Source organism: Phyllobates terribilis, unplaced genomic scaffold, assembly GCF_046119375.1.
Source record: "Phyllobates terribilis strain yellow unplaced genomic scaffold, ASM4611937v1 Scaffold_2__4_contigs__length_985480577, whole genome shotgun sequence".
In the NCBI taxonomy this organism is placed as follows: domain Eukaryota; kingdom Metazoa; phylum Chordata; class Amphibia; order Anura; family Dendrobatidae; genus Phyllobates; species Phyllobates terribilis.
In genome coordinates, this window is record NW_027362762.1 from 777,323,154 (window position 1) to 777,467,332 (window position 144,179).

Here is a 144,179-nt window from a genome sequence, read left to right on the forward strand (position 1 = left end):
AATCTCAGATCTGATTTGACCTAAAAGCCCCATTCTTCCTTTGCAATGTGACCTCACCATACATGATGATATTTAATAAACTAGGATGTTCCACTTAGTACTCATGTGCTTTTTAGCCCATCCACTTTATAAACAGGAAAGACAACGCATGCCTGTGCATTGTGTAATAATGTAGCAAATCACCTACAAATTTTCCAACTTCAACTGGAAAATTGATTTCAATAACTCAGTTTATCTAGGTAACAGAATTCTGATTCATCTTGGTTAACAAAACTGAAACAGTGCTAATACGGTAAAATTCTACATGAGAATTACCTTTGAAATGTGCTGACCGCCCAGCCTAAAAGAGAGTACGGCCAACCATGAGAATTACAGAAGGTCAGCTCCTACACATATTAGATTGGTATATGCACAAAAAGAAGCTTTAAGGGATATTCTCATGTTACTACATTAGTATAGCTAATTAGACAGCAAAAGCAAGTTTGCAATTCACTTGTTTTTTTCTATTTGCAGTTGTTCTCCTGTTATGAGAGTTTTTGTTTTACATTGTTTATAGCTCGTTACCAAGGTGACCGATTGCCATAGGATGGCTGAACCTCTTCAGTAGCTAAATTCAAAGTTGGGATCTGATATTTCACCCCTGAGATCCCAGTTAATTCTCTCTAGGCCACTTTTTTCTACAGGGCAGTTCGACAGCTGCTTACCTCCCCCTCGCTGTCAGCTACTAACCCAAAGCTGCTGTGAGTCATTAAAAATCACAAGCCTGCGGCTGCACCATTGGCTTCTTGTGCAGTTAATCACTGCTGATTTGTGTGTTTCTTCTAAATCATTGTTATTTCATTATGTAAATGTACAGATAACAGTGTAAACTTTAGAACAGGGATCCAAAGGGTAACATTTCTCCTTGCGGAGAGTGACATGTCAAGCCTGACATGCCAAGGTGAGGAGACTTTTAAGACACAATGCTCCTTTGAAAATTGTCTCTTCAGAGAGGAAGATGACTAGAACAGCAGCAGGATGTTGTCGCGTAATCAGAAAGGTTACTAAAGTGCCTGAGCCCCAGTAACAAGGAAGTCATGTTGCTTGAAAACAGTGCGCTCCTGAAGACACACAATATGTTGAGACTAATTCTTTAACTTGTGGGAGATGAGGGCAGCAAGACAATGCTTTTATTATGACCTAGGTGAATTAACAAGTATACTTTACTGCATTACCAACACCAATAATTATTACTCAGTATGTACAGTACAAGGTCTACATCTCAATTATTTACATACATTACTCTTATTATTATACTACATACTATACACAAATGTAAAGAAATATCCCTTTTAAACAGTAATATACACATCACACTGGCCCTACTCCTAAGATTATGGTGCATAATGTACATTAGATGAACCCCTATAGTCTTTATTTTAGTTACAATTATTATTATTATTCATTATTATAATGCCATTTATTCCATGGCGCTTTACATGTGGAAAGGGGTATACATAATAAAAACAAGTACAATAATCTTAGACAATAGAAGTCACTGACTGGTACAGGAGAAGAGAGGACTCTGCCCGTGAGGGCTCACAATCTAAAATACAACTTGATGTTTGGAGGTAGAACCGGTGGTACAGCTATTTTTCCAAATGGTCTTAGGAGTCGTTTTTTCAACATGATGCCAGGCGGCATCTTATTTGTGCTACTGTGAGCAGACTGTATGACCTAAATGTGCTATCATGGCCTGCAGCATCTTCAGATTTGTCTCCCATTGAGCACATCTGGGATGTCATAGGTTGGCAATTGCAAAGGGAACTGCCAGCAGCGCATAATGATCGTTGCATACCCAAGTACAATCAGTGTGGCAGAACATTCCTCAGAAAATCGTGGAGATTAGACTCAATACTGACTAGATCAAGAGTTTCCATTTTTACATCATTTACATATCTTTAACATGTCTATCAGTCCTGTGATTTCCATAATTCCACGTTTTTCCATCTTCATGTTACAATTTCTATGCACTTCATTATTTTTTGGATGCGTTAATAAACTTTCAATTTTTTATATATTTTTTTGTGAATAAAGATTCTACCTTTTTAGCAGAAAAAAAAGTGTTGCTTCATTTTTCATTATTATATTTTGTTAGGACACAAAGCCAGTAGCCCTTGGAGGGCTTGTACTTATTTCTGCCATATACTGTATGTACATACATACACAGTACATATAGTATAAACATTTTTAGAATGCAGCTAATGGATTCAAAAACAGAAATATATATTTTTTCATGTTTGTACATTTGTTAGTAAATTAAGATACATATCACTGCATACTCTGGGTCAGTTATTTTATAGTTTCCGTGTTCTATTAAACTAGATAAAAATAATAAATGCAAGAGACTGTTGATGTACTTCTTTTTAAGCATCTGACAGTAATTTGTAGAAGTTTGCCAAATTTAACAGCAAGCGGATACTTACCTGGCCTAGCATACAAGCAAGACAGATAATAATAACCAAGTTAAAAAAGAAAAGTCGCTAAGATAGATCTGGGTGAATTGTGGCTCTTGGGCCACATGCAGCCCTGTAGCTGTCCCTGTGTATTCAGCCTGCACCACGATGCCACATCTTCCACCCAGTAACTCAGTTTCAATGGTATTTGCACTCTCAGGATGCAGATACTTGTGAATACAATGATGAAACAGAAAACCATACCGTACATCTGAGAACGCTGCATACATGATGTAGTGACTGCTGTGCAGAGCCACAGTACACAGTGCAGACCAGAGCAGCGAAGTCATGGGGATAGGTGACTAATTTTATTTTTTTAAATGGTCAGTACTTTTGGGAAACTATGGTGACATCATACTATATGGTATACATAATACTGTTTAAGAAACTGAGTGAAAGCATCATACTGTGTGGGAGACATCATTTTTGGGGTAGAAGGAAATCATAATATGTGGGGAGCTAGGTGGGACATCATATTAAATAAAAATTAACAAAAAAATAAGTTTAGCCCTTCACTACAGTCATGATCTCTCATGTGGCCCCTTGGGAAAATTAATTGCCTGCCCCTGAGCTTATGTTTTTTCACATTGCGTTTTGCCTCGCATGAGTGGCTCCACTGGGACTTCCATCTGAAGGCCTGAAAAGGGATTCGGGCAGAGTCCTCAACAAAGCCAATAACTTTAATGAGGCTGACAAAGTTACTTTGCACTTTGGTCTCTAGTTTATTTATTTATTTATTTTACTCAATTATATAGCGCCATTAATTCCACAGCACTTCACAGACAATATTGGCACTGTCCCCATCGGGGCTCACAATGTAAATTCCCTATCAGTATGTCTTTGGAGTGTGGGAAGAAACCGGAGGACCGGGAGGAAACCCACGCAAACACGGGAAAAACATACTATTTGACAATGTTTTTCTTCCTGAAGCAGGCACAGAAACGTAGTCAACTGTGCTTTACTACCCGTCTTAAGGAAGGCAGACACTGCTGAAATGGAGGCCATAAAAAAGTGAATTCATCTGCTCATTAAAATCAATGGCTCCATCTCTGATTCCACCTGAATCCTGTTTTTCAGTGCTTCAGTTGGAAGCCCCGATGTAGCCACTGATGTGTAAAGAAAATGTGATATGAACCTAGCCAAAGATGTTATTTTCCTTTATTATAGATAATTCAGTGTAAACCTCAGTTAAGCTGCTTTGTCTCTTAGCACAACTAAGGAGGTGAGAATAGTGTTACTTACACTTGTTTAGCATTAAAGGGACCAGGTACATCAACGTGCCCGAGAAACAGCATGGGGAACACCCCTGGAAGCATCTCTGACTCCCAGGTCACTGCTGGAAACAATATTGTCAGAGTATTAAGCCACTTTTACGGACTCACAATAAAACATACAAAAACGAAGCCAAAATGGATTTTCCTGGAAAAAACGTTAAGGGACATTCTTAACACACACAATAAAAATACTCCTCCACACCTTGGGCTATGTTCACACGTAGCGTTTTTGCACTTTTGCATTGCTTTCAACAGTGAAAAATACATTCACCGGTAAATGTCATTTTAACATTTTACTACCATGTCTGCCCATGTGGTGTGTGAGACATGATCAGACACATCCTGTTTCATTTATGAAGGAGAGACTTTGAAAGTCATAAAGCCTATTTTAACAGGGCCATCAGGCGGCCCTTACTATTGTTAAAGGGCAAGCAGTTGGCCCTCACTATTGTTAGAGGACCATCAGCCGGCTATGCTTTGTTGTTCCCATTATTAAGGAGTGGATCTCCTATACTGTTATTGCGTATGCAGTGACTGCAAAGGCTTCCAAAAATTTGGACGCACCCCAATACCCCTTTCAAAAGATATAGAGGAGGACCTCACAAAAAAAGTGGGTCTCCTATACTGGTAATGCCCATGCACTAAGTGCATGGGCTGAAAAACATTTTTTCCTGGGGGATATACATGAACATACTGTATAACTTACGGAATGTTAGAGGTAGACCTCTAAAAAAAATTCCTATGGGCATCATAAACACTTTTAAAGAATATTATGTGGGTGTTGCACCACGGTCACCCTGGTGATATGGTGGTGGAGGATGAGGAGAAGGAGGAGGACAACAGAAAATAGACAAAATCAAGAAGTGTATACCCATGTCTGGGTGTGAAGAGGTTCATGGGAATAGACCCCCCCAAAAAAACCACTGGATTTGACTTTATGTTCCGCTGCTATCATCCGGTGGTGTTGAGAAGTCTGGCCCAATCCAGTCCTTGTTCATTTTGATGAGTCACCCTGGCAGCATTTTCAGTTGACAGGCGGATGCGCCTATCAATTATAATGCCCCCAGTGGCACCAAAAACCTGCTCTGACAAAACACTAGCTGCAGGGCAGGCCAGGACCTCTAAGGCGTAGAAAGCCAGTTCATGCCATGTGTCCAGCTTGGATACCCAATAGTTATAAGGCACAGAGGAATCATGGAGAATGTTGATACGGTTGGCAAAATACTTCTTCAGCATCTTCCAAAACTTTTCCCTCCTTGTCAGAGTACACCGCACATCAGGGCCTAGGCGCTGGGAGGGTCTGAGGAAACTGTCCTACACCTTTAACAGTGTTCCCCTGCCTCTGCTGCATTGTATTTGTGTCTCCCTCACCTGTACGCCTTGTTTGTCTAAGGAACTGTGACATCTGCAACCAGCATTTTCAGATGGAAATTTTCTTAACAATTCCTCAACAAGTGCCTTCTGGTACTGAAACATTTTACTAGACATCTCCACCACCGAAGGAGAGATAGAAAGTTCTCCCTGTAACCTTGGTCTAGAGGTGTGGCAAACCAGTAATTACTGTCGACCAAAATGTGTACATTGCGAGGGTCACGGGAAAGGCAAAGGAACATAAAGTCAGCCATGTGTGCCAGACTGCCAACAGCCAAGTCTTCCCTAGAGGATGACTGTCCATGCTCTCCACCTCATCCTCTTCATTCTCCTTCTCCTCAGGCCATCCACGCTGAACAGACGGTATGACAGTTGTGTGGGTAATAACATCTGTAGCGCAGGAAGCCAGTTCCTGTTTGTCCTCCTCCTCTTCTTCCTGTTCCTCATTATCACCCAATCCGTGTTGGGATGAGATGAGGCAGGGCAGTGTGGCATCTCCCTGTATGATTCCTTGCTCCATCTCATCGTGATCCACCAGCAATGCCTCCTCTTTAATTGTGAGCAGCGAGCATTTCAGTAAAAAGAGAAGTGGAATGGTGATGCTAATTATGGCGTCATCGCCGCTCACCATCTTGGTGGAGACCTCAAAGTTTTGGAGGACGGCACAGATGTCTAACATCCATGCCCACTCATGAGCTCATATGTGCGGAGGCTGACCTGAATAACAACGGGTGTGTTGAAGCTAGTACTGAACAACTGCCCCCTGCTGCTCACAAATCCTTCACAACATCTGCAAGGTTGAGTTCCAACGCGTGGTGACATCGCACACCAGTCGGTGAGTTGGAAGCTGCAAACACTGCTGAAGCACGGCGAGGGCGGCAGAAGCTGTAGGTGACTTCCGAAAATATGCACATACGCGTTGTACATTGACAAGCAGCTCTGGCAGATCCGAGTAAGTTTTGAGAAACAGCTGAGGACCAAGTACCAAGGAACGGCCACCGGCATCAGGTTGCAGAAAGCTTCTGTCTCCACGAGCCTAAAAAGCAACATTTCAAGTGTAAGCATTTGAGAAATATGTGAGTTTAATATTGTGGCCTGTGGGGCGTTAGCTGCGTATTTGCACTTGCGTTCATAGGACAGGGGTAGGGACAACTGAACGCTGTGCTGGGACAAGAACGTGGATGGTGACAGTGATGGTTGCAAGTGTGCAATGATAGGTGAAGGGCGGGAGGCATCTTCGCCTGTGCCATGGACAGAGGATTGGCGTGCACGCACAACAGCGGCACAGGCTGTGATGTCACCCGTAGGCACTGTTTCTGGACCCTGGCATTTGGCCCAACTAGTCTGGTGCTTTGCTGTCATGTGCCTGAGCATGCTGGTAGTGGTAAGGCTGGTAGTTTTGGTGCCTCTGCTGATGCTGGCCTTGCAGAGGTTGCAAATGGCCTTTTTAGAATTACCTAGAAAGTCTTTAACCCCTTAACAACATCTGACGTACTAATACGCGTCTGTGCCCTGGGACTTAAGAGCCAGACCCGTATTAGTACGTCATGGCGATCGCGCGCGCACACAGGCTGTGAGGGCGCGATCGCCGCCGGGTGTCAGCTGATTGTCACAGCTGACACCCGATACTATGTGCAGGGAGCGGTCCTGCACCGCTCCCAGCACATTAACCCCCACGATGCTGCAATCGAAGTCGATCGAAGTCGATCGCAGCATTGCGGGGGCAAGGGGAGGTGATCGCAGATACTCACCTCCTCTTCCGGCTTCCAGCGCTGTCTGCAAAGGCTTCCCGGGTGTTGCAATGACGACCCGATGTCGTCATGACTACATCCGGGTCACCAGACAGCAGGAAGATTGTTTGGACATGCGCAGTGCATCTCCAAACAATCTTATCCCTTTCCAGCGCTGACAGCCTGCATAGCACAGGGATGGTGCTGCATTCCTGTGCCATGCAGGCGATCAGAATAAAAAATGCGAAAGTCCCACAGCGGGACAAAGTAAAAAAGTATATAAACTTTCAGAAAGTGGAAAAAAAAATAAAAAAAAATTGCAAAAATATTTAAAAAAAAATAAAAAAAATAATCCACCAAAAATAAAAATATAATGTACCCATCAATGAATATTCTTATAAAAAAAAAAACAATAAAAGTACACATATTTGGTATCGCCGCGTCCGGAACAACCTGACCTATAAAACTGTCGCACTAGTTAACCCCTTCAGTGAACACGGTAAAAAAAAAAAAAAAAAAACGAAGCAAAAAACAATGCTTTATCACCATACCGCTAAACAAAAAATGGAATAACACGCGATTAAAAAGACAAATATAAATAAAATGGTACCGCTGAAAACGTCATCTCGTCCCACCAAAAACAAGCCAACATACAGCTCCATCAGCGAAAAATAAAAAAGTAATAGCTCTCAGAATAAATCTATGCTAAAAAATAATTTTTTCTATAAAATTGCTTTTATTATGTAAAAGTGCAAAACATAGAAAAACGATATAAATGTGGTACCGCTGTAAACGTACTGACCCGAAGAATAAAGCTGTCTTATCAAATTTACCACACGCGGAACAGAATAAAAAAAAAAAAAAAAAACAATTCCTGAATTGTTGGTTTTTGTTTATTCTGCCTCCCAAAAATCGGAATAGAAAGCGATCAAAGAATGTCACGTGCCTGAAAATGGCAACAATAACAACGTCAACTCATCCCGCAAAAAACGAGCCATCACATGACTGTCTGCCAAAATCTGGAAAAAATATAGCTCTCAAAATATGGCGATGCAAAAACTAGATTTACAAAAAATGTGTCTCTTAGTGTGTGACAGCTGTCAGTCATAAAAACCCCATATGATTCTGGTATTGCTGTAATCACACCGACCCGAAGAATAAAGTCGTCTAATCACTTATACCGCACGAGGAACGGCATCAAAAATAAACTCTTGGTTTAGGATTGGGCTAGGCTTAGGGCTGGGTTTGGGGTTGGGGTTGTGTTAGGGTTAGGGTTGTGCTAGGGCTAGGGTTGTGCTAGGGTTAGGGTTGTGCTACGGTTAGGGTTGTGCTAGGGTTAGGGTTGTGCTACGGTTAGGGTTGTGCTACGATTAGGGCTTGGGTTGGGGTTAGGGTTGGGGTTAGGGTTGTGATGGGTAGTGTTGAGCCACCCCCGTAGTGTTCGAGTTCGGTTCGGTTCGTCGAACACCCGTGTGTTCGCCGAACTGTTCGTCGAACTGTTCGTCGAACACCTTAGAACACCGTTAAAACCAATGGTAGGCAAACAAAAACACATAGAAACACATAGAAAACACCTTCAAAGGTGTCCAAAAGCTGACAAACTGCTCAGAAGACACAACTAACACATGGAAAAGTGACAAGTACATATATTCATCCGAAAAGAAAAGAGGTGGAGGAGTAAAAGGAGGGGGAGACACAGATATAGGCATGTCATGCCCTTCTAAAATCCAAAAAGTGAGAAGCGGACACGGCCAATCCGCTCCTGCCCGTGCCACCTCCGTGTCGCCGTGTTTGTGCCAGAGCCGCGGTGAACCCTGACGGCCAGCCCCCCTCTCCCAATACTGGTGCCTGTCCGCTGGTGGGTCGAGCGAGCCCCCCTGTGGTGGAAGCAGCTCTAAGCTTTTTAATTTAAATTGTCTCTCTAATTTGAATGAATACACTTTAAATCCATTTACAAGGATCTATTGGAGGGCAAGTCTCATACCAGCAGCCGCGTAATTCCAGCTCCAGTAGCGTCCACTAAAGCTGCTGCAGTTAAAAAGCTTTTATAAGGATCGAGCTCGGCTGTCCACCGCAAGGCATCCTACTGCCAGTCCCAGCCCCTATGCCTTGGGGTGCCTCCTGATGCTCTTCACTGAGTATCCCGTGGTCCCAAAGCATTTCCTTTGAAAAAAATTAAGAGTCCAAACTACTGGTGGTGTAGGTTGCTTAACAGCCGGGATAATCCGCTGACTAGCAGACACTGCTACTAGGCACAAAGTATTTCCTGGGCTAGATGCAGTTAAAAATTTGTAATTAGATACTCTCGTTGGATGCTGAGAAAGCATTCCATAGAGTCTCCTGGCACGCCATATATGATTCTCTTAAAAAGCTTGGGGTAGGGGTCTAGGGGACCCTTTTATAGCCAAAATCACGGCCCTGTATCGCAATACGTCAACTAGGCTGAAGGTAAATGGAACTGTAGCACCCTGAGGGCTCGGTTGCTACAGAGGTATTGCACCTCACCCAGAGGTGTGATATCTCACTCTCAGGTAAGGATGGAGTGTGGATCAGGACCCGACACCTGCATGCATTACACCACATTACCGTGGGGCAGGGCGACCAATATGCCCCTGAGATGGGCACGACAGTCCCTGTCCCTGGCTGGAGTGGGGGGAGGGAACACTGAGGAAGGGGAACCCTGTAGTGCAGGAGCAGGGAGGAAGCAGTTCCTGGGTGCATTGAGAAGGGAGTATAAAAGGTGGGCACCATCTTAGTTCAGTGCAGAGAAGTCTGAGCAGAAGTGACAGGGAGCAGGGGCTCTGCATGAGCTCTGCTCCGGAGGCGGGCCTAGTAACAGAGGCCCAGGCCTGGAAGAGGGAGAAGGAAGGAAGAGGAGTGGAGAAGGCTCCAGGAACGAGGAACGAAGGGATCCCAGGGGTTCGGACGGGCGAGTCGCCACCGCACGCCCGAATCCACCTGCGTGGAGGGGTCAGGCCAAAGGGGGAGACCGATCCCCGAAACTAGTGGAGGCAGGAAATGACCCTCAGATAGAACCGGAGGCTGTGACATTTTATGTGGCACAGCCCCTCGCTACACCCGCTAGGAAGGCACCACATAGGGTCAGGGAATCTGGCGCCAAGTTTACCAAGAGGAGGCCCGAGGCAGCCGGACAGAAGGGTTGGTATGAAAGGCCAGACAAAGGACACACAAAGGGGGTCCTGTGAAGCGCTCCAAAGTTATCTGGGAGTTGTCTGAGCCCCTCACCTGGTGAGCACAGTACGACGTGAGCAGCCGTTACCTGCAGACGTGGTCTGGATAATAAGAACTGTGAGTAAAGGCCCTGGACTGCATCACTGACTCCGTGTCGTTACTGCTGCTGCCCTGCACCATCACCCCCATCCTCCACATACACTGACCTGAGGCTAAACTCCTCCCGTGGGGAGTTATGCTACGCTCTGCTGCACCCACAACACCAGCCTCAGCGGTCTGCCCTGCAGCGGCGGTTCACTCTGACCGCAATCCACGGGTGGCGTAGTCGGACATTTAAACATCAAAACCACATAAATAGTTCCGCCACTGGTTTGACCGCCCTGAGCCACGGAACCGGGTCTCCGTCACGTAGACTACAACCACCAGCATCCACCAAAAAGGGTCCGGCTCCGGGTGTCCCAAGGCCCAGGGGGTGCATCAGAACATTTTCATCACCTTTCACAATCACCAATGGGACAAGGCAGGGATGTCCTCTGTCCCCTCTCTTATACATCCTAGTGACGGAGCACCTGCTCTCATCAATTCGCCATAACCCCAATATTAGGTGGATTGAGGTGGGAGGCACCGAGTACAAGTGCTCTCTATTTGCTGATGATGTCCTAGTATATATCACTCAATCACATATACCCATCCATGCTGTTATGGCTTAAATAGATCACTTTGTTACATGGTCAAATTTTAAAATCAATGCAGCGAAGTCTGAGGCCCTCGATGTCTCCCTCCCCAATCCATATAGGATTCCATCCAGTCCAACTTTCCCTTTGCCTGGCCCTCACAGGGTATCAAATAGTTAGAAATTCCTATTCATAGAGACCTCTCCCGTCTATGTTATCTTAATTTTGGGCCCTTTGTTGAACAACTCCATACAGACCACGGTTGGCAAGTTAGAACTGTAAGATTCACTACGTGAACCACTGGTGTTTTGTGGAAAAGCACATGTACACTGTGTTCCAAATTATTATGCAAAAGTGTTTAGGAGTGATAAGGGAAGAATTTGTTTGTTTGTCAGTTAAACTCATTGATGGTGATGTGTGTCAGGGCTCTTTATATCACTGTAAGCAATTGCAGACACCTGTGCTAATTAGTTTGACAGGTGTGTCCAATGAAAGGCAAGACTACTTAAGAAGGCTGTCCCACATTATTAAGCAGCCTACATTTTCTGCCAAAATGGGAAAGAAAAAGGATGTGTCGGCTGCTGAGAAGCAACAAATTGTGGAGTGTTTAGGTCAAGGCATGACTACAATCAACATTGTGCGATGATCAGGATGAAGTGTCTTGGCAATCAAGAAGTATGTAGCTGATTCACAGCACAGACGTGTGCGTGCTGATAAGGGCAAATTGAGGACTCTTTCCTACAGGCAATTACGTCAGGTTAAAAGAGCAGCGGCAAAAAAGCCTTGTCATAGCAGCAGACAAGTTTTTGAAGCTGCTGGTGCCTCCAACGTCCCCCGAACAACAGGATGCAGGGTCCTTCAGAGGTTTGCAGCTGTGCATACGCCATCCTGTCGACCTCCTCTATCCACTTCACACAAGCAGAAACGGCTCCAGTGGGCCAAACATTACATGAAGACTGATTTCAAAACTGTTTTGTTCACGGATGAGTGCCGTGCAACGCTCGATGGTCCAGATGGATGGAGTGGAGGATGGCTGGTTGATGGACACCCCACGCAAACATGGCTACCGCGCCAACAAGGAGGAGGTGGAGTAATGTTTTGGGCTGGAATCATGGGGAGAGAGATTGTCAGCCCCTTTAGGATCCCTGAAGGGGTAAAGACGAACTCCATAATGTATGTGGAGTTTCTCAAAAAGCACTTCCTGCCATGGTTCAAGAAGAAGAACCATGTATTCCACAGCAAGATCATTTTTATGCATGATAATGCACCATCTCATGCTGCACATAAAACATCTGCATCTCTGGCTGATATGGGCATAAAAGGGGACTAACTTACGGTGTGACGCCCATGCTCCCCTGACCTCTACCCCATTCAGAACCTCTGAAGCATCATCAAAAGGAGTGTCTATGATGGCGGGAGGCAGTTCACATCTAAGCAACAGCTCTGGGAGGGTATTCTGTCCTCATGCAAAACAATTGAAGCAGAAACCATCCAAAACCTGACAAATTCAATGGACGAGAGAGTTCAGAAGCTCCTTTCGAACAACGGGTCCTATGTGAAAATGTAACATCACCTAGAATAAAGTTTTGAGTTGAAAACTGTTTGATTTCAGTTTCTAATAACCTGCTAATGCTTATAATTTCAAAAATGACCATTTTTTTGGTCTTTATTAAAATGAAAAGGTTGATCAAAAAGTTTGGGGGATCTAAGAGTGTGGCAACCCAGTAGTCAGGATTACTTCGAATTCTGACAATATGAGGGTCATGTTGCAGGTAGTGCAGGAAGAAGGCACTTATGTGTCTTGCGCATCTCGGAGCCCCAAAATTATTTTCCGGGCTAGATGCAGCTAAAAATTATTATTAATTTTAAATCTGGTGGAGCTTAGTATAGATGGCCTAATAGAATCAGTGCTGCACACTGCTACAAAGCCCAAATTATTTTCCAGCCAAGGTACAGTTAAACATGATTAGTAATTTTAAATCTGGTGGAGCTTAGTATAGATGGCCTAATAGAATCAGTACTGCACACTGCTACAAAGCCCAAATTATTTTCCAGCCAAGATACAGATAAACATGATTAGTAATTTTAAATCTGGTGGAGCTTATTATAGATGGCCTAATAGAATCAGTGCTGCACACTGCTACAAAGCCCAAATTATTTTCCAGCCAAGATACAGATAAACATGATTAGTAATTTGAAAGCTTAAAACGGTTGGTGAGGTGATTTTAACCAATAATCAAGCTTTTACTCTCCCCAGGATGACACAGGGGTAGAAAAGTCATTTCGGATCCATGATTTGTTCATCTTTATGAACGTGAGTCTGTCTACATTATCAGTGGAGAGCCGCGTGCGCTTATCTGTCAGCACACCACCAGCAGCGCTGAACACATGTTCAGACAGAACGCTGGCTGCGGGGCATGACAAGATCTCCAAGGCATAAGTGGCTAGCTCCGGCCATTTATCCAGATTGGAAGCCCAAAAAGAGCAAGGGTCCAGTGACACAGTCATGGCTTCAATGTTTACTTGGAGATACTCCTGTACCATCGTCTCTAGGCGTTGACTATGTGTCAGACTTCTTGTCTCCTGTGGCCTTGCAAAGGATGGGCTAAAAAAGTGGTGAAATGATTCCGCAAAATTGATGTTACCAGCAGATACTGTGGTTCTGTTACTGTTTGAGTGCTGAACACTCGACGGTCCCACGGTTGGCAAGTTGGAACTGTGAGATTCACTACGTGCACCACTGGTGTTTTGTGGAAAAGCACATGTAAGATTCTGCAACAGTCTCTGCTGATACTCCTACATGCGTGCATCCCTTTCTATGGCAGGAATAATTCCTGCAAATTTACTTTTGTACCGGGGAACTAACAGTGTGGCAACCCAGTAGTCAGGATTATTTCTAATTCTCACAATTCGAGGGTCATGTTGCAGGTAGTGCAGCAAGAAGGCACTCATGTGTGTTGCGCATCCAGGAGCACCAAGTCCCTGTTGTGTTGGTGGCGAGGTAACAATCATGCTTCCTTCCTCTGTCCTCTCCCCCCAACCTAGCACAACAGAAATGTGATCAAGGTCTCCCTCATCTGATGAGTCTTCCATCAGTACGTCCTCCACTTCTTCCTGGGCTCCTGCACCTTCCTCACTAGTTTGGCTGCTACCATGCGCCCTGGTAAAACCATCTCCCCCACCCTCACATGCCTGCCGCCTTTGTGCTGCCGACCGTCTGGACCATGCAGATGTTAGCCCTTCCGCATACAACTCCTCCTCCTCTACTTCCTCCACCTCCTCTTGTGCCACCACCTGACTCCGAATTCTGTTTAACATGTGCTCCAGCATGTAAATCACCGGAATAGTCATGCTGATAATGGCATCGTCAGCACTAAACATCTTCGTCACCATTTCAAAACTGTGCAGAAGGCTGCATAGGTCCCTGATCTGAGACCACTCCTCCAGCGTGATTTGCCCCATCTCTGGAACTCGTTGGCCCAGGCTATACGTCAGAACATATTGCACCAGGGCTTGTCGGTGCTGCCACAGTCGCTGCAACATGTACAAAGTTGAATTCCACCGGGTAGGCACATCGCATTTTAGCCGGTGAAGTGGCAGGCCCAATGACTTCTGTAGAGATGTAAGTCACTGAGCTGCGGGATGCGAACGGCGGAAGTGAGCACACAGCGACCGTGCCCTCTGCAGAAGGCCATCTAGTCCGGGATAGTGGGCTAAAAATTGCTGGACAACCAGGTTCAACACGTGAGCCATACAAGGCACGTGTGTGACATTGCCCCGGCGAAGGGCCGCACCCAGGTTTGCAGCATTGTCGCACACGGCCTTCCCTGCTTTCAGGTCCAGTGGAGACAACCATTCATGAAATTGGTTCTCCAGAGCTGACCACAACTCCTCAGCTGTGTGACTCACATTTCCCAGACATTTCAAAGTAAAAACCGCCTGATGACGTTGTGCCCTACTGCCAGCATAGTAAGGAGGTGTGCAGGATCCCTTCTGCGCAGTTAGAAAGCTTGTGGCATGACCAGACAGGCTTTGGGTGCAGGTGGAGGACCGAGAGGAGGTTGAGGAGGCAGAAGCAGTGGAGGAACTTTGAGATAAAGAGGATTGACGCACAACTTGTGGGGACGGCAAGACTTGGACAGCAGCCCCTTGTCCTGCTGTCACCATAGTTACCCAGTGTCCAGTCAGCGACATGTAACGCCCCTGTCCATGCCTACTCGTCCAAGTGTCTGTGGTGAAATGCACCCTGTCACACACAGAGTTTCTCAAAGAAGCGGTGATGTTGTGTGCGACATGTTGGTGGAGCGCAGGCACACCTTTCTTTGAGAAGTATTGCCAACTGGGCATCTGGTACTGGGGCACTGCGACGGACATAAGGTCTCGAAAATCATCTGTGTCCACCAGGCGGAAAGGCAGCATTTCTGTAGCCAAGAGCTTGCAGATGGTGAAATTCAACCTCTTAGCTTTCTCATGGCTAGGAGGAAATGGTCTTTTACTTGTCCACATCTGAGGGACCGAGGGCTGGCTATTGTGCTTAGACGGGGTTGATAAGGGTGTCCCCGGCAAACTGCCGGTCTGTGAGGAAGATGCAGGCGGACATGTTAGGTTGCCTTGATCCAAGGTGGTGCTATCGATGTCGGACAGCGCTCAACACCAGCTGGTGTTACCACCTCCAATGAAAATGATGACCTGCCAATCACGCTGGCTGTTGCGGGTAAAGAGGTGGCAGGTCTGCGCCCCAAAACAGGTGTGACTGCTGTCACCCCAGTCACAGAAGATGAAGAGGCCCGCGGATGCACAAGATATGGCAGACGGTGGTTGGCCCGGCCGGCTAGGCCACATTGTAGCACAGTGAGCTTCCCACTGCAACTTATGCTTCATGTCCATGTGCCGGTTCATGAATGAAGTACTCAAACTATGTATTTTTTGGCCTCTACTTAGCTTTTGCTGACAAATGTTACAGATAACACGAGTTGGGTCATCTTTATCGATCTGAAAAAATGCTCAGGCTATGCAAGGCTTAGCACCCATGCGACCTGAAGAGCCACCACGACTTTTTTGTGAGAGGCCGAGTTGTGTTTGAGGATGCAGTTGTTGACGTGCTTCCAGTACTACGTCTCTGTCCTGGAAGGCGCAACCTGACCTCGTCGTCACTAGCATCCTCCTCCACCTCCTCTGCTGACCTCATCTCTTGGATGACTGTGGGTTGACAGTAAGTGGGATCTCCAACCTCATCATCATCACCCTGTGCGTTATCACACCCGTCGTCCTCAGAGCCAACCTGTTCCTGCCCTGACAAAAAACTAAAGTTGTCGCTCCAATCAGGTATTTGAGTCTCATCATCATCTTCCTCATTGTCTCCACCAACAGGAGTTACAGTTTGGGAATGAGGGTCTACATTATGGTCAGAACCTTCTGCGTCTGGTCCTGGATCCGACTCATAAAGATTCTGGGCATCAGTGCAGATCATTTCCTCGTCTGGATTCACAGAAGCGCTGGAGTCGACCTCTGATTCCCAGACTATAGTATGAGTAAACAGCTCTGCAGACTCAACCATCTGTTCTACCTCATACTCAGACGGGCAGCTGGAGATTTGGGAGCTGTGAGGAAGCAAGTGCGATTGGGGTGACACCTTTGAGGACTGGAGTATTTGTGATGTTGAAGTTGATGTGGAGGAGAGCCCACTTAAAGGAACACTTGATATCCGTTGAAGCACCTGCTGTTTTTGTGCCTCATCTGGAATTTGTAGCGATTGGCGTGGCCGTATGAAAGGGATCTTATCACATTGTCCGCTAAAAGAAGTAGACATTTTAGTTTGGCTGGAAGATGGTCTTTCTTCTGCAGATGTTACTGTTGCTTTAACACCTACCCCACGGACACAACCTTTTTTCCCCTTCCCAACACGCCTATTCCCCTTTCCACCAGCAGCAGACCTTTTTCCACTCATTTTGGTGGTTAACTAATTCACAACTCTAAAGTTGTTTGCACAAAAAAACAATGGATGGGAACTGAGCAGAGCTGAGTGGCCAAACTGTGGTATTAGGCCAAAACTATTGGCTGGGATAGATGCAGAAAAAAATTATATTCAATTTGCAACCTGATGAAGGTCAGTATAGATGGACTAATAGAACAAGTCCCACACACTGCTAGAAGGCCAAATATTTTTTCAGAGCTAGATGCAGAAAAAAAATATATTCAGTTTGCAACCTGATGGAGGTCAGTATAGATGGACTAATAGAACAAGTCCCACACACTGCTAGAAGGCCAAATATTTTTTCAGAGCTAGATGCAGAAAAAAATTATATTCAGTTTGCAACCTGATGGAGGTCAGTATAGATAGACTAATAGAACAAGTCCCACACACATTTAGAAGCCCAAATATTTTTTCAGAGGTAGATGCAGAAAAAAAATATATTCAGTTTGCAACCTGATGGAGGTCAGTATAGATGGACTAATAGAGAAAGTCCCACACACTGCTAGAAGGCCAAATATTTTTTCAGGGCTAGATGCAGACAAAAAAATATTTTTAATTTGCAACCTGATGGAGGTCAGTATAGATGGACTAATAGAGAAAGTCCAACACACTGCTAGAAGGCCAAATATTTTTTCAGAGGTAGATGCAGAAAAAAATTGTATTCAGTTTGCAACCTGATGGAGGTCAGTATAGATGGACTAATAGAACAAGTCCCACACACAGCTAGAAGCCCAAATATTTTTTCAGAGGTAGATGCAGAAAAAAATTATATTCAGTTTGCAACCTGATGGAGGTCAGTATAGATGTACTAGTAGAACAAGTCCCACACACAGCTAGAAGCCCAAATATTTTTTCAGAGGTAGATGCAGAAAAAAAATATATTCAGTTTGCAACCTGATGGAGGTCAGTATAGATGGACTAATAGAGAAAGTCCCACACACTGCTAGAAGGCCAAATATTTTTTCAGAGCTAGATGCAGACAAAAAATTATTTTTAATTTGCAACCTGATGGAGGTCAGTATAGATGGACTAAAAGAAAAAGTGCAAACTCAAGTAGCGAGCACTTGCGCTCAAGACTAATGACAGCTTATTCAATATGATGACCTAATGTAAACAAATTCTGTGTCGTACCTCTGGGTTCAAAATGTTCACTATACACCTTAATAAAATCCTTGAGGGGTATAGTTTCCAAAATGGGGTCAGTTGTGGAGGAGCTCCACTGTTTAGGCACATCACGGGCTCTCCAAACGCGACATGGTGTCCGCTAACAAATTGAATGGAAAATCGGCTCAAATTGTTAGCGGACGCCATGTTGCGTTTGGAGAGCCCCTGCGTGCCCAAACATTGGAGCTCCCCCACAAGTGACCCCATTTTGGAAACTAGACCCCCCAAGGCATCTATCTAGATGCATAGTGAGCACTTGGAACCCCCAGGTGCTTCACAAATTGATTCATAAAAATGAAAAAGTGTTTTTTTTTTCACTTCTTCATTTTTATGAATCAATTTGTGAAGCACCTGGGGGTTCCAAGTGCTCACTATGCATCTAGATAGGTGCCTTGGGGGGTCTAGTTTCCAAAATGTGGTCAATTGTGGGGGAGCTCTACTGTTTAGGCACATCAGGGGCTCTCCAAACGCAACATGGTGTCCGCTAACAATTTGAGCCGACAATTTATTAGCGGATACCATGTTGCATTTGGAGAGTCCCTGTGTGCCCAAACATTGGAGCTCCCCCACAAGTGACCCCATTTTGGAAACTAGACCCCCCAAGGCACCTATCTAGATGCATAGTGAGCACTTGGAACCCCCAGGTGCTTCACAAATTGATTCATAAAAATAAAAAAGTAGTTTTTTCTTCACTTTTTCATTTTTATGAATCAATTTGTGAAGCACCTGGGGATTCCAAGTGCTCACTATGCATCTAGATAGGTGCCTTGGGGGGTCTAGTTTCCAAAATGAGGTCACTTGTGGGGGAGCTCCAATGTTTGGGCACACAGGGGCTCTCCAAACACAACATGGAGTCCGCTAATTATTCAAGCTAATTTTACAATCAAAAAGTCAAATGGCGCTCCTTCCCTTCCGAGCCCTGCCGTGCACCCAAACAGTGTTTTTTCCCCACATATTGGGTATCTTCGTGCCCAGGGGAAATTGCACAACAAATTTTGGGGTCCATTTTTTCTTGTTACCCCTGTGAAAATAAAAAAATTTGGGTCTAAAGTAACATTTTTGTGAAAAAAGTTAAATGTTAATTTTTTTCTTCCACATTAAAAAAATTCCTGTGAAGCACCTGAAGGGTTAATAAAGTTCTTGAATGTGGTTTTGAGCACCTTGAGGGGTGCAGTTTTTAGAATGGTGTCACTTTTGGGTATTTTCTGTCATAAAGACCTCAAAAAGTGACTTCAAATATGATGTGGTCCCTTAAAAAATGGTTTTGTAAATTTTGTTGGAAAAATGAGAAATCGCTGGTCAACTTTTAACCCTTATAGCTCCCTAACAAAAAAAAATTTTGGTTCCAAAATTGTGCTGATGTAAAGTAGACATGTGGGAAATGTTATTTATTAACTCTTTTGTGTGACATATCTCTCTGATTTAAGGACATAAAAATTCAAATTTTGAAAATTGCAAAATTTTCTAAATTTTTGCTAAATTTCCGTTTTTTTCACAAATAAACGCAAGTGATATCGAAGAAATTTTACCACAGTCATGAAGTACAGTATGTCATGAAAAAACAATCTCAGAATCAGGGGGGTCCGTTGAAGCGTTCCAGAGTAATTACCTCATAAAGTGACAGTGGTCAGAATTGTAAAAATTGGCCTGGTCATTAACGTGCAAACCACCCTCGGGGCTTAAGGGGTTAAAAAAGAGATAAACTCTGGAATACCTAACAATTAGACTGGCAACTTCCCTTGTGTTTGTGTTCCAGGGAACAGTTGCCCTCCTTGTGTCTGTGGCCAAGCCATTTTTTCTTCCTGCCTGTTATGGAGCTATACCTCCCTCCCCCTCTGTGCTGCTGTCCTCACTATGCATGTCACCTTGCCAAGGTCAGTGACTTCATCGTCCACAACCTTGTCTTCCATTTATGCACCCTTGAGAAAGCTTAGAGTGTCCGAAACGCGCATTGGGGCGTTACTTGTGGTGCTGGACCAGGCACAAGTACCTTCCTCATGGGTAAGTCTGATAGCTCAAGCCGGTGTTCTTACTGGATAGGGCATTAGCTCATAACTGTTCTGTATACAGTATACTCATCATTATAGAAGTTACATTGGTTTGTCCAAACATTAAATTTACATTGAGCTGAGTCCCATCAAGGACCTTTCCTGTTTGCTTACATCCTTAGTTCTTTATTGGGTGAAGAGGTGGGGCTCATTTTACCCCCCCTTTTTGGTCATTAACCTATATGCATGAGCTTTTAGCATCGGGGGTGTATCCTGGTCCATGTGTGCCAACATTTTCTTGATTCATCTTTTCCTCTTGGATTGTTATTCATTTGTGGTTTTGTAAAATTAATTTTTAAATATTTTTCAATAAAGAATGATGTTATATACATTTGCAAGTGGTATTTGGATTTATTCCAAGTTTAGGTTGTATAACATTCAAATATGGAGCTGTAAAATTGATTACTTTATTGTTTTTTAAGCAAATAATCAGGATTAAGAACAAAAAAAAAATTAGCCCTGATATCTAGGTCTATCTGATATCTGGACCCTATTCTGCTGTATACAGTGTAATATATGCAGCTGGATTAGTCCTTAGAAGGACTGCTAGTTGAGATGGATATATATTGCTGTGGAATACCTATACCTAGCTTATAAACTGCCAATTCTGTCCCTCACTCAGCAGCACCTCTCCCTACTCTGTCTGTCTGAAGGGTAGACTGGGATGAACATAGATTCTCCAGATCTTATATAGACCCAATGAAGCTATGCGGCCAGCCAATCACTGTAATGCCACAACTAACATGGCTACGGCATTACAGTGAGTGGCAGGCAATCTCTGCATGTTAATTGGCTGTCTAAAGAGCGCCCAACATGCGGGGCAGGACCCGAGCCCCCCCCCCCCTAGCATCCCAGAAGTACTCGCCGAGCATCTCGAGCAGTGAGATGCTCAGACGAGTACCGAGCAGTGGCGAGCAAGTTCGCTCATCACTAGACAAGTCAAGATTTAAAATCTCATTGTCTTTTTAGTCATACACTTCTAGAAGGGAAAAAAAGAGAAATCACACAAAGCAATGTTTTAAAGGGAAACTTTCATGTAAAAAACACTATTAACCTGCAGATATGGGGGTGATCTGCAGGTTAACAGCATTCTGAAGTTGCCCGGTGCCTGCACTGAAAGTCCCACTGCCATGAGAAAATTAACTTTATTCTTCCTGCAGGCTCAAGCTTTCAGTCCTAGGGGTTGGCCAGTGCAGATTCAGTCACCACTCAGTAAATAGTGCGCAGCGACAGTAACCTTGTCAAAAAACTGACTGACAACCTGCACTATTGCCTGTCAGTGCTGAGGTATGATTTCAGCCAGCACTCACTATGCACTGAGCAGTGACTGAGGACACGCCGCCCCACCCCTATGACTGAAAGCCCAAGGCTGCCAAGAGGAATTAAGTTAATTTCCTCCCAGCAGTGGGTCTTTCAGTGCAGGCAACTTCAGAAGGCTATTAGCCAGCAGATTATTGCCATGTTTGCAGGTTAGTAGCATTTTTTTACATGACAGTATGTATCATACTGAGGGACTGTATGAGCATCATACTGAGGGGTCATCATACTGTGTGGGGGACTGTGGGGGCAATTATATTGTGTAGGGGTATTACACTGAATGATGGCTGTGGGGTCATCATACTGAATAGGGGCTATCATAATGACAGATGACGGTATATTATACTCTATGGGGCCGATTCATCAAAGCTTTTATACAAGAAAAGTGCAACAAAAAAAAGTTGCAATTTTTTTTGCCCAATTTAGAGTTGAGCAAAATTTTTGTGACTTTTGGTGTTTTCACTCCACTCTGGTTCAGCTCTGCCGAAATGAATGGATCTGGGAAGTAGTCAAGGTATGGCTACGCCCCTTGTTGAATACTTCAAATCTGCAGGCATTTTCTACACTAGAAATCTACTCCAGTCCATTGCTGGGGAAGTGCACAGAGACACAGGCTACTTACTAGAAGTGCAAAATTCATTAAGTGGTGTGCATCTCTTAATAAATTTGGCGCCATGTAGTTAGTCAAGACCGGCAAAGCACAAGCCACCATACCCCCCAACACATGTGTGGGTGGAGGCATTTTTGAGAGCATCAAGCTCTATGATGGCCTCAAAAGGGATTTTGTGGGTGAGAACACTAAGGGGCTTTATAACAGAAGCATACAGTCTAGATCACGTGAAGTCATTATCGGTCTTTACTCCTCTTTGGTCAGACCTCATCTGGAATACTGTGTACAGTTTTGGGCACCACATTTTAAAAAAGACATAGACAAACTGGAGCAAGTTCAGAGAAGAGCGACCAGAATGGTGACTGGTCTGCAAACCATGTCCTATGAGGAACGGTTGCAGGATTTGGGAATGTTTAGCTTGCAAAAAAGAAGACTGAGAGGAGACTTAATAGCTGTCTACAAATATGTCAAGGGCTGTCACATTGTAGAAGGATCATCTTTATTCCCATTTGCACAAGGAAAGACTAGAAGCAATGGGATGAAACTAAATGGGAGGAGACACAGATTAGATATTAGAAAAAACTTTTTGACAGTTAGGGTGATTAATGAGTGGAACAGGCTGCCACGAGAGGTAGTGAGTTCCCCTTCAATGGACGTCTTCAAACAGAGGCTGGACAGACATCTGTCTGAGATGATCTAGTGAATCCTGCTTTGAGCAGGGGGTTGGACCAGATGACCCAGGAGGTCCCTTCCAACTCTACCATTCTATGATTCTATGATTCTATGATTATAATTTCTGTGTACATATTGCAATACATTTCACTCTCCCTGTTTATAAAAGTTGAGGGCTATGATTCCACCAAAGATATTTTTTTAGGGTTTGGGCTGGCAAACAAAAACATTTGCTATTGCGCTCCATGAATTTTAGGTACGCCCCTAAGAGGACAATGTCCTCAAAAAGACAGAAAGCAAAGAGACACTTACATTGGAATCCTGAATATGTCATGCATCCAATAAACACCCTATGTTAATAAAAACATTAGAAATTGTAAAAAAGCTAAAAAAAAACTGTAAGGGACATCAAAAATGACCAAAAAAAGCATTTAAAGTACTAAAGCAAGAAAATATTGACAAGGTATTTAAAAATTGAGGGAAAAATAAACTGTGGAAAAAAACAGAGAAAGACTGAAGAGACAGGAAGACTCATTGTGAAAGAAAGTAAACCCCTTCACGTGACATTAACCCCTTCACTCCCAAGCCTGTTTTCACCTTCCTGAGGTAATAACTCTGGAACGCTTCAACATATCCCCGTGAATCTAAAACTGTTTTGTCATGATAAGTTGTACTTCATGTAAGTGGTCAATTTTGTCGATATCATTTGCATTTATTTATGAAAATGTTGAAACTTTGCCGAAAAAAAATCGAAAATTTTGTAATTTTCAAACTTTGAAAGACCATTATTTCTCATATTTCTCATATTCAAGGATTCCATAACAACAGGGTCTATACCACAGGACTGGTGCATCGCAAATGTGGTGTCCCAGTGCCTGGGAACTGTAGGTCTGTAAGTTTAACCTCTATTGTTGGCAAAATCTTTGAATAATTTCTAACAAATACTTTCCAGGAGCATCAATGAAAATAACCTCCTAACCTAGCATCAACATGAATTTATGAGGGGTCTGATAAGCTTCTATAAGGCAGCAAATTCCAGAGTAGACTAGAATTAAACCATGGATTTTGTCTATCTGAACTTTTTAAAGCAATTTGTTACATTAAAGGTTGGTAAAGAAATGAGAACAATGGCACTGTGAAGGATTTTCTAGAATAATCACATGTTCCCTGGTTGTCAGGTCTTCAAACACACAGTGTAACCCGACTTCCAGCTGTAAGGGAGAAGGGAGGGGGGCTTCAGTGTGAGAGTCCCTCTGCAGCATGAGCTGAGCTGACATGCAAGCCCCCTGCTGAGATCCTCTCTTTGTTCTCAACATGTGCAATGTTGTGTAAGGTACTATACCTATACAGAGCTGTGGAAGAACTATATGTCCCAGCTCTTCAAAAAATGGATTTTCTAGCTTAGGGAAAGATAGTGAATGGTAGACTGCATCCTAGCCCACGCTAGCGTGTAGGGACGAGGAGATACATGTCCCAGCCTTTTGGAACCTCCTACAACTGCTGTGTTTGGTACCCACATGTAGCAGGGGCCCGGCTGGGTCCGTTAACACCAGAACTGGTTCCCTGGGACCATCCAGAAAGGAGATATGGGCCACGTTAGTTCTGAGAGTCTCTTAGCCAGGAAGGAACAGGGGGTGGAGACTTGGACTGAACAGGGGGCAGGTAGTGGAAGTTCCCAGAGGGTTGGAAGGTATGTGTAGCAAAAATCTATTGTCTTTACCCTGGTGAAGCTCGTGACATGCAGATGTGAGGGACAAGTCCAGCAACCAAGCAGGGCACACATTCTTCCTCATGTGATCTCCCAACCCCATAGCCATGCTTTCCATCTACCGGTAATTGACTTTAAGATCTGTTATGCTTGATGTACCATGCTTTTGTATTTGGAACCCTGACCACTGTATATGTAATCCTGATATATATAGTAGATTGTTTAGTGAGCCCTTATGGCAATTAAATATATAATTTAATCTTGGGCTGGTCTTTTATCTCGAACCACGAACCTCACATCTGTTGCTCGGTCCAACGATGCGCTACCGGGCTGGTTTCTAGCCTGATATAAGTTTGTATATCAAATAGAAACTGGTGGCAGCTCTATCCAAGTCGACCAGGCTCTGTTTCACTGGAGTAGTGATAGAGCCTCTCAGCCTGTCAGGAGTGTGGGAAAGATAGGGGCCACGTCAGAGTCTTCGTAGACCACCTTGTCCCACTCCCTGGTGCCTCTCTGTACCCACGTGGACAGGAAGTGACGGTGTAGAACTGTGCCAATCTGACCTTACGCGTCCTTGAGGGGGGGTGCGGAACGTCACATTGGTGCAAGGGGTAGATCCATATCACATGCTCCGTCTGGCGTAGTGTGACATCCGGCACGTGGCGGGATGTGGATCCACCGGAAAAAGCAGCGACAGCGGGATTCTGCGGGATCCCTCTGGTGCCGTTTCTTCACATTCGTGGCAGCAGTAGGATTCTGTGGGGTCTCTCTTCTGCCATTCCTTCACAGGCACCAAGGGAAAATATATGTAATTTGGTGAACAACAGGCTCAGTGTTAGGAAAAATCAAGTGGTAATTAAAGAATCACACTCTGATTGGATCACAATTAATAGTTGCTTATAGTGATGAGCGAGTATGTTCAGTTAACGCTTTCAGCGAGTATAGTCGGGAGAGTACCGAGTATCTTCAGCGTACTCGGTGATATGTTTGAATCACTTCCGTGTGTATGATTTGCGACTTTTTGACAGCTTTAATACATGTGATTAATGCGAAAGAAACAAGCATTCCTCACATGTATTAAAGCTGTCAGTCGCACATGGGAGTGATTCAAACATATCACCCAGTACACTGAAGATACTCGGTAAAAGGGTTAACCGAACATACTCGCTCATCACTAGTTGCTTACCACCAGGGTGAGAATTGTTGATCTTTTCTGTGTCAGCGATGTCACTGCTGTTCCCGTCTTTGTTTACAGGCTACAGTGATGACATCACAACTATGGTGCAACAGTGAGCTCAGTAATTGGTTGCCACAGTGATGTGCGCTGTAGTCATGATGTTATTGACCTGTTAAGACCTGAGCAGTGGCAGATGGGTATCGCTGGAACAGCAGTCTTAATATATACTTACCTTGTAATGCCTTCACATCCAGTTCCGCCCAGATGTGTCCGGATCCCAGAATTCCAAGCTTCAGAAGTTCATCGACCACCATATTGGGACACCCAAGTGATGGGTGTTTTAATATGGAAACCACTGGTGGTACCAGCGGAACACCGTTGCAAACATGCCGTACACGCCGCACACACCGCTGCCGGGATCAGCCTAATGATTCAATCACCGCCGTATCTAATGTCAGGGATTCCTCAGGCAGAATTGCAGCTGACAACAAGTGCAGCGTGAGCAGGCAGAGCTCGGCAGTGCGGCGTGAGCAGGCAGAGAGCGGCAGCGCGGCGTGAGCAGGCAGAGTGCAGCAGCGCGGCATGAGCAGGCAGAGCACAGCAGCACAGCATGACACAGCATGACATTACATACCCCCCTGATGCGATAGTATCGGGCCTCCATCTAGTGAGTTAATAAGACCTCTTTTTATTATTCCAACCTATTGCAGACAGATAGACTGAAGAAACTTGTTCCCTTTAATGACCTTGCAAATGTCTTATAGAGAAAAATTTCAATATTTGCAGTAAACTCTAAGCTCTGTAATGTAATCAACACAGAGGAAATAAATGTATTATTGCAAAGGGATTTAGTGAAGCTGGAGGCATGGACTGAGAAGTGGTAATTGAACTTTAAAACATAAATGTAAAGTCATGCACTTGGGTAAAGCATATAAATGTACAATTATGTAATAAATGGTAAAACAATGGATAAAACTATCATTGATAAAAATTGGGTGTATTGGTGGACAGTTAAATCAACTTTAGTGACCAGTGCCAGGCAGCTGCTGTCAAGGCAAATAAAATTATGAGATCACGTCTCGAACATGCAGTAGTTTTGCCTCCATACAAGTCACTAGTGCGGCCACACTTAGAATACTGTGTACAATATGAGGCTCCAGTGTAATAAATAGTATGGGACAATTTGCATCTGCATAATGTGATTTTTACTTTCTTTTGGAAAAATTTTAGATTATAAGATGAACTTGATGATCCTGTGTCTTTTTTCAACCTTAACAACTATGGAACTATGGAAATGCATGAAAGATCAAATGACACAAGAATGAGTAATGAATTTCAGAATGATATATCACTCGAATACTGGAACTATACTATGTTTAATCTGGCTCAATCTTGTGATGAAAGGTATTTTAATAAAGTAAGCTATTAAGAAAGTATAATTAAGCCTTTAAGCAAAAAGGAAAAAACTTTTTGTAAATTCCAGGTGTTGCAATCTTATCCTTGTGTGGTTCACAAGTGCCAAATATCTACAAGCCAACTTAATAATCATTTATTAAACTCATCTATGTAGAAAGTTATGAGTTAGAAACAAATAATTACTAGTGTTGAGCGAGCATGCTTGACATTGCTCGGTACTCGCCCGAGCATCACGCTACTCGGGATGTTCGGCGAGCACTGAGCATTTCCAGGTTACTAGGGCGGGAGCTCGGGTCTCCGCCCTGCATGTTTGGCGCTCTTTACAGAGCCAATGAACATGCAGGGATTGCTAGCCAGTCACTGTAATGCCGCAGCCATGTTGTTTGTGGGCATTACAGTGATTGGCTGGCCGCACAGCGTCACCATCTTGGACACAGTCGCTCCGGATCAGACAGTGTAGGGACAGTGCTGCAGATTTAGGGAGAGATATATCTTGCGAAATAGTTAGTGTAGGGTCTGTAAAGGCTGCCAGATCAAACAAATAGTCCTTCTCAGGACTAATATCCATCCCAGATATCAGGCAGGCAGGCAGGCTGTATAGGAGACGCAGTGGTTATACCAGCAAACGCAGCATTACAGTCCTGTGTGCTCCTGTTGCTGAAATTGCTGGACTTAGCTCCAGGTCTCGGGGGCCAGGAAAAGTCCTTTTTTTTCATCTAAATCCTCTTTTTTTCCCCTCCTTCACACTGTACAAATACCCGTCTTATTAAACTTTTGGTGTCCCCCCCCCCCCAAAAAAAAAAAGTGTGTCTCTGATTTTTCAGACACAAATATATCTGTTGAAAATAGTCTCGTGTAGGCAAGAGAAATAGAAGTGTGGTTTTGCAGTTCCATGGGCCATTTGTATCTAAAAAAAACAGTTTGAGTGTGTCGCTCACTGTCCAGCCGCAAATATATATATTTAAAAAAGTCTGGTATACACAAGTAAATTATAACTGTGGTTTTGCTGTTCCACGGTAAAAATTCTCTATTATCCTGTTTTTGGCATTTTTTGCTGTGAAAAAAAAAATAATAGTGTCTCCCTGATTTTTCAGACACAAATATATCTGTTGAAAATAGTCTGGTGTAGGCCAGAGAGACAGAAGTGTGCTTTTGCTGTTCCACGGTAAAAAATCTCTATTATCCTGGTCTTGGAATTTTTTGCCGTAAAAAAAAAAATAATAGTGTCTCCCTGATTTTTCAGACACAAATATATCTGTTGAAAATAGTCTGGTGTAGGCCCGAGAAAAACAAGTGTGGTTTTGCAGTTCCACGGTTCAAACCTCTGTATTATCCACTTTTGGGCCATTTGCATTCCAAGAAAACAAAGCAGATGCTACCTTGTATCATCATCATCATGATCCTCACTTTGGCACTCTCAACTCCCCTGATGGAGAAGCCAGGGCCCACCGGAGGAGTCTGGTTCTCTGGTGGGCTCGTCCAATGCTGCCCTAAAGCAGGCCGGGCTAAGAAAAGTGTGTGGGGGGGATATTCCAAGGAGAAATAGGGGCGGCTGGGGACCGTATATGGACACCTAGCCGCCCCCTGGCAGCTGGGGACCGAGTGTGGACACCCGGCCGCCGGGCGGCTGGGGACTGAGTATGGATACCAGGCCGCCAACGCAGCCATGACATTCTGCCTCCACATGCCTAAAAGGCCCAATTTCAAGTGCAAGCAAGCAGAACGGTATTGCAGCCTCGGGGTGGGTGGGTGGTTGGCTGCATATTTGCGCTTGCATTGCAAGGAATGGGAGAGGTACAATTGAACACTGCCCTGGGACAAGGACTTGAACGGGGATAGTTGCAAGTCTGCAATGACAGGTGCAGGGTGGGAGGCATCTTCGCATGTACCATGAACAGGGGTTTGGCATGCACACACTACAGCGGAATAGGCTGTCCTTCCCACTAAATGCACTGGGGAGTGCACAGGTAATGTTTTTGTATGCGCCCTTAATCTTATGTATAAAGCACACCGGGACAAATAGGGGCGGCTGGGGACTGAGTATGGATACCTTGCTGCCGAAGCAGCCATGAGGTAGTGGCCAGCTTTGGCCTCCTCCAAACTAAAAGGCCCCATTTCAAGTGCAAGCTAGCAGTATGGCATTGCAGCCTGGGGGTGGGTGGGTGGCAGGCTGCACACTTACGCTTGCATTCCAAGAAAACAAAGCAGATGCTAACTTCTATCATCATCATCATGCTCCTCACCTTGGCACTCTCAGCTCCTCTGATGGAGAAGCCAGGGCCCACCGGAGGAGTCTGGTTCTCTGGTGGGCTCGTCCAATGCTGCCCTAAAGGAGGCCGTTCTAAGAAAAGTGTGTGGGGGGATGTTCCAAGGAGAAATAGGGGTGGCTGGGGACCATTTAGGAACACCCGGAGGCCCCCAGGCGGCTGGGGACCGTGTGTGGACACCCGGCCTCGGGGCGGCTGGGGACCAAGTGTGGACACCCGGACGCCGGGCGGCTGGGGAATGAGTATGGATTCCAGGCCGCCAACGCAGCCATGATGTGGTGGCCAGATTCCGCCTCCACATGCCTAAAAGGCCCAATTTCAAGTGCAAGCAATCAAGCAGTATGGTATTGCAGACTGGGGTGGGTGGGTGGCAGGCTGCACACTTACGCTTGCATTCCAAGAAAACAAAGCAGATGCTAACTTGTATCATCAACATCATGGTCCTCACCTTGGCACTCTCAACTCCCCTGATGGAAAAGCCAGGGCCCACCGGAGGAGTCTGGTTCTCTGGTGGGCTCGTCCAATGCTGCTCTAAAGCAGGTCAGGCTAAGAAAAGTGTGTGGGTGGATGTTCCAAGGAGAAATAGGGGTGGCTGGGGACCGTTTATGGACACCTGGAGTGTGGATTCCAGGCCGCCAACGCAGCCATGACGTGGTGGCCAGATTCCGCCTCCACATGCCTAAAAGGCCCAATTTATAGTGCAAGCAAGCAGTATGGTATTGCAGCCTGCGGGTGGGCGGGTGGCAGGCTGCATATTTGCACTTGCATTGCAAGGAATGGGGGAGGTACAATTGAACAGTGCCCTGGGACAAGAACTTGCACGGGGATAGTTGCAAGTCTGCATCTTCTGATGCGGCAAGGATGACTTCTGATGGGTACACTTTTAGGCAGTGACCTGGGTGTCAGAGATGCTTCCACGGGTCTTCCCCATGCTGTTCCCATGTCTTTTCAGCACAGTATGCATGTGTCACACAGCACATGGCCAGATAAGGTTGTAAAATGTTAAAATGACATTTCCCGGTGAATGCATTTGTCACGGTTGAAAACAATACAAAAGTTCAAAAACGCATAAAAAATGCTACTTGTGAACATAGCCCAAGGTGTGGAGGAGTATTTTTTGGGGGGGTTATTTATTTTACCTTATACACAAGTCTTTACCCTGGAAAGGAACTTCCTTAACATATTTCACAGGAAAGCAGTTTCAGTTTTGTTTTTGAACGTTTATTGTGAGCCCTTAAAAGTGGCTTAATACCTCTGACCACGTTGTGGACAGCAGTGACCTGGGGGTCAGAAATGCTTCCTGGGGCGATCTCCATGCTGTCCCCATGTCATTTGAGCACTGTCACTATCGTTTTGGGCACTTGTTAGGCTTTTAAAAGACTGCCGGGGGTGCCGCCGCAAAAATGCTCGGGTCTCCCATAGACTAACATTGGGCTCGTTGCTCGGGTCGAGCACCAGAGTATCACGGCGAGCTTAGCCCGAGCTTCGAGCACCCGAGCATTTTAGTGCTCGCTCAACACTAATAATTACAGGTTGACTGAGGAAATATAAAGAAACATTAAAAAGTCAAATATAGTTGCAAATTGTATGGGAGCATCCTGACTTGTACTGTATATGCTGCTAATACAATTATTAGGGAGAACAGAGGAAGTGATTTTTGTGGAGAGAAGAGAAGATTTCTCGTTCTGTTATATGGAAAGGATGCAAGTTGGAATAGGAATAGATTTTGGATATTAATTTGTGGACTTTTTATCTCTTGGCATGTGTTAACAATCTTGTCCTTAAAGTAGGTGAAAAGGTTGTAGGCACTGAGATTGATGGCAGCTGCTTGGACTATGTGATCAAGAAAAGAGTTAAATAAAAAGTGCTACTGACTAATTGAAATATAAACAATTGTATCTGTCTAGCATGGATGTGGAAATAATTATAAAACTAAAGTCAGGATTAGATCCATTGTCCAGAGTGACCATTAGAATGTATGATCAATTTTAGTCCTGAGACAGTTTACCCACCAGCGCATACTAATACTGCACCACCTTCTGGGTATCCCATGCATTGCCTTAATAATAATTTATTATTGGCGTGCAATCATAATGGTGACCATAGACATAAAGATCTCATAATGATCCTGTACATTGAGTATTTAATTTTTATTAGCAATTGGAATGCCTGTGGGAAAGTAGCATGAATGACATTATACTTTCCTATATGTATATTTTTCATGAATGATAGTAAAAAATATTAAAATTTTTTTAATAACCAAATTTTATTGTTCAGGAAAATATACTAAATGTTCATAGTCCTACAAGTTCATTCAGATCTGCTGTAAGGGCAGTATGAGCTCTCATCATGGCAAAAGGCAGGGGTTTAAAGAGAATCTGACTCCTGATAAATGCTGCCCAATCCATGAGCAACATGTGTCAGGCACTGGCTGTATGAACCCAGCCAGGTATGTTGAACTCTGAAATGCTGCAGCATTTCAGAAAAAAAGAGACAGTTTAATAGCTGCCAGAGACTTCTCTCTTCTCACTGCTCAAGGTTGACAGGTCCCTGTCTATGTGCGCGTATAGACAGAGACTTGTCAATCCAGGCCACCGAGCAGGGAAAAGCCGCCGGGGACCCCACAGTCCGACTAGTCTATAATGCAATCTCACCTCAGCTGCCATTAAAGTATGTTTTTCTCTGAAATGCCGCAGCATTTTACAGTCAAACATACTGTACCTGAGATCATGCAGCCAGTGGTTGATACATTTTTCCCGTGGATTGGGCAGCATGTATCAGGTGTTACTTTAAGATTATGATCCACACACAATTTTTGGTCTATGAAATCCACTATGACAAATGTCTACTTGTATTTATTTGGTTTTCTTCTATAATATAGATATAATGCTGAAGTAAATATTTATTCTGCACAGTATTAGGCTATATTGCTGTATTTGGTTGTCTTTCTAAATTCAGTAATTAGATTCTTACTGCTGACAACCGCATTTTTCAGAGATGTCACCTTTACAATAAGGACACATGATATTGAGATGGTCAAACCCTGTCAGGACTATAACACTAAAATGCTCTACCTGCCCTCATGCTGAAGTTTTGTAAGAATAGAAGCAAGGGAAGTAAAGTAAAGCTCCCCATGGTGCAAATTTTAGAATTGCTGGATTCCAACATTGAACAAGGGTTAAGAGAGATATTTGATGTGATTGTCTTTGTCAGTTTCACACATTGGACTTCTTGGTAAACCTAATGGCTGTATATCTAGATGAGGACACAGCTGTTCATAATACATCACCTTAGCTAGTGGATAAGTCTGAAGGAATCTGCAGGTCAGTGACTTCTTAGCCTTGGGGCAGTATTATTTACTTTTCTAGATCTTTTATTTTGTCTCACTCTCCATAGCACAGGATATCCCATTACATACATATCCCATTATTACAAAGAACTAGACAGTGAGAATGTGATGTCAAAGAAGGAGATATTGTGCAATTCACTGATAGAAATGTCACTAAATGAGGTGGTAGAATCAATTTCCCTTCATAGAGCAAATTATGGGTCCAAGTAGTACTGATCCATAATATGGCACCTATGGCATGCGATGCCTATACACATTACAATATATGGAAAAGCTGGAAAATTCTGGAAGATAAGTAGATTTGCATGACTTCCGTCCAGTGGCGATTAATGACTTGCCAATGGATCATAGTTCTGCAAATCGATTCTCCTCTCTCTAATGAAAACCATTGGTTTGGACCTGTTCATACATGCAGAGGGAGCTTCCTGCAAAAAGACATGTAAGGATCACCTGACCCGTATACACAATATAGGTATGACGGGCTTGAAATGAATGCCAGCACACAAGGCATTAGTAGTATATTTAAGATAGACATAAAAAATTAGAGAAATTGCAACTGCAAAATTATTGTTCATTAATCTAATATATAAAGCTGAATGTGTGTGTGTGTGTATGTATGTATGTGTGTATGTCCGGGATTGGCATCTGCACCGTCGCAGCTACAGCCACAAAATTTTGCACAGTCACACGTCTGGACCCCGAGAGCGTCATAAGCTATGTTGTGAGGTGAAATTTTAACCCCGCGTGTTCCAATTCACCAAACAATTTTGCCACTATCTACATAATGGGGAAAAAGTGAAAGGAAAAGTGTTGGAGGCAAATTGACAGCTGCCACATGTGAACAATGGAGAATTAAAGAATGGGAGCGATGGCGCCAAAGAGTATATACCGTACAGTTGCTAAGGTGGGGCGCCGACATGGGATACTCATACTCACCACACACGGGGATATGAACACACACACAAAATGCGCCACACACTACCACGTGCTTGAACATATATACCACCCTCAGCACACACAAAACTCATCTCACAAAGATTTATCAGGCTGCCAATAGCAACCAATCACAGCTCAGCTTCTATTTTGCTACAGTTAATTAATCTGAGCTGTGATTGGTTAATATAGGCAACAAAGGACATTCTCAGTATAACAAAGCTTGTGTAAGGTAATAAGATGTCAGTTAGGGTGTGTTGGTGGAAAGGCTGATGTCAGTCACATTACTTCTATGTGAGAGGATATAGAAACTGCCAGTTACAGACTATTTTTACCACAATAATGCCTCATAAGAAAAGGAATTTTATGGCACGAATGTCAGCTGATGCAAAAAGAAAAGCTGCATTACAGGCCAATGAAAAATGTGAAGACCAAGAAACAAGGCTGACACACATGAGAACAGCAGCTGCTTCCTCAAGAGCCAATGAACTTTCTGAGCAGAGGAAAGAGAGGCTTGCAGACAAGAGAACAAGAGCTGCTTCCTTAAGGGCCAATGAACTTTCTGAGGAGAGGGAAGCGAGGCTTGCAGAAATGAAAACAAGAGCTGCTTCCTCAAGAGCCAATGAACTTTCTGAGGAGAGGGAAGCGAGGCTTGCAGACATGAAAGCAAGAGCTGCTTTCTCAAGAGCCAATGAACTTTCTGAGGAGAGGGAAGCGAGGCTTGCAGACATGAAAACAAGAGCTGCTTCCTCAAGGGCCAATGAACTTTCTGAGGAGAGGGAAGTGAGGTTTGCAGACAAGAGTACAAGAACTGCTTTCTCAAGAGCCAATGAACTTTCTATCTATTTGTTTTGTGGTTTTTGTGTGGAGAATACATTTTTGTTAACACATTCTATTTTGCTAACAGCAGTTATTAACCCGGGCGAAGCCGGGTAGTACAGCTAGTATATATATATTCTATGTATGTTTGCATAATGGAGTCTCCAGATACTTAAGTTTACTGAAACACTTCAAATACCATGGCATGCCATTATAATGATAAAATAGTAGCCCCTTCCGACACTGAGTCAAACAGTACATTTACGGTACTAGCAAGGTGTATTTCCCTACATACAGCTGATTCACAGCTGCAAAATTTCAGCCAGGCAGATACTGCAAAGAAATTGTAGATTTACTTAGTAGCCATCCAAGCACATGGCCATCATAATGCATGGCAATCCTAGGAATAGAAGATTTAATCCACTAGAACAGAATACACTACTATGTACTGGGTCTCCATTCTGGCTGATTAAGAGAGGTCCTATGTGAGGGGTACCCCCTATGTGACATCTATATGTCCTAAAAAGACATATAAATAGGGTTGCCTTCACGAGACAGTCCCTGTAAGATTAGTACATGAATACACATATCACATGCATAACCTGTTGTATTGCTTTGGGGTGCTAGAGGCAAGAAATCTCCTGTCAGTGTTAATCTGCCCAGCACACACTTAGCACATGGAATTGGACTTCAGTGCTTCCTTTTGGAAGTTCTGTTTGTTAGGCCATTCGATGAAACTACATTGCTAGCAGTAGAACATGGGCTTATTGAAGAAAAGTTTAGGCTAAAGGCCCCCACACTTAAACTAATATCGAGAGGTTTGGACTGATGATTACATTGTTCTCCCTGAGATAAGCCGCCGGCTGACATGTCAGTCAACGGATTCTCATAGAGAACACAATAGCACTTGGCTGACTGAGTGTGTATGAGAGTGTCGGCTGAGATAGGTATCAGCCAAGCAATAGGCTGAAGCATCGTTCAACCGATAGTCATCTAATTGGTATGGCTAGCCTTAATTAGATGTTATCCCAGCTTCACTATAGATGCATTATTATCTCGCCTCAATGCAATCCTGAAGGCAGGAAGAAAGGTTGAAATAAGTGTAAGAGGAAGCGATGGAGTCTCTGAAGAGTCCCTGCACGATGTGACATTAGGGAGGAAAGACTGCCATCTGCTGGCTGGAAGAAACCAGGCGGAACCAATTTGCACTAGAAGAATTACAGGGAAAGCGAGTTCTTGTGCCAGACCTGTTCAAAGAGCGCAGAAGGTGCAGCTGTGCAGAGGAGAAGATTCTGCAGTCAGAGAGTCAGGCCACAGCAGGAAGCATGTGCCAGAAGAGTGCTTGCTGGCTACTTGCAGACAGGACCCAAATGACACCAGATAAGATTGGGAGCCCCGACTATGCCAGTCAAGACCTGAGGACCCAATCTACACAAGTCAAGACTCAGAGTCCAGCCTGTGCCGGTCAAGGTCCGAATCCCAGACCTGCGACGATCAAGATATCGAACTCTGATGACGTCAGTCAAGATCCGAAGCCCAGCCTCCTTTTGCACAGATCTGGGAGACAGCCGTCACCAGTCAAGCAACGAAGACTCCTGAGGAGACTCCCACAGGGACAGGTGTATCACCCCTGTCCTAGGAATACTAGTTTAATCTCTGAGACAATTTTATGCCATTCTAATTGTACTTTAAAGCTCATTATATGTTTTGCATTGTATAATCTACTTGTAATTACCCTGCTTATACTGTTTAACTGTTTCCTAACCACTGTAAGCTCCCACCATAGTGAGGGAATTAAATAGTTCATTAGCTGTTCCTGCCTCATGTTTATCTGCAGGTTGCATCCAGTTCCCTGCTTTACATTAGTCCTGTCTATCTGTTATGATACTGGCGTAGTACTCCTGGAAACCAGTGGCTGAAGAAGACCGAGCGGTTATAGATATTCTTGGATAAAGCAAAGGAGTTGTAGGAAAACAATCCGTAGATAAGTGAGAACAGTCTGGGTAAGACAGTCCAGGAGCTGGATAACTACCGCACTCCTGGAGTGAATTGGCGCACAAGTCAGGCCCAAAGCCAATAGTGATAATAAAACTTGGTACTCAAGTGACTCAATAAATTCTTTTGAAAATTTTAACAAAGGAAATGGAGTACAAAAAAGATGTTTCGGTCACAATAGACCTTCATCAGTGTACTAAACAAAATAACCAAAACAAAAAATGAATACATGGTGTTTACATGTTAGAGGTCATAATAAACATAGTCATGTATCTAAGTCAAATTAATATCAGCCCTAGTAGAAAATAAACAGGGAAAAACATATATATGGGTAAATAGGGATGGGAATGAGGAAAAGGCAGGACAAACAAATAGGAATAATGGAACTATCAGGAGAGCACATACTAATAAACTGTACCCAGTGAGCCTGTAAGGACAGAGGTCCAAAGAGGTGCGTTAGCTGTGGATATAAACTATGGTAAGTATATAGTGCAGTGAGAGTACCAATGCGATGGTAGAGATGAAGTAAATAAACAACATACCTCTGGTGTATATAGATAGAAGGAAGTAATGAAGTCCTGGCTGGGAAACAAGGTGTCCACCATTTGCTCCTATTGGCGCCGGGAAGAGGACGCCAGAGGGGCGTTTAAATAGGTGAGGGGGGAAACCACAGGTAATGAGGAGCATTATTATTGGTTATTCATAGCGTGCATAACTGTAGATGATGATAATAAGTTGACTAAAGGTTGTGGAGGATGATCCAAAAGGAGAAGACCCATAACGAGTTCTCTACTACCATTAATATTGCATGGGCCAGCCTGCGATTTACCATATCTCCAAACACAGACTCAATTCATTTTTTAGATACCATCGTTAGCGATCCATCCACACGTGACCTTAGACTCAAGGACCTTTTCAAGTGTGCAATGTTCTTGCCCATCCACTTCAATAGGATCACGAGGAGGAAGACGACGCCCTGGAAAACGATTTGGAACAAATGGCTTTAGTAACTAGAAATGGAAGACTGGATGTATCTTTATTGTTCTGAGAAGTTGAAGGCGAAAAGCTACTTAGCTACCCTATTTTAAAAGGACCAAAACATTTTTGACCCAGTTTTGGTGAGGGTGTATGGAGTTTCAAATTCTAAGTGGAAAGCCAAACTTCATCACCCACTTGGAAGTTTGGAGAAGCTCTGGAAGATTTATCTGCTGCTTCCTTATATTTCTCCTGGGCAATTCTTAAAGTGTATTTTAGTATTTCTAGATTCTGTTGCAGGGATTGTATTCTGTTGGTGACAACAGGGATAGGCGTTTCTCTTGGAAAATTAGGAAGGACAATTGGATGGTCATTTCTGAAATAACTCTTGATGTGGGTTCACATACGCCAGTAGTGGCCAGACTGGCACAGAATCTGAGAAATGCAAAACTGCATATCTATGCTGCCTTTTTTCACATTTATATCACAAAAAATGGCACAAAATTGTGGAAATGGCACTAGCAGAAGTTTGGAGTGGTGTACATTTCTAAGTACTGGGCTATTGTATTGGCAGTTGTAAGTGTTGCAGCTATGAATCGGTGGGTGACTTTTATGGTTATTTACACAGCTAAAAATCAATCTGGTCTTCTCCTGACACTGGAGAATGCTACAAGATACAGTGAACTTTTCATTGGGTAGACTCCCTCTGTATTCCGGTTTTACATTTATTGGGATCACTTCAAAGAATTCCACTTTTTGTAGGATGCTGTATTGAAAATCGTAGACTACTTAATTTTTCAATACAGTTAAGGGGATTATCCAGGACTATTTTTTATTTTTTTTTATGAGATTTTATTTACGGTACCCAGGATTTGCAAAGAATGGTGTTTGTTTGGTCGAAGCATTTTGAGAATTGTTGTATGAAAATTCGGCCATAGGAAGCAAATCAACCCAGTCATCCTGGAGATGACAAAATGTAGAATCTGAGATATTGCTCTAAGGTTTGGTTTGTGCGTTCAGTCTCACCATTAGATTGGAGATGAAATTCAGAAGATAAACTGACATCAATGTCCAATGCTGCACAAGAATTCTTCCAGAATCTCGATGTAAATTGTGTTCCACAATCATAGACAACATTGTCTGGAACCTCATGAAGACGAAACACATTTTGAATTATAAGATCAGCCGTCTCTTTAGCAAAAGGTAAACCAGTGCAGGGGACAAAATGTGCTGCTTTGGTGAGTCGGTCCACCACTACTAGGATTGAACTCTTTCCCTTTGAAGCTAGCAGTGTCTTTAAACAGAACAAAGAGAAAAAATTCATGGAGTACACTAGTCCAATATCAGATATAACAAACTTTATTGAAATCATTCAACATGGAATTCAAATGGATAACTATAAAAATACAGACAAGGTGACTAACAAAAATCAGTAACTGAAAAAGTCATGCTTACCCACTGAAATTTCATGGACTGGGAAGAGACCAAGCTGGCAAATAAACTGCATGTGTACAATGCCATTATCCAACTGAATAGTATACTGCACCCTCATTCCTCAACCAGCTAAGCCATGAAGACAGATAAAGTGCCAATGTGCAATAAATCAATTGTCATAGCAGCTTCCCACTGGTAAATATAGAGGGAGGATTTCCAGTTAAAATGTACAACCAAGAAGCAAACAGCATAACCTAGCAGACTGCTCTTACCCATAGTGCCCATGTGGAAAAGAATGTTGCCAGCACCTAGTTCCACAATAAAGTCCATAGCTGTAGAGCCCCAAGGAGGAAATGGAATTTTCAGAGGCTGCAATAATCCCATTGGTGATGTGCGGGATTTTATACATGGCACAGGTGCTACACGAAGATACATATTGTTTAACATCTTTTTGGCAATCTTGTGTTTTTTGAATTCCTTTGTGTCCTGCTAACTAGTGTTGAGCCACCCCCGAGTTCGGTTCGGTTCGTCGAACACCGTATGTTCGACGAACTGTTCGTCGAACTGTTCGTCGAACACCTTCGAACACAGTTAAAACCAATGGCAGGCAAACAAAAAACACATAGCAACACATAGAAAACACTTCAAAGGTGTCCAAAAGCTGACAAACTGCTCAGAAGACGCAACTAACACATGGAAAAGTGACAAGTACATATAGTAATGCGAAAAGAAAAGAGGTGGAGGAGTAAAAGGAGGGGGAGACACAGATATAGGCATGTCATGCCCTTCTAAAACCAAAAAAGTGTGAAGCCGACACGGCCAGTCCGTTCCTGCCTGTGTGACATCCGTGTCGCCTGGTTTGTGCCAGAGCTGCGGTGGAACCTGACGGCCAGCCCCCCTCTCCCAATACTGGTGCCTGTCCGCTGGTGGGTTGAGCGAGCCCCCCCTGCGGTGGAGGCAGGTCTAAGCTTTTTAATTTAAATTGTGTCTCTAATTTGAATGAATACACTTTAAATCCTTTTACAAGGATCTATTGGAGGGCAAGTCTCATGCCAGCAGCCACGTAATTCCAGCTCCAGTAGCGTCCACTAAAGCTACTGCAGTTAAAAAGCTTTTATAAGGATCGAGCTCGGCTGTCCACCGCAAGGCGTCCTACCGCCAGTCCCAGCCCCTGTGCCTTGGGGTGCCTCCCGATGCTCTTCACTGAGTATCCCGGGGGCCCGAAGCATTTCCTTTGAAAAAATTAAGTGTCCAAACTACAGGTGGTGTAGCTTGCTTAACAGCTGGGATAATCCGCCGACTAGCAGACACTGCTACTAGGCACAAAATATTTCCTGGGCTAGATGCAGTTAAAAATTTGTAATTAGATCCTCTCATTGGATGCTGAGAAAGCTTTCCATAGAGTCTACTGGCACACCATATATTATTCTCTTAAAAAGCTTGGGGTAGGGGTCTAGTGGACCCTTTTATAGCCAAAATCACGGCCCTGTATCGCAATACGTCACCTAGGCTGAAGATAAATGGAACTGTAGCACCCCGAGGGCTCGGTTGCTACTGAGGTATGGCACCTCACCCAGAGGTGTGATATCTCACTCTCAGGTAAGGATGGAATGTGGATCAGGACCCCGACACCTGCATGCATTACACCACATTGCCGTGGGGCAGGGCGACCAATATGCCCCTGAGATGGGCACGACAGTCCCTGTCCCTGGCTGGAGTGGGGGGAGGGAACACCGAGGAAGGGGAACCCTGTAGGGCAGGAGCAGGGAGGAAGCAGTTCCTGGGTGCATTGAGAAGGGAGTATAAAAGGTGGGCACAATCTTAGTTCAGTGCAGAGAAGTGTGAGCAGAAGCGACAGGGAGCAGGGGCTCTGCATGAGCTCTGCTCCGGAGGCAGGCCTAGTAACAGAGGCCCAGGCCTGGAAGAGGGAGAAGGAAGGAAGAGGACTGGAGAAGGCTCCAGGTGCAAGGAATGAAGGGATCCCAGGGGTGCGGACGGGCGAGTCGCCACCGCACGCCCTAATCCACCTGCCTGGAGGAGTCAGGCCAAAGGGGGAGACTGGTCCCCGAAGCTAGTGGAGGCGGGAAATGACCCCCAGCTAGAAACCGGAGGCTGCGACATTTTATGTGACGCAGCCCCTCGCTACACCCGCTAGGAAGGCACCACATAGGGTCAGGGAAACTGGCGCCAAGTTTACCAAGAGGAGGCCCGAGGCAGCCGGACCGAAGCTTGTTCACTGGTGGGGTAAGAAAGGCCAAGGAAAGGACACACAAAGGGGGTCCTGTGAAGCGCTCCAAAGTTATCTGGGAGTTGGCCGAGCCCCTCACCTGGTGAGCACAGTACGACGTGGGCAGCCGTTACCTGCAGAAGTGGTCTGGATAATAAGAACTGTGAGTAAAGGCCCTGGACTGCATCACTGACTCTGTGTCGTTACTGCTGCTGCCCTGCACCATCACCCCCATCCTCCGCATACACTGCCCTGAGGCTATACTCCTCCCGTGGGGAGTTATACTACACTCTGCTGCACCCACAACACCAGCCTCAGCGGTCAGCCCTGCAGCGGCGGTTCACTCTGACCGCAATCCACGGGTGGCGTAGTCGGACATTTAAACATCAAAACCACATAAATAGTTCCGCCACTGGTTTGACCGCCCTGAGCCACGGAACCGGGTCGCCGCCACGGAGACTACAACCCCAAGCATCCACCAAAAAGGGTCCGGCTCCGGGAGTCCCAAGGCCCAGGGGGCGCGTCAGAACATTTTCATCACCTTTCATAATCACCAATGGGACAAGGAAGGGATGTCCTCTGTCCCCTCTCTTATACATCCTAGTGACGGAGCACCTGCTCTCATCAATTCGCCATAACCCCAATATTAGGTGGATTGAGGTGGGAGGCACCGAGTACAAGTGCTCTGCATTTGCTGATGATGTCCTAGTATATATCACTCAATCACATATGTCCATCCCTGCTGTTATGGCTGAAATAGATCACTTTGTTACATGGTCAAATTTTAAAATCAATGCAGCGAAGTCTGAGGCCCTCGATGTTTCCCTCCCCAAATCCATACAGGATTCCATCCAGTCCAACTTTCCCTTTGCCTGGCCCTCACAGGGTATCAAATACTTAGGAATTCATATTCATAGAGACCTCTCCCATCTATGTTATCTTAATTTTGGGCCTTTTATTGAACAACTCCATGCAGACCACGGTTGGCAAGTTAGAAGTGTAAGATTCACTACGTGAACCACAGGTGTTTTGTGGAAAAGAACATGTACACTGTGTTCCTAATTATTGTGCAAAAAGTGTTTACTACTGATAAGGAAAGAATTTTTTTGTTTGTCAGTTAAACTCTTTGATGGTGATGTGTGTCAGGGCTCTTTATATCACTGTAAGCAATTGCAGACACCTGTGCTAATTAGTTTGGCAGGTGTGTCCAATGAAAGGCAAGACTACTTAAGAAGGCTGTCCCACATTATTAAGCAGCCTATATTTTCTGCCAAAATGGGAAAGAAAAAGGATGTGTCGGCTGCTGAGAAGCAACAAATTGTGGAGTGTTTAGGTCAAGGCATGACTACAATCAACAATGCCAAGACACTTCATCCTGATCATCGCACAATCAAGAAGTATGTAGCTGATTCACAGTACACACGTGTGCGTGCTGATAAGGGAAAATTGAGGACTCTTTCCTACAGGCAATTACGTCAGGTTAAAAGAGCAGCGGCAAAAAAGCCTTGTCATAGCAGCAGACAAGTTTTTGAAGCTGCTGGTTCCTCCAACGTCCCCCGAACCACAAGATGCAGGGTCCTTCAGAGGTTTGTAGCTGTGCGCAAGCCATCCTGTCGACTTCCTCTATCCACTGCACACAAGCAGAAACGGCTCCAGTGGGCCAAACAATACATGAAGACTGACTTCAAAACTGTTTGTTCACGGATGAGTGCCATGCAACGCTCGATAGCCCAGATGGATGTAGAGGAGGATGGCTGGTTGATGGACACCCCATGCAAACACGGCTATGGCGCCAACAAGGAGGAGGTGGAGTAATGTTTTGTCCTGGAATCATGGGGAGAGAGATTGTCGGCCCCTTTAGGATCCCTGAAGGGGTAAAGATGAACTCCATAATGTATGTGGAGTTTCTCAAACAGCACTTCCTGCCATGGTTCAAGAAGAAGAACCGTGTATTCCGCAGCAAGATCATTTTCATGCATGATAATGCACCGTCTCATGCTGCACATAACACATCTGCATCTCTGGCTGACATGGGCATAAAAGGGGACAAACTTATGGTGTGACCCCCATGCTCCCCTGACCTCAACCCCATTGAGAACCTCTGGAGCATCATCAAAAGGAGTGACTATGATGGCGGGAGGCAGTTCACATCTAAGCAACAGCTCTAGGAAGGTATTCTGTCCACATGCAAAGCAATTGAAGCAGAAACCATCCAAAACCTGACAAATTGAATGGACGAGAGAGTTCAGAAGCTCCTTTCGAACAAGGGGTCGTATGTGCAAATTTAACATCACCTAGAATAATGTTTTGAGTTGAAAACTGTTTGATTTCATTTTCTAATAACCTGCTAATGCTTATAATTTCAAAAATGACCATTTTTTTGTTCTTTATTAAAATGAAAAGGTTGATCGAAGAGTGTGGGGGATCTAAGCGTGTGGCAACCCAATAGTCAGGATTATTTCGAACTTTGACAATCTGAGGGTCATGTTGCAGGTAGTGCAGCAAGAAGGCACTCATGTGTCTTGCGCATCAAGGAGCCCCAAAATTATTTTCCGGGCTAGATGCAGCTAAAAATTATTATTAATTTTAAAGCTGGGTGAGCTTAGTATAGATGGCCTAATAGAATCAGTACTGCAAACTTCTACAAGGCCCAAATTTTTTTCCAGCCACGATACAGATAAACATGAATAGTAATTTTAAATCTGGTGGAGTTTAGTATAGATGGCGTAATAGAATCAGTACTGCAAAATGCTACAAGGCCCAAATTATTTTGCAGCCAACATACACATAAACATGATTAGTAATTTTAAATCTGGTGGAGTTTAGTATAGATGGCCTAATAGAATCAGTACTGCAAACTGCTACAAGGCCCAAATTATTTTACAGCCAAGATACAGAAAAACATGATTAGTAATTTGAAAGCTTAAAACAGTTGGTGAGGTGATTTTAACAAATAATCAAGCTTTTACTCTCCCCAGGATGACACAGGGGTAGAAAAGTCATTTCGGATCCATGATTTGTTCATCTTTATGAACGTGAGTCTGTCTACATTATCAGTGGAGAGCCACGTGAGGTTATCTGTCAGCACACCACCTGCAGCGCTGAACACACGTTCAGATAGAACGCTGGCTGCGGGGCATGACAAGATTTCCAAGGCGTAAGTGGCTAGCTCTGGCCATTTATCCAGATTGGAAGCCCAAAAAGAGCAAGGGTCCAGTGACACAATCATGGCTTCAATGTTTACTTGGAGATACTCCTGTATAGAGATGAGCGTTGTTCGACTCGAACTGTTCGCCAATCTCAAATTCGAGCTGTTTTGGGCGGTGTTCGAGCCGTTCGGCGAACACGAACGATTTGAAAAAAATTCGGCTGTTCGAGGTTATGTTCGATAACTGTTCGTGCACCAAAATCATAACTTTATTTTTTTTCAGTAATGATGAAAATTAATGTTAATACGCAGTTTGAGTGTACAGCGGGGCGGGGGGGAGGGGCAGGGGATGGATCTCTGCAGGAATAATTAAGATCTCCATTTTTTTTCTCTTTCCCGCATTTACAGTGGGGAGGTGCAATCTGTCAGCCTATCAGCAGCGCACACACGGAGCGAACTGCTTTTTTTCACACAAGCAAGGGCATGTGTCATTTGCAGTGTATGGCACATGTCCTTGCCCTATAAGACCCAGCCATTTTCCCCATCGCCACCATTTTCTCACTGCTGCAGCTGCGTGTTAGACGGCACCGCTGTTGCTGTGTGCGCTATACCTTGTTAATTTCAAGCCAATTTTCCCACAAATCTACAGATAGCTTGGGAGTAGGGAATAGTTGTGATTGCAGTCCTTTTAAGGACTAGGTTACAGCATTTCCTACGACTTTTATCAGGCAGGTCTGTGCTCTTAAATAGATAGGTTGGGAGTAAAGACTAATTGTAATTGCAGTCCTTTTCAGGACTAAGTTACATCAGTTCCTATAAGTTTTTGCCAGGCAGGTCTGTGCCAGTGCTGTGCAAGTTTTTTTCACAGCATTTGGCTAAATCTAGCAAAGCTAATCCTTTTTGGCCTATTGCAGAGTGTGTTAGTCAGTGGAGTAGCCTATCTGTGTTGCAAGCTATACCACCTGTGTATAGAATACCAATTTTTTTAATGCACCTAGTGAAGTAAAACCTTTTGGGCATAGCATCATTCTATTAGTCCATCTATACTGACCTTCATCAGGTTGCAAATTGAATATAATTTTTTTCTGCATCTAGCTCTGAAAAAATATTTGGGCTTCTAGTAGTGTGTGGGACTTGGTCTATTTGTCCATCTATACTGACATCCATCAGGTTGCAAATTAAAAATAATTTTTATCTGCATCTAGCTCTGAAAAAATATTTGGGTTTCTAGCAGTGTGTGGGACTTGTTCTATTAGTCCATCTATACTGACCTCCATCAGGTTGCAAATTGAATATAAAATGTCTACTTCTTTTAGCGGACAATGTGATAGGATCCCTTTCTTACGGCCACGCCAATCGCTACAAATTCCAGATGAGGCACAAAAACAGCAGGTGCTTCAACGGATATTAAGTGCTCCTTTAAGTGGGCTCTCCTCCACATCAACTTCAACATCACAAATACTCCAGTCCTCAGAGGTGTCACCCCAATCGCACTTGCTTCCTCACAGCTCCCAAATCTCCAGCTGCCTGTCTGAGTATGAGGTAGAACAGATGGCTGAGTCTGCAGAGCTGTTTACTCATACTATAGCCTGGGAATCAGAGGTCGGCTCCAGTGCTTCTGTGAATCCAGACGAGGAAATGATCTGCACTGATGCCCAGAATCTTTATGAGTCGGATCCAGGACCAGACGCAGAAGGTTCTGACCATAATGTAGACCCTCATTCCCAAACTGTAACTCCTGTTGGTGGAGACAATGAGGAAGACGATGATGAGACTCAAATACCTGATTGGAGCGACAACTTTAGTTTTTTGTTAGGGCAGGAACAGGTTGACTCTGAGGACGACGGGTGTGATAACACACAGGGTGATGATGATGAGGACTATGGTGACAGTAGGACAAGGGGCTGCTGTCCAAGTCTTGCCGTCCCCACGAGTTGTGCGTCAATCCTCTTTATCTCAAAGTTCCTCCACTGCTTCTGCCTCCTCAACCTCCTCTCGGTCCTCCACCTGCACCCAAAACCTGTCTGGTCATGCCACAAGCTTTCTAACTGCGCAGAAGGGATCCTGCACACCTCCTTTCTATGCTGGCAGTAGGGCTCAACGTCATCAGGCGGTTTTTACTTTGAAATGTCTGGGAAATGTGAGTCACACAGCTGAGGAGTTGTGGTTAGCTCTGGAGAGCCAATTTCATGAATGGTTGTCTCCACTGGACCTGAAACCAGGGAAGGCCGTGTGCGACAATGCTGCAAACCAGGGTGCGGCCCTTCGCCGGGGCAATGTCACACACTTGCCTTGTATGGCTCTCGTGTTGAACCTGGTTGTCCAGCAATTTTTAGCCCACTATCCCGGACTAGATGGCCTTCTGCAGAGGGCACAGTTGCTGTGTGCTCACTTCCGCCGTTCGCATCCCGCAGCTCAGCGACTTACATCTCTAGAGAAGTCGTTGGGCCTGCCACTTCACCGGCTAAAATGCGATGTGCCTACCCGATGGAATTCAACTCTGCACATGTTGCAGCGACTGTGGCAGCACCGACAAGCCCTGGTGCAATACATTCTGACGTATAGCCTGGGCCAACGAGATCCAGAGGTGGGGCAAATCTCGCTGGAGGAGTGGTCTCAGATCAGGGACCTATGCACCCTTCTGCACAGTTTTGAAATGGCGACGAAGATGTTTAGTGCTGACGATGCCATTATCAGCATGACTATTCCGGTGATTTACATGCTGGAGCACATGTTAAACAGAAGAAGTGGATGAAGAACTGATGGAAGACTCATCAGATGAGGGAGACCTTAATCACATTTCTGTTGTGCGAGGTTGGGGGGAGAGGACAGAGGAAGGAAGCATGATTGCTACCTCGCCACCAACACAACAGGGACTTGGTGCTCCTGGATGCGCAACACACATGAGTGCCTTCTTGCTGCACTACCTGCAACATGACCCTCGAATTGTGAGATTTAGAAATAATCCTGACTACTGGGTTGTCACACTGTTACATCCCCGGTACAAAAGTAAATTTGCAGAAATTATTCCTGCCATAGAAAGGGATGCACGCATGCAGGAGTATCAGCAGAGACTGTTGCAGAATCTTACATGTGCTTTTCCACAAAACACCAGTGGTGCACGTAGTGAATCTCACAGTTCCAAATTGCCAACCGTGGGACCGTCGAGTGTTCAGCACTCAAACCGTAACAGAAACACAGTATCTGCTGGTAACATAAATTTTGGGAATCATTTCACCACTTTTTTAGCCCATCCTTTGCAAGGCCACAGGAGACAAGAAATCTGACACATAGTCAACGCCTAGAGACGATGGTACAGGAGTATCTCCAAGTAAACATTGAAGCCATGACTGTGTCACTGGACCCTTGCTCTTTTTGGGTTTCCAATCTGGATAAATTGCCGGAGCTAGCCACTTACGCCTTGGAGATCTTGTCATGCCCCGCAGCCAGCGTTCTATCTGAACGTGTGTTCAGCGCTGCTGGTGGTGTGCTGACAGATAAACGCACGCGGCTCTCCACTGATAATGTAGACAGACTCACGTTCATAAAGATGAACAAATCATGGATCCGAAGCGACTTTTCTACCCCTGTGTCATCCTGGGGAGAGTAAAAGCTTGATGATTGGTTAAAATCACCTCACCAACCACTTTAAGCTTTCAAATTACTAATCATGTTTATCTGTATATTGGCTGGAAAATAATTTGGGCTTTGTAGCAGTGTGCAGTACTGATTCTATTAGGCCATCTATACTAAGCTCCACCAGATTTAAAATTAATAATAATTTTTAGCTGCATCTAGCCCGGAAAATAATTTTGGGGCTCCGAGATGCGCAAGACACATAAGTGCCTTCTTGCTGCACTACCTGCAACATGACCCTCAGATTGTCAGAATTCGAAGTAATCCTGACTACTGGGTTGCCACACTCTTAGATCCCCCACACTCTTCGATAAACCTTTTCATTTTAATAAAGACCAAAAAAATGGTCATTTTTTAAATTATAAGCATTAGCAGGTTATTAGAAACTGAAATCAAACAGTGTTCAACTGAAAACTTTATTCTAGGTGATGTTACATTTGCACATAGGACCCCTTGTTTGAAAGGAGCTTCTGAACTCTCTCGTTCATTGAATTTGTCAGATTTTGGATGGTTTCTGCTTCAATTGTTTTGCATGAGGACAGAATACCCTCCCAGAGCTGTTGCTTAGATGTGAACTGCCTCCCACCATCATAGACACTCCTTTTGATGATGCTCCAGAGGTTCTGAATGGGGTAGAGGTCAGGGGAGCATGGGGGTCGCACCATAAGTTTGTCCCCTTTTATGCCCATATCAGCCAGAGATTCAGATGTGTTATGTGCAGCATGAGACGGTGCATTATCATGCATGAAAATGATCTTGCTGTGGAATACACGGTTCTTCTTCTTGAACAATGGCAGGAAGTGCTGTTTGAGAAACTCCACATACATTATGGAGATCATCTTTACCCCTTCAGGGATCCTAAAGGGGCCGACAATCTCTCTTCCCATGATTCTAGCCCAAAACATTACTCCACCTCCTCCTTGTTGGCGCTGTAGCCGTGTTTGCGTGGGGTGTCCATCAACAAGCCATTCTCCACTCCATCCATCTGGACCATTGAGCGTTGCATGGCACTCATCCATGAACAAAACAGTTTTGAAATCAGTCTTCAAGTAATGTTTGGCCGACTGGAGCCATTTCTGCTTGTGTGCAGTGGATAGAGGCGGTCGACAGGATGGCGTACGCACAGCTGCAAACCTCTGAAGGACCCTGCATCTTGTTGTTCGGGGGACGTTGGAGGCACCAGCTGCTTTAAAAACTTGACTGCTGCTATGACAAGGGTTTTTTGCCGCTGCTCTTTCAACCTGACGTAATTGACTGTAGGAAAGAGTCCTCAATTTGCCCTTATCAGCACGCACACGTGTGTACTGTGAATCAGCTACATACTTCTTGATTGCCAAGACACTTCATCCTGATCATCGCACAATGTTGATTGTAGTCATGCCTTGTCCTAAACACTCCACAATTTGTTGCTTCTCAGCAGCAGACACATCCTTTTTCTTTCCCATTTTGGCAGAAAATGTAGGCTGCTTAATATTGTGGGACAGCCTTCTTAAGTAGTCTTGCCTTTCATTGGACACACCTGCCAAACTAATTAGCACAGGTGTCTGCAATTGCTTACAGTGATATAAAGAGCCCTGACACATATCACCATCAAAGAGTTTAACTGACAAACAAACAAATTCTTCCCTTATCACTCCTTAACACTTTTTGCATAATAATTTGGAACACAGTGTACATGTGCTTTTCCACAAAACACCAGTGGTTCACGTAGTGAATCTTACACTTCTAACTTGCCAACCGTGGTCTGTATGGAGTTGTTCAATAAAGGGCCCAAAATTAAGATAACATAGATGGGAGAGGTCTCTATGAATAGGAATTCCTAAGTATTTGATACCCTGTGAGGGCCAGGCAAAGTGAAAGTTTCAGTGGATGGAATTCTGTATGGATTTGGGGAGGGAGACATCGAGGGCCTCAGACTTTGCTGCATTGATTTTAAAATTTGACCATGTAACAAAGTGATCTATTTCAGTCATAACAGCAGGGATGGATATAAGTGATTGAGTGATATATACTAGGACATCATCAGCAAATAGAGAGCACTTGTACTCGGTGCCTCCCACCTCAATCCACCTAATATTGGGGTTATGGCGAATTGATGAGAGCAGGTGCTCCGTCACTAGGATGTATAAGAGAGGGGACAGAGGACATCCCTGCCTTGTCCCATTGGTGATTATGAAAGGTGATGAAAATGTTCTGACGCGCCCCCTGGGCCTTGGGACACCCGGAGCCGGACCCTTTTTGGTGGATGCTGGTGGTTGTAGTCTCTGTGGCGGCGACCCGGTTCCGTGGCTCAGGGTGGTCAAACCAGTGGCGGAACTATTTATGTGGTTTTGATGTTTAAATATCCGACTACACCACCCGTGGATTGCGGTCAGAGTGAACCGCCGCTGCAGGGCAGACCGCTGAGGCTGGTGTTGTGGGTGCAGCAGAGCGTAGCATAACTCCCCACGGGAGGAGTATAGCCTCAGGGCAGTGTATGCAAAGGATGGGGGTGATGGTGCAGGGCAGCAGCAGTAACGACACGGAGTCAGTGATGCAGTCCAGGGCCTTTGCTCACAGTTCTTATTATCCAGATCACTTCTGCAGGTAACGGCTGCCCACGTCGTACTGTGCTCACCAGGTGAGGGGCTCAGACAACTCCCAGATAACTTTGGAGCGCTTCACAGGACCCCCTTTGTGTGTCCTTTGTCTGGCCTTTCTTACCAACCCTTCTGTCCGGCTGCCTCGGGCCTCCTCTTGGTAAACTTGGCGCCAGTTTCCCTGACCCTATGTGGTGCCTTCCTAGCGGGTGTAGCAAGGGGCTGTGCCACATAAAATGTAGCAGCCTCCGGTTTCTAGCTGAGGGTCATTTCCCTCCTCCACTAGTTTCGGGGACCGGTCTCCCCCTTTGGCCTGACCCCTCCATGCAGGTGGATTCGGGCGTGCGTTGGCGACTCGCCCGTCCGCACCCCTGGGATCCCTTCGTTCCTCGTTCCTGGAGCCTTCTCGGCTCCTCTTCCTTCCTTCTCCCTCTTCCAGGCCTGGGCCTCTGTTTCTAGGCCCGCCTCCGGAGCAGAGCTCATGCAGAGCCCCTGCTCCCTGTCACTTCTGCTCAGACTTCTCTGCACTGAACTAAGATGGTGCCCACCTTTTATACTCCCTTCTCAATGCACCCAGGAACTGCTTCCTCCCTGCCCCTGCACTACAGGGTTCCCCTTCCTCAGTGTTCCCTCCCCCCACTCCAGCCAGGGACAGGGACTGTCGTGCCCATCTCAGGGGCATATTGGTCGCCCTGCCCCACAGCAATGTGGTGTAATGCATGCAAGTGTCAGGTCCTGATCCACACTCCATCCTTACCTGAGAGTGAGATATCACACCTCTGGGTGAGGTGCAATACCTCTGTAGCAACTGAGCCCTCGGGGTGCTACAGTTCCATTTATCTTCTGCCTAGGTGACGTATTGCGATACAGGGCCGTGATTTTGGCTATAAAAGGGTCCACTAGACCCCTACCCCAAGCTTTTAAAGAGAATAATATATGGCGTGCCAGGAGACTCTATGGAATGCTTTCTCAACATCCAACGAGAGTATCTAATTACAAATTTTTAACTGCATCTAGCCCAGGAAATACTTTGTGCCTAGTAGCAGTGTCTGCTAGTCAGCGGATTATCCCGGCTGTTAAGCAAGCTACACCACCTGTAGTTTGGACACTTAATTTTTTCAAAGGAAATGCTTCGGGACCACGGGATACTCAGTGAAGAGCATCAGGAGGCACCCCAAGGCATAGGGGCTGGGACTGGCGGTAGGATGCCTTGCGTTGGACAGCCGAGCTCGATCCTTATAAAAGTTTTTTAACTGCAGCAGCTTTAGTGGACGCTACTGGAGCTGGAATTACGTGGCTGCTGGCATGAGACTTGCCCTCCAATAGATCCTTGTAAAAGGATTTAAAGTGTATTCAATCAAATTAGAGAGACAATTTAAATTAAAAAGCTTAGAGCTGCCTCCACCACAGGGGGGCTCGCTCGACCCACCAGCGGTCAGGCACCAGTATTGGGAGAGGGGGGCTTGCCGTCAAGGTCCACCACGGCTCTGGCACAAACCCGGGGACACGGAGGTGGCACGGGCAGGAACGGACTGGCCATGTCGGCTTCTCACTTTTTGGATTTTAGAAGGGCATGACATGCCTATATCTGTATCTCCCTCCTCCACCTCTTTTCTTTTCGCATGACTATATGTACTTGTCACTTTTCCATGTGCTAGTTATGTCTTCTGAGCAGTTTGTCAGCTTTTGGACACCATTGAAGGTGTTTTCTATGTGTTTCTATGTGTTTTTGTTTGCCTGCCATTGGTTTTAACGGTGTTCGAAGGTGTTCAACGAACAATTCGGCGAACACACGGGTGTTCGACGAACCGAACCAAACTCGAACAAAACGGGGGTGGCTCAACACAACTCATGTACCATCGTCTCTAGGCGTTGACTATGTGTCAGACTTCTTGTCTCCTGTGGCCTTGCAAAGCATGGGCTAAAAAAGTGGTGAAATGATTCCGCAAAATTGATGTTACCGTCAGATACTGTGTTTCTGTTACGTTTTGAGTGCTGAACACTTGACGGTCCCACGGTTGGCAAGTTGGAACAGTGAGAATCACTACGTGCACCACTAGTGTTTTGTGAAAAAGCACATGTAAGATTCTGCAACAGTCTCTGATGATACTCCTGCATGCGTGCATCTCTTTCTATGGCAGGAATAATTTCTGCAAATTTACTTATGTACCGGGGATCTAAGAGTGTGGCAACCCAGTCAGGATTATTTCTAATTCTCACAATTCGAGGGTCATGTTGCAGGTAGTGCAGCAAGAAGGCACTCATGTGTCTTGCGCATCCAGGAGCACCAAGTCCCTGTGGTGTTGGTGGCGAGGTAAGAATCATGCTTTCTTCCTCTGCCCTCTCCCCCCAACTTCGCACAACAGAAATGTGATCAAGGTCTCCCTCATCTGATGAGTCTTCCATCAGTTCGTCCTCCACTTCTTCCTGGGCTCCTGCACCTTCCTCACTAGTTTGGCTGCTACCATGCGCCCTGGTAAAACCATCTCCCCCATCCTCACATGCCTGCCGCCTTGGTGCTGCCGACCGTCAGGACCTTGCTGATGTTAGCGCCTTCCGCATACAACTCCTCCTCCTCTACTTCCTCCACCTCCTCTTGTGCCACCACCTGACTCCGAATTCTGTTTAACATGTGCTCCAGCATGTAAATCACCAGAATAGTCATGCGGATAATGGCATCGTCAGCACTAACCATCTTCATCGCCATTTCAAAACTGTGCAGAAGGGTGCATAGGTTCCTGATCTGAGACCACTCCTCCAGCGTGATTTGCCCCACCTCTGGATCTCGTTGGCCCAGGCTATACGTCAGAACGTATTGCACCAGGGCTTGTCGGTGCTGCCACAGTCGCTGCAACATGTGCAGAGTTGAATTCCACCGGGTAGGCACATCGCATTTTAGCCGGTGAAGTGGCAGGCCCAACGACTTCTCTAGAGATGTAAGTCGGTGAGCTGCGGGATGCGAATGGTGGAAGTGAGCACACAGCGACAGTGCCCTCTGCAGAAGGCCATCTAGTCCGGGATAGTGGGCTAAAAATTGCTGGACAACCAGGTTCAACACGTGAGCAATACAAGGCACGTGTGAGACATTGCCCCGGCGAAGGGCCGCACCCTGGTTTGCAGCATTGTCGCACACGGCCTTCCCTGGTTTCAGATCCAGTGGAGACAACCCTTCATGAAACTGGTTCTCCAGAGCTGACCACAACTCCTCAGCTGTGTGACTCACATTTCCCAGACATTTCAAAGTAAAAACTGCCTGATGACGTTGAGCCCTGCTGCCAGCATAGTAAGGAGGTGTGCAGGATCCCTTCTGCACAGTTAGAAAGCTTGTGCCATGACCAGACAGGCTTTCGGTGCAGGTGGAGGACCGAGAGGAGGTTGAGGAGGCAGAAGCAGTGGAGGAACTTCGAGATAAAGAGGATTGATGCACAACTATTGGGGACGGCAAGACTTGGACAGCAGCCCCTTGTCCTGCAGTCACCATAGTAACCCAGTGCCCTGTCAGCGACATGTAACGCCGCTGTCCATGCCTACTCGTCCAAGTGTCTGTGGTAAAATGCACCCTGTCACACACAGAGTTTCCCAAAGAAACTGTGATGCTGTGTGAGACATGCTGGTGGAGCGCAGGCACACCTTTCTTTGAGAAGTAGTGCCGACTGGGCATCTGGTACTGGGGCACTGCGACGGACATAAGGTCTCGAAAATCCTCTGTGTCCACCAGGCGGAAAGGCAGAATTTCTGTAGCCAAGAGCTTGCAGATGGTGAAATTCAACCTCTTAGCTTTCTCATGGCTAGGAGGAAATGGTCTTTTACTTGTCCACATCTGAGGGACCGAGGGCTGGCTTTTGTGCTTAGACTGGGTTGAGAAGGGTGTCCCCGGCAAACTGCCGGTCTGTGAGGAAGATGCAGGCGGACATGTTAGGTTGCCTTGATCCAAAGGTGGTGCTATCGATGTCGGACAGCGCTGAACACCAGCTGGTGTTTCCACCTCCAAAGAAATGGTGACCAGCCAATCATGCTCGCTGTTGCGGGTAAAGAGGTGGCAGGTCTGCGTCCCAAAACAGGTGTGATTGCAGTCCCCCCAGTCACAGAGGATGAAGAGGCTGCGGATGCACAAGATGTGGCAGACGGTGGTTGGCCCGGCAGGCTAGTCTGCATTGTAGCACAGTGAGCTTCCCACTGCAACTTATGCTTCATATCCATGTGCCGGTTCATGCATGAAGTACTCAAACTATGTATTTTTTGGCCTCTACTTAGCTTTTGCTGACAAATGTTACAGATAACACGAGTTGGGTCATCTTTATCGATCTGAAAAAATGCCCAGGCTATGCAAGGCTTAGCACCCATGCGACCTGAAGACCCACCACGATTTGTGGTCAGAGGCAGAGTTGTGTTTGAGGATGCAGTTGTTGATGTGCTTCCAGTACTACATCTCTGTCCTGGAAGGCGCAACCTGACCTCGTCGTCACTAGCATCCTTCTCCACCTCCTCTGCTGACCGTAGCGACTGGCTGACTGTGGGTTGACAGTAAGTGGGATATCCAAACTCGTCATCATCACCCTGTGTGTTATCACACCCATCGTCCTCAGAGCCAACCTGTTCCTGCCCTGACAAAAAGCTAAAGTTGTCGCTCCAATCAGGTATTTGAGTCTCATCATCGTCTTCCTCATTGTCTCCACCAACTGGAGGTACAGTTTGGGAACGAGGGCTGACATTATGGTCAGAACCTTCTGCGTCTGGTCCTGGATCCGACTCATAAAGATTCTGGGCGTCAGTGCAGATCATTTCCTCGTCTGGATTCACAGAAGCACTGGAGCCGACCTCTGATTCCCAGGCTATAGTATGAGTAAACAGCTCTGCAGACTCAACCATCTGTTCAACCCCATAGTCAGACGGGCAGCTGGAGACTTGGGAGCTGTGAGGAAGTAAGTGCAATTGGGGTGACACCTCTGAGGACTGGAGTATTTGTGATGTTGAAGTTGAGGTGGAGGAGAGCCCACTTAAAGGAGCATTTGATATCCGTTGAAGCACCTGCTGTTTTTGTGCCTCATCTGGAATTTGTAGCGATTGGCGTGGCCGTAAGAAAGGGATCTTATCACATTGTCAGCTAAAAGAAGTAGACATCTTAGTTTGGCTGGAAGATGATCTTTCTTCTGCAGATATTACTGTTGCTTTAAAACCTACCCCACGGACACAACCTTTTTTTCCCTTCCCAACACGCCTATTCCCCTTTCCACCAGCAGCAGGCCTTTTTCCACTCATTTTCTTGGTTAACTAATTCACAACTCTGGAGTTGTTTGCACAAAAAGCAATGGATGGGAACCGAACAGAGCTGAGTGGCCAAACTGTGGTATTAGCCCAAAAGTATTGGCTGGGTTAGATGCAGATAAAAATTATTTTGAATTTGCAACCTGGTGGAGTTTAGCATAGATGGACAAATAGTACAAGTCCCACACACTGCTACTAGCCGAAATATTTTTTCAGAGCGAGATGTAGAAAAACATTTGGTAGACCTGATAAATTCAAGGTTACAGTGGTCAGATAGAACAACAATTTGTTGAGCTGCTCTTTCAAAATCACGTCTCCATTCCTTGAAAGCATACTCCTACTGCACCGTCTGAAGCATCCACTTCTACAATAAAGGCATGTTCAGGATTGGGATGAATCCGTATAGGAGTTGTGGTGAACTTCATCTTCAGGCAAGAAAAAGCATCTTGTGCTTGAGGAGACCAAACAAACAACATGCCTTTCTTTGTTAATTCGGTGATTGGTGCAATTATACCTGAAAAATTCTTAATTAAATGTCTGTAAAAATTGGCAATGCCCACAAATCGTTGGACTTCTTCCATGTTTTTTGGAGTTGGCCACTCAGTGATAGCTTGAAACTTGCTAGAGTCCATTTGCAATCCTTGAGAAGAGATTATATAGCACAAGAACTGGATCTCTGTTTGATGGAACTCACATTTTTCCAGCTTAGTATAAACATGGTGGGTTCTTAGACGATCTAGCACAGTTTTCACATGATTCTGATGCTCTTCTGCAGAATTAGAAATGATTAATATACCATCCAGGTAAATAACTACAAATTGATCAAGCAAGTCTCTTGAAATGTCATTAATGAAATGCTGAAATGTTGCAGTAGCATTGCACAGTCCAATCAACATAGCTTAGTACTCATAGTTTCCATAACTAGAGATGAGCGAACGTTTTGATGCTCGGGTTCGTGGACTAAACCCAAGCATCAAAAAAAGGTTCGCATTCGGGCACCTGAGCCTGAGCATGAATCTGAAGATCCCTGGTTTCCCACGCTGTCATCTGTGTGACAGCGTGGGAAACAGGGCCTTTTATCTGCAGTATACATAGTTACCGCCGGTGACAGTGCTGCGGGATCACGCTGTCAGATGTCAGCGTGATCCTGCAGCTGTCACTGTGACCCGCGCTAAAAAGCTTACTGCGGGTCACAGTCGCTGGCTGATGGGACTACTTCTTCCATCAGCTGGCGCTAGCTCTCACTGTTAACAGTGAGCGCAAGCGCCAGTGATGAGAAGAGTAGTCTCTCATCAGCCGACGCTTGTGCAGTGAAAGTAAAAAAAAGTTAAAATTAATAAATATTTAAATAAAAATAAAAAACACATTATACTGTAAAAAAATAAAATAAAAAACACCATATACTCACCGTAACGCCTAATCCCTGATGCCCATGTCACCTGTAATAAAGAAAAAATAATAAACCACCATAATCCTCACCTATCCGCCATAGTCCACATAACCCAGATTGTCCCACGGAAATCTGATCACTGATAGAACAGCCACATCTGGAGATGTGACTGTATTATCTGTCAGCCGGCAATACACTGACAGGAGTGCTATCGCTGCTGCCGTGTCTTGTAATGAGCGCTGGTGCCATAAGTGAGGTCACAGGAGTTCATTGGCTGATGAGCTCAAGTGACCTCTCTCCCGGCAGCTCAGCGGTATACACTGCAGGACGCTCCTGTCAGTGTATTACCGGCTGCTGGATAGAGCAGTCACATTAGTGACTGCTGATGTGACTGTTCTATCAATGATCCGATCGCCGTGGAACAATCTGGATTATTTAATCACGTCGGACAGGTGAATATTATGCTGCTTTATTATTTTATTTTTGTTACAGGAGACATGGGCTACAGTGGATAAGGTGTTATGTAAGTATTATTGTTTTTGGTTAATTAGAATTAAGAAACTTAAATAAAGGACTGTGTCATTATTTTAAATAAAATACTTTATTCTGGGTGTTTAGTGTTTTTTCTTACAATTTAACTATGGAGTTAGTGATGGGGGTGTCTTATAGATGTCTCTCCATTACTAACCTGGGCATCATGTCAGCTGCCAATACAAGGCTGACATGAATCCCAGCCCTATTACCTCACTTGCCACCGCACCAGAGCAAGTGGGACGAGCGGAGGCTAAATGCCAGAATTGCCGCATCTTATGGATGCGCCATTTCTGAGGCAGCTTAGAGCTGATGGTATTAGCCTTGGAGAGGGCCAGGATCCATGCCCCCTTTCCTGGCTATTAATATTAGCCCGCAGCGTTCTGCCTAGCTTTTGCTGGTTAGAATGTATAGGTGGAGCCTACGTCAAATTTTTTCTGGGTCCCCCCTGTAATCTAGCTAGTAAAGGACCCCAGAAAAAATTTGACGTGGGTTCCCATTTTAAAACCTAACCAGAAAAGTCTAGACAGACAGCTGTGGGCTGATATTAATAGCCAGGGATGGTGCCATGGATCCTGGCCCCCTGAGAGGCTAATAACATCAGCTCTCAGTAGCCTCAGAAATGGTGCACCAATAAGATGTGCCAAATCTAGCATTTTACCTCTGCTATTCCCACTTACCCTGTGGTGGTGGCAAGTGGGGTAATAGGGTTGTGGTTCATGTCAGCCTTGTATTGGCAGCTGACATGAAGCCCAAGTTAGTAATGGAGAGACATCTATAAGAAGCTTCTCCATTACTAATCCTATAGTCAAATTGTTAAAAAAAGACAAACACCCAGAATAAATCATTTTATGTGAAATAAAACACACACAATTGTACTTTATTTAAAAATAACAAACACAGTTATACTCAGCTAACACCTAATTCCAATGCCCTTGTCTCCTGTAAGAAAACAAAAAGAAAAAAGAAAAATATCCCTCACCTGTCTGAAGTTCTGTCCCATGCTGTAATCCAAGTCTGGGATAAATAGTTTTCAACCTGGACGGTGCCAAGATGCGACCGTTCCCGGCTGAAAACCATTGAGGAATGAGCTGTGGCTGAGAGTTCAGCCTCAGTGACTAGCGTTGACATCATAGAGTTCAGCGCCGGTCATTGAGGCTGCAATCCCAGCCAGGCTGCCAGCGATGATCTCACAGAGGTCACAGCAGTTAATTGTCTTGGCTGGCAACGCATCCTCAATGACCGGCGGTGATCTCTATGTAGATAGATAGGTAGATATATGGATAGATATATTGATAGAAAGATAAATTTTTCTCACTCAGCGCTGGTGCCGTAAGTGAGGTCACCGGAGTTTATCAGCTGATGAATTTGTGTGACCTCTCTCATGGCAATACACCGCAGGAGCGATAAATTACAAGTACAGTAAGCTACAAACACAAAGCACTGATAGTATACAGTGCCTACAAGTAGTATTCAACCCCCTGCAGATTTAGCTGGTTTGATAAGATGCAAATAAGTTAGAGCCTTCAAACTGCAAACGAGAGTAGGTTTTATGAACAGAAGCATAAATCTTACAAACCAAAAAGTTATGTTGCTCAGTTGAATTTTATTAAATTTTAAACATAAAAGTGTGGGTCAATTATTATACAACCCTTATGTTTAATATTTTGTGGAATAACCCTTGTTTGCAATTACAGCTACTAATCGTCTTTTATAAGACCTGATCAGGCTCGCAAAGGTCTGTGGAGTTATCTTGGCCCACTCCTCCATGCAGATCTTCTCCAAGTTATCTAGGTTCTTTGGGTGTCTCATGTGGACTTTATTCTTGAGCTCCTTCCACAAGTTTTCAATTGGGTTAAGGTCAGGAGACTGACTAGGCCACTCCAACACCTTGACTTTTTCCCTCTTGAACCAGGCCTTGGTTTTCTTGGCTGTGTGCTTTGGGTCGTTGTCTTGTTGGAAGATGAAATTACGACCCATCTTAAGATCCTTGATGGAGGAGCGGAGGTTCTTGGCCAAAATCTCCAAGTAGGCCGTGCTATCCATCTTCCCATGGATGCGGACCAGATGGCCAGGCCCCTTGGCTGAGAAACAGCCCCACAGCAAGATGCTGCCACCACCATGCTTGACTGTAGGGATGGTATTCTTGGGGTCGTATGCAGTGCCATCCAGTCTCCAAACGTCACGTGTGTGGTTGGCACCAAAGATCTCGATCTTGGTCTCATCAGACCATAGAACCTTGAACCAGTCTGTCTCAGAGTCCTCCAAGTGATCATGAGCAAACTGTAGACGAGCCTTGACATGACGCTTTGAAAGTAAAGGTACCATACAGGCTCGTCTGGAACGGAGACCATTGCGGTGGAGTACGTTACTTATGGTATTGACTGAAACCAATGTCCCCACTGCCATGAGATCTTCCCGGAGCTCCTTCCTTGTTGTCCTTGGGTTAGCCTTGACTCTTCGGACAAGCCTGGCCTCGGCACGGGAGGACACTTTCAAAGGCTGTCCAGGCCGTGGAAGGCTAACAGTAGCTCCATAAGCCTTCCACTTATGGATGATGCTCCCAACAGTGGAGACAGGTAGGCCCAACTCCTTGGAAAGGGTTTTGTACCCCTTGCCAGCCTTGTGACCCTCCACGATCTTGTCTCTGATGGCCTTGGAATGCTCCTTTGTCTTTCCCATGTTGACCATGTCTGAGTGCAGTTCACAAGTTTGGGGAGGGTCTTAAATAGTCAGAAAAGGCTGGCAAAAGAGATCTTTAATCCACACATGTGAAGCTCATTATTCTTGGTGCCTGAACTACTTCTTAATACTTTAGGGGGACCAAACAGAATTCTTGTGGTTTGAGGGGTTGAATAATAAATGACACTCTGAATTAACTTTTAACATTTTTTAAAAAAAAAAATAATAATTTGCTGCAGTGCACTTCCCACTTCCAGGCTGATCTACAGTACAAATGTCACAATGCCAAGTTAATTCCGCATGTGTCAACCAGCTAAATCTGCAGGGGGTTGAATACTACTTGTAGGCACTGTATCTCACTCACATATTTATATCTATTTATCCATCTGTCAATGTATTGCCGGCTGCCCTATAGCACAGTCACAGCTCCAGATGTGGTTGTTCTATCAATGATCAGATCGAAGTGGGAAAATCTTGATTACATGGACTACGGCGGATAGGTGAGGATTACAGGTGACTACCATGTTACTACAGGTGACATGGGCATCGGGGATTAGGCGAGGTGAGTATATGGTGTTTTTAATTTTTTTTTTTTTTACTGGGGACAAGGCCATCAGTGATTAGGTGTAGGTGAGTATAACATGTTTTTTATTTCTATTTAAATAATTATTTATTAATTTTAACTTTTTTTTTTACTTTCACTGCACAAGCGCTGGCTGCTGAGACTACTCTTCTCATCAGCGGCGCTTGCTCTCGCCATTAACAGTGAGAGCAGTCGCCGGCTGATAGGAGAAGTAGTCCCATCAGCCGGTGACTGTGACCGGCGGTAAGCATTTTACCACGGGTCACAGTGACAGCTGTGGGATCACGATGACATATGACAGGGTGATCCTGCAGTGCTGTGACCAGTGGTAACTATGTTACCGAAGATCAAAGCCCCTCTTTCCCGCACTGACACACAGATGACAGCGTGGCAAACCAAGGATCTTCAGGTTCGACTTTTGACGATTTTGAGAAAAACGCTCTGGGGTGCGAGCACGAATCCGAATGTGCAATGTTCGTGCTGAATTTGAAAAAAAAACTAACATTTTCCGAACTTGTTTGCTTATCAATATCCATAACATGATCTGAATGCCGTTTTCCATTCATCACTTGGTCTAACATGAACCAAGTTGTATGTTCCTCGAAGATCCAGTTTTGCGAATAATTTTGGATGACGAACTCTTCCAGCAATTTACGGATCAAAGGCAAAAGGTAACTTTTTTTATAGTAATTTTATTCAATTCTCTGTAATCAACACAGGGTCTAAAGGAGCCATCTTTCTTTTTAACAAAACATATAAGTGCATCTGCTGGTGATGAAGATGAATAAATAAACTCTTTAGCTAAATTTTTATCAATGTATTCCTTGAGTGTTTTTAATTCCTGCTCTGCCAGTGGGTAAATGCTTCCAAAGGGATTGATGCTCCAGGCAATAGATCAATTGGACAATCATGCAGCCTATGAGGAGGGAGTTTGTCTGCATTTTTCTCTTCACATACATCATCAAATTCTTTATACATAGATGGTAGTTTAGAAGATTGTTCAGGATCCTCTGCAACCTTTTCATATGGTGAAGCCTGTGGGATGTGTACAGTAGATGGAAAATACACTTCTTTGGATTCCCAATTGATTGTGGGATTTTGAGTCTGTAGCCATGGCAACCTCAGGATTATTGGAAAATGTGGAGATGAGATTAGTAAGAAGGATAAGACCTCATGGTGATTAGGTTCCATAACTATATCAAGGGGTCAGTCTTTTGATTCACTGGTCCCGAATTTAATGGAGATCCATCACCAATTTTCATGATAATAAATAAAAGTCTGTTTTGAATTTTTACCCCATGTTCCTTTGTGAAAAGATTTCCATAAAATTTCCACTTGCTCCTGAATCAACCATGGCAGATGTGGAAATCCATTGAGAATCAACTCGAAACTTGACAGAAATGAAGCAATGAGAGTCCTTGTTTTCTTTTTTTAATGTTGGGTGCAATAGAAGAAATTGAATGGATGACAGCTTTCACTGGAGGCGCTGGTTCAGACAAAACTGATTCTTCATCGAAAAAGTTCAGATCCGCTACCACTGCCACTGTTTTACATAGTCGAGAAGGACAATTGATGAGAAATTGGTCAGTCTTGCCACAGAAAAAACATAGATTTTCCTGAAGTTTCTGTTCTTTTCTCTCAGCACTTTCACGTTTTAACAGTCTGTCAACCTGCATGGATTCAACTTCAGAAATGTGAGGACTCTTTACCTCAAAGTCTCTGGGACTGGTAGTTGTAGCAGGTGGATAACGATTACTGTTGCGGGACCAGTTTGAATGCCACTTTTCCAATATTCTTTCTGATAATCGGTTGCCTATACGAATGAAACGGTGAATGAAGTCATCAAAATTTGTGGGAGCATTATCTCACGCTAGTTCATCTTTGAGTGCGCTGGAGAATCCGTTCTTAAAAAAAGGTAATTTTGCAGCATTATTCCATTCGGAATCAATCACCCACCATCTGAATTTTGTAGCATACTCTGCAACAGAGCACTTACCCTGACGTAGATCTTGCACAATATTTTGTAGATCCTGTGTAGCTTGTCCAAAAATGTGAATATTATGAGATGTCTGAGTTTCAAATGTCATGTATTTTGTTTTCAGTGTTTGCATATCTGCATAGATGTTGGTAAGCAAACAGGTCATCTTATTTAAATGAATCTTCAAATTTCCCTCGGCGGCATCCATGATGAAGGGTTGAGTATCCTGTTATGATACTGGCATAGTGCTGCTGGAAACCAGTGGCCAAAGGAGATCGAGCAGGAACAGCAAACAGTTATAGATGTTCTTGAATAAAGCAAAAGAGTTGTAGGAAAACAATCCATAGATAATTGAGAACAGTCTGAGTAAGACACTCTAGGAGCTGGAGACTGTAACTAGGCTAACAGCTAGACACAATACTCAAGCAATGAGTGAGAGATCCATGTGGCTTTAAGTAGGCCCAAACATGAAACTAGATGGATTCTGCAGGTTCAGAATCTGACATCTTAGTAAAGGGCAATTGCAGAACACAACAGCAGCTACCAGTGGTAAGGAATGGGATTGCAGCACAATTATTAAGGTGAACAATAGCAGCCACCAGTGGTCAAACTGTAGAAGGACAACAGCAATTCTGACACTATACTGCCATTCATTGACATGAATTTAGCTTCATGGATAGGTCTAAAGCACTAATGTGAAAAAAATTCATTAGCAAGGGGCTCCTTTAAAACTAATTGTATCGTCTTGGTGGAATACAAGAGGCCACCCAAATATTCTTACATTGGGACCCTCTTCCGTGTCTACCAAGCGACTAATACATTTTTATGTTTGCCCCAACGATAGCATCGGCACAATTTAGAAAATGACAAAATGAATGGTAAAATACTGACAACTATCAGACCATCAGCAAACATTAGGGCTTTAAAATATGCTTGTGGAGTTGAGCAAAATGATGACAACCAGAAATACAAGTTTCTAAATCTGCCTTTATCTTATCATTATATTATCATTAACTCGAAAGCAGATGATTGTTGAAACTCCAGCTCTGATAATTCTACACTTTCATTATATGCCATGTCCTGTTTTCATATCCTTTATATCCTGCCCTTTAATACTTTTAATTTAATTGCATTTAGCCTTGATCTCATAAAACCAAATGATCATAAAGACACATTGGATGGTCCCAGACTGTTTTTGTTCATAGTGGGAGACCTCACCACAAAACCTTCCCTTAGAGAACAATCCACAGCATTCAAAACCTTACCAGCTGACAAAATAATTCAAGGCTTCAACTTCCTTTGCCGCTAGTCAAGCGAGAATGGTTCTGAAATTCATCCATAAGAGCACAATTCAAGTTCATTACTTCACTTTTTCTATCTGTTTGGTATAACATGTGAACACTAAAGATGCAATATAAAGATTATTATCTGCATTTGTTAACAATTTACCTCAAGTTCTTAGAATATGCAATTATGACTTGACCAAAAACTTGCATTAGTTTATGGAAAGATGATAGTACACCATATATATATATATATATTTATATTATATATATATATACAGTACAGACCAAAAGTTTGGACACACCTTCTCATTTAAAGATTTTTCTGTATTTTCATGACTTTGAAAATTGTACATTCTCACTGAAGGCATCAAATCTATGAATTAACACATGTGGAATTATATACTTAACAAAAAAGTGTGAAACAACTGAAAATACATCTTATATTCTAGGTTCTTCAAAGTAGCCACCTTTTGATGACTGCTTTGCACACTCTTGACATTCTCTTGAGGAGCTTCAAGAGGTAGTCACCGGAAATGGTCTTCCAACAATCTTGAAGGAGTTCCCAGAGATGCTTAGCACTTGTTGGCCCTTTTGCCTTCACTCTGCGGTCCAGCTCACCCCAAACCATCTCGATTGGGTTCAGGTCTGGTGACTGTGGAGGCCAGGTCATCTGGCGTAGCATCCCATCACTCTCCTTCTTGGTCAAATAGCCCTTACACAGCCTGGAGGTGTGTTTGGGGTCATTGTCCTGTTGAAAAATACGTCCTCCTACGCTGTGTAACCCCACCCCCACAAGTGATTAGCAGTAGTGATGAGTAGTGTTGAGCCACCCCCGTAGTGTTCGGGTTCGGTTCGGTTCGTCGAACACCGGGATGTTCGAGGAACTGTTCGTCGAACTGTTCGTCGAACACCTTAGAACACCGTCGAACACCGTTAAAACCAATGGCAGGCAAACAAAAACAAATAGGAACACATAGAAAACACCTTCAAAGGTGTCCAAAAGCTGACAAACTGCTCAGAAGACGTTTTCTTTAAAAAAGCCGGCCGGCAATTCAGCAGCGGCATACACCGGTACCCGACAATTTAGACACGAAGGAATAGAGCATCACACATAGATTAGATAGATAGAAACATGTCAGTCACATATATATGAAGTACAGTGACAGTGTTGCTTACTGTACTTGTCATTTAGTGTAAAGGATTTATTAAAAAATATAATAGTGTTTTCGTGCACCGTCTCTTTAAAAAAGCCGGCCGGCAATTCAGCAGCGGTACCCGACAATTTATAACAGACAGAATAGAGCTTCACACATAGATTAGATAGATAGAAACATGTCAGTCACATATATATGAAGTACTGTGACAGTGTTGCTTACTGTACTTGTCATTTACTGCAAAGGATTTATTAAAAAAAATAATAGTGTTTTCATGCACCGTCTCTTTAAAAAAGCCGGCCGGCAATTCAGCATCTGTACCCGACAATTTATAACAGACAGAATAGAGCTTCACACATAGATTAGATAGATAGAAACATGTCAGTCACATATATAATAAGTACAGTGACAGTGTTGGTTACTGTACTTGTCATTTAGTATTAAAATAAAGGATTTATTATTAAAAAAAATTGGCGTGGGGTTCCCCGTAATTTTAGTCTCTAGCGGAGGTTAAGCAGACAGCTGGGGCAGATGTTTGAAGCCTGGGAAGGGGGTAATACCCACGGAGCTTCCAAGGCTACTAATACCAGCCCCCAGCTGAATACCTAGCCTTTACTAGCTATTAAAATGGAGGACCCCCCCAAAAAAATGACGTGGGGTCCCTCCTAATTTAATAGCTAGCAAAGGCTAGGCAGACAGCTGGGGGCTGATATTAATAGCCCAGGAAGGGAGCCATGAATATTGGCCCCCTCCCAGGCTAGAAACACCAGCCCTCAGCTGCCCCAGAAATGGCGCATCCATAGGATGCGCCAATTCTGGCACTTAGCCTCGCTCTTCCACGCTGCCCTGGTGCGGTGGCAGGGGGTAATAGGGTTGGGGTTGATGTCAGCTTATAATGCCAGCTGACATCAAGCCCAGGTTAGTAATGGAGAGGCGTCTATAAGACACCCCCATTACTAACCCCATAGTCAATGTTAAAAAAAAAACACAAACACCCAGAATAAAGTCCTTTAATTGAAATAAAGACACAATTCTTTATTGTTCTAAATTAAACCATACTTACCATCACGCCCATTCCAGCTGAAGCCAACGATCTCCTGCAATAAAAGAAAAATAATAAAGCAACCTCATCCTTACCTTTCCATGGTTCCCACGACTGCTCCAGCACTGCTACATCGAGATGACAGGCTGGACCGCAGCAGAACGCTGCCATCCAGCTTGCCATGCCGCACACACTGAGAAGCGCAGGCATGCTTGCGCTCCTCAGTGTCTGACTGTGACGGCATCCAGATGAGCCGACAATGAACTCGGCTCACCTCATGTACGTCACTGACAGCGTGGGAAAATTCTCCTGCACTCAGCGCTTCAGCGTGAGAATTTTCCCACGCTGTCAGTGACGTGCATGAGGTGAGCTGAGTTCATTGGACATGACCTCGGCTCATCTGGATGCCGTCACAGCCTGACACTGAGGAGCGCAAGCATGCCTGCGCTTCTCAGTGTCTGCGGGATGACAGGCTGGATGGCAGCGTTCTGCTGCGGTCCAGCCTGTCATCTCGATGTAGCAGAGCTGAAGCTGTCGTGGGAGCCATGGAAAGGTAAGGATGATGTTGCTTTATTATTTTACTTTTATTGCAGGAGATCATTGGCTTCAGCTGGAATGGGCGTGGCGGTAAGTATGGTTTAATTTAGAACAATAAAGAATTGTGTGTTTATTTCAATTAAAGGACTTTTTTCTGGGTGTTTGTGTTTTTTTTAAATACTTTACTAGAAATTCATGGTGGTCATGTCTAATATTGGCATGACCCCATGAATTTCGGGATTAGGGCCAGCTGATAATGCCAAGCTGGCCTTAACCCCTTTATTACCCAGTGAGCCACCGCACCAGGGCCCTGGATGAGTTGGGTACAGCGCCAGAAGATGGCGCTTCTATGAACGCGCCATTTTCCGGGGCGGCTGCGGACTGCAATTTGCAGCGGGTGGGGCCCAGAAAGCTGGGGCCTCCCTGCGCTGCAGATTCCAGCCCCCAGCTGCCTAGTTGTACCTGGCTGGACACAAAAATAGGGCGAAGCTCCACGTATTTTTTTTTTAAATTCATGAAATTCATGGAATAATTAAGAAAAAAAGGGCTTCCCTATATTGTTGTGTCCGGCTAGGTACAAATAGGCAGCTGGTGGTTGGGAGCAGCCCGTTCCTGCCTGCTGTACCTGACTGGACACAAATATAGGGCGAAGCCCCACATCAATTTTTTTTTCATTATCTCATGAATTTCCTGAAATAATTTAAAAAAAATTGACGTGGGGCTTCGCCCTATATTTGTGTCCAGTCAGGTACAGCAGGCAGGAACGGGCTGCCCCCAACCACCAGCTGCCTATTTGTACCTGGCCAGACACAACAATATAGGGAAGCCCTTTTTTAAAAAAATTATTTCATGAAATAATTAAAAAAAAATTGACGTGGGGCTTCGCACTATATTTGTGTCCAGCCAGGTACAGCAGGCAGGGACGGGCTGCCCCCAACCACCAGCTGCCTATTTGTACCTGGTTGGACACAACAATATAGGGAAGCCCTTTTTTTCTTAATTATTCCATGAATTTCATGAAATAATTTAAAAAAAAAATGCGTGGGGCTTCGCCCTATTTTTGTGCCCAGCCAGGTACAACTAGGCAGCTGGGGGCTGGAATCTGCAGCGCAGGGAGGCCCAAGCTTTCTGGACCCCACCCGCTGCATATTGCAGTCTGCAGCCGCCCCGGAAAATGGCGCGTTCATAGAAGCGCCATCTTCTGGCGTTGTACCCAACTCATCCAGGGCCCTGGTGCGGTGGCTCACTGGGTAATAAAGGGGTTAAGGCCAGCTTGGCATTATCAGCTGGCCCTAAGCCCGAAATTCATGGGGTCACGCCAATATTAGACATGACCACCATGAATTTCTAGTAAAGTATTTAAAAAAACACAACACCCAGAATAAAGTCCTTTAATTGAAATAAACACACAATTCTTTATTGTTCTAAATTAAACCATACTTACCGTCATGCCCATTCCAGCTGAAGTCAATGTCTTCTGCAATAAAAGTAAAATAATAAAGCAACCTCATCCTTACCTTTCCATGGTTCCCACGACAGCTTCAGCTCTGCTACATCGAGATGACAGGCTGGACCGCAGCAGAACGCTGCCATCCAGCCTGTCATCCCGCGGACACTCAGAACCGCAGGCATGCTTGCGCTCCTCAGTGTCTCGCTGTGACGGCATAAAGATGAGACAAGCTCATGTCCAATGAACTCGGCGCACCTCATGCACGTCACTGACAGCGTGGGAGAATTCTCCTGCACTCAGCACTTCAGCGTGAAAATTCTCCCACGCTGTCAGTGACGTACATGAGGTCAGCTGAGTTCATTGGACATGAATGAGCTCACCTCATGCACGTCACTGACAGCGTGGGAAAATTCTCACGCTGAAGCGCTGAGTGCAGGAGAATTTTCCCACGCTGTCAGTGACGTGCATGAGGTGAGCTCATTCATGTCCAATGATCTCAGCTCACCTCATGCACGTCACTGACAGCGTGGGAAAATTCTCCTGCACTCAGCGCTACAGCGTGAGAATTCTCCCACGCTGTCAGTGACGTGCATGAGGTGAGCTCATTCACGTCCAATGAACTCAGCTGACCTCATGCACGTCACTGACAGCGTGGGAGAATTCTCACGCTGAAGTGCTGAGTGCAGGAGAATTCTCCCACGCTGTCAGTGACGTGCATGAGGTGCGCCGAGTTCATTGGACATGAACTCGTCTCATCTTTATGCCGTCACAGCCAGACACTGCAGAGCGCAAGCATGCCTGCGCTTCTCAGTGTCTGCGGGATGACAGACTGGATGGCAGCGTTCTGCTGCGGTCCAGCCTGTCATCTCGATGTAGCAGAGCTGAAGCTGTCGTGGGAACCATGGAAAGGTAAGGATGAGGTTGCTTTATTATTTTTCTTTTATTGCAGGAGATCGTTGGCTTCAGCTGGAATGGGCGTGATGGTAAGTATGGTTTAATTTAGAACAATAAAGAATTGTGTCTTTATTTCAATTAAAGGACTTTATTCTGGGTGTTTGTGTTTTCTTTTAACTTTGACTATGGGGTTAGTAATGGGGGTGTCTTATAGACGCCTCTCCATTACTAACCTGGGCTTGATGTCAACTGGCATTATAAGCTGACATCAAACCCAACCCTATTACCCCCTGCCACCGCACCAGGGCAGCGTGGAAGAGCGAGGCTAAGTGCCAGAATTGGCGCATCCTATGGATGCGCCATTTCTGGGGCGGCTGACGGCAGGTGTTTCTAGCCTGGGAGGGGGCCAATATTCATGGTTCCCTTCCTGGGCTATTAATATCAGCCCCCAGCTGTCTGCCTAGCCTTTGCTAGCTATTAAATTAGGGGGGACCCCACGTCATTTTTTTGGGGGGTCCCCCATTTTAATAGCTAGTAAAGGCTAGGTATTCAGCTGGGGGCTAATATTAGTAGTCTGGGAAGCTCCGTGGGTATTACTCCCTTCCCAGGCTTCAAACATCTGCCCCAGCCGTCTGCTTAACCTCCGCTAGAGACTAAAATTACGGGGAACCCCACGCCAATTTTTTTTAATAATAAATCCTTTATTTTAATACTAAATGACAAGTACAGTAACCAACACTGTCACTGTACTTATTATATATGTGACTGACATGTTTCTATCTATCTAATCTATGTGTGAAGCTCTATTCTTTCTGTTATAAATTGTCGGGTACAGATGCTGAATTGCCGGCCGGCTTTTTTAAAGAGACGGTGCATGAAAACACTATTATTTTTTTTAATAAATCCTTTGCAGTAAATGACAAGTACAGTAAGCAACACTGTCACTGTACTTCATATATATGTGACTGACATGTTTCTATCTATCTAATCTATGTGTGAAGCTCTATTCTTTCTGTTATAAATTGTCGGGTACCGCTGCTGAATTGCCGGCCGGCTTTTTTAAAGAGACGGTGCACGAAAACACTATTATATTTTTTAATAAATCCTTTACACTAAATGACAAGTACAGTAAGCAACACTGTCACTGTACTTCGTATATATGTGGCTGACATGTTTCTATCTATCTAATCTATGTGTGATTCTCAATTCCTTCTATTCTAAATTGTCGGGTACAGATGCTGAATTGCCGGCCGGCTTTTTTACAGAGACGGTGCATGAAAACACTATTATTTTTTTTGATAAATCCTTTACACTAAATGACAAGTACAGTAAGCAACACTGTCACTGTGCTTCTTATATGTGACTGACATGTTTCTATCTATCTAATCTATGTGTGATTCTCTATTCTTTCTGTTCTAAATTGTCGGGTACCGGTGTATGCCGCTGCTTAATTGCCGGCTTTTCATGTTTCACTGTTGGCACTGTTCCCATCGATTTGGGCAATCACTGTAATGCCACAACCACCATGGCTGTGGCATTACAGTGAGTGGCAGACAATCCCTGCATGATTGGTGCTCTAAATAGCGCCAGACATGAAGGACACGCTTTTGGTGCACGAACAGTTATCGAACATAACCTCGAACAGCCGAATTTTTTGCAAATCGTTCGGGTTCGTCGAACAACTCGAACACCGCCCAAAACAGCTCGAATTTGAGATTGGCGAACAGTTCTAGTCGAACACCGCTCATCTCTAGTGATGAGCGAGTATGTTCAGTTAACCCTTTTGGCGAGTATACTCAGGCGAGTACCGAGCATCTTCAGCGTACTCTGTGATATGTTTGAATCACTCCTGTGTACATAACTTGCGACTGTTTGACAGCTTTAATACATGTGAGGAATGCTTGTTTCTTAAGAATTCCTCACATGTATTAAAGCTGTCAAACAGTCACAAATCATGCACACGGGAGTGATTCAAACATATCACCGAGTACGCTGAAGATTCTCGGTACACGCACGAGTATACCCGCCAAAAGCGTTAACTGAACATGCTCGCTCATCACTAATTAGCAGCTTTATGCCCAATTACAGTGTAAATACTGCAGCAATGAAAGTAATGATTTTATTAAAATGCCAGCTGGAACAATTCCATGATGACTGGGATAAAGGGGCTCTGCCTCTAAGTTATGCTTCTCTCAAATTACATAGCAAAAACCTAGTTAAAATTTCCCTTTAAAATGTCTAATCTATAGGCCACACACACAATTTGTAAAGGGGGGCTTCCATGTGTGTTTGCCCCCATCATGCAAATGGCAAAATGCTCCCATCTCTCAGATTTTGGCAATTTTCTAGAGGGTAAAATAGTAATTTAAATGGAAATGAAGGAGGAAATGTTATTACTAGCTTTCTAGTCTCGTTTCTGGTGGCCTATGGGGGATTAGAGACAATCATAGATGTGACAGTGGCACATTATCCCATTAATGTAGTACACCTATGCTACTGTATTTAGTAACACAGGTGTTCAGAAACTTACTTTGTATTAGAACAACTACATGGAGCAAATAGTGCACTTCTTAGTATGTACGAGTCGGTGACTTGTATTGTTCAAGATTATTGCACTTGTTTTTTATTTTGTATACCCCTTTTCACATGTAAAACGTCATGGAATAAAGGAGCTACAATAATAAATAGTAATATTAATAATAATAATAATAATATAATGTGATATCAGGGTTAAAGGAAATCTGTCACCAATGTTTTGCCATCTAATCTGAAAGAAGCATAATGTAGCTTCATGTTCATGAGCTCTGTAGAAACCTATCTCCACCACTGCTTGGCAGCTCACTGCTTATACATAGTGCACACAGAAAGCTGCCAATCTCTGGTGTGGGCAGGGTTATACAGAGCTCAGCATTCAGAGAACTGGTAGATCTGCAGCAGAAACAGTTATGTTGTGAAAACTGCCGCAAGCAGCCCAGTCAGTGACGCACTGCTAGTATCGGGGTCTCTGCCCCTACATCATGCTGTTCTCAGATGGGGTAGCTAAAACCTGATGAAATATTCCCTTAGAATATTAGAACTGTAAGATTCACTACGTGAACCACTGGTGTTTTGTGGAAAAGCACATGTACACTGTGTTCCAAATTATTATGCAAAAAGTGTTTAGGAGTGATAAGGGAAGAATTTTTTTGTTTGTCAGTTAAACTCATTGATGGTGATGTGTGTCAGGGCTCTTTATATCACTGTAAGCAATTGCAGACACCTGTGCTAATTAGTTTGGCAGGTGTGTCCAATGAAAGGCAAGACTACTTAAGAAGGCTGTCTCACATTATTAAGCAGCCTACATTTTCTGCCAAAATGGGAAAGAAAAAGGATGTGTCGGCTGCTGAGAAGCAACAAATTGTGGAGTGTTTAGGTCAAGGCATGACTACAATCAACATTGTGCGATGATCAGGATGAAGTGTCTTGGCAATCAAGAAGTATGTAGCTGAATCACAGTACACACGTGTGCGTGCTGATAAGGGAAAATTGAGGACTCTTTCCTACAGGCAATTACGTCAGGTTAAAAGAGCAGTCGCAAAAAAGCCTTGTCATAGCAGCAGACAAGTTTTTGAAGCTGCTGGTGCCTCCAACGTCCCCCGAACAACAAGATGCAGGGTCCTTCAGAGGTTTGCAGCTGTGCATACGCCATCCTGTCGACCTCCTCTATCCACTTCACACAAGCAGAAACGGCTCCAGTGGGCTAAACATTACATGAAGACTGATTTCAAAACTGTTTTGTTCACGGATGAGTGCCGTGCAGCGCTCGATGGTCCAGATGGATGGAGTGGAGGATGGCTGGTTGATGGACACCCCACGCAAACACGGCTACAGCGCCAACAAGGAGGAGGTGGAGTAATGTTTTGGGCTGGAATCATGGGGAGAGAGATTGTTGGCCCCTTTAGGATCCCTGAAGGTGCTAAAGATGGACTCCATAATGTATGTGGATTTTCTCAAACAGCACTTCCTGCCATGGTTCAAGAAGAAGAACCGTGTATTTCACAGCAAGATCATTTTTTTGCATGATAATGCACCATCTCATGCTGCACATAAAACATCTGCATCTCTGGCTGATATGGGCATAAAAGGGGACAAACTTATGGTGTGACCCCCATGCTCCCCTGACCTCTACCCCATTCAGAACCTCTGGAGCATCATCAAAAGGAGTGTCTATGATGGCGGGAGGCAGTTCACATCTAAGCAACACCTCTGGGAATGTATTCTGTCCTCATGCAAAACAATTGAAGCAGAAACCATCCAAAACCTGACAAATTCAATGGACGAGAGAGTTCAGAAGCTCCTTTCGAACAAGGGGTCCTATGTGAAAATGTAACATCACCTAGAATAAAGTTTTGAGTTGAAAACTGTTTGATTTCAGTTTCTAATAACCTGCTAATGCTTATAATTTCAAAAATGACCATTTTTTTGGTCTTTATTAAAATGAAAAGGTTGATCGAAAAGTTTGGGGGATCTAAGAGTGTGGCAACCCAGTAGTCATGATTACTTCGAACTCTGACAATATGAGGGTCATGTTGCAGGTAGTGCAGCAAGAAGGCACTTATGTGTCTTGCGCATCTCGGAGCCCCAAAATTATTTTCCGGGCTAGATGCAGCTAAAAATTATTATTAATTTTAAATCTGGTGGAGCTTAGTATAGATGGCCTAATAGGATCAGTGCTGCACACTGCTACAAAGCCCAAATTATTTTCCAGCCAAGATACAGATAAACATGATTAGTAATTTTAAATCTGGTGGAGCTTATTATAGATGGCCTAATAGAATCCGTGCTGCACACTGCTACAAAGCCCAAATTATTTTCCAGCCAAGATACAGATAAACATGATTAGTAATTTGAAAGCTTAAAACGGTTGGTAGGGTGATTTTAACTAATCATCAAGCTTTTACTCTCCCCAGGATGACACAGGGGTAGAAAAGTCGTTTCGGATCCATGATTTGTTCATCTTTATGAACGTGAGTCTGTCTACATTATCAGTGGAGAGCCGCGTGCGCTTATCTGTCAGCACACCACCAGCAGCGCTGAACACACGTTCAGACAGAACGCTGGCTGCGGGGCATGACAAGATCTCCAAGGCGTAAGTGGCTAGCTCCGGCCATTTATCCAGATTGGAAGCCCAAAAAGAGCAAGGGTCCAGTGACACAGTCATGGCTTCAATGTTTACTTGGAGATACTCCTGTACCATCGTCTCTAGGCGTTGACTATGTGTCAGACTTCTTGTCTCCTCTGGCCTTGCAAAGGATGGGCTAAAAAAGTGGTGAAATGATTCCGCAAAATTGATGTTACCAGCAGATACTGTGGTTCTGTTACGGTTTGAGTGCTGAACACTTGACGGTCCCACGGTTGGCAAGTTGGAACTGTGAGATTCACTACGTGCACCACTGGTGTTTTGTGGAAAAGCACATGTAAGATTCTGCAACAGTCTCTGCTGATACTCCTGCATGCGTACATCCCTTTCTATGGCAGGAATAATTTCGGCAAATTTACTTTTGTACCGGAGATCTAACAGTGTGGCAACCCAGTAGTCAGGATTATTTCTAATTCTCACAATTCGAGGGTCATGTTGCAGGTAGTGCAGCAAGAAGGCACTCATGTGTGTTGCGCATCCAGGAGCACCAAGTCCCTGTTGTGTTGGTGGCGAGGTAACAATCATGCTTCCTTCCTCTGTCCTCTCCCCCCAACCTCACACAACAGAAATGTGATCAAGGTCTCCCTCATCTGATGAGTCTTCCATCAGTTCGTCCTCCACTTCTTCCTGGGCTCCTGCACCTTCCTCACTAGTTTGGCTGCTACCATGCGCCCTGGTAAAACCATCTCCCCCACCCTCACATGCCTGCTGCCTTGGTGCTGCCGACTGTCTGGACCTTGCAGATGTTAGCCCTTCCGCATACAACTCCTCCTCCTCTACTTCCTCCACCTCCTCTTGTGCCACCACCTGACTCTGAATTCTGTTTAACATGTGCTCCAGCATGTAAATCACCGGAATAGTCATGCTGATAATGGCATCGTCAGCACTAAACATCTTCGTCGCCATTTCAAAACTGTGCAGAAGGGTGTATAGGTCCCTGATCTGAGACCACTCCTCCAGCGTGATTTGCCCCACCTCTGGATCTCGTTGGCCCAGGCTATACGTCAGAACGTATTGCACCAGGGCTTGTCGGTGCTGCCACAGTCGGTGCAACATGTGGAGAGTTGAATTCCATCGGGTAGGCACATCGCATTTTAGCCGGTGAAGTGGCAGGCCCAACGACTTCTGTAGAGATGTAAGTCGCTGAGCTGCGGGATGCGAACGGCGGAAGTGAGCACACAGCGACCGTGCCCTCTGCAGAAGGCCATCTAGTCTGGGATAGTGGGCTAAAAATTGCTGGACAACCAGGTTCAACACGTGAGCCATACAAGGCACGTGTGTGACATTGCTCCGGCGAAGGGCCGCACCCAGGTTTGCAGCATTGTCGCACACGGCCTTCCCTGGTTTCAGGTCCAGTGGAGACAACCATTCATGAAATTGGTTCTCCAGAGCTGACCACAACTCCTCAGCTGTGTGACTCACATTTCCCAGACATTTCAAAGTAAAAACCGCCTGATGACGTTGAGCCCTACTGCCAGCATAGTAAGGAGGTGTGCAGGATCCCTTCTGCGCAGTTAGAAAGCTTGTGGCATGACCAGACAGGCTTTGGGTGCAGGTGGAAGACCGAGAGGAGGTTGAGGAGGCAGAAGCAGTGGAGGAACTTTGACATAAAGAGGATTGACGCACAACTCGTGGGGACGGCAAGACTTGGACAGCAGCCCCTTGTCCTGCTGTCACCATAGTTACCCAGTGCCCAGTCAGCGACATGTAACGCCCCTGTCCATGCCTACTCGTCCAAGTGTCTGTGGTGAAATGCACCCTGTCACACACAGAGTTTCTCAAAGAAGCGGTGATGTTGTGTGCGACATGCTGGTGGAGCGCAGGCACACCTTTCTTTGAGAAGTAGTGCCGACTGGGCATCTGGTACTGGGGCACTGCGACGGACATAAGGTCTCGAAAATCCTCTGTGTCCACCAGGCGGAAAGGCAGCATTTCTGTAGCCAAGAGCTTGCAGATGGTGAAATTCAACCTCTTAGCTTTCTCATGGCTAGGAGGAAATGGTATTTTACTTGTACACATCTGAGGGACCGAGGGCTGGCTATTTTGCTTAGACGGGGTTGATAAGGGTGTCCCCGGCAAACTGCCGGTATGTGAGGAAGATGCAGGCAGACATGTTAGGTTGCCTTGATCCAAAGGTGGTGCTATCGATGTCGGACAGCGCTCAACACCAGCTGGTGTTACCACCTCCAAAGAAAATGATGACCTGCCAATCACGCTGGCTGTTGCGGGTAAAGAGGTGGCAGGTCTGTGCCCCAAAAAAGGTGTGACTGCTGTCCCCCCATCACAGAGAATGAAGAGGCCGCGGATGCACAAGATATGGCAGACGGTAGTTGGCCCGGCCGGCTAGGCCGCATTGTAGCACACTGAGCTTCCCACTGCAACTTATGCTTCATGTCCATGTGCCGGTTCATGCATGAAGTACTCAAACTATGTATTTTTTGGCCTCTACTTAGCTTTTGCTGACAAATGTTACAGATAACACGAGTTGGGTCATCTTTATCGATCTGAAAAAGTGCCCAGGCTATGCAAGGCTTAGCACCCATGCGACCTGAAGAGCCACCACGACTTGTGGTGAGAGGCAGAGTTGTGTTTGAGGATGCAGTTGTTGACGTGCTTCCAGTACTACGTCTCTGTCCAGGAAGGCGCAACCTGACCTCGTCGTCACTAGCATCTTCCTCCACCTCCTCTGCTGACCTCATCTCTTGGCTGACTGTGGGTTGACAGTAAGTGGGATCTCCAACCTCATCATCATCACCCTGTGCGTTATCACACCCGTCGTCCTCAGAGCCAACCTGTTCCTGCCCTGACAAAAAACTAAAGTTGTCGCTCCAATCAGGTATTTGAGTCTCATCATCGTCTTCCTCATTGTCTCCACCAACAGGAGTTACAGTTTGGGAATGAGGGTCTACATTATGGTCAGAACCTTCTGCGTCTGGTCCTGGATCCGACTCATAAAGATTCTGGGCATCAGTGCAGATCATTTCCTCGTCTGGATTCACAGAAGCGCTGGAGTCGACCTCTGATTCCCAGGCTATAGTATGAGTAAACAGCTCTGCAGACTCAACCATCTGTTCTACCTCATAGATTTGGGAGCTGTGAGGAAGCAAGTGCGATTGGGGTGACACCTTTGAAGACTGGAGTATTTGTGATGTTGAAGTTGATGTGGAGGAGAGCCCACTTAAAGGAGCACTTGATATCCGTTGAAGCACCTGCTGTTTTTGTGCCTCATCTGGAATTTGTAGCGATTGGCGTGGCCGTAAGAAAGGGATCTTATCACATTGTCCGCTAAAAGAAGTAGACATTTTAGTTTGGCTGGAAGATGGTCTTTCTTCTGCAGATGTTACTGTTGCTTTAACACCTACCCCACGGACACAACCTTTTTTCCCCTTCCCAACACGCCTATTCCCCTTTCCACCAGCAGCAGGCCTTTTTCCACTCATTTTGGTGGTTAACTAATTCACAACTCTGGAGTTGTTTGCACAAAAAAACAATGGATGGGAACCGAGCAGAGCTGAGTGGCCAAACTGTGGTATTAGGCCAAAACTATTGGCTGGGTTAGATGGAGAAAAAAATTATATTCGATTTGCAACCTGATGGAGGTCAGTATAGATGGACTAATAGAACAAGTCCCACACACAGCTAGAGGCCCAAATATTTTTTCAGAGGTAGATGCAGAAAAAATATATATTCAGTTTGCAACCTGATGGAGGTCAGTATAGATGGACTAATAGAGAAAGTCCCACACACTGCTAGAAGGCCAAATATTTTTTCAGAGCTAGATGCAGACAAAAAATTATTTTCAATTTGCAACCTGATGGAGGTCAGTATAGGTGGACTAATAGAACAAGTCCCACACACTGCTAGAAGGCCAAATATTTTTTCAGAGCTGGATGCAGAAAAAAATTATATTCAGTTTGCAACCTGATGGAGGTCAGTATAGATGGACTAATAGAACAAGTCCCACACACAGCTAGAAGCCCAAATATTTTTTCAGAGGTAGATGCAGAAAAAAATTATATTCAGTTTGCAACCTGAGGGAGGTCTGTATAGATGGATTAATAGAACAAGTCCCACACACAGCTAGAAGCCCAATATTTTTTCAGAGGTAGATGTAGATAAAAATTATTTTTAATTTGCAACCTGATGGAGGTTAGTATAGATGGACTAATAGAGAAAGTCCCACACACTGCTAGAAGGCCAAATATTTTTTCAGAGCTAGATGCAGATAAAAATTATTTTTAATTTGCAACCTGATGGAGGTCAGTATAGATGGATTAATAGAGAAAGTCCCACACACTGCTAGAAGGCCAAATATTTTTTCAGAGCTAGATGCAGATAAAAATTATTTTTAATTTGCAACCTGATGGAGGTCAGTATAGATGGACTAATAGAGAAAGTCCCACACACTGCTAGAAGGCCAAATATTTTTTCAGAGCTAGATGCAGATAAAAATTATTTTTAATTTGCAACCTGATGGAGGTCAGTATAGATGGACTAATAGAGAAAGTCCCACACACTACTAGAAGGCCAAATATTTTTTCAGAGCTAGATGCAGAAAAAAATTATATTCAGTTTGCAACCTGATGGAGGTCAGTATAGATGGACTAATAAAACAAGTCCTACACACAGCTAGAAGCCCAAATATTTTTTCAGAGGTAGATGCAGATAAAAATTATTTTTAATTTGCAACCTGATGGAGGTCAGTATAGATGGACTAATAGAGAAAGTCCCACACACTGCTAGAAGGCCAAATATTTTTTCAGAGCTAGATGCAGATAAAAATTATTTTTAATTTGCAACCTGATGGAGGTCAGTATAGATGGACTAATAGAGAAAGTCCCACACACTGCTAGAAGGCCAACTATTTTTTCAGAGCTAGATGCAGAAAAAATTATATTCAGTTTGCAACCTGATGGAGGTCTGTATAGATGGATTAATAGAACAAGTCCCACACACAGCTAGAAGCCCAATATTTTTTCAGAGGTAGATGCAGAAAAAAAATATTTTCAGTTTGCAACCTGATGGAGGTCTGTATAGATGGATTAATAGAACAAGTCCCACACACAGCTAGAAGCCCAATATTTTTTCAGAGGTAAATGCAGAAAAAAAATATATTCAGTTTGCAACCTGATGGAGGTCAGTATAGATGGACTAATAGAGAAAGTCGCACACACTGCTAGAAGGCCAAATATTTTTTCAGAGCTAGATGCAGAAAAAAATTATATTCAGTTTGCAACCTGATGGAGGTCAGTATAGATGGACTAATAGAACAAGTCCCACACACAGCTAGAAGCCCAAATATTTTTTCAGAGGTAGATGCAGATAAAAATTATTTTTAATTTGCAACCTGATGGAGGTCAGTATAGATGGACTAATAGAGAAAGTCCCACACACTGCTAGAAGGCCAAATATTTTTTCAGAGCTAGACGCAGATAAAAATTATTTTTAATTTGCAACCTGATGGAGGTCAGTATAGATGGACTAATAGAGAAAGTCCCACACACTGCTAGAAGGCCAAATATTTTTTCAGAGCTAGATGCAGAAAAAAATTATATTCAGTTTGCAACCTGATGGAGGTCAGTATAGATGGACTAATAGAACAAGTCCCACACACAGCTAGAAGCCCAAATATTTTTCCAGAGGTAGATGCAGATAAAAATTATTTTTAATTTTCAACCTGATGGAGGTCAGTATAGATGGACTAATAGAGAAAGTCCCACACACTTCTAGAAGGCCAACTATTTTTTCAGAGGTAGATGCAGAAAAAAAATATATTCAGTTTGCAACCTGATGGAGGTCTGTATAGATGGATTAATAGAACAAGTCCCACACACAGCTAGAAGCCCAATATTTTTTCAGAGGTAGATGCAGAAAAAAAATATATTCAGTTTGCAACCTGATGGAGGTCAGTATAGATGGACTAATAGAGAAAGTCCCACACACTGCTAGAAGGCCAAATATTTTTTCAGAGCTAGATGCAGAAAAAAATTATATTCAGTTTGCAACCTGATGGAGGTCAGTATAGATGGACTAATAGAACAAGTCCCACACACAGCTAGAAGCCCAAATATTTTTTCAGAGGTAGATGCAGATAAAAATTATTTTTAATTTGCAACCTGATGGAGGTCAGTATAGATGGACTAATAGAGAAAGTCATACACACTGCTAGAAGGCCAAATATTTTTTCAGAGCTAGATGCAGATAAAAATTATTTTTAAATTGCAACCTGATGGAGGTCAGTATAGATGGACTAATAGAGAAAGTCCCACACACTGCTAGAAGGCCAAATATTTTTTCAGAGATAGATGCAGAAAAAAATTATATTCAGTTTGCAACCTGATGGAGGTCAGTATAGATGGACTAATAGAACAAGTCCCACACACAGCTAGAAGCCCAAATATTTTTCCAGAGGTAGATGCAGATAAAAATTATTTTTAATTTGCAACCTGATGGAGGTCAGTATAGATGGACTAATAGAGAAAGACCCACACATTGCTAGAAGGCCAAATATTTTTTCAGAGCTAGATGCAGATAAAAAATATTTTTAATTTGCAACCTGATGGAGGTCAGTATAGATGGACTAATAGAGAAAGTCCCACACACTGCTAGAAGGCCAAATATTTTTTCAGAGCTAGATGCAGATAAAACTTATTTTTAATTTGCAACCTGATGGAGGGCAGTATAGATGGACTAATAGAGAAAGTCCCACACACTGCTAGAAGGCCAAATATTTTTTCAGAGCTAGATGCAGAAAAAAATTATATTCAGTTTGCAACCTGATGGAGGTCAGTATAGATGGACTAATAGAATGATGCTATGCCCAAAAGATTTTACTTCACTAGGTGCAGTAAAAAAATTGGTATTCTATACACAGGTGGTATATCTTGCAACACAGATAGGCTACTCCACTGACTAACACACTCTGCAATAGGCCAAAAAGGATTAGCTTTGCTAGATTCCGGCAAATGCTGTGAAAAAAACTTGCACAGCACTGGCACAGACCTGCCTGGCAAAAAGTGATAGGAACTGATGTAACCTAGTCCTGAAAAGGACTGCAATTACAATTAGTCTTTACTCCCACAATCTATCTATTTAAGAGCACAGACCTGCCTGATAAAAGTCGTAGGAAATGCTGTAACCTAGTCCTTAAAAGGACTGCAATCACAACTATTCCCTACTCCCAACCTATCTGTATATTTGTGCGAAAATTGGCTTGAAATTAACAAGGTATAGCGCACACAGCAACAGCGGTGCCGTCTAACACGTAGCTGCAGCAGTGAGAAAATGGTGGCGACGGGGAAAATGGCTTGGTCTTATAGGGCAAGGACATGTGACATACACTGCCAATGACACATGCCCTTGCTTGTGTGAAAAACAGCAGTTCGCTCCTTGTGTGCACTGCTGATAGGCTGACAGACTGCACCTCCCCACTGCAAATGCGGGAAAGAGAAAAAAAAATGGAGATCTTCATTATTCCTGCAGAGATCCATCCCCTGCCCCTCCCCCCACCCCGCTGTACACTCAAACTGCGTATTAACATTAATTTTCATCATTACTGAGAAAAAATCCAGTTATGATTTTGGTGCACGAACAGTTATCGAACATAACCTCGAACAGCCGAATTTTTCTCAAATCATTCGTGTTCGCCGAACGGCTCGAACACCGCCCAAAACAGCTCGAATTTGAGATTGGCGAACAGTTCGAGTAGAACAACGCTCATCTCTAGTGTATATATGTATATATACATAGATAGATACTGTATATCTTATCATACCAGATGAAAATATAGCCCTATTTTTGTTTGTTTTTTGTATTTGATATTATTTTTTTTATTTAATATGTATTAAGTAATTCTAAGGGAGAAGAACACCATATGTACAACATCTGAGGAAGCATGCAGTTTTTTTTGTAGGATTCTACATATTGAAATGGAGGGATACAGAAATGCAGAAAAATAGTTTAAGCTTTTGTACACCTATATTCATCATATCATGACCTCATCCCAAACAGGGCCATGATATAGTACTTTGCATAAGTCTTAGATCCCAATTCTTCAAATTTTTTTCACCAGAAAACTGGCACTGACAACATGCATTGAATTTATTAAGTGGCATGCACCTCTTAATGACTGCTCCTCATAAAACCTGACATATGAAATGCCAGTCTAAATGAATCTGAGTTTAGTGGCTTTTGCATAAACTGACACATTCAAAACACAACTAGAATAATCACAATAATGCCATTGCAGATCCAATTAATAGTGTTCTCTCAGTACTTCATAAACTGGAAAATTTGGAAATTACATTTAATATTTGTTTTCTAATAGGACACATACTACATACAGATTTTTCTGTATTTTCATGACTATGAAAATTGTACATTCACACTGAAGGCATAAAAACTATGAATTAACACATGTGGAATTATATACTTAACAAAAAAGTGTGAAACAACTGAAAATATGTCTTATATTCTAGGTTCTTCAAAGTAGCCACCTTTTGCTTTCATGACTGCTTTGCACACTCTTGGCATTCGCTTGATGAGCTTCAAGAGGTAGTCACCGGAAATGGTTTTCACTTCACAGGGGTGCCCTGTCAGGTTTAATAAGTGGGATTTCTTGCCTTATAAATGGGGTTGGGACCATCAGTTGTGTTGTGCAGAAGTCTGGTGGATACACAGCTGATAGTCCTACTGAACAGACTGTTAGAATTTGTATTATGGCAAGAAAAAAGCAGCTAAGTAAAGAAAAACGAGTGGCCATCATTACTTTAAGAAATGAAGGTCAGTCAGTCCGAAAAATTGGGAAAACTTTGAAAGTGTCCCCAAGTGCAGTTGCAAAAACCATCAAGCACTACAAAGAAACTGACTCATATGAGGACCGCCCCAGGAAAGGAAGACCAAGAGTCACCTCGGCTTCTGAGGATAAGTTTATCCGAGTCACCAGCCTCAGAAATCGCAGGTTAACAGCAGCTCAGATTAGAGACCAGGTCAATGCCACACAGAGTTCTAGCAGCAGACACATCTCTTCAACAACTGTTAAGAGGAGACTTTGTGCAGCAGGCCTTCATGGTAAAATAGCTGCTAGGAAACCACTGCTAAAGACAGGCAACAAGCAGAAGAGACTTGTTTGGGCTAAAGAACACAAGAAATGGACATTAGACCAGTGGAAATCTGTGCTTTTTTCTGATGAGTCCAAATTTGAGATCTTTGGTTCCAACCACCGTGTCTTTGTGCGACGCAGAAAAGGTGAACGGATGGACTCTACATGCCTGGTTCCCACCGTGAAGTATGGAGGAGGAGGTGTGATGGTGTGGGGGTGCTTTGCTGGTGACAGTGTTGGGGATTTATTCAAAATTGAAGGCATACTGAACCAGCATGGCTACCACAGCATCTTGCAGCGGCATGCTATTCCATCTGGTTTGCGTTTAGTTGGACCATCATTTATTTTTCAACAGGACAATGACCCCAAACACACCTCCAGGCTGTGTAAGGGCTATTTGACCAAGAAGGAGAGTGATGGGGTGCTACGCCAGATGACTTGGCCTCCACAGTCACCAGACCTGAACCCAATCGTGATGGTTTGGGGTGAGCTGGACCGCAGAGTGAAGGCAAAAGGGCCAACAAGTGCTAAGCATGTCAGGGAACTCCTTCAAGATTGTTGGAAGCCCATTTCCGGTGACTACCTCTTAAAGCTCATCAAGAGAAAGCCAAGAGTGTGCAAAGCAGTCATCAAAGCAAAAGGTGGCTACTTGGAAGAACCTAGAATATAAGACATATTTTCAGTTGTTTCACACTTTTTTGTTAAGTATATAATTACACATGTGTTAATTCATAGTTTTGATGCCTTCAGTGTGAATGTACAATTTTATAGTCATGAAAATACAGAAAAATCTTTAAATGAGAAGGTGTGTCCAAACTTTTGGTCAGTACTGTACATCCTAAGTAAAAACTGTAAAAAGGGACCAAACTTTTTAGTTCAGGCTAGTGTATTGAGAAAAAAAAATTAAATACAACCATCACACAAATGAATAACCATATGAAAAGATAAGAAGTTTTCTCTTTCTTTGAAAAGAAAATAATGTCTTTACCTTTTTAGATATTTAATATGTTGAAGTCACGGTGTTATTCTATACCTATGTGATGTTCAGCACAGACATCTCATGAAAGATAACACTGCAGTTCACTTACTATCTGCAAAAGATTGTAATCCCACACAAAGTAGTGATCATTACATTAAGTTGAGCAGACTTGCACTTACATCATTATTTTACTATATGTCTAGAAATGGAGGCAGATGAAAGAATAAGATCAAATATATAATGCACACAAACTATAAAGCATGGCTTACATAGTGACTATGAATTGTAAAATATCCTATGCACACCACTCAAAATGTATTTCCAGAGACTTCCAAAATGTTTTAAGGAGTGTGTTCACAGTATACAATTAATCGGAGTCTTCTCTGAATTGTAAAATGCTGCGAAATATGTTGGCGGTATCAAAATAAAAAATAATAATACTAATAATAATTATTATTATCCATGCAATTCTAGCCAGTTTAACAGGGGCATAATACACGTACAGTGGTGTAACTAGAGTCTAATGGAAATTTTCGACCTGAGCCCCCACCTGCATGTTTGTCAGATGTATGAGCCTTTGCAGCATTCCAGATTCTATGAAGACATATGTGTTCACTCTATCATGTAACAATGTCCCCCATTCTGTAATAATGTTCCCGATCCTGGCCCCTTCTAGCAATAATGTCCTGCATCCTGGGCCACTTTTCTATAATAATGTCCCTATTGTGACATGCAGAAGTAGTGTTGTTGCAGAGTGTGACATGCAGAAGTAGTGCTGTGGTTTTAAAAGCATTCAGCAAATATTAGAAGTAACACAAGCACAGGAGACGGGAAGTGTTGTGCTCCAGATGAATCCAGAAACTAGAGGGGTTAACACAGTCACAGGAGAAGGGGAGTGTTTAGCAGAGCCCGAGGAGGATTGTGGTGAGGTTGTTTACTGTCTGTCTGGAGCCGAAGAGAAAGGTGGTGTGTGATCTGTATCTCACAGAAGGCAAGGGAACAGAATTCAGGTCAGGAGGGAAGCTAAACAATAGTCAGTTAGACTCCCTGAGCTAACAGTGTGGAGTATTATCGTCCAGGAAGATAAGGACTAGAAGGAAGCCTGTCATAGAGATTATCTCCCTCATCACACTCTTTTTCCCCTCCATCTCCATTCAGGATAAAGAATGCTGTGTATTATTGAGTCCTTGTGAAGGAAAAACCTGTTTTTGTGTATGTATTAAAACTGAGCTGCACTGTGCTACTGGATAATAGACTGTGTACTGCTGTGCTGCAAAGGAGACTGTACTGTTATTACTGGAGCCTGTTGCTCATAGAGACATTTGGATTGCTCTGGCCATCCCTCATTAAATGTTACTGTTCTACCGTTTATGAGGACTCTTTTCAGGTGTGTATGGTGAGCAATTGAATCTGTCCCATGCCTGAGAGAAGCTGCAGCCTATGGTCACCCTGAGTAACGGTTCCCCCAGGATTCCAACAAATTTATGTAACCGGTCTCACTCCTATCTGAACTTAGGCGGCGTGCGTGTAACACTATCCTGGGCCCTTTCCAGTTATAATGTGCTCCATCCTGGGCCATTTCCTGGTATAATGTATGTCATCTTGGGCCCCTTAGAGTAATAATGCCCACCATCCTGGCATAATGTCTCCATCCTGGGCCCCTTCCTGGTATAATGTTTCCCTTTACTTGTATAATGTCCTCCATCCTGGCCCCCTCCCTCGTACAATGTCTCCATTTCTTGGTATAATGTTCTCCATCCTGGACCCCTTCCAGTAATATATGTCCCCCATCCTTGTATAATGTACGCCATCCTAGGCTTCTTCCAGCAATAATGTCCCTGTTATGTGGGTCTTCTCCAGCAAATCTAAAATAACTTAATGATCCTACTCAACTTCCCCCACCCCCACAGCAAGCACGTCCTCTTTGACTGCTGGCACAGGAGCCACCAGCTGACATCGGATTGCTTGGTATGATGTCACTGCCATGAGGCGCCAGTAACTTGCAATCATTATGGCCATGTACAAGTACATATCAGAGGCCATATTACAGGCAAAAGTTTTGGTCCAACCACAACCCTTATGACTAGTGATGAGCAAGCACTAAAATGCTTGGTTACACGTTGTTCCAGTCGGACAAATTGGAATGCTCGAGTGATCGGTCAGAGTAACGAGCCAATGTAAGTCTATGGGAAACTCGAGTATTTTTCAGGCGGCCCCCCCCACCGGCGGTCTGCAGAGTGCCTAACAATTGCCCAAATCGATGGGAACAGTGCTCAAAAGACATGGGAACAGCATGGGGAAGACCCCTGGAAGCATTTCTGACTCCCAGGTCAATGCTGTCAACAATGTTGTCAGAGGTATTACGCCACTTTTACGGACTCACAATAAAACATACAAAAACTAAACCAAAATGGAGTTTCCTGGTAAATATGTTAAGGAACATCCTTTCCAGTTCCAGGGAATGACTTGTATATAGGGCAAAATAAACATACAAAAATGCTCCTCCACACCTTGGGCTATGTTCACACGTAGCGTTTTCGATGCGGTTTTACACTTTTGCACTGCTTTCAACCAAGACAAATGCATTCACCAGGAAATGTAATTTTGACATTTTACAACGTTATCTGGCCATGTGGTGTGTGACACATCATCAGACACATCCTGTTTCATTTATGATGGAGGGACTCTGAAAGTCACAAAGCCTATTTTTATAGGGCCATCAGGCGGTCCTTACTATTCTTAAAGGGCCAGCAGTCGGCCCTCGCTATTATTAGAGAACTATCAGCTGGGTATTCTTTGTTGTTCCCATTATCAACGAGTGGGTCTCCTATACTGTTATTGAGTATGCAGTTACTGCAAGGGCTGCAAAAAATTTTGGCGCAACCCAATACCCCTTTGAAGAGACATAGAGGAGGGTCTCAGTAAAAAAAATGTTCCCATTATAAAGGAGCGGGTCTCCTATAGTGGTAATGCCAATTTTGTGACTGCAACGGCTGCCAAAATTTGGGAAAAACACTAATAACAATTTAAAGACAAATAGAGCTGGGCCACAGTAATGGCATGTTCCCATTAGAAAGGAAAGGGTCCGCTATGTAGTTATAGGGTATGCAGTGAGTCCAACGGCTGCCAAAATTTAGGAAAAACCCCACTAACAATTTAAAGACACACAGCTGGGCCACAGTAACGAGTACGACATGTTCCCATTAGAAAGGAGAAGGTTTGCTATTCAGTTTAGGAAAAACCCTACTAACAATTTAAAGACACATAGAGGTGGGCCTCAGTAACGACATATTCCCATTAGAAAGGGGAGCGTCTTCCATACTGTCTGCCATACTGTCTGCCAATGCAGAGACTGCAATGGCTGTCAAAAATTTGGAGGGCCTCCTGAAAACAATGTTCCCATTATTTGGAAGTGGGTCTCCCATAGTGTTTGCCTATGCAGTGAAGCAACGATTGCCAAAAATTTGGAGGAACTCCAATACCCCCTGCAAGAGACGTAGATATGTTGATATGGTACATATAGTGGTGATATGGTTGTGGAGGATGAGGATGCGGATAAGGATGAGGACAAGAGCAAATAGACAAAAGCAGGAAGCGTATACCCATGTCTGGGTGTGAAGACAGAGGTGCATGGGAATACAGTTAGAGCTACCCAAAAAAGACACCGTATTTGAGTATGTTACGCTGCTATCATTCGGTGGTGTTGAGAAGTCTGGCCCAATCCTGCCCTTGTTCATTTTTATAAGAGTCAGCCTTTCAGCATTTTCAGTTGACAGGTGGATGCACCTATAGGTTATAATTCCACCGGCGGCACTAAAATCCCGCTCTGACAAAACGCTAGCGGCAGGGCAGGCCAGGACCTCCAAGGTGTAGAGAGCCAGTTCATGCCACGTGTCCAGCTTGGATACCCAATAATTATAAGGCACAGGGGAATCATGGATGACGTTGGTACGGCTGGTAATGGTACTCCCTCAGCATCTTCCGCAACTTTTTCCTCCTTGGGAGAGTACCCCGTGCATCAGGACTTGTGTGATGGGAGGGTCTGTGAAAATCGTCCCAGAACTTTGACAGTGTTCCCCTGCCTCTGCTGGATTGCAATTGTGTCTCTCATGCCTGTAGTCCTTGGTTGTCCAATGAACTGTGACCTCTGCCGCCAGCGTTTTCAGAAGGGAATATTTTTAATAATTCCGCAACAAGGGCTTTCTTGTACTGCCCCATTTTATTAAGCCTGTCATACAAGGGAATAAGAGACAGAAAGTTCTGCTTGTAGCGTGGGTCTACAAGTGTCACCCATCAATAATGACTGTCACCCAAAATTTGGACAACGCGAGGGTCACAGGAAAGGTAGCGTAACATAAATTCAGCCATGTGTGCCAGACTGCAAAGAGGCAAGACTTCCATGTCCTCACCAAGAGGACGACTGACCATGCTCTCCTCCTCATCCTCCTCCTCTTCCTCCTCCTCCCTGTCCTCAGGCCATCCATGCTGAACAACGGTATTATAGTTGTGCAGGTAGTAAAGTCTATAGCACTGGAAACTAGCTCCTGTTCTTCCTCCTCCTCTTCCTCATTGTCACCCAATCCATGTTGGGATGAGATGAGGCTGGGCGGTGTGTAATCACCCTGTATGGCTCCTTGCTCCATATTATCGTGCTCCGTCTGCAATGCATCCTCTTTAATTGTGAGCAGAGAGCGTTTCAGAAGACAGAGAAGCGGGATGGTGATGTTAATTATGGCGTCATCGCCGCTAAACATCTTGGTGGAGTCCCCAAAGTTTTGGAGGATGGTACATATGTCTGACATCCATGTCCACTCCTGAGGTTTTTTGTGTGGAGTCTGACCTGAATACCGATGGCCTTATTGATGCTGGTAGTTAACAACTGCCCTCTTCTGCTCACAAATCTTTCCCAACATCTGCAATGTAAAGTTCCAACATGTGGGGACATCGCAGATCAGTCAGTGAGCTGGACGCTTCAAACGCCACTGAAGCACGGCAAGGGGGGTGGAAGCTGTAGCTGACTTTCTAAATAGGGCACACAGGTGGCGTACTTTAACAAGCAGATCTGACAGATCCAGGTAGGTTTTGAGAAACCGCTGAACCATGAGGTTAAGCACATGGGCCAGGCATGGTAGGTGTGTGAGCTCGCCTCACCTCAGAGCTGCCACCTGGTTCCGGTCATTTTCATACACAACGATGCCTGGCTGTAGGGTCAGCTCTGTCAACCAAAGAACTACCTTCTCTTTGAGAGCTCTCCACAACTCTTCAGCGTTGTGCAGTTTGTCACCTAAGCATATCTTCAGCACAGCCTGTTGCCGCTTGGCCGAGGTGGTGCTTCCAGCTTGCAACTGATGTGGTCTTTTCTCAGATGGAAGCTGAAGAGGAGGAGGATGTGGTGCAGGAGCTGTAGAATGTGGGGGCAACCCTGATTGACTCAGGGCCCGCAATCCTCAGCGTCGGGAGGACGTGTTTCGTCCCAAGGTCCGACTGGGTCCCGGCTTCCACTATATTAACCCATTGTGTTGTCAGCAAGATGTACAATCCCTGCCCACAAGCACTTGTCCACGTGTCCGTGGTTAGGTGGACTTTCCCAATAACTGCGTTGTTGAGGGCATGGCTAATATAGTGGGACTCATGCTCGTGTAATGCAGTGATGACACATCGGGAAAGATAGTAGCGGCTGGGGACCAAGGAATGGCCCGCTATCGTCAGGTTGCAGAAAGCTTCCTTCTCCACGAGCCTAAAAGGCAACATTTCAAGTGCAAGCATTCGCAAAATGTATGAAATTAGTAGTGTGGCCTGTGGGGCATTGGCTGCGTATTTGCATTTGCATTCCAAGTACTGGGGTAGGAACAACTGAACGCTGTGCTGAGACAAGGACGTGGACGTGCTTGATGATAGTGCTAGTTGAGAGTGTGCAACGACAGGTGCAGGACGGGAGGCATCTTGGCATGCGCCATGGACAGGGGATTGGCGTGCATGCATAACAGCGGAACAAGCAGTGGTGTCACTCGCAGACACTGTTGCTGGACCATGTGCTTCGGCCCACTTTGTTGGGTGATTTGCTGCCATGTGCCTGATCATGCTGGTGGTGGTCAGGCTGCTAGTTTTGCTACCCCTGGTGATGCTGGCCTGGCAGGTGGTGCAAATGGCTTTTTTAGGGTTTATCTGCAGAGTCTTTAAAAAATAACCAGACTCGGGAAGACATAAGAGTTGTACTGGCAACTTCCGTCGTGTTGTCGTTACAAGGAACACTTTCCCACCTTGTGTCTGCGGCCACTACACCACACTGATTCTTCCTGCCTGTTGTGGTGCTCTGCCTCCCTCCCCCTGTGTGCTGCTGTCCTCGCTCTGTATGTCCCCCTGCCAGGTTGGGTCTTTTTCTATATCATTCACCACCTCGTCTTTCACTTCCGCACCCTGGTCCTCCTCCTGACTTTCTGGCAATTGTGTCTCATCATCATCATCATCCACCTCTTGCGATAGTAATTGCACTTTCCCACCATCGCCTTCATGTGACCATGGCTGTTCCAATATTTGGGCATCGCTACACTCGTTCTTCTCTTGACTCGCTTGAAGATGGCCAGGCGAAAGACCCGAATCTACAAATGGAAACGTGAACAGCTCTTCTGAGTCTCAAAGTGTGGAATCAGTTGTCTCCGTGTGCTCGACATGCTGGAAGGAAGGAGGATGAGAGTGAGGAATATGTGGTCCAGACTCACGGCTACGAGACTTAACCATGTGGAAGACAGGGTGGTGATGGTGGCTAAGTGCCTGGAAGCATTATCTGCTATCCAACCAACAACTTTTTGACACTGCTAAGGGTTCAATAGTGGTGTTCTGCTGTCCCCTTGTAATTGGGACAGGAAGGTCGAGCAACAAGATGTCAGTGTTTGTTGTGGCACAATTTCAGCTTGTCCACGGCCACGTCATCGGCCTCTGCGTGCACCATCACCATTGCGTCCAGTTCCCCGTCCCTTGCCACGCACCTTGCCCAATTTTAAAGGAGGACAATATTTTCCACGTTCACAAGAAATGGCTGATTTTGGAACGCAGTTATATGTGATACGTCTGACAGAGAACCATATTTTAAATAGCAGGCCTGTAATTTACTAATAATATCCCACACAGAGACCTAGTGTGAATAGCTTGATCGACACACTGCAATGAAATTAAAATGGAAGAAATGGCTGATTTTGGAACAGTCTCATAGGTGATATATCTGACAGAGAACCAGGGTTGTAAATATCAGGCCTGTAATTTGCTAATACTATTCTTCACAGACACCTAGTGTGAATAGCTTGCAAACACACTGCAAAGAAATTAAAATGGAAGAAATGGCTGATTTTGGAACAGTCTCATAGGTGATATATCTGACAGAGATCCACGGTTTTAAATAGCAGGCCTGTAATTTACTAATAATATTCTTCACAGACACCTAGTGTGAATAGCTTGACCGACACACTGCAACGAAATGAAAATGGAAGAAATGTCTGATTTTGGAACAGTGTGATAGGTGATATGTCTGACAGAGAACCACGGTTTTAATTAGCAGGCCTGTAATTTACTAATACTATTCTATACAGAGACCTAGTGTGAATAGCTTGACCGACACACTGCAAAGAAATGAAAATGGATGAAATGGCTGATTTTGGAACACTCTTATAGGTGTTACATCTGACAGAGAACCACGGTTTTAAATAGCAGGCCTGTAATTTACTAATACTATTCTACACAGAGACCTAGTGTGAATAGCTTGACCGACACACTGCAACGAAATTAAAATGGAAGAAATGGCTGATTTTGGAACACTCTGATAGGTGTTTTGTCTGACAGAGAACCACGGTTTTATATAGCAGGCTTGTAATTTCTAATACTATTCTTCACAAACACCTAGAGTGAATAGCTTGACTGACACTCTGAAACGGAATGAAAATGGAAGAAATGTCCGATTTTGGAACAGTTTGATAGGTGATATGTCTGACAGAGAACCACGGTTTTAAATAGCAGGCCTGTAATTTACTAATACTATTCTACACATAGACCTAGTGTGAATAGCTTGACCGACACACTGCAATGAAATGAAAATGGAATAAATGGTTGACTTTGGAACACTCTTATAGGTGTTATATCTGACAGAGAACCACGGTTTTAAATAGCAGGCCTGTAATTTACTAATACTATTCTACACAAAGACCTAGTGTGAATAGCTTGACCGACACACTGCAACGAAATGAAAATGGAAGAAATGGCTGATTTTGGAACACTCTTATAGGTGTTACATCTGACAGAGAACCACGGTTTAAAATAGCAGGCCTGTAATTTACTAATACTATTCTACACAGAGACCTAGTGTGAATAGCTTGACCGACACACTGCAACGAAATGAAAACGGAAGAAATGGCTGATTTTGGAACACTCTGATAGGTGTTTTGTCTAACAGAGAACCACGGTTTTATATAGCAGGCTTGTAATTTCTAATACTATTCTTCACAAACACCTAGAGTGAATAGCTTGACTGACACTCTGAAACGGAATGAAAATGGAAGAAATGTTCGATTTTGGAACAATTTGATAGTTGATATGTCTGACAGAGAACCACGGTTTTAAATAGCAGGCCTGTAATTTACTAATACTATTCTACACATAGACCTAGTGTGAATAGCTTGACCGACACACTGCAATGAAATGAAAATGGAATAAATGGCTGATTTTGGAACACTCTTATAGGTGTTATATCTGACAGAGAACCACGGTTTTAAATAGCAGGCCTGTAATTTACTAATACTATTCTACACAGAGACCTAGTGTGAATAGCTTGACCGACGCACTGCATCGAAATGAAAATGGAAGAAATGGCTGATTTTGGAACACTCTGATAGGTGTTTTGTCTGACAGAGAACCACGGTTTTATATAGCAGGCTTGTAATTTCTAATACTATTCTTCACAAACACCTAGAGTGAATAACTTGACTGACACTCTGAAACGGAATGAAAATGGAAGAAATGTCCGATTTTGGAACAGTTTGATAGGTGATATGTCTGACAGAGAACCACGGTTTTAAATAGCAGGCCTGTAATTTACTAATACTATTCTACACATTGACCTAGTGTGAATAGCTTGACCGACACACTGCAATGAAATGAAAATGGAATAAATGGCTGATTTTGGAACACTCTTCTAGGTGTTATGTCTGACAGAGAACCACTGTTTTAAATAGCAGGCCTGTAATTTGCTAATTCTATTCTTCACAGACACCTAGTGCGAATAGCTTGAACGACACACTGCAACGAAATGAAAATGCACAAAATGGCTGATTTTGGAACACTCTTATAGGTGTTATGTCTGACAGAGAACCATGGTTTAAATAGCAGGCCTGTAATTTACTAATACTATTCTGCACAGAGACCTAGTGTGAATAGCTTGACCAACACACTGCAACAGAATGGAAAAGGAGGCCAATATTTTCTACGTTCAGTTTAAATTTCAGAATTTTAATCGCTGAAATATGGAACAGATCTGGCTTTATTCTGCAGTGAGAACAAGCAAATTGAGAAGAAAAATGGTGCACTCTGGATTGCTTTTTAAGCAAATAGCCAGGATTAAGATAAAAAAAAAATTTCCCCTGGCCCCTGATATCTGGGGCTATGTCTACAAATATCTTTAATTATTAAAGCAGCAACAGACAGGACGTTCAATGGACCTTCTTGTGCTGTATCATACACTGCAGTCTGCCACATAAACTGCCTGCCTGCCTAGCACTGACTATATGCAGCTGGATTAGTCCTCAGAAGGACTGTTAGTTCAGATGGATATACATATCTATATATATATATATATATATACTGCTCAAAAAAATAAAGGGAACACTTAAACAGCAGAATATAACTCCAAGTAAATCAAACTTCTGTGAAATCAAACTGTCCACTTAGGAAGCAACACTGATTGACAATCAATTTCACATGCTGTTGTGCAAATGGAATAGACAATAGATGGAAATTATTGGCAATTATTAGTGTTGAGAGAGCACTAAAATGCTCGGGTGCTCGAAGCTCGGGCCGAGCTCACTGTGATACTCGGGTGCTCGAGCCGAGCAACAAGCCCAATGTTAGTCTATGGGAGACCCGAGCATTTTTGCGGCGGCACCCCCGGCAGTCTGTAGAAAGCCTAAAAAGTGCCCAAAACGATAGTGACAGTGCTCAAAAGACATGGGGACAGCATGGACATCTCCCCAGTAAGCATTCATGACCCCCAGGTCACTGCTGTCAACAACGTGGTCAGAGAAATTAAGCCACTTTTACGGGCTCACAATAAAACGTTCAAAAACGAAAATGAAACGGTTTTCCTGTGAAATACGTTACGGAACTTCCTTTCCAGGGTAAAGACTTGTGTATAAGGTAAAATAAATAACCAAAAACAAAAATACTCCTCCACACCTTGGGCTATGTTCACAAGTAGCATTTTTTATGCGTTTTTGCACTTTTGTATTGCTTTCAACCGTGCCAAATGCATTCACCGGGAAATGTCATTTTAACATTTTACAATCTTATCTGGCCATGTGCTGTGTGACACATGCATACAGTGCTGAAAAGACATGGGAACAGCATGGGGAAGACCCCTGGAAGCATCTTTGACACCCAGGTCACTGACTAAAAGTGTGCCCATCAGAAGTGATCCTTGCCACATCAGAAGATGCCGACTTGCAACTATCCCCGTGCAAGTCCTTGTCCCAGGGCAGCGTTCAATTGTACCTCCCCCGTTCCTTGCAATGCAAGCTCAAGTATGCAGCCTGCCACCCACCCACCCCCAGGCTGAAATACCATACTGCTAGCTTGCTTGCACTTGAAATTGTGCCTTTTAGGCATGTAGAGGCAGACGCCGGCCACCATGTCATGGCTGCGTCGGCGGCCTGGTATCCATGCTCAGTCCCCAGCCGCCCGGCAGCTGGGTGTCCACGCTCGGTCCCCAGCCGCCAGGGGGCGGCTGGGTGTCCATACTCGGTCCCCAGCCGCCCCATGGCCTGTTGTCCACACACGGTCCCCTGCCACCTGGGGGCGGCCGGGTGTCCACAAACGGTTCCCAGCCGGCCTTATTTCTCCTGTGAACCTATCCCAACACTTTTCTTAGCCTGGCCTGCTTTAGGGCAGCCTTGGACGAGCCCCCCAGAGAACCAGACTCCTCCGGTGGGCCCTGGCTTCTCCATCAGGGGAGTTGAGAGTGCCAAGGTGAGGAGCTTGATGATGATGATAGAAGTTAGCATCTGCTTTGTTTTCTTGGAATGCAAGCACATGTATTTAGTAGCGGCTAGGCCTGAGGTGGTCAGTGTTTTGGCGCATATCCTCCCTCCTCCGAGGATTGCTGGATGTTTTCTTGCTACTATCCCAGTTCTATGACTCCTGTTAAAACAAAGCTTCAGGTAATGAATGATGGATGAGGTGGTGGCAAAGGAGAAAGAGCAGGAGAAACAGGGACCATTCACATCAATATCAGGCCAGTCAACCACACATGTCTTGTAGGATATGTTTCAGTACCATAAGGAGTGGTTCAGCTACACAATTATAGGGCATACAGTGAGTGCAATGCCTACCAAAAATGTTGAGGCATTCCAATGCCCCTTGGAAGTGACATGGAGGTCAGAGGGCCTTAACTAAACCGTTTTTTCCATTTATAGCAACTGGGTCTCCTGTGCACTGTTGGCCTAAGCAGTGAATGGAAGTGGGTCTCCCTTAGTGTCCGCCTATGCATTGAAAAGCAAAAGCTGACTAAAATTAGGAGGAAATGCAATGCCCGTTGGAAGAGTCATGGAGGTTAGAGTTAATTAGAGTGGTTTAACAAGACGCTTTTAATGCCCCTTGGAAGAGACGTGGAGGTCACAGTAGCTTAACAAGATGGTTATAATGCCCCTTGGAAGAATGGTGGAGGTCGCAGTAGCTTAACAAAACAGTTTTAATGCCCATTGGAAGAGACGTGAGGTCGCAGTAGATTAACAAGACAGTTTTAATGCCGCTTGGAAGAGATGTGGACGTCGCAGTAGCTTAACAAGACGGTTTTAATGCCCCTTGGAAGGGACGTGGAGGTCGCAGTAGCTTAACAAGACAGTTTTAATGCCACTTGGAAGAGACGTGGAAGTCGCAGTAGCTTAACAAGACGGTTTTTATGCCCCTTGAAAGACACGTGGAGGTTGCAGTAGCTTAACAAGACAGATTTAGTGCCCTTGGAAGAGACTTAGAGGTCACAGTAGCTTAACAAGACGGTTTTAATGCCCCTTGGAAAAGACGTGGGGGTCGCAGTAGCTTAACAAGACAGTTTTAATGCCCCTTGGAAGAATGGTGGAGGTCGCAGTAGCTTAACAAGACGGTTTTAATGCCCCTTGAAAAAGTGCTGGAGTTCGCAGTAGCTTAACAAGACGGTTTTAATGCCCCCTGGAAGAGACGAGGAGGTCGCAGTAGCTTAGCGAGACGGTTTTAATGCCCCTTGGAAGAGATGTGGAGGTCGCAGTAGCTTAACAAGACGGTTTTAATGCCCCTTGGAAAAGTGGTGGAGGTCGCAGTAGCTTAACAAGACGCTTTTAATGCCCCTTGGAAGAGACGTATAGGTCGCAGTAGCTTAACAAGACTGTTTTAATGCCCCTTGGAAAAGTGGTGGAGGTCGCAGAGGCTTAACAAGACTGTTTTAATGCCCCTTGGAAGAGACGTGAAGTTCCCAGTAGCTTAACAAGACGGTTTTAATGCCCCTTGGAAGAGACGTGGATTTCACATTAACTTAACACGACAGTTTTAATGCCCCTTGGAAGAGTGGTGGAGGTCACAGTAGCTTAACAAGACAGTTTTAATGCCCCTTGGAAGAGGCGTGGAGGTCAGAGTGGTTTAACAAGATGGTTTTAATGCCCCTTGGAACCGTGGTGGAGGTCACAGTAGTTTAACAAGACGGTTTTAATGCCCATTGGAAAAGTGGTGGAAGTCGCAGTAGATTAACATGATGGTTTTAATGCCCCTTTGATGAGTGGTGGAGGTCACAGTAGCTTAACAAGACAGTTTTAGTGCCCCTTGGAAGAGACGTGGAGTTCAGGGTGTTTTAACAAGACAGTTTTAATGCCCCTTGGAAGAGTGGTGGAGGACAAAGTAGCTTAACAAGACGGTCTTAATGCCCCTTACAAGAGCCATGCAGTACAGCATATTAAAAACATTATTCCCATTATTGGGGAGTGGGTGTACCATAGTCTTTGCCTATGCCTTCCAAGCAAAAGCTGCCAAAAATTAGGACGGAGGAACTTGCAATGCTGGCAACACGGACCACGGTCACCCTGGTGGTATAGTGGTGGTACAGGCTGAGTTTAAGGAGAAGAGCAAAAAACAGCCGAAATGAGGAAGCATATACCCATGTGTGGGTGTGAAGCGGTGCATGGGAATACACCTCCCGAAACAACACAGTGGATTTGACTTTATGTTACTCTGCTGTCGTTTGGTGGTCATGAGAAGTCTGGCCCAATACAGCCCTTGTTCATTTTGATAAGGGTCAGCTTGTCAGCATTGTCAGTTGACAGGCAAGTGCGCTTATCAGTTATAATTCACCCAGGGGGACTAAAAACACGTACCGATAACACGCTAGCGGCAGGGCAAGCCAGGACCTCCAAGGCGTACAGAGTGAGTTCATTCCAAGTGTCCAGCTTGGATACCACAATAATTAAATGCACAGAGGAATCACGGAGGACGCTGGTATGGTCGGCAAAGTACTCCCTCACCATCTTTTGAAACTTTCCACTCCTTGTGAGAGTACCCCGCGCCTCAGGGCCTATAAGCTGGGCGGGTCTCAGAAAACTGTCCCAGAATGTTGACAGTGTTCCCCTGCCTCTGCTGGATTGGAGTTGCGTCTCTCTCGCCTGTATACCTTGGTTGGTCAACGAACTGTGACCTCTGCCGCTAGCGTGTTCAGATGGGAATTTTTTTAATAGTTCTGCAGCAAGGGCCTTGTGGTACTGCCACATTTTTGTAGACCTCTCCACCTCAGGAATAAGAGAGTGAAAGTTCTCCTTGTAGCGGAGGTCTAAAAGTGTCACCAACCAGTAATGACTGTCACCCAACATTTTGACAACGCGAGGGTGACGGTTAAGGCAGCGTAACATAAAGTCAGCCATGTGTGCCAGACTGGTAAAGGGCAAGACTTCCGTGTCCTCACCAAGATGATGACTGACCATGCTCTCCTCCTCATCCTCCTTCTCCTCCTTCTCCCCCTATCATCAGGCCACCCACGCTGAACCGACGGTATGACAGTTGTACAGGTACTAACGTCTACAGCGCATGATACCATCTCCTGTTCTTCCTCCTCCTCCTCTCCCTCATTGTCCCCCAATGCACGTTAGGATGAGATGAGGCTGTGCTGTGTGTAATCGCCCGCTACGGCTTCTTGATCCATCTCATCATACTCTGGCTGCAATGCCTCCTCTTTAATTCTCTGCAGAGAGCGTTGCAAAAGACAGACAAGTGGGATGCTGAAGTAATTATAGCGTCATCGCCACTCACCATCTTGGTGGCCTCCTCAAAGTTTGTCAAGATGGTACATATGTCAGCCATCCAGGTCCACTCCTGAGGTCATACGTGTGGAGTCTGACCTGAATATCGACGGCCTTGTTGCAGCTGGTACTCCACAACTGCTCTCTTCTGCTCACAAATCCTTTGCAACATGTGGAGGGAAGAGTTCCAACGTGTGGGGACATCACACACCAGTCGGTGTGCCAGAAGCTGCAAACGCTGCTGCAGCACAGCAAGGGCGGCGGAAGCTGTAGCCGACTTCCGAAAATGAGCTGACATGTGGCGTACTTTGACGAGCAGATCTGGCAACTCTGGGTACGATTTAAGAAACCGCTGAACCACGAGGTTAAGCACATGATCCAGGCATGGTACGTGTGTGATTTCACCTCGCCTCAGAGCCGCCACCAGGTTACGGCCATTGTCACACACGACCATGCCCGGATGTAGGTTCAGCGGTCTCAGCCACAGATCTGCCTGCTTTCCACAACTCCCAAGCAGTGTGAGTTTTATCACCTAAGCTTATGAGTTTCAGCACAGCCTGATGCCGCTTGACTGAGGCAGTACTGCAGTGCTTCCAGCTTGTAACTGATGTGGTGATATCTGAGATGGAGGCTGAACATGAGGAGGAGGAGGAGGATGATGCGCAGGAGCTGTACACTGTGGGGGCAACTCTGACTGACATAGGGCCCGCAATCCTCGATGTGGGGAGGATGTGTTCCGTCCCAAGTTCCGACTGGGTCCTGTCTTCCACTATGTTTACCCAGTGTGCCGTCAGGGAGATGTACAGTCCCTGGCCACAAGCACTTGTCCACGTGTCCATTGTCAGGTGGACTCTCCCAGTAACTGCGTTGTTGAGGGCACGGCAGATGTTTTGGGACACGTGCTTGTGTTGTGCGGGGATGGCACACCGGGCAAAATAGTGTCGGCTGGGGACCGAGTACCGAGGGACGGCCACCGCCATAAGGTTGCGGAAGGATTCCGTCTCCACCAGCCTAAAAGGCAGCATTTCCACTGCAAGCAGTCATGAAATGTGCAAATTTAGGACTGTGGCCTGTGGGGCGTTGGCTGCGAATTTGCGCTTTCGTTCAAAGGTCTGGGATATGGACAATTGAACGCTGTGGTGGGACGTGGACGTGGACGTTGATGCTTTTTCTTGAGAAACTGCCATAACAAGTGAAGACTGAGAGGAGGGGGCATCTTTGCATGCAGTATGGACAGGTCATTGCCTTGCACGCACAACAGGGGGTTCTATTACACGCACAACAGCGGAAGAAGCAGTGGTGACACCCGCTGACACTGATCGTGGACCCTGGGGTTTGCCCCACAAAGTCGGGTGCTTTGATGCCATGTGCCTGATCATGCTGGTGGTGGTCAGGCTGGTAGTTTTGTCACCCCTGCTGATGCTGGCATGGCAGGTGGTACAAATGGCCTTTTTGGGGTTATCAGCAGAGTCTTTAAAAAAATTCCAGACTCTGGAAGACCTACCAGTTGTACTGGCAACGTCCCTCGTGTTGGTGTTACGGGGAACTGTTGCCCGCCTTCTGTGTGCGGCTACCACACTGCTTCTTGCTGCCTGTTGGGGTACTCTGCCTCCCTCCCCCTGTGTGCTGCTGGCCTCGCTCTGCGTGTCCTCCTGCCACATTGGGTCAGTTACTAGATCATCCACCACCTCCTCCTCTTCCACTTGCGCACCACGATCCTCCTCCTCACTTCGTGGCAATTGTGTCTCGTCATCATCCACCTCTTGTGACAAATTGCCGGCGTCCTCTGGCCGTGACTGTTAAAATATTTGGGCATCGCTACATGGGATCTCCACTTCCACCACTGCAAGCGGAGCAGGCGAGGGGCACAAATATGGAAATGGACCAGTGAACAGCTCTTCAGAGTGTCCAAGTGTGGGATCAGTTGCTGTCTTGCGACACTCGGCATGGTGGGAGGAAGGAGCATCAGGGTGAGGAGGAGTATGCGGTCGAGACTCTCGGCTACTAAAACTTGACCGTGTGGAAGACAGACTGGAGGTGGTGGTGCCCAGGTAACTGGAAGTATTATCTGCTATCCAATTAATAACCTGTTCACTCTGATCAGTTCGCAATACTGGTGTTGTAGAGTGCTTCCCTAGTAATTCGGTCAAGAAGTGGGAGCGAGAAGATGTGGCTGTTGCTTGTGGCACATTTTCACCTTGGCCACGGCCCTGTCCTCTACACGCACCATCACCAGAACGTCCAGTTCCATGTCCCTTGCCACGCGCCTTGCCCATTGTAAATTAAGTAAAATAGCTTACACTCGCACTATCAATGGAAAAAGGGTAATAAAAAGGAGATTAGAACTGTGGATGAGGAAAACCACAGTTCTATTTCTCTGGCCTACAACAGACTCTTTTAAACAGATATATTGGTGTCTGAACAATCAGGGAGACACTATTACAGTTTTTTTTGGCGGAAAAAATGCCAAAAACTGGATAATACAGAGATTTGACCGGTGGAACTGCAAAACCACAGTTCTATTTCTCTGACCTACACCAGACTCTTTTAAACAGATATATTGGTGTCTGAACACTCAGGGAGATACTATTACAGTTTTTTTTTACGGCAAAAAATGCCAAAAGCAGGATAGTACCGAGATTTGACCCGTGAAACTGTAAAACCACAGCTCTATTTCTCTGGCCTACACCAGACTCTTTTAAACAGATATATTTGTGTCTGAACAGTCAGGTTGACACTATTACAGTTTTTTTTTACGGCAAAAAATGCCAAAAGTAGGATAATACAGAGAATTGACCCGTGGAACTGCAGAACCACAGTTCTATTTCTCTGGCCTACAACAGACTCTTTTAAACAGATATATTGGCGTCTTAACAGTCAGGGAGACATTATTACAGTGTTTTTTTACGGCAAAAAATGCCAAAAGCAGGATAATACAGAGATTTGACCCGTGGAACTGCAAAACCACAGTTCTATTTCTCTGGTCTATACCAGACTCTTTTAAATAGATATATTTGTGTCTGAACAGTCAGGGAGACACTATTACAGTTTTTTTTTACGGCAAAAAATGCCAAAAGCAGGATAATACAGAGATTTGACCCGTGGAACTGCAGAACCACAGTTCTATTTCTCTGACCTACACCAGACTCTTTTAAACAGATATATTGGTGTCTGAACAGTCAGGGAGAAACTATTACAGTTTTTTTACGGCAAAAAATGCCAAAAGCAGGATAATACAGAGATTTGACCCGTGGAACTACAAAACCACAGTTCTATTTCTCTGGCCTACACCAGACTCTTTTAAACAGATATATTGGTGTCTGAACAGTCAGGGAGAAACTATTACAGTTTTTTTACGGCAAAAAATGCCAAAAGCAGGATAATACAGAGATTTGACCCGTGGAACTACAAAACCACAGTTCTATTTCTCTGGCCTACACCAGACTCTTTTAAACAGATATATTGGTGTCTGAACAGTCACAGACACACTAAATTTTTTTTTTTGGGAGGGGGAATATCAAAAGGTTAATAATACGCATATTTGTACAGTCTGACTGAGGGGAAAAAAAATGCAGGATTTAGATGAAAAAAAAAAGGATTTTTCCTGGCCCCTGAGACCGGGGGATAAGTCTAGCAAATTGACCAACACGAGCACACAGGACTGTAATGCAGCGTTTGCTGGTATAAACACTGCATCTCCTATACAGGCTGCCTGCCTGCCTGATATCTGGGATGGATATTAGTACTGAGAAGGACTGTTTGTTTGATTTGGCAGGCTTTAGAGACCCTACACTACCTATTTTGCACTATATATCTCTCCCTAACTCAGCAACACTCTCCCTACACTGTCTGATCCGGAGCGATTGTGTCCAAGATGGCGGCGCCCAGTTTGAAATACTCGACGTGATGCTGTGCGGCCAGCCAATCATTGTAATGCCCACAAGCAACATGGCTGCGGCATTACAGTGACTGGCGGGCAATCCCTGCATGTTCATTGGCTCTGTAAAGAGGGCCAAACATGCAGGGCGGAGACCCGAGCTCCCGCCTGAGTAACCCGGAAATGCTCGGTGCTCGCCGAACATCCCAAGTAGTGAGATGCTTGGGCGAGTACCGAGCAGTATCAAGCATGCTCGCTCAACACTAGCAATTATCAAGACACACTCAATAAAGGAGTGTTTCTGCAGGTGGGGACCACATACCACATCTCAGTACCAATGCTTTCTGGCTGATGATTTGGTCACATTTGAATGTTGGTTGTGCATTCACACTCGTCGTAGCATGAGACAGACTGTACAGCCCCCAGCAGTTGCTCAGGTAGTGCAGCTCATCCAGGATGGCACATCAATGCGAGCTGTGGCAAGTAGGTTTGCTGTGTCTGTCAGCATAGTGTCCAGAGGCTCGAGGCGCTACCAGGAGACAGGCCAGTACACCAGGAGACATGGAGAGGGCAGTAGGAGGGCAACAACCCAGCAGCAAGATGTCTACCTCCGCCTTTGTGCAAGGAGGAAAAGGAGGAGCACTGACAGAGCCCTGCAAAATGACCTCCAGCAGGCCACAAATGTGCATGTGTCTGCACAAACGGTTAGAAACCAACTCCATGAGGGTGGTATGAGGGCCCGACGGCCACAAATGGGGGTTGTGCTCACAGCCCAACACTGTGCAGGATGCTTGGCATTTTCCACAGAACACCAGGATTGGCAAAGTCGCCACTGGTGCCTTGTGTTCTTCACAGATGAAAGCAGGTTCACACTGAGCACATGTGACAGTCGTGACAGAGTCTGGAGATGCCGTGGAAAGTGATCTGCTGCCTGCAACATCCTTCAGCATGACCTGTTTGGCAGTGGGTCAGTAATGGTGTGGGGTGGCATTTCTTTGGAGGGCCGCACAGCCCTCCATGTGCTCGCCAGAGGTAACCTGACTGCCATTAGGTACCGAGATGAGATCCTCAGACCCCTTGTGAGACCATATGCTGGGGCGGTTGGCCCTGGGTTCCTCCTAATGCAGGACAATGGCAGACCTCATGTGGCTGGAGTGTCTCAGCCACACACAATACTTAGCCTCATTTTGACTTGTTTTAAGGACATTACATCAAAGTTGGATCAGCCTGTAGTGTGTTTTTCCACTGCACATTTGGATGTGACTCCAAATCCAGGCCTCCATTGATGATTTTTGTGTGATTTTGTTGTCAGCACATTCAACTTTGTACAGAACAAAGTATTCAATGAGAATATTTCATTCATTCAAATCTAGGATGTGTTATTTGAGTGTTCCCTTTATTTTTTTGAGCAGTGTATATGTTGTGGAATACTAACAGGACGTTCAATGGACCCTCTTGCACTATATGCACTGCAGTCTGCCACATACCCTGCCTCTCTGCCTAACTCCTGCTATCACCACTGAATATATGCAGCTGGATTAGTCCTCAGAATGACTGTTAGGTCACTTGGATATATATATATATATATATATATATATATATATATATATATATGTTGTGGAATACCTATACTAACTATAAAGAAGCAAATCTCTCCCTGACGCAGCAGCACCTCTCCCTACTCTGCCTGATTCCGGGGTAGACTGTGATGAGCATAGCGGTGCCAGGTCTTATATAGACCTGATGACGCTGTGCGGCCAGCCAATCATTGTATTGCCCACAACCAACATGGCTATGGCATTATAGTGCATGGCAGGCAATCGCTGCATGTTCATTGGCTCTCTAAAGAGCATCAAACATGCAGGGAGGGGACCCGAGTTCCTGCCTGAGCAACCCAGAAATACTCGCCGAGCGCCGAGCTTGTCGAGTACAGTGATGCTCGGGCGATTATCGAGCAGTGGCGAGCACGTTTGCTCATCACTACTTATGACCCCAACCAACAGCATCATAGGAATCATATGCAGCTGTGATACAGGTGCAAAAAATGTGTCCTTATCAAGGATTGCTAGAAAATAGCTGCTAAAATAATTTTTGACAGAAAGGTAGTAAAGTAACCAACTTCATCTCCCACTTCAGTCTTTCTATAAATCAATACACAGTCATATTTGGATATGTATTTTTTTCTTAAAACTGTATATTGTATATAAAGCTAAAGTTGATGAAATTATAAAAAAATTCTAACAAATTTACTTTGCAATGATTTTGTAAATCACAGATGTGTCATTAGCAAAAGGTAAGTTCACCCTCACATACTTCTCTATCTAAAAGGGGTATTATTCCTGTCTCAGTAAGTAATATCATATTGATAGGATATGGCATCATTTATTGAATGCTAGGTGTCTGACTTAGTGAATCATTACATTTGTGAGTATAAAGTGACCTCAGTGTTGCCTCAACACTGTATATTCTAAGTTGTAGCCTCAGATTTTACTCAGCAAATCGTCATTTTAGGCCACCTGCTGCAGTTTATGTGATTATAGGATATGACCTACTCCTTTCCTCCATAGGGAAATCTTACAGAGTTGGGCAAAAAGATTTGTGCTGCCCAGATCCAAAGTCAAGTCCAGTCCTCCTTAGCAGTTTTCACTTCTGCATCCAACTTTAGCATCCCACACAGCTCTTGGGCTTTCTTGGCCCCATGGCATCATGTCTAATAAACTCAAGAGTGGTGTTGAGCGAATTTGTTCGGGCTTTTCAAATTCGGGTTCGTGTTCGGGGTTCCGGCTTGTTCGCGCCCAAAAATCGGCTCCGCCCATGAACATCCCTGATATGCAACGCTCTCACTTTTTTCCAAAAAGAACAACAATCCTGTCTTGGAGGACTTGGACACTGCTTGATATTCTTAATATTATTTGATAGTTCTAAGGTGACCAGGATTAGAAGAAAATAGTTGATGTATTTCCAAAAAGAACAACAATCCTGTCCACAGATTTAATGTAGTATCAGAGCTTAAAACTATTCATTTCAATGGAGCTTAGCTTCAGTGCTAGAATCATGTTCAGGTGTGTCAATGTTTTTGAAAGAAAGCAGCCAAGTTTTTTGTAATGCTGGTATATATACTGTAGTTCATTAAAATAATAGACATTTTACTATTGAGATTTGTAATTAACTGTATATGATTGTCCAATATTTACATTTTATCTAGTAAAACAACTATGAGGAATACATATTCATAAACAATATTTATTTATTTTACTCACTAATATAGCACCATTAATTCCACAGCACTTTACAGACATCATCATCTCTGTCCCCATTGGGGCTCACAATCTATATTGCAGATCAGTATGTCTTTGGAGTATGGGATGAAACTGCAGTACCCAGAGGAAACCCACGCAAACACTGGGGGGACATACAAACTTCTTGCATGTGTTGTCTTTGGTGAGATTTGAACCCAATACCCCAGCGATGCAAGGTTGCAATGCTAACCACTGAGACACCGTGCTGCTCTATATAATGTAAAGTGCAACTACAAATACCATTAATTTTTCTTTCTTTCCCCAAAATCAGGGGACATATACTTTGATGAAATTCCATTATCACAAATGTAAATACTATGACAGGTTGAAAACATAGATTTCAATAAATACACCTTTCTTGCTATCGTCTACAATGTATTCTAAGTTTTGTGAAATGACATTTGCTTACGATCAATGTGTTATTGATTTCGCATACACTCCTTATAGAATGCCATGTGTCTGAGCCTGATATTAATTGCACAGTTGGTTTTAATAAACTCATTGTAAATGAAGATGTCTGATAGTTTCCTTCTGACTTATGTCCTTATTTCACTCATAAGTAATCCAACCCCTTAGATCTATTAATGGATAATGAGAACTTTTTTTGTGCAAATGTATACATTATCACATTTTTCTTCCTCCACATCCTACTTAGCAAACTTCTGCTTGCAGAAATCTACATGTGTGTGCAAGATGAAGCTGAGTCACATATATATTTCCAGTAAAACTCAACCCACGCAAAAAAAATTGAAAACTATAGGATCAAAGAAAGCAGACTGCTGTTAATGAAACTTTCCATTTATTTAGCTGACGATATTGTCTCCATAAAATAAAAATACATCATAATGAAATCTAATTTCAGTCATACCCACTTTGCCTGCTACGTAAGAAGCATTGAGATTGACACATTAGTACTGTTTCATTATTAAGATATTAGGAATATACAGGGACCTTAATGCCCCAAATATATCGGTAATACATAACATGCTTCAGTTCTTTACTCAATTCATTTTACTAGAGAGCAACTATACAGAGCCTCTAGGTGCTAGAAGAGCATAACCCCGCCCCTCAAGTGACCCCATTTTGGAAATCATACTCCTGCCAAACATGCGGACACTAAATGTGGTTTAGAAACATTGTGAGGCTCAGAAAGGAGGGGGGATTTGAATTTGGGAGTGCAGAATTTGCTGAATTTCTTTTGGGGGAGCGAGGAGCCATTTCGCTTTTCCAGAGCCTTTGTACTACCAGTAATGTGGAAGCCCCCTATATTTCCATTAATACATGACAGACTTGAGTGGGGGCTTTTATGTGAAACTTTTATTGGGAACATTTTACATAACATTTTGGATCACATATATCCGGCGCTCTATGCTGAGCACTTACTTTGGGGTTCCCAGCTAAATCTCCTAATGACGTGATTTAGATGAAACTCCCAAGGGATCCATTCCCTATAATGAGATGAGGCAGCAGAGTTACTCTGGACTCCGTCTGGCCTCTGTTCAGCGTTGTCCTTTTCAGAGATTCACAAAACTGTGGCTGACCGCGCTTTTATCTACGCCTAAAAAGACAGACACTGCCGGATCATTGGTCAGTCCACAGTGCCTCCATCTGCTTCATTAAAGGGAATTTTCCACTGGGGGTTCCGTCTGAATCATTTATTTCAGAGATTTACACGAAAACCCCGGTGTAAGAGATCAGCGCAGAGAGCAAGATAAATGTGAGCAGAGCCTTACTGCAATCTTAGGGAAGCAGAATGAACAAATCAGCAGCAGGTGCAATATAAGTGATTAGACGACTTTATTCTACGGGTCAGTGCCATTACAGCAATACCAGATTCATATAGGGTTTTTATGATTGACAGCGGTTACACACTAAAAAAACGCTTTTTCTGTAAAGACTAATTTTTGCATCACTATATTTTGAGTGGTATAATTTTTCCATATTTCAGCCAACAGAGTCATGTAAGGGCTTGTTTTTTGCGGGACAAGTTGAAGTTTTTATTGGTAACATTTTCAGGCACGTGACAGTTTTTGACTGCTTTCTATTCCAATTTTTGGGAGGCAGAATAAGCAAAAACCAACAATTCAGGAATTTTTTTTTTATGCCGTTCTGCATGTGGTAAAATTGATAAGGCAGTTTTATTCTTCGGGTCAGTACGATTATAGCGATACCTCATTTATGTAATTTTTTTATGTTTTTGCGCTTTTACATAACTGACGGGGCTGTATGGCAGCTTGTTTTTTGTGGGACAAGATGACGTTTTCAGCGGTACCATTTTTATTTACATTCTTCTTTTTGATCGCGTTTTATTCCACTTTTTTTAGCGGTATGATGAAAAGTAATAGTTTCCCATGTTTTTTTTTTTTCACTGTTCACTGAATGGGTTAATCAATGTGACACATTTATAGATCGAGTTGTTCCACATGCGGCGATACTAAATATGTGTACTTTTTTTGTTTATTTTTATTTTTTTTACATAAAAATGTGTATTTATTAGTATAATATATTTTATTATTTTTTTACTTATTTTTTTAAAGTTTTAAAAAATTTTTTTTTACTTTTTTTAAACTTTTTTACTTAGTCCTTCTATGGGACTTTCACTTTTTTCCCCTCTTTCCACAGGTATAATGTATTGCAATGCACTAGCATTGAAGTACATTATACCTATAGTGAAAGCTCCTGAGACCATGCTTTGAGCATGGTCTCAGAAGCTTTCCATATCTTGGTGACCTGGGAGTCATCATGATGACCCCAGGTCACCATGGCAACGGTCGGGCCCCCGCGATGACTTTGTGGGGGCGCCTATCTGAAGGCAGAGGGAGCTCCCATTCCTCTGCCTGCCTCCTGAACACTACGATCATGCTCGATCGCAGCATTCAGGGGGTTAACAGCTAGGGGAGGCACAGACACGACTCCTGGCTGTTTAGTGCTGGAGCTCAGTCACTGGCAGCGTTGAGCTCCGGCACTGATTGGGCAGGAGACGCTGATATTTCAGCTTCTCCTGTGCGATCGTGCGGTGATCGGTCAGTCAGATTGACTGACCCATCACAGCGATCTGGGTGCAGGGACCACTGGCATGGGTTCCTGCGTAGCTTCCCCTGCTGCTCAGTTGTTTGTGACAACTGTCAGCACTGAATTGTCACTGTAAAAAAGTCAAAAAAAAGTACCTCAATATAATGTCACTGAAAAATAAAGTTCATCCTAGAAAAAAACTCAAGTCCTCATGTAAAAATGTATGGCTCCAGGAAAAGCAACAAGAAAAAAAAAGAAAACACAATTGATATCAGTGCCAAAACTGCTTTTGTCAGAAGGAAGTCAATGAAAAACAAGAAAAACTTAATTTTGTGTACTGAAATGTTCAAATTTAAACAGGATTTTGGATTATTTACCTAAATATGACCAATATTTTATGCTGACGCATTTCTTAATATATGATTACAGCAATCGAAATTCTGATGCAAAACTTTGAAGACCATGTTTATGGCAGGTTTAAAATAGACGATTATCAAAACACAAGAGTTTCGAAGGAATGCTTGTTTCTCAATAATTGAGCAATGTTAACAGGTAGCCAATCACCTGAAGAAGGAGCAAAATGCTCTTTCGTTGGGTGAAATTATTTTTTATTCTGCTCAATCAAGCTCAAAAAGCTGCACAGATTATACAAACTGTTATTGCTGCTCTCCAAGTATTACAATCAATGTGGCACTCAGACTAAAAAAGGTTGCATGAATTGATCTTATTTAACCTCTAATTAGTAATACAAAAGCCCTGAGTCTCATACCATCGAAAACTGATACGTACATGACAGCTTGCATCTGGAGTTTATTATGAGTTTATTATGAGATAAGCAACCGTGTTCAAAAATGATCATTTTCCAGATTCCCATTATGTCTTTTAAATAAATGATACAAATCTGAGTCATCAAGTGTTTGATATCAGAACAACTGCAATACATTAGATAAAGGTCAGAAACAGTGCTGTGAAGTACCATACATAGGAAAATGAATCCAATACACCTTAGGTGCAGAGCCCATTTTCTTGTAAGTTAGAGCCGAGTGGCCTCTGACACTAGGAGGTACGTAAAATATGTTTAGGATTAGGTGTAATGTTTGCATCTGACAAATCACCTTGATGATCCTTGAACGGTTCATAAGGACAGTCAGAGACATATCAGTTTTCAATTAATTTAGATGAAACCATTGGGATTAAAACCACATTGTAAAGTAGAAGTTATGGTGGATTAGATTTTGGTAAAAGTATGAATGAAACTATAATAATACATTTTTTAATGTTCTACTTCCAATATGCCAATGAAGTCATCACTGCTTACTGTTTGGCAGCAGAAATGAGAAGATCTTTTGAAATTCAAATTTGCCCACTTTGCCGAATTTTCTCAACAATTAAATTTACATGATTCTCAATACTGGAAGCTTGTAATTGCTGAGAAAATACGCTGTTTGCACAATTTTTAGGCACGTGAGTATTTTTACCATATAATCATTTTTATGCATATTTTCCAATTCTAAGCTGTATAAACTTAAATGCTTATTGGATCAGATGATGTGTGAGGAACGATGTGGCTTAAGGATATCAACATCCTTTACCAAGGTGTGCAGAATTATTAAGTAGATTTTTTTTATTCAGGGAAAATTGTCGAAAATTAGATTTAACTGAATCTGAAAAGTCAAAAATTGTTAAAAGTCCTAGAGAAGAATGTAGCACTCTTGAAATTGCTAAGGTATTGGGGTGTGACCACAGAACCATCAAATGTTTTGTTACAAATAGTCAACAGGATCCCAAAAAACATGTTGAGAAAAAAGGATGCACATTAACTTCCAAAGATTTGAGAAGAATCATATGTGAAGCAACCAGGAGGCCATTATCCTCCAGTGCTGTCATATTCACGAACTGCAACCTACCTGGAGAGCCCAGAAGTACAAGGTATTCAGTGCTCAGACATATGGCCGAGGTAAGGAAGGCTGAAACCTGCCACCACTGAACAAGACACAGAGGTTCAAACATCAAGACTGGGCAAAGAAATATCTGAAGACAGATTTTTCAATGGTTTCATTAACTGATGAGATGAGTAGAGACGAGTGGTGTTCGACTCGAACTGTTCGCCAATCTCAAATTCGAGCTGTTTTGGGCGGTGTTTGAGCCGTTCGGCGAACACGAACGATTTGAGAAAAATTCGGCTGTTCGAGGTTATGTTCGATAACTGTTCGTGCACCAAAATCATAACTGGATTTTTTCTCAGTAATGATGAAAATTAATGTTAATACGCAGTTTGAGTGTACAGCGGGGTGGGGGGAGGGGCAGGGGATGGATCTCTGCAGGAATAATGAAGATCTCCATTTTTTTTTCTCTTTCCCGCATTTGCAGTGGGGAGGTGCAGTCTGTCAGCCTATCAGCAGCGCACACACGGAGCGAACTGCTGTTTTTCACACAAGCAAGGGCATGTGTCATTGGCAGTGTATGTCACATGTCCTTGCCCTATGAGCCCAAGCCATTTTCCCCATCGCCACCATTTTCTCACTGCTGCAGCTGCGTGTTAGACGGCACCGCTGTTGCTGTGTGCGCTATACCTTGTTAATTTCAAGCCAATTTTCGCACAAATCTACAGATAGCTTGGGAATAGGGAAGAGTTGTGATTGCAGTCCTTTTAAGGACTAGGTTACAGCATTTCCTATGACTTTTATCAGGCAGGTCTGTTCTCTTACATAGATAGGTTGGGAGTAAAGACTAATTGTAATTGCAGTCCTTTTCAGGACTAAGTTACATCAGTTCATATCAGTTTTTGCCAGGCAGGTCTGTGCCAGTGCTGTGCAAGTTTTTTTCACAGCATTTGGCTAAATCTAGCAAAGCTAATCCTTTTTGGCCTATTGCAGAGTGTGTTAGTCAGTGGAGTAGCCTATCTGTGTTGCAAGCTACACCACCTGTGTATAGAATACCAATTTTTTTACTGCACCTAGTGAAGTAAAACCTTTTGGGCATAGCATCAATCTATTAGTCCATCTATACTGACCTCCATCAGGTTGCAAATTGAATATAATTTTTTTCTGCATCTAGCTCTGAAAAAAAATTGGGGCTTCTAGCAGTGTGTGGGACTTGGTCTATTAGTCCATCAATACTGACCTCCATCAGGTTGCAAATTGAATATAATTTTTTTCTGCATCTATCTCTGAAAAAAAATTTGGGCTTTTAGCAGTGTGTGGGGCTTGGTCTATTAGTTCATCTATACTGACCTCCATCAGGTTGCAAATTAAAAATATTTTTTTTCTGCATTTAGCTCTGAAAAAATATTTGGGCTTCTAGCAGTGTGTGGGACTTTTTCTATTAGTCCATCTATACTGACCTCCATCAGGTTGCAAATTGAATATAATTTTTTTGCGCATCTAGCTCTGAAAAAATATTTGGGCTTCTAGCAGTGTGTGGGGCTTGTTCTATTAGTCCATCTATACTGACCTCCATCAGGTTGCAAATTGAATATAATTTATTTCTGCATCTAGCTCTGAAAAAATATTTGGGCTTCTAGCAGTGTGTGGGACTTGTTCTATTAGCCCATCTATACTGACCTCCATCAGGTTGCAAATTGAATATAATTTTTTTCTGCATCTAGCTCTGAAAAAATATTTGGGCTTCTAGCAGTGTGTGGGACTTGTTCTATTAGTCCATCTATACTGACCTCCATCAGGTTGCAAATTGAATATAATTTTTTTCTGCATCTAGCTCTGAAAAAATATTTGGGCTTCTAGCAGTGTGTGGGACTTGTTCTATTAGTCCATCTATACTGACCTCCATCAGGTTGCAAATTCAATTTCATTTTTATCTGCATCTAACCCAGCCAATACTTTTGGCCTAATACCACAGTTTGGCCACTTAGCTCTGCTCGGTTCCCATCCATTGTTTTTTTGTGCAAACAACTCCAGAGTTGTGAATTAGTTAACCACCAAAATGAGTGGAAAAAGGCCTGCTGCTGGTCGAAAGGGGAATTGGCGTGTTGGGAAGGGGGAAAAAAGGTTGTGTCCATGGGGTAGGTGTTACAGCAACAGTAACATCTGCAGAAGAAAGACCATCTTCCAGCCAAACTAAAATTTCTACTTCTTTAAGGGGACAATGCGATAAGATCCCTTTCTTACGGCCACGCCAATCGCTACAAATTCCAGATGAGGCACAAAAACAGCAGGTGCTTCAACGGATATCAAGTGCTCCTTTAAGTGGGCTCTCCTCCACCTCAGCTTCAACATCACAAATACTCCAGTCCTCAGAGGTGTCACCCCAATCGCACTTGCTTCCTCACAGCTCCCAAATCTCCAGCTGCCCATCTGAGTATGGGGTAGAACAGATGGTTGAGTCTGCAGAGCTGTTTACTCATACTATAGCCTGGGAATCAGAGGTCGGCTCCAGAGCTTCTGTGAATCCAGACGAGGAAATGATCTGTACTGATGCCCAGAATCTTTATGAGTCGGATCCAGGACCAGACGCAGAAGGTTCTGACCTTAATGTAGACCCTCATTCCCAAACTGTAACTCCTGTTGGTGGAGACAATGAGGAAGACAATGATGAGACTCAAATACCTGATTGGAGCGACAACTTTAGTTTTTTGTCAGGGCAGGAACAGGTTGGCTCTGAGGACGACGGGTGTGATAACACACAGGGTGATGATGATGAGGTTGGAGATCCCACTTACTGTCAACCTACAGTCAGCCAAGAGATGAGGTCAGCAGAGGAGGTGGAGGAGGATGCTAGTGATGACGAGGTCAGGTGGGGACTTCCTGGACATAGACGTAGTACTGGAAGCACGTCAACAACTGCATCCTCAAACACAACTCTGCCTCTCACCACAAGTCGTGGTGGCTCTTCAGGTCGCATGGGTGCTAAGCCTTGCATAGCCTGGGCATTTTTTCAGATCGATAAAGATGACGCAACTCGTGTTATCTGTAACATTTGTCAGCAAAAGCTAAGTAGAGGCCAAAAAATACATAGTTTGAGTACTTCATGCATGAACCTGCACATGGACATGAAGCATAAGTTGCAGTGGGAAGCTCACTGTGCTACAATGCGGACTAGCCGGCCGGGCCAACCACTGTCTGCCACATCTTGTGCATCCGCGGCCTCTTCATCCTCTGTGACTGGGGGGACAGCAGTCACACATGTTTTGGGATGCAGACCTGCCACCTCTTTACCCGCAACAGCCAGCTTGATTGGCAGGTCATCATTTTCTTTGGAGGTGGTAACACCAGCTGGTGTTGAGCGCTGTCCGACATCGATAGCACCACCTTTGGATCAAGGCAACCTAACATGTCCGCCTGCATCTTCCTCACAGACCGGCAGTTTGCCGGGGACACCCTTATCAACCCCGTCTAAGCACAACAGCCAGCCCTCGGTCCCTCAGATGTGGACAAGTAAAAGAACATTTCCTCCTAGCCATGAGAAAGCTAAGAGGTTGAATTTCACTATCTGCAAGCTCTTGGCTACAGAAATGCTGCCTTTCCACCTGGTGGACACAGAGGATTTTCGAGACCTTATGTCTGTCGCAGTGCCCCAGTACCAGATGCCCAGTTGGCACTACTTCTCAAAGAAAGTTGTGCCTGCGCTCCACCAGCATGTCGCACACAACATCTCCGCTTCTTTGAGAAACTCTGTGTGTGACAGGGTGCATTTCACCACAGACACTTGGACGAGTAGGCATGGACAGGGGCGTTACATGTCGCTGACTGGACACTGGGTAACTATGGTGACAGCAGGACAAGGGGCTGCTGTTCAAGTCTTGCCGTCCCCACGAGTTGTGCGTCAATCCTCTTTATCTCAAAGTTCCTCCACTGCTTCTGCCTCCTCAACCTCCTCTCGGTCCTCCACCTGCACCCAAAGCCTGTCTGGTCATGCCACAAGCTTTATAACTGCGCAGAAGTGATCCTGCACACCTCCTTACTATGCTGGCAGTAGGGCTCAACGTCATCAGGCGGTTTTTACTTTTAAATGTCTGGGAAATGTGAGTCACACAGCTGAGGGGTTGTGGTCAGCTCTGGAGAACCAATTTCATGAAAGGTTGTCTCCACTGGACCTGAAACCAGGGAAGGCCTTGTGCGACAAAGCTGCAAACCTGGGTGCGGCCCTTCGCCGGGGCAATGTCACACACGTGCCTTGTATGGCTCACATGTTGAACCTGGTTGTCCAGCAATTTTTAGCCCACTATCCCGGACTAGATGGCCTTTTGCTGAGGGCACGGTCGCTGTGTGCTTACTTCCGCCGTTCGCATCCCGCAGCTCAGCGACTTACATCTCTACAGAAGTCGTTGGGCCTGCCACTTCACCGGCTAAAATGTGATGTGCCTACCTGGTGGAATTCAACTCTGCACATGTTGCAGCGACTGTGGCAGCACCGACAAGCCCTGGTGCAATATGTTCTGACGTATAGCCTGGGCCAACGAGATCCAGAGGTGGGGCAAATCACGCTGGAGGAGTGGTCTCAGATCAGGGACCTATGCACCCTTCTGCACAGTTTTGAAATGGCGACGAAGATGTTTAGTGCTGACCATGCCATTATCAGCATGACTATTCCGGTGATTTACATGCTGGAGCACATGTTAAACAGAATTCGTAGTCAGGTGGTGGCACAAGAGGAGGTGGAGGAAGTAGAGGAGGAGTTGTATGCGGAAGGGCTAACATCTGCAAGGTCCAGACGGTCGGAAGCACCAAGGGGGCAGGCATTTGAGGGTGGGGGATATGCTTTTACCAGGGTGCATGGTAGCAGCCAAACTAGTGTGGAAGGTGCAGGAGATTAGGAAGAAGTGGAGGACGAACTGATGGAAGACTCATCAGATGAGGGAGACCTTGATCACATTTCTGTTGTGCGATGTTGGGGGGAGAGGACAGAGGAAGGAAGCATGATTGTTACCTCGCCACCAACACGACAGGGACTTGGTGCTCTTGGATGCGCAAGACACATGAGTGCCTTCTTGCTCCACTACCTGCAACATGACCCTCGAATTGTGAGAATTAGAAATAATCCTCACTATTGGGTTGCCACACTGTTAGATCCCCGGTACAAAAGTAAATTTGCAGAAATTATTCCTGCCATAGAAAGGGATGCACGCATGTAGGAGTATCAGCAGAGAGTGTTGCAGAATCTTACATGTGCTCTTCCACAAAACACCAGTGGTGCACGTAGTGAATCTCACAGTTCCAACTAGCCAACCGTGGGACCGTCGAGTGTTCAGCACTCAAACCATAACAGAAACACAGTATCTGCTGGTGACATCAATTTTGCGGAATCATTTCACCCCTTTTTTAGCCCATCCTTTGCAAGGCCACAGGAGACAAGAAGTCTGACACATAGTTAACGCCTAGAGACGACGGTACAGGAGTATCTCCAAGTAAACATTGAAGCCATGACTGTGTCACTGGACCCTTGCGCTTTTTGGGCTTCCAATCTGGATAAATGGCGGGAGCTCGCCACTTACGCCTTGGAGATCTTAGAAGAAGGATTAGAACCGAATATAAGGTTGCCATATACATATATTGTGAAGATAACAAGTATCTCCATATTACAACCAATTCAGAAGACTATATATCTAGGGCCATTCGTATAAGCAATATATATCCCGAAGTGCCGAAGCAAGAAAGAAATACGAATATACGGCCAAAAAATTATAGAGAAAATAATAGAAAAAGTATCTTTATTGAGAAATATATATATAAATAATCATAACATCATATAAGGCTATGGTGGCACAGCATATGTCAGAAGCCATTACACATAGAAAAATAAAACATACTTAAAAACACAGCGTGCAGTCTCGATCCTATTACAAGGTGAATCATATCTCTGATGTGACATTTCTTTCTTCTGGTACTTTCTATAATCGATATGCATTATGAAGGCTTATGTCTCTATGCGGGTGTACTAGTGGTAGCCATTTATTTGTCTACAGATATGATTACCCTAAGTGATATGTCTATAGTTTAAAACGATATGTGAGGCATGCGGTATCTGTACTCTGTGGTGACACCTGGTGGTTGTTTTTAAGTATGTTTTATTTTTCTATGTGTAATGGCTTCTGACATATGCTGTGCCACCATAGCCTTATATGATGTTATGATTATTTATATATATATTTCTCAATAAAGATACTTTTTCTATTATTTTCTCTATAATTTTTTGCCCGTATATTCGTATTTCTTTCTTGCTTCGGCACTTCGGGATGCCTTGGAGATCTTGTCATGCCCCGCAGCCAGCGTTCTGTCTGAACGTGTGTTCAGCGCTGCTGGTGGTGTGCTGACAGATAAGCGCACGTGGCTCTCCACTGATAATGTAGACAGACTCACGTTCATAAAGATGAACAAATCATGGATCTGAAACGACTTTTCTACCCCTGTGTCATCCTGGGGAGAGTAAAAGATGGATGATTGGTTAAAATCACCTCACCAACCATTTTAAGCTTTCAAATTACTAAACATGTTTATCTGTATCTTGGCTGGAAAATTATTTGGGCTTTGTAGCAGTGTGCAGTACTGATTCTATTAGGCCATCTATATTAAGCTCCACCAGATTTAAAATTACTAATCATGTTTATCTGCATCTTGGCTGGAAAATAATTTGGGCTTTGTAGCAGTGTGCAGTAATGATTCTATTAGGCCATATATACTAAGCTCCACCAGATTTAAAATTACTAATCATGTTTATCTGTATCTTGGCAGGAAAATAATTTGGGCTTTGTAGCAGTGTGCAGTAAGGATTCTATTAGGCCATCTATACTAAGCTCCACCAGATTTAAAATTACTAACCATGTTTATCTGTATCTTGGCTGGAAAATAATTTGGGCTTTGTAGCAGTGTGCAGTAATGATTCTATTAGGCCATCTATACTAAGCTCCACCAGATGTAAAATTACTAATCATGTTTATCTGTATCTTGGCTGGAAAATTATTTGGACTTTGTAGCAGTGTGCAGTACTGATTCTATTAGGCCATCTATACTAAGCTCCACCAGATTTAAAATTAATAATAATTTTTAGCTGCATCTAGCCCGGAAAATAATTTTGGGGCTCCTAGATGCGCAAGACACATGAGTGCCTTCTTGCTGCACTACCTGCAACATGACCCTCAGATTGTCAGAATTCGAAGTAATCATGACTACTGGGTTGCCACACTCTTAGATCCCACACACTCTTCGATCAACCTTTTCATTTTAATAAAGAACAAAAAAATGGTCATTTTTGAAATTATAAGCATTAGCAGGTTATTAGAAACTGAAATCATACAGTTTTCAGCTCAAAACTTTATTCTAGGTGATGTTACATTTGCACATAGGACCCCTTGTTCGAAAGGAGCTTCTGAACTCTCTCGTCCATTGAATTTGTCAGGTTTTGGATGGTTTCTGCTTCAATTGTTTTGCATGAGGACAGAATACCCTCCCAGAGCTGTTGCTTAGATGTGAACTGCCTCCCGCCATCATAGACACTCCTATTGATGATGCTCCAGAGGTTCTGAATGGGGTTGGGGTCAGGGGAGCATGGGGATCACACCATAAGTTTGTCCCCTTTTATGCCCATATCAGTCAGAGATGCAGATGTGTTATGTGCAGCATGAGACGGTGCATTATCATGCATGAAAATGATCTTGCTGTGGAATACACGGTTCTTCTTCTTGAAACATGGCAGGAAGTGCTGTTTGAGAAACTCCACATACATTATGGAGTTCATCTTTACCCCTTCAGGGATCCTAAAGGGGCCGACAATCTCTCTCCCCATGATTCCAGCCCAAAACATTATTCCACCTCCTCCTTGTTGGCGCTGTAGCCGTGTTTGCGTGGGGTGTCCATCAACCAGCCATCCTCCACTCCATCCATCTGGACCATAGAGTGTTGCACGGCACTCATCCGTGAACAAAACAGTTTTGAAGTCAGTCTTCATGTATTGTTTGGCCCACTGGAGCCGTTTCTGCTTGTGTGCAGTGGATAGAGGAGGTCGACAGGATGGCTTACGGACAGCTGCAAACCACTGAAGGACCCTGCATCTTGTTGTTCGGGGGACGTTGGAGGCATCAGCAGCTTCAAAAACTAGTCTGCTGCAATGACAAGGCTTTTTTGCCGCTGCTCTTTTAACCTGATGTAATTGCCTGTAGGAAAGAGTCCTCAATTTGCCCTTATCAACACGCACACGTGTGTACTGTGAATCAGCTACATACTTCGTGATTGCCAAGACACTTCATCCTGATCATCGCACAATGTTGATTGTAGTCATGCCTTGACCTAAACACTCCACAATTTGCTGCTTCTCTGCAGCCGACACATCCTTTTTCTTTCCCATTTTGGCAGAAAATGTAGGCTGCTTAATAATGTGGGACAGCCTTCTTAAGCAGTCTTGTCTTTCATTGGACACACCTGCCAAACTAATTAGCACAGGTGTCTGCAATTGCTTACAGTGATATAAAGAGCCCTGACACACATCACCATCAATGAGTTTAACTGACAAACAAACAAATTCTTCCCTTATCACTCCTAACCACTTTTTGCACAATAATTTGGAACACAGTGTACATGTGATTTTCCACAAAACACCAGTGGTTCACGTAGTGAATCTTACAGTTCTAACTTGCCAACCGTGGTCTGTATGGAGTTGTTCAATAAAGGGCCCAAAATTAAGATAACATAGACGGGAGAGGTCTCTATGAATAGGAATTCCTAAGTATTTGATACCCTGTGAGGGCCAGGCAAAGGGAAAGTTGGACAAGATGGAATCCTGTATGGATTTGGGGAGGGAGACATCGAGGGCCTCAGACTTCGCTGCATTGATTTTAAAATTTGACCATGTAACAAAGTGATCTATTTCCCCCATAACAGCAGGGATGGATATATGTGATTGAGTGATATATACTAGGACATCATCAGCAAATGCAGAGCACTTGTACTCGGTGCCTACCACCTCAATCCACCTAATATTGGGGTTATGGCGAATTGATGAGAGCAGGTGCTCCGTCACTAGGATGTATAAGAGAGGGGACAGAGGACATCCCTGCCTAGTCCCATTGGTGATTATGAAAGGTGATGAAAATGTTCTGACGCACCCCCTGGGCCTTGGGACACCCGGAGCCGGACCCTTTTTGGTGGATGCTGGTGGTTGTAGTCTCCGTGGCGGCAACCCGATTCCGTGGCTCAGGGCGGTCAAACCAGTGGCGGAACTATTTATGTGGTTTTGATGTTTAAATGTCCGACTAAGCCACCCGTAGATTGCGGTCAGAGTGAACCGCCGCTGCAGGGCAGACAGCTGAGGCTGGTGTTGTGGGTGCAGCAGAGCGTAGTATAACTCCCCACGGGAGGAGTATAGCCTCAGGGCAGTGTATGCGGAGGATGGGGGTGATGGTGCAGGGCAGCAGCAGTAACGACACGGAGTCAGTGATGCAGTCCAGGGCCTTTACTCACAGTTCTTATTATCCAGACCACTTCTGCAGGTAACGGCTGCCCACGTCGTACTGTGCTCACCAGGTGAGGGGCTCAAACAACTCCCAGATAACTTTGGAGCACTTCACAGGACCCCCTTTGTGTGTCCTTTGTCTGGCCTTTCTTACCAACGCTTCTGTCCGGCTGCCTCGGGCCTCCTCTAGGTAAACTTGGCGCCAGTTTCCCTGACCCTATGTGGTGCCTTCCTAGCGGGTGTAGCGAGGGGCTGCGCCACATAAAATGTCACAGCCTCCGGTTTCTAGCTGAGGGTCGTTTCCCGCCTTTACTAGTTTCGGGGACCGGTCTCCCCCTTTGGCCTGACCCCTCCACGCAGGTGGATTCGGGCGTGCGGTGGCGACTCGCCCATCCGCACCCCTGGGATCCCTTTGTTCCTCGTTCTTGGAGCCTTCTCCGCTCCTCTTCCTTCCTTCTCCCTCTTCCAGGCCTGGGCCTCTGTTACTAAGCCCGCCTCCGGAGCAGAGCTCATGCAGAGCCCCTGCTCCCTGTCACTTCTGCTCAGACTTCTCTGCACTGAACTAAGATAGTGCCCACCTTTTATACTCCCTTCTCAATGCACCCAGGAACTGCTTCCTCCCTGCTCCTGCACTACAGGGTTCCCCTTCCTCGGTGTTCCCTCCCCCCACTCCAGCCAGGGACAGGGACTGTCGTGCCCATCTCAGGGGCATATTGGTCGCCCTGCCCCACGGCAATGTGGTGTAATGCATGCAGGTGTCGGGGTCCTGATCCACACTCCATCCTTACCTGAGAGTGAGATATCACACCTCTGGGTGAGGTGCAATACCTCTGTAGCAACCGAGCCCTCAGGGTGCTACAGTTCCATCTATCTTCATCCTAGGTGACGTATTCCGATTCAGGGCCGTGATTTTGGCTATAAAAGGGTCCCCTAGACCCCTACCCCAAGCTTTTTAAGAGAATAATATATGGCGTGCTAGGAGACTCTATGGAATGCTTTCTCAGCATCCAACGAGAGTATCTAATTACAAATTTTTAACTGCATCTAGCCCAGGAAATACTTTGTGCCTAGTAGCAGTGTCTGCTAGTCAGCGGATTATCCCAGCTGTTAAGCAAGCTACACCACCTGTATTTTGGACACTTAATTTTTTCAAAGGAAATGCTTCGGGACCCCGGGATGCTCAGTGAAGAGCATCAGGAGGCACCCCAAGGCATAGGGGCTGGGACTGGCGGTAGGACGCCTTGCGGTGGACCGCCGAGCTCGATCCTTATGAAGGCTTTTTAACTGCAGCAGCTTTAGTGGACGCTACTGGAGCTGGAATTACGCGGCTGCTGGCATGAGACTTGCCCTCTAATAGATCTTTGTAAAAGGATTTAAAGTGTATTCATTCAAATTAGAGAGATAATTTAAATTAAAAAGCTTAGAGCTGCCTCCACCACAGGGGGGCTCGCTCCACCCACCAGCGGACAGGCACCAGTATTGTGAGAGGGGGGCTTGCCGTCAGGGTCCACCGTGGCTCTGGCACAATCCCGGCGACACGGAGGTGGCACGGGCAGGAACGGACTGGTCGTGTCGGCTTCTCACTTTTTGGATTTTAGAAGGGCATGACATGCCTATATCTGTGTCTCCCCCTCCTTTCACTCCTCCACCTCTTTTCTTTTCGCATGACTATATGTACTTGTCACTTTTCCATGTGTTAGTTATGTCTTCTGAGCAGTTTGTCAGCTTTTGGACACCTTTGAAGGTGTTTTCTATGTGTTTCTATGTGTTTTTGTATGCCTGCCATTGGTTTTAATGGTGTTCGAAGGTGTTCGACGAACAGTTCGATGAACAGTTCGGCGAACACAAGGGTGTTCGATGAACCGAACCGAACTCGAACACTACGGGGGTGGCTCAACACTAGAGACGAGAGAGACTCTTGACAGACCAGATGGATGGACCTGTGGCGGGATCAGTACTGGGCATAGATCTTCACTTCACCTCAGATGCCATAAAGGTTGAGGTGCGGTACTTATATGGGCTGGTATTATTAAAGGTGAGCTACTTGAAACTTTTTGGTTAGAAGATGGACTGAAAAACCTTCTGCCGGTTTTTAAAAGACACTTTCTTCAAGCTGTGGTACAGGAAAAACTCTGCATCTTTCAAGAAAAGGCTCTGTCTCATGCATCGAAGTCTCCACTGCTAATAGTTTCCCAATATGTATCTATAGTATGCACTTATACTATAGATATTATCCTAAGAAATACAAAATCTCACTTTTATTTTCTTAAATATTCAGGTTTTAGGTTAATTAACCGTTTGGATTTACTGACAGAACTGAAGTTGTTCAATAATAAAATTAATCATCACAAATGCAAATTGTCTGATAATTATGCAAACAGTGTACACATAGGGGAGAGAAGAGAGAGAAAGGGAGAACCCTGCTGACCATAAAAGTTTACATTTAACCAATGGCTCTGGAGATGGAAAATGACTGCTGATTTCAGGTAATCCAGGTACTGACCACCACTGAACAAGGTATAATAATTCGCTAGATGTCACAGGTACAAGGCATATTATAGGGAATCCCCACAGCTATGCAAAAAGACATTAGCTCACTATCTTACTCTCTGGCTCGCTCAATAGCCCGCTTCAGCAATGTGGAAATGCTGCTATGAAAGTTTTTTTTGTGAACAGCGAATCAAATTTCAAAGTGTTCAAATTCACATGAAACTGCAAATTTCAAGAAATTTGACTTGAATTTGATCTTTTGCAGATTGATCAACTCATCTCTATTTGGGGGCTGATAGGCGGTCTTATTTCTGTAAATTTAATTAAAATATGCTAGAGCCCTCTGGCTGCCCTGTACTCCTTAGCACATTGTGATCCTCATCCCACATTCACCTGTGGCAATCGGTATGATCATTCCAATTTATTGATATGCGATAAGGTTTTTTTCACTTGTGTGGTGAGTTTATTTGGCAACACTGACAACATTTTTTATACGGTCACATGATGTCAAAATGATTCACAGAACTGACCTTAATAAGTGTGGTTAATCAGATACAAGGACCAGTGGGCAGAATATCTGATGGATTTGCTTTTATTCTTTTTATATGTACTTTCCAGTATTTATGCCATTTTTCCATTTGGAGTATGTCTTTTTTTAATTATGAGGGAATTGCAGGAGTTTAATATTGATGACCTGCCCTTTGGTCTTAAATATCAAATTGGCAGGAGCCAGACTCCCAGAACACCAGAGGTAACACAATTTTGTACATTGTTTAGTGGTCATGAATAGTCCTGGAAGTTCTCTTTCATTCACTTGAATGGAAATTAGTTTGCTGTATCATTTACAGCCACCACACAATGTACAGATATGACTACTCTTAGGATAGGTTCTACGGATAGGTCATCAATATTAAAAACCTTAGAAAACCCATTGGACGATAAAGCTGCTTTGATTCTACAGTTTCTTTAGTCTTCTTGTGTATTTGTTTTATGTATACCTACTATATACAGATATTAATAGTTTATTTGTATCATTTGACATAATGGAAAGTGAATGAACAAAAGAGAAATCTAAATCACATCAATATTTAGTGTGGCCATGCTTTCCTTCTAAACGGTCTCAATTCTTATAGGTACACTTACTCAAAATAAGGGATTTTGTAGGACTATAGTCAGGTGCATGAGTAACCAATTATACCAAACTGGTGAAATGATCATCATTTTCATATGTAGTTTGAAACACAGTCATTAACTGACACAGAAACAGCTGTGTAAGAGGATTGAAACTGGAGAGGAAGATCCATACTTTGCTATCAAGGTGAGGGTGTGGAATACAGTTTTATATCACAGGCCACATCATCAGAAGAAAACTGAGCGCAGCAACAAGATACAAGATAGTTATATTGCATCAGCAAAGTCTCTCCCAGGCAAAAATTTCAAAGCAGACTGGGGTTTCAAGATGTGTGTTAAGCTCTTTTGAAGAAGCAACGAGAAATAGGCAATGTTGAAAACCGTAGAGACAATGGTCGGCTAAGGAAACTTAGTGCAGCTGATGAAAAACATATTGTGCTCACTTTTCTTCAAAATTGGAAAATGTCCAGCAGTACTATTAGCTCAAAACTGGCAACAACCATGTGGAACCAGCTATACTCATCTACTGTTCATAGAAATCTAGTGGTCTAGTTAGAAACTATGCATGAAAACATTATTTTAAATATTTGACTGTAACAGAATACAGTTTGTTTAGTAAAGGGCTGAAAATGACTAATGTTATTCAATGATTCCCTGCTCATCTCCTATTTTTTTCACAACTCAGATCGGACTGAGAAAAAAATCGCAGCATGCTGCGAATGGCCGCGTATATTGGACGAAACTCGCCAATGCAAGTCAATGGGTATGAGAAAAAAATCGCATGGCACATGGACCATGCGTGTGCCATCTGACTTTTACACACCCATCTCCTAGAAAACCCGTCATTTCATCAACCGAGTACAGTAAATTCATTCACAGTGTGACAAGTCAGAATAGAATAGATACATAAATAGAATAGATAGATAGATAGAAAGATATCAGTGACATATATAATTAGTGTAGTGCATGTGTAGTTTAACGTTTAATTGTATTTAGCTAATAATTAAATAAATGAAAGAGAAAATGGGACATGTAATCATTGCTTTGTGTGTGCAGCTTACTGTAAATGTATTTAATTAAAACAATAATAATTTAATGAAAAAAATGGCGTGGGGTCCACAAAAATTTTAATAACCAGCTGAAAGAAAGCCGACAGCTGGGGGCTGATGTTTATAGCCTGGGAAGGGGGTAATATACATGGAGCTTCCCTGGCTATTAATATCAGCTCACAGCTGTATACTTAGCCTTTACTGGTTACTAAAATGGGGGACCCCCCAAAAAAATGAATAGCCAGCAAAGGTTAGGCAGACAGCTGCAGGCTGATATTAATAGGCTAGGAAGGGGCCATGGATATTGGCCCCCTGCCAGACTAAGAACATCAGCTCTCAGTCGCTCCAGAAATGGTGTTTTTTAGTGTGTGAGAGGGCCAATATCCATGGCCCCTTTTTAGCCTATTAATATCATCCCGCAGCTGTCTGCCTAGCCATTGCTGGCTATTAATTAAAGGGGGAACCCATATTTTTTCTTTTTGGGGGTCCCCCATTTTAATAACTAATAAAGGCTAAGAAAACAGCTACAAGCTGATGTTAAAAGCCTGGGAAGCTCCATATGTATTACCCCCTTCCCAGGCTACAAATATCAGCCCTCAGCTGTTGGCTTTCCCTCAGCTGGTTATTAAAATTTCGGGGGACCCCACACCATTCTTTTAATTAATTAATTTATTTTTTAATTTAATACATTTACAGTAAGCTACACACGCAAAGCAATGTTTATATGTGTCACTCACATATTTCTATCTACCTATATATGTATTGAAGAATATTTACTTTGAAAACTATTTTTAAATGACATACAGAATTACTCTATGTAAAATCTAATGTTAAAATTGCATCGCATATGGATTGCATACGCATGTCATTCGGATGTCATACAGATGCTAGGTGAGGAAAATTGCATTGTACTGGCATAACAGTTGCATGACACTCGTCCAACTTTTCAGGAACAACATCTGATCGATTTTTTAACGCTGATGGATATGAGTCCTTATGCTGAGAAATACAGTATACAATTGATTTGCAGTACTGAAGTACTTCCCAGTTGTTTTTGTGGCTCAGCTGTGGAGGAAGTTTTTGTAGAAGTGATTATATTCTGCACAGTGCTTTCTATGGATACAGCAATATTTTGTTTAGCTAAATAATTGATTTCTTTTCTAATGTATTGGTTTCTGAAGAAAAAATAGAAAATTGTAAGATATTTTCAATTTTAGTATGGACTTTAGCTACAAACGGTAAGACCTCTTTTTGTTCTGTCTGGTGAGGCCTGAGCACTATCTCGGTCTGTCTGATGGGTCTAGTAAAAATAGACTGAGAAGACCTGCTCTACACCATGCTGTTGATAGGTAGATCAGCATTTTCAACAAGACAAGTTCTCAATGTCAGAATCTGGATATTATTTTGAAAAAAACATTTTCCATAAAAAATTATCTAAAGTCATTTTCTTCTCTTCCAATGATCTAAAGTTTGGAATCCATATTGCAATACTTCCTTTTATGTCCTCATTTGGTCTTTTGACCATCATATGAAATCATTTTAAATGCATACCCTGAAGAACAACATTTGTGGAACAGATTGATCATATTCTGCTTTCTTTTGTTTTAAGGTCAGACACTTTGCATTTGTTATTACTATTGTAACCAATCATTCAGACCAAATCCAAATGTTTCTTTTTGGCCTGGAGCTGGTGGTAAATGTCTACAACCTATACCATGTGTATTTCATGTTTCAGAATTATCTTCCTTACAAAGCACTGTATATCACACAGAATTACAAGAGTCCCATTGACTGGAGATGCATTTCCTGTGCTACAATATGAATGGATAATAGTCCATCAGGAAGTTGTTTGAAGTCATTTGACTTCATGCATGTTGTACATTTAATGCATAACAGGAATAGCTAACAGCGCAATAAGCTTTATTGTAGAATATATTGCGAGCCTTTAAAGGATATATGCTACCCTATATGAAAGCCCCATGATGTAAGGGCAGAGACCCTGATTTCAGCTATGTATTATTTACTTTACTGGTCTACTTGCTGTAGTTTTGATTAAAAACTGTTTTATCTGCTGCAGATCTAGCAGTTCTCTGAATGCTGAGCTCTGTATAACCCCTCCCACACCACTGATTGGTAGCTTTATGTGTATACTGTGCATAGGCAGAAAGCTACCAATCAGTGGTGGGGGAGTGGTAGGACTACCTGGCAGCAAGCCAAGTAGTCCTTTAATGATAATCTCCTGCTGATAAAATAAAGATTTTATAAAAACTACACCAAGCAGCACAGTAAGTGACACATTGCTAGAATCAGGGTCTCAGTGTCTCTATATTATTCTAATCTCATATTAAGTAGCAAAAACCTGGAGATAGATTCGTTATGAGGCTACTTTGCAGTATGTCTATGTTAAATGGAGATTCAGAAAATTAAAATATACAGTATATAATTTAAAAAAACTGATTAGAGAAATATAATTCATTCTAATTGCTTACAGTTCTGAAAAAGTGTTTGAGAGTAAGCGTACCTTAAAGCATCTGAGCCCTAACAAATGATATGTAACTGGCCCTGTACCATATCTGTGTGTACATCTGTTTATGGGCCAGAGGTGCAACTATAAGATTATGACTCCTTTTTTACACTGCAAGGGTGAATTTTTAGGACTGGTTAATAGTTCTGCATAATGTGCACTATTGACTAATCTGAATGTGTGCCTAGATAATGGACGTGTTTCAATGTGATTTTATTCTGTCTTTTATATGAGTTATTGCACCGTCCTTGAACTGTGGGATAAACCATTAAGAAAATGTGTTACCTTTATTGAAGCATTAAGCAGAGTTAGTTTCCTTCGAGTAGCTTGGCATTTCTCATTGTACAGAAAATACATAGGGAAAGTGCAGCTGCAAGAGCAATGTCCAGAGGGAGGCGAGGGATAATAGTACAGGGCAGTCTCCATTAAGAGTGTTCTATGAGAATACAGAGTCAAAGGGACACTGGGCTCTGATGTTCTATTAAAAAAGTCAGATTGAAAATCAAAGTGATGTATTTGTTGCCAAATAAATTTTTGAAATATGTCTATGATACAATGAAGTCATATGCTAATAGAAAAGGTCAGAAATAGTGATGGAGATACAGAAAGAGAAGCTCAGAATTGGTATAGCTAAGGCCAATACGTTAACTGTCAATTTTAGCTAATTATTTTGAGCTGTATTTTGGAGTCTGTGGTAAGTGCCTATCTGAAATAGGTGTGCCAAGTGACGAAATGTGCAAGAATGAAGGACTGATGACCCACAAAGCTGGTGATGAGGCTTCACACTGTTAATAGAGAGCCATGAAGCCCTCTTCATGGTCACAGTAAGAAACCAGTTGGGTTCTACACAAACTTACTCATGTGAGTTTTACTGATTTGCACATTCATGAACTGTACCTTCCTGTGGAAAATTGACAAAAGTAGCTTTTATATGGAGTTGTTTTGCTCACAACCTGCTGTCTGGTATTCTGCTCCTGCTGGGGACAATAACAATCCTGTGAGGTACAAAACTTGGGCACTACACCACTCTGATACCTCGTATAGTGCAATATTTGTAACTAAATAGTTCCTTACATTGTCCCTTATCACATGAACAATGCTTTAGGCCAACTGGCTGTTCTCGATTAACACTATTTGCTTATAGTGCGAAACCGAAGAGGTCCTGATTCTAAAAAAGGAATAAAATCAGTTTCATTTAAACCCTGCAATTCTAGCCACTGCCATTATGAAGCTGGCCCCAGTTTTCTGTTGTCACAGATGCAGTGGTCACATCACAACTACAGCATGTGACTGCTGCAGCCAATCACTTTGCCAATGCTGATAAAATGTTTCATTAAATCAAACCTGCTAACTCTAAAACATAAACTTTAATATCTCTCGGCCTCTAAATCTCTGGTTGAATGTCCATTTTGTCTGATTTAGGAGAAATTGTGGTTTTAATCTGATTCCACCTGTTGGAAATTTAAGTATGACCATGATTGTTTGGTTATAGGACTGCTAATTAAAATGGATCAGTAACCACCAAGTAGAAGGGTTTTATTATACTGTCTCCTAAAGCAATGGTTTGGTCTGCAACTTCTTTTCATCCAAATGCAATACAACACCTTCCTCTGAATGCCACAAGATTAGCTAAAAAGAAAAATAGATTTATAAATTATATATTTTATTATTATATTCTTATATAGTACCATTAATTTCACGGCACTTCACAGACAATATCGGCACTGTCCCCATTGGGGTCACAATCTAAATTACCTATCAGTATGTCTTAGGAGTGTGGGAGGAAACCGGAGAACCCAGAGGAAAGACACACAGACACGGGAAGAACATATTGTAAGGTGGTTAATGGTCGCATAGTCGATGGGAGGTATGTATCACAGAGATGGCTGGCCTCTGTGATGTAACCCGGAGTGTTTTCTCTAGTGCACATAAGCAGGAGAGAATAAGTGGGTCCAGCCACCCACATACCTCACCTCTGGGTGTGGTTAACAGCCTATTTAATGGAGGCTATTGTTTGGCACATGGCCTGTGTGTTTGGTGGGAGAAGGCCTTCTGTCAAGTTCTGTGTATGTTTTGTCTCCAGACCGAGCCAGGATACTGGACGCTTCACCAGCCTGGGTGAACACAGCACTGGCAAACCAGAGACTTTGCTAAAAGGACTGTTTTCTTTGTGTTTTTGTCTGCACTAATGGCTGGTTGTTTGCATTTTGCTTTTGACCGGTTTATGAAGCCAATAAATCGTGATGGACATTTAAAGGAACATGCCTCCTGTTTGCCTCTCATCGCACCTGAGTTCAAACCCCACAATATAAACTCCTTGCAGGTGTTGTCTTGGTGGCATTTGAATCCAGGACCCCAGTGTTGCAAGGCTGCAGTGCTAACCACTGAACCATCGTGTTACATATTCACGCTTACAGTATTTAAATTAAGTGACACATTTTCGGTCTTAAAAATCAGGATCAAACACTTTTTTGTATTCTTAACTTGAATTATACTTCATTAAATCAAGGATTAATGATAATCTGAAAACAACTAAATCACCAGTGAGAAAAAGAAGATCAGGTTAAAGCCACACATACAGTAAAGTAAATGTACATCAGGGAGGTAAATGCACATTAGGGGTTCCCGGAGATCTGCTTCATGTAGTAGTCAGCTGGTCAAAAAAGGGACTTCAGGAATACTGTTAAAGAACTTGCAGTTCTTTATCCTTAGGTTTTGAGAAAGCACATTGTTCAGTCACCATTATCAACACCTAATATGTTCTTCATTCAAAGTCCAAAGCTATCTATAGAGATGTGATAGGATAGAATATAATGCATTGTGAAATACTTAAAAAACAACAACCCAGAACCTTGTTTCCCTTCTCTGGTTTATATAATTGATGAATGATGTATTTATCCAATACTGGAGATGTGGTAATTACTGAAGACAGCCAATGATCATATCCAATATTTCTATGGGCAACAAGCACAGATTTACTGTAAAACAGATTTAAAGAATTATGCCTAATAAGCATTTTCTTTACATTACATTTTATTTAAAACCATAGATGGGAAACGGCTTTGTGTTTTGTGGCCCACCAGGGTTTTCCTTTAGCTATTTTTTTCCATCTATGAGGTCTGTCAGAAGCAATAAGCAAAACATTTCAATTAAACTGGATTTTTTCCTGCTTTGTTCACAGTTTCCCCTAAGATTAAGGTTGCTGGATGTTTTCAGAGAGGCTCCAACCCAAACCTAACTTTGAAGATATTATATCCATATTCATTGGTCTAGAGGTGTTTTAAGGAGAACCTGGCATCCGGATCATGCATGTGAAACTAACTGTATGGGCGTAAAGGCACTGTTTTACTGATTTAGTAGGTACCTTCAGTGCAGAAATCCACAGCCTGGTTGTTTAATTATCATTAGAAGTTTGTGTTTCCTAAGTCCTTCGTGAATGTGGACAGGGTCTTTGGCTCTGCCATGGCCCCTCTGCTGCCTTTGATGTCGATATCTTCTTATTGTTTTAAATTTCACCCCAGTGCTGGTCTAGCCGCAGGCTTGCACACATTAATCTTGCAGTGTGCTTCAAGGAAATGGTGCTGGTGTCAACACACGTGCAGATTTAGATCTCGGCTCAATGACAAACCAAGATCTTAATGCACATGCGCCGCCACCAGCGCCATTTTACTGAAGACCACCAGGAGGTCAATATGTGCATGCGCCAACACCGGCACCATTTTACTGAAGCCTGCCCCGAGATCACTGTGCTTAAGCGCTTTCCTCAGTTAGATCGGTGCCGGCACCAAGTTTAAAACAGTAAAAGGATACGGACACCAGGGGCAGAGGGGGGGCAATGGCAGAGACAAAGAACCAACCCTCAATCCTGTCCCGATGTACTGAAAGCTTAGAAAACACAAACTTCTAATGATAATTATACAACAACCAGGATGTGGATTTCAATGCTAAAGGTACCTATCAAGTCAGTACAATAGCCCCTTTATTCCCATATCTTTAGTTTAACATGCATGATTCTGATGACAGATTCTCTTTAAATTGTGGTATTCTCATCAGTACTTGATTTAGTTGAAGTTTTAGAAAATCATGGGATTGCAAATATAGTTCAGAGAATAAGTTTGAGCGAAATTGAATTTTGCAAAAATCTTCATTAGCCAAAATGCTGTTTTTTTTTTTTAAATCGAATGCAGCAAACTCAGCCATTAAAATGTTAAAAGATTTATTCTCAACTCTCATTCTGGGCCGAGACTTTCAGCTTTGATGATGTCTGGGAGGATTCTGCGCATACGTGTAAAAGGACACGGAATCATAACGTCATGGCATGTGACATCATACTGCAAACACTTGTGCAGAACCCTCCCGATTCTTAGCAAATTGGAGATTTCAGTGCGAGCAACGGCAATCTGAGGATGTGTGAGGACCTTATGAGTAACGATGAGGAACAGTTCGGCCGGAGAGGTGTGCAGTAAGGTAAGTATAAGGATTTTTTTGATTTTTTTAGATCCTATGTTTCTTTCACTTTGGGGTTTGCAGAGACCTCAGAACTAGTGAAGAGCAAGCACTAAAATGCTCGGGTACTCGTTGCTCGATTCGAGCAAATTGGAATACTCGGATGCTCGACCCGAGCAACGAGCCCAATGTAAGTCTATGGGTAACTCGAGCATTTTTCAGGTGGCTCCCCCCGGCGGTCTGCAGAGGGCCTAAAAATTGCGCAAATCGATGGGAACAGTACTCAAATGACATGGGAACAGCATGGGGAAGACCCCTGGAAGCATTTCAGACTCCCAGGTCACTGCTGTCAACAACGTTGTCAGAGTATTACGCCACTTTTACGGACTCACAATAAAATATACAAAAACGAAACCAAAATGGATTTTCCTGGGAAATATGTTAAGGAACATCCTTTCCAGGGTAATGACTTGTATATAAGGAAAAATAAATAACCAAACACAAAAATACTCCTCCATACCTTGGGCTATGTTCACACGTAGCGTTTTTGATGCGTTTTTGCACTTTTGCATTGCTTTCAACCAAGACAAACGCATTCACTGGGAAATGTTATTTTAACATTTTACAACCTTATCTGGCCATGTGGTGGGTGACACATCATCAGACACATGCATTCAGTGCTGAAAAGACATGGGAACAGCATGGGGAAGACCTCTGGAAGCATCTCTGACTCCCAGGTCACTGCCTAAAAGTGTGCCCATCATAAGTGATCCTTGGCGCATGCAAAGATGTTGTTGCAGACTTGCAACAATCACCGTCCTTGTCCCAATGCAGCGTTCAGTTGTCCCTACCCCATTCCTTGGAATGCAGAGCAAGTATGCAGCCAGTCCCCCACCCACCCACAGGCTGCAATACTATACTGCCAAATTTTTGACAGCTGCTTGCACTTGAAATGTGGCCTTTTCGGCTTGTGGTGGTGGAAGCTGTCCACAATCTTATGGTGGCGGTGACCGGGTATCCAAACTCGGTCCCCAGCCACCACTATTTCTCCTGGAGTCGTCTCCGCCTTCCACAAGCATGGGTCCCACAAAATTACCTGTGCCCTCCCCAGTGCACTTATTGGGAAGGACTGCCTAACCACAAACACATGGACAGGTGAATGTGGTCAGGGACGGTACGGAGCCAGTCCACAGCTTTTTTTTGCTGAGCTGTATTTCACCACAGCCATATTCTTTAGCTTGGTGAAAGGACTTGGGAAACCATATCTACCCAGCTGTCATTTCTCCCAGGAAGTCCTCTAAAGCTGCTTTCACATGAATTGTGGCCTTTTAGGCTCGTGGAGGTGGAAGCTTTTCATAACCTCATGCCGGCGGCAGCTGGGTGTCCATACTCGGTCCCCAGCCGCCACTATTTCTCCCGGTATCGTCTCCACCTTCCACTCGCACGAGTCCCACAACATTACCCGTGCCCTCCTCAGTGCACTTACTGGGAAGGACCACCTAACCACAAACACGTGGACAGGTGAATGTGGCCAGGGATGGTATGGAGCCAGTCCACAGCTTTTTTTGCTGAGTTGTATTTCACCACAGCCATATTCTTTAGCTTGGTGAAAGGACTTGGGAAACCATATCTACCCAGCTGTCATTTCTCCCAGGAAGTCCTCTAATGCAGCTTGTTGCAGAAGCAATGGCAGCCCGTCCAACATCAACTCGCACTTGTCGGTGGTGCTTCGACACACAAACATCTTTCTTTGCGCATTTAATTTCATGACTACAGAGTTGGGCAATGGCCTGATCTGCAATGCGGTTTGAGAAATATCATGCATAAGCACGGCGATCCACAAAAGCAGCCATAGAGTGTGTCCGGGAACCTTCCCCAACACTTTTCTTAGCCAGGGCTGCTTCTCGGCAGGGTTGGACGGACCCACCAGAAAACCAGAGACTCCTTCGGTGGGCCCTAGCCTCTCCTTCAGGAGAGTTCATAGTGCTGAGGTGAGGCCATGATGATGATAGAGGACACCATCTGCTTAGTTTTCTGTTACTTGGAATTCAAGCACAAGTATGCAGCCAGCCAGCCAGCCACCCACCCACCCACAGGCCGCAATACTAAACTGTCAGATTTCTGGGCAGCTGCTTGCACTTGAAATGTGGCCTTTTAGGCTCGTGGAGGCGGAAGCTTTTCACAACCTCATTCCTCATGCTTCGTGTTCATACTCGGTCCCCAGCCGTCACTATTTCTCCCGGTGTTGTCTCCGCCTTCTACAAGCACAGGTCCCTGAAAATTACTGCTGGTACTTTTCTGTTGGAATCTGCTTGCCTCCTACCAGCCTGGAATATTTCCAGTAAACTATGGTACGACGCCATGGTATTAGCACGGCCCCCAGTACCAGTAGTGAAGCCATCCCCAGTTTCCTTCTCAGGAATTTTATTTGGTAGACTGAGTGGCTGGCCAAATATATTAGTTTCTCACAAAGGAGCTGACGATAGAGTGGTAGTAGGTGCAAGTTTCTCCAGCCTGTTAGATATTAGAGGGTGAACGGCAGCACATTGGATCAGTTGTTAGAACTGAAGCCTTGCAGTGCTGGGATCCTGGGTTCAAATCCCAGCAAGGACAACATCTGCAAGGACTTTGTATGTTCTCCCTGTGTTTGCGTGGGTTTCCACCTCAATAAAAAAGGAGCCATAGAGTGTCCGGGAACCTTACCACACACTTTTCTTAGTCAGGACTGCTTCTCGGCAGGGTTGGACGGACCCACCAGAGAATCCTCAGGTGTTCCCTGGCTTCAACATCAGGAGAGTTCATGATAGTGCTAACTTTGCAGCTGCTATGGGGCTCTTGAGTGGAGGAGAAAGGTGAACCCTCAGAAACAAATCCTCTGGTGGGCACAATATTTTTCAATCTTTAAAAGCTTCTCAGTGGGAGTTGTATTTCACCACAGCCATATTCTTTAGCTCGGTGAAAGGACTGTCATAGAGGGAAACTGTATCTACTCAGGCTGTCATTTCTCCGTCACCAGGTTCCGCCCATTGTCACACATGACCATGCCGGGCTGTATATTCATCGGTGAGAGCCACAGGTCAGGCTGATGTGTTACAGTTTTCAACAACTCTGCAGCGCTGTGCGGTTTTTCACAAAAGCATTAAGCATGTTATCTTCAGCACAGCCTATTGCTGCTTGGTCAAGGCAGTGCTGCATTGCTTTCAGCTTGTGACTCATGTGGTCATTTCGGAGATGGAGGAGGAGGTGCAGGAGCTGAACAATGTGATTACATTGAAGTTACATTGGCGACTCTGTTCTTTATATTAAAGAAAGATCCTACTGTTTTGTTTTTTTTTTCGTTATTTTTTAAGACAAATGCATTCACCGGGAAATGTCATTTTAACATTTTACAACCTTATCTGGCAATGTGGTGTGTGACACATCATCAGACACATCCTGCTTCATTTATGATGGAGTGACTCTGAAAGCCTATTTTTATAGGGCCATCAGGCAGCCCTTACTATTCTTAAAAGGCCAGAAGTCGGCCCTCGCTATTGTTAAAGAGACATCAGCCGGCTATGCTTTGTTGTTCTCATTATTAATGAGTGGGTCTCCTATACTGTTATTGCGCATGCAGTACTGCAAGGGCTGCCAAAAATTCGGACGCAACCCAATACCCCTTTGAAGAGACAGAGGAGGGTCTCAGTAAAAAAAAATTTTCCCATTATAAAGGAGCGGGTCTCCTATAGTGGTAATGCCCATGCTGTGACTGCAAGGGCTGCCAAAATTTGAGAAAAACCCCATTAACAATTTAAAGACACATAGAGCAGGTCCACAGTAACGAGTGCGACATGTTCCCATTAGAAAGGAGATAGTCTGCTATACAGTTATAGGCTATGCTGTGAGTCCAACGGCTGACCAAATTTAGGAAAAACTCCACTATGAATTTAAAGACACATAGATCAGGGCCACATTAACAAGTACGACATGTTCCCATTAGAAAGGAGAGGGTCTGCTATACAGTTATAAAGTATGCAGTGAGTCCAACGGCTGACCAAATTTAGGAAAAACCCAACTAAGAATTTAAAGACACATAGAGCAGGGCCACAGTAACGACAAATTCCCATTTGAAAGGAGAAGGTCTCCCATAATGTTGGCCTATGCAGTGAATGCAAGGGCTGACAAAAATTGGGAGGCACTCCAATGCCCCTTGGAAGAGATTTAGAGGGCCTCATAAAAAAATATTCCCATTAGAAAGGAGCGGGTCTCCTATACTTGTAATGCCCATGCACTAAGTGTATGGGCTGACAAACATTTACCCCTGGGGAGTATACATGAACAGGTTGGAGGATGAGGATGAGGAAAAGGAGGAGGACAAGAGCAAATAGGCAAAATCAGGAAGCGTATACCCATGTGTGGGTGTGAAGACGTGAATGGGAACACACCTCCCAAGAAAAGACACTGGATTTGAGTTTACGTTACGCTGCTATCATTCGGTGGTGTTGAGAAGTCTGGCCCAATCCAGCCCTTGGTAATTTTTATAAGAGTCAGCCTGTCAGCATTTTCAGTTGACAGGCAGATGCGCTTATCAGTTATAATTCCACCAGCGGCCTAAAAACCCGCTCTGATAAAACGCTGCCCTGGACCTCCAAGGCGTAGAGAGCCAGTTCATTCCACGTATTCAGCTTGGATACCCAATAATTATAAGGCAAAGAGGAATCACGGAGGACGTTGGTATGGCCGGCAAGGTACTCTGTCAGCATCTTCCCAAGCTTTGCACTTCTTGTGAGCGTACCCCGCACCTCAGGGCCTGTGCGATGGTAGGTTCTGAGAAAACTGTCCCAGAACTTTGACAGTGTTCCCCTGCCTCTGTTGGATTGCTTTTGTGTCTCTCTCGCCTGTACTCCTTGGTTGTCCAACGAACTGTGACATCTGCCGCCAGCGTTTTCAGATGGGAATTTTTTTAATAGTTCCGCAACAAGGGCCTTCTGGTACTGCCCGATTTTTGCAGACCGGTCTGCCTCAGGAATAACAGATATAAAGTTCTCCTTGTAGCGTGAGTCTAGAATTGTCACCAACCAGAAATGACTATCACCCTAAATTTGGAGAATGTGAGGGTCATGAGACAGGCAGCGAAACATATTCTCCGCCATGCGTGCCAGACTGCTAACAGGCAAGACTTCCATGTCCTCACCAAGAGGATGACTGACCATGCTCTCCTCCTCCTCCTCCTCTCTGTCCTCTGGCCATCCATGCTGAACAGACGGTATGACAGTTGTGCAGGTAGTTTCATGCGCTATATACGGTACTATCTCCTGTTCTTCCTCCTTCTCCTCCTCTTCCTTATTGTCACCCAATCCACATTGGGATGAGATGAGGCTGGGCTGTGTGTAACCACCCTATATGGTTCCTTGCTCCATCTCATCGTGCTCTGCCTGCAATGCATCCTCTTTGATTGTGAGGAGAGAGCATTTCAGAAGACAGAGAAGCGGGATGGTGATGCTAATTATGGTGTCATCACCGCTCACCATCTTGGTGGAGAGCTCAAAGTTTTGGAGGATGGTACATATGTCTGACATCCATGTCCACTCCTGAGGTCTTATGTGTGGTGTCTGAACTGAATACCGACGGCCTTGTTGATGCTGGTACTCAACAACTGCCCTCTCCTGCTCACAAATCCTTCCCAACATCTGCAGTGTAGAGTTGCAATACGTGCGGACATCACATACCAGTCTGTGAGCCAGAAGATGCAAATGCTGCTGAAACACGGCAAGGGCGGCGGAAGCTGTTGGTGACTTTCTAAAATGGGCACACAGGCGGCGTACTTTAACAAGCAGATCCGGCAGCTCCGGGTAGGATTTGAGAAACCGATGAACCGTGAGGTTAAGTACATGGGCCTGGCATGGTACATGTGTGAGCTCGCCTCGACTCAGAGCCGCCACCAGGTTCTGGCTATTGACACACACAACCATGCCTGGCTGTAGGTTCAGCGGTGTGAGCCACAGATCTGCCTGCTCTTTCAGAGCTGTCCACAACTCTTCAGCATTGTGGAGTTTGTCACCTAAGCATATTAGCTTCACCACAGCCTGCTGCCGCTTGGCTGAGGCAGTGCTGCAGTGCTTCCAGCTTGTGACTGATGTGGTCATTTCGGAGATGGAGGCTGAAGAGGAGGAGGAGGATGAGGTGCAGAAGCTGTAGACTGTGGGGGCAACCCTGATCGACCTAGGGCCCGCAATCCTTGGCGTCGGGACAGGGTCCTGGCTTCCACTATGTTAACTCAGTGTGCCATCAGCGAGATGTACCGTCCCTGCCCACAAGCACTTGTCCACGTGTCCGTGGTTAGGTGGACTTTCCTGGTAACTGCATTTTTAAGGGCACGGCTAATGTTTTGGGACACGTGCTTGTGTAATGAGGGGACGGCACACCGGGAGAAATAGTGCCGTCTGGGGACCGAGTACCGAGGGACGGCCACCGCCATCAGGTTGCGGAATGCTTCCGTCTCCACGACCCTAAAAGGCAACATTTCGAGTGCAAGCAGTTGTGAAGTGTGGTAATTTAGTAGTGTGGCCTCTGGGGAGTTGGCTGAGTATTTGCGCTTGCGTTCCAAGGATTGGGGTATGGACAACTCAAAACTGCGCTGGGACAAGGACGTGGACGTGCTTCCTGATGCTGCTATAGAGTGTGCAATTACAGGTGCAGGGCAGGAGGCATCTTCGCATGCACCATGAGCAGGAGATTGGCTTGCATGCACAACAGCGGAAGAAGCAATGGTGCCAAACACAGACACAGTTCCTGGACCCTGGGGTTCGGCCCACAAAGTCAGGTGGTTTGCTGCCATGTGCCTGATCATGCTGGTGGTGGTCAGGCTGGTCGTTTTGCCACCCCTGCTGATGCTGGCCTAGCAGGTGGTGCAAATGGCCTTTTTGGGGTTATCGCAGAGTCTTTAAATAACAACCAGACTCGGGAAGACCTAACAGTTGTACTGGCAACTTCCTTCGTGTTGGTGTTACGGGGAACCGTTGCCTGCCTTCTTTCTGCGGCCACCACACTGCTTCTTCCTGCCTGTTGGGGTGCTCTGCCCCCTCCCCCTGTGTGTTGCTCTCCTCGCTCTGCATGTCCTCCTGCCAGTTTGGGTCAGTTACTATATCATCCACTACCTCATCTTCCACTTCCGCACTCTGGTCCTCCTCCTGACATTCTGACAATTGTGTCTCATCATCGTCCACCTCTTGAGACACTTTCCCACTGTCACCTTCGTGTGACCATGGCTGCTTAAATATTTGGGCATTGCTACATGCGATCTCCTCTTGCCCCGCTTCAAGTGGACCGGGCGAGTGGCCCGAATCTATACATGGAAAAGAGAACAGCTCTTTGGAGTGTCAAAGTATGGAATCAGTTGTCTCTGGGCACTCGGCATGGTGGGAGGAAGGAGATTCAGGGTGAGGAATATGCGGTCCAGACTCAGAGCTACTGAGACTTGACCGGGTGGAAGACAAGGTGGTAGTGGTGGTGGCTGACTGGAAGCATTATCTGCTATCCAACCAATAACCATTTCACACTGCTCTGTGTTCAATAGTGGTGCTCTGTGGTCCCCTATTAATTGGAACAGGAAGGTCGAGCGAGAATATTTGGGTGTTTGTTGTGGCACAATTTCAGCTTGCCCATGGTCACGGCCTCTGCTTGCACCATCATCACTATCACGTCCAGTTCCCCGTCTCTTGCCACGTGCCTTGCCCATTTTAAATGAAGGACAATATCTTCCACGCTCACTACAAATGACTGAATTTGGAGCGAACTTTTATGTGATCCGTGTGACGGACAAACCACAGTTTTAAATACCTGGCCTGTAGGTAACTATTATGAACAGCAAACTGGTGTCAATTGCTTCACTGACACACTGAAAATTTTTTTAATGGAGGTCAGAAATGGCAGTATTTTCTGAAAACGTATATGTGATCCATGTGACGGAGAAAGCACAGTTTTAAGTAGCTGGCCTGTAGGTAACTATTGTAAACAGCAAACTGGTGTCAATTGCTTCACTGACACACTGAAAATTTTTTTAATGGAGGTAAGAAATGACAGTATTTTTTGAAAACGTATATGTGATCCGAGTGACGGAGAAAACACAGTTTTAAATACCTGGCCTGTAGGTAACTATATTGAACAGCAAACTGGTGTCAATTGCTTCACTAAATTGCAAAAAGAACTTCGGCACTCCATACATGAATATATAAGAAATATAGTATCTAGACAAATGTCACTTTGAAAAATGAAGGTTTTTTGCGCATAATTTGGCCAATTTATGTGTGCCCATCAACCACGACAAGGTCACCTTCGAATGATGGGAAACTACGCTACGCTACCACTGGATATGCCACTCTTGGGCTGTAAGCCTGTATGGACAATATGTCTCTGCTTGGGCTTTTAACCTACAATGTATGGGCTGGTAGAGCTAGTTAAAACCACCTGTGACTGAATGGGAGGGACACATGGTCAGAAAAAAGGCTGTCAAACTTCTTATAGTGTGAACACGTACCTGCTGCAATGCTCCAGGAGCGGGATCCCAAAAATGATAAATAGAAAAAATAGAGGGGTCGCTCACTGGTCTATTCAGGTGCTCTGAAGAAAAGAGTAATCTCAATTGAAAAAAGAACTTCGGCACTCCATACATGAATATATAAGAAATATAGTATCTAGACAAATGTCACTTTGAAAAGTGAAGGTTTTTTGCACATAATTTGGCCAATTTATGTGTGCCCATCAACCACGACAAGGTCACCATCGTATGATGGGAAACTACGCTACGCTACCACTGGATATGCCACTCTTGGGCTGTAAGCCTGTATGGACAATATGTCTCTGCTTGGGCTTTTAACCTACAATGTATGGGCTGGTAGAGCTAGTTAAAACCACCTGTGACTGAATGGGAGGGACACATGGTCAGAAAAAAGGCTGTCAAACTTCTAATAGTGTGAACACGTACCTGCTGCAATGCTCCAGGAGCGGGATCCCAAAAATGATAAATAGAAAAAATAGAGGGGTCGCTCACTGGTCTATTCGGGTGCTCTGAAGAAAAGAGTAATCTCAATTGCAAAAAGAACTTCGGCACTCCATACATGAATATATAAGAAATAAAGTATCTAGACAAATGTCACTTTGAAAAATGAAGGTTTTTTGCGCATAATTTGGCCAATTTATGTGTGCCCATCAACCACGACAAGGTCACCTTCGTATGATGGGAAACTACGCTACGCTACCACTGGATATGCCACCCTTGGGCTGTAAGCCTGTATGGACAATATGTCTCTGCTTGGGCTTTTAACCTACAATGTATGGGCTGGTAGAGCTAGTTAAAACCACCTGTGACTGAATGGGAGGGACACATGGTCAGAAAAAAGGCTGTCAAACTTCTAATAGTGTGAACACGTACCTGCTGCAATGCTCCAGGAGTGGGATCCCAAAAATGATAAATAGAAAAAAAAGAGGGGTCGCTCACTGGTCTATTCGGGTGCTCTGAAGAAAAGAGTAATCTCAATTGCAAAAAGAACTTCGGCACTCCATACATGAATATATAAGAAATATAGTATCTAGACAAATGTCACTTTGAAAAATGAAGGTTTTTTGCGCATAATTTGGCCAATTTATATGTGCCCATCAACCACGACAAGGTCACCTTCGTATAATGGGAAACTACGCTACACTACCACTGGATATGCCACTCTTGGGCTGTAAGCCTGTATGGACAATATGTCTCTGCTTGGGCTTTTAACCTACAATGCATGGGCTGGTAGAGCTAGCTAAAACCACCTGTGACTGAATGGGAGGGACACATGGTCAGAAAAAAGGCTGTCAAACTTCTATTAGTGTGAACACCTACCTGCTGCAATGCTCCAGGAGCGGGATCCCAAAAATGATAAATAGAAAAAAAAAAAAAAGATAAATAGAAAAAAAAAAAACATTTGTCTAGATACTATATTTCTTATACAGTATATTCATGTATGGAGTGCCGAAGTTCTTTTTGCAATTGAGATTACTCTTTTCTTCAGAGCACCCGAATAGACCAGTGAGCGACCCCTCTTTTTTTTTTCTAATTGCTTCACTAACACACTGAAATTTTTTTTAATGGAGGTCAGAAATGGCAGTATTTTCCGCAATTATATGTGATCCATGTGACGGACAAACCACAGTATTAAATAGCTGGATTTTTAGCTCTGTAATATGGAAAGGACCTGGCTGTATTCTGCAGTGCTAACAAGCAAATAGCGCAGAAAAACTGTGTTCTCTGGATTGCTTTTTAAGCAAATAATGAGGATTAAGATCCAAAAAAAATTATTCCTGGACCCTGAGACTTGGGCCTATTTCTAGAAATATCTAACAGGAGCAGCAGACTGAACTGGAATGGAGTCTCTTGTGCTATATGCACTGCAGTCTGCTATATACCCTGCCTGCCTGCCTATATACACTGCCTGCCTGATATCTCTGCAGATGGATTAGTCCTCAGAAGGACTGTTTGTTGAGATGGATATGTGTCTTTAATATAGTTTGGTACACCTAGACTAGCTAGAAACAATCAAATCTCTCCCTAGCTCAGCAGCACCTCTCCTTACACTGTCTGATTCCAGAGTGACTGTGACGAGCGGAGCCAGGTCTGATATAGACCTGATGACACTTTGCGGCCAGCCAATCACTGTAATGCCACAACCAACATGGCTACGGCATTACAGTGAGTGGCAGGCAATCCCTGCATGCTTTAGAGCGCCAAACATGCAGGGAGGAGACCAGAGCTACTGCCGAGCAACCCAGGAAATACTCGGCGAGCGCCGAGTATCTCAAGAAGTGAGATGCTCAGGCGAGTACCGAGCAGTAGCGAACATGCTCTCTCATCACTAGTCAGAGCATGATAAGAGTCATTAAATTTGCGGAGAATAGCCAAATTTTCCGGGAAAGTTCGCGCGAGCAGGCAAATTAGGATTTTGCTTCATCTGCTCATCTCTATTTGCAGCATTATTTTTTATTTACTAGATTCATATAGTAGCTTTAATTAAAAAAAAACTATACTGTTTGTTTTAATTACATTTTGTTACACTTTCTCACCTACGATTTTCTTTAAAATCAGTATTTATTGTGTGAATGCAAAATCAAATTTCTGAAAGTTCAATATGCTTTCTGAATATTTTCTTATCCATTTTAATATAACATGTGAATGAATAAAAAAAATCTTAAAGTCATTTTCAGGTCAGGGATTCTGGTTTTGTAGACAAAATTGTAAATTGTTTCATTCTGGGGTTTTGTTTGTCTTCCTTTGGATGGAGAGGGGGATTTCACAAAGGTTACATTTGACAGATTCTTGTCTTTTTTTAACCTCACAGAGGTCTTTATGTATCAAAGTACTCCTTTGTTTTCAGAATGACCTCAAACCCTTTTTCATTTAAAGTGCATTTTTGTGCCTTAGTTTAGAGCTATGAGATCATTTTATGACTTACCTTATACTTTAAATGGCTTTCAAAGCATCGAGGAAAGCACATTATTCTGTGCTCCATCTTCGAGTATCCTAATTACTAACATTCGCTGCAAACATATGAAGCTACAACTGCACACAGAGGAAAAAAAGCTGCGTCCCAGCGTGTGATCTTCTGGAACCACAACCACATGACTTTTAAAAACAAACACGTGTAAAATCTATGTTGATAATAAAGTCAGTCCGTCTCTATAGTACGCCTAACCTACCACATTCATCTTAAGTCTCATAAAGATGGAAAAAAAGGAGAAAAAATAGACATACATGACAGGAACAAATGAATATACTCTTATTTTGGATGGGATAACTTTATCCTACAGGATAAATATACAGCGCTCTCTTTTACAGTTAGTTTTAGGTAAAATTGATTAGCTTATGCGTATTTACATAAATCATCCAAATCTGCTTGACTTGCATTAAAATACAATACAAAGAAACATTTCAACAAAGAGATATAAGATTAAGATAATAAAGATATAGAAAACAAATACTTTATAATTGATTAATGTTTAGTCTAGTTTAAAGGTAAGGAGTTGGATTTCTGGATTAAGGGTGCTGTCTGTAGCCTATTTCCATTTTTCTAAACCTGGACAACTGCTTTAAGACAAAAGGTAAATTAAGATCAAGTTGCTTATTTTTAAATGAATCTGTCATGTTGCAACTACAGCCCTGTTATATTTTAGAGAAGAGTTGAGCTTGAGATTTAATAAGAA